This window comes from Coregonus clupeaformis, chromosome 35 (genome assembly GCF_020615455.1).
Source record: "Coregonus clupeaformis isolate EN_2021a chromosome 35, ASM2061545v1, whole genome shotgun sequence".
NCBI lineage: Eukaryota > Metazoa > Chordata > Actinopteri > Salmoniformes > Salmonidae > Coregonus > Coregonus clupeaformis.
This window is the reverse complement of record NC_059226.1, coordinates 18,630,859-18,775,037: the sequence shown is the minus strand read 5'-3', so window position 1 is coordinate 18,775,037 and position 144,179 is coordinate 18,630,859. Positions and strand designations below refer to the sequence as shown.

At 44.8% G+C, this 144,179-nt stretch overlaps 6 protein-coding genes across 8 annotated transcripts in view; all 6 read left to right on the top strand.

The window, feature by feature from the left end:
* The window catches only part of LOC121550646 (inactive phospholipase C-like protein 2), a 101,428-nt gene extending 67,010 nt beyond the window's left edge, over window positions 1-34,418 (top strand). The window contains exons 2-6 of the mRNA XM_041862985.2: window positions 2,108-4,597; window positions 14,395-14,598; window positions 16,344-16,419; window positions 28,037-28,146; window positions 33,827-34,418. Coding sequence (XP_041718919.1) covers window positions 2,108-4,597; window positions 14,395-14,598; window positions 16,344-16,419; window positions 28,037-28,146; window positions 33,827-34,198 — 3,252 coding nt within the window. The 3' untranslated portion in view covers window positions 34,199-34,418. The remainder of the gene's footprint in view (window positions 1-2,107; window positions 4,598-14,394; window positions 14,599-16,343; window positions 16,420-28,036; window positions 28,147-33,826) is intronic.
* Window positions 34,419-42,175: 7,757 nt separating this feature from the next.
* LOC121551239 (orexin-like) lies at window positions 42,176-44,068 on the top strand. The gene is made up of 2 exons (XM_041863799.1): window positions 42,176-42,262; window positions 42,966-44,068. Exons 1-2 carry the CDS (start codon window positions 42,197-42,199, stop codon window positions 43,353-43,355), a joined length of 456 nt encoding a protein of 151 aa, XP_041719733.1. The 5' UTR covers window positions 42,176-42,196; the 3' UTR covers window positions 43,356-44,068.
* A 2,494-nt stretch (window positions 44,069-46,562) lies between these two features.
* LOC121551924 (potassium voltage-gated channel subfamily H member 4-like) lies at window positions 46,563-75,558 on the top strand. The gene is made up of 16 exons (XM_045210663.1): window positions 46,563-46,891; window positions 57,119-57,352; window positions 57,874-58,020; window positions 59,728-59,861; window positions 61,446-61,689; window positions 62,231-62,388; window positions 63,071-63,278; window positions 63,898-64,092; window positions 64,390-64,589; window positions 65,974-66,223; window positions 66,522-66,736; window positions 66,831-66,869; window positions 72,015-72,370; window positions 72,619-72,698; window positions 72,962-73,038; window positions 73,530-75,558. Exons 1-16 carry the CDS (start codon window positions 46,816-46,818, stop codon window positions 74,619-74,621), a joined length of 3,705 nt encoding a protein of 1,234 aa, XP_045066598.1. The 5' UTR covers window positions 46,563-46,815; the 3' UTR covers window positions 74,622-75,558.
* A 2,668-nt stretch (window positions 75,559-78,226) lies between these two features.
* LOC121550536 (ras-related protein Rab-5C) lies at window positions 78,227-103,120 on the top strand. The gene is made up of 6 exons (XM_041862833.2): window positions 78,227-78,376; window positions 97,225-97,591; window positions 99,039-99,190; window positions 100,737-100,859; window positions 101,083-101,176; window positions 102,352-103,120. The coding sequence occupies exons 2-6, from the start codon at window positions 97,426-97,428 to the stop codon at window positions 102,477-102,479; spliced, it is 663 nt and encodes a 220-aa protein (XP_041718767.1). The 5' UTR covers window positions 78,227-78,376; window positions 97,225-97,425; the 3' UTR covers window positions 102,480-103,120.
* Window positions 103,121-104,723: 1,603 nt separating this feature from the next.
* On the top strand, window positions 104,724-112,997 carry LOC121550534 (histone acetyltransferase KAT2A). Of its 3 annotated transcripts, XM_041862830.2 has the most exons (18): window positions 104,725-104,986; window positions 105,325-105,451; window positions 106,071-106,216; window positions 106,352-106,441; window positions 106,542-106,723; window positions 106,909-107,100; window positions 107,224-107,330; window positions 107,497-107,607; window positions 107,806-107,942; window positions 108,119-108,327; window positions 110,023-110,149; window positions 110,323-110,433; window positions 110,515-110,658; window positions 110,838-110,952; window positions 111,057-111,093; window positions 111,225-111,288; window positions 111,465-111,549; window positions 111,782-112,997. In XM_041862830.2, the coding sequence occupies exons 1-18, from the start codon at window positions 104,777-104,779 to the stop codon at window positions 111,973-111,975; spliced, it is 2,388 nt and encodes a 795-aa protein (XP_041718764.1). In that variant the 5' UTR covers window positions 104,725-104,776; the 3' UTR covers window positions 111,976-112,997. The 3 variants fall into 3 exon arrangements, 2 of the variants coding, with proteins under 2 accessions (XP_041718765.1, XP_041718764.1); XR_006657808.1 differs by lacking the exons at window positions 111,057-111,093; window positions 111,782-112,997 and having other exon boundaries at window positions 104,724-104,986; window positions 111,465-111,480; XM_041862831.2 differs by lacking the exons at window positions 111,465-111,549; window positions 111,782-112,997 and having other exon boundaries at window positions 104,724-104,986; window positions 111,031-111,247.
* A 1,915-nt stretch (window positions 112,998-114,912) lies between these two features.
* LOC121550975 (probable ATP-dependent RNA helicase DHX58) lies at window positions 114,913-122,135 on the top strand. The gene is given in 13 exon segments (XM_041863453.2): window positions 114,913-115,032; window positions 115,209-115,428; window positions 117,459-117,663; window positions 118,012-118,202; window positions 118,355-118,468; window positions 118,560-118,617; window positions 118,620-118,688; window positions 118,847-119,032; window positions 119,168-119,418; window positions 119,543-119,854; window positions 120,052-120,242; window positions 120,361-120,451; window positions 121,395-122,135. Coding segments are annotated over 12 exon segments (2,031 nt in total). The 5' UTR covers window positions 114,913-115,032; window positions 115,209-115,251; the 3' UTR covers window positions 121,581-122,135.
* The last annotated feature ends 22,044 nt before the right edge of the window (window positions 122,136-144,179 follow it).

Below are 144,179 nucleotides of genomic sequence, written 5' to 3'. Positions count from 1 at the left end.
AAAATGAACATGACACAAGCTGAATTAAATGTAAAAGGCTTTGAAAATAAAAAGCTTGCAGTACACTCAGTGCTCCGTTGACATTTCACAGAGATACGCTTGTTTTTCGGAGAAATCGTGATGTCGCATCAGGCATCGTCTGCTACTGCCTGTCAGGTGTAAGATGGATGGCTTTGAGGTGTTTCACTGGGGCTGGGGGGCTAAACTATGCTCTGGGGGGGATGTATCAGGTCTGTAAACAAATAGAGAGGATTCACAAAAAGCTCAGATTCACAGACAGTATAGAGAGTGAGTGAGCTAGATTGAGTGTCTTTCCGCCATTTAGTGTCACGAAAGATTTCGTTGCTCAGTGAAGCGATGCCAAGTGACAAGCCGATAGCTCATTATGTCTGATTTGCCTTCATGAAAACTTCTTACAAGTCGATTCCCACTTTATAATTCAGTAAGGAGAAATTGTTCACCCTTATTCACAGATTCATACACATTTGGAATAGTTTGTGTCGCAGAGGTCATTATTCCCTGTGTGTGTGCGTTATCTCACTCCCTCTTAGTATGCAGGTCCAATAGGGATATTGGATAATACCTACAATACTGTATAGCGGTAGGTCTGGATGTCAATTCTGTGTTTGCCAGTTACAATGAAAGTTTCCCCATTTCTTGACAGGAGCCTTTCTGTCTTTCTATTTCTCTCTCTTTATCTCTCTCTCTTTATCTCCATGTCATTATCTCTAACTCCCCAGTCAGTCTTATAATATAATCTGTAAGGATCCAGAGCTGCCCAGGAGTTACTGAGGGAGATAAGACTAATTAGAAATGCACTGGGCTCTGCAAATATTGCATTACAGGCTCTGCTAGTGCCTGTTGTCTGCCTCTAAAAAAGAAATGAATGTACAATGTTCATTCATTCCCACTCCTGATAAGTTTCAAGTTTTAACGTCACGTGCACAAGTACAGTGAAATGCCTTTCTTGCAAGCTCTTATTAAAAAAATGCAGTAATCAATATCAATGTAGTGCTATAAAATAATGTAAAGTACATCAAAACCACACAAGAAATAGAAATAAGAAATACGAAATAAGAAGAACACTAGTAAGTATGTAATTCCAATACGATATTTACAAGTGTGTGTGTGTGTGTTGGAGTGTCAGTGTGTGTGAGTGTGTAGAATCCTGTGAGTGTGCAAAAAGAATAATAACAAATATTGATAAATATTTAACCTGAAAATCTCATTTGCAGCTTTATTGTAGTTTGAATCTTTGTTTTGAAGGCCCTTATGAGTGTTTGAGGAATTACACTATTGAAACATTAGCCAAAACAAAATGGTATCCACTGCCTCATGCCCCTATCATTAAACTGAGTGCTGCACTTCTAAACAGAAACAGTCCTCGTACGGCATGCATTATATTACCATTTGTCTTGAGGGGAGACCATGGGAGTTACGTTTGCCTTCACCACGCAGTTACACAATGTAAACTGGGAGCTGAATAATCTGACAAGGAAATATGCATTTTAAACATGCATCTGATTATCATCCCAAAGGTCAATGTCTTTTTGTGTTGACACAACACACAATGTTATGAATCTGTTAATAGTTTTGGTTTTGTTATTTCTGCTGGCAGTCAACTGTCAGAACAGGCACGGCATGGGGCATCCATGGCACTGTGCCAGCACTAATGACCAAACCTCCGGGGGGTTGGCTTGGTGGGGGGTGAGCAGGGGAAGGAAGGGGGTGGCTGTGTGAAAACACAAATGTCCTCCATAACTGCTCTTCTGATGATAGGTTGTTAATGCCTGCTGTCAGAGCCAGTGTGGTTTAGCACAGCCCAGAGGGAGGTAAATCAGATCCATCTTTACCTGCCAGCAGCACAGGGACAGTCTGTGTTTACATTTTGTGTCCGCAGTGTACACATCCATCCACGTAGGTGTTTCATCTCCTTGCGATGAAAGGACTGCTCTGCTCTTTGTCTCCTAGATTTAGACTCTCCTGGCTTATGTAATCAAGTTATATATCAGTCTCATCAATCTGTTTTATGTGGATGTGTTTGGAAGGAGAAAAGGCAATGTGTCGCTAACGTACTCTCTCTCTCTCTCTCGTTCCCTCTCTCCAGGATGGCTCCAAGCAGAGGCAGGTGAAGCAGAAGAAGACTGTCTCCTTCAGCTCCATGCCCAACGACCGTAAGATCAACAGCACAGCCGCCTGCATGGCCTTCATGATGGAGGGCTGCGAGATGAAGAAGGTGCGCTCCAACTCGCGTATGTACAACCGCTACTTCCTGCTGGACCCGGACATGCACTGGCTCCGCTGGGAGCCCTCCAAGAAGGACTCAGAGAAAGCCAAGTTGGAGATCAAGAGCATCAAGGAGGTTCGTCTGGGGAAGAAGACCCCTGTGCTGCGCAGCAATGGCCTGTCCGACCAGTTCCCAGACGAGTGCGCCTTTTCCATCATCTACGGGGACAACTATGAGTCTCTGGACCTGGTGGCCAGCACGGCTGATGTGGTCAGCACCTGGGTGATGGGCCTCCGTTACCTGGTCTCCTACGGGAGGCACACGGTGGAGGTGGCTGAGCCTAGCCAGCCCAGCCTGAGGACCTCCTGGATCGGATCGGTGTTTGAGCTGGCTGACATGGAGAGGAACGGCCACATTGACCTGTTCAGGGCCACCCAGATCATCAAGGGGCTCAACCTGGGAATGAAGGAGTCCCGGATAGAGCTGAAGTTCAAGGAGCTCCAGAAGGCCAAAGACCAGTACGGGGAGGACATTGACATGGAAACCTTTGTGGAGGCCTACTGTGAGCTGTGCACAAGGCCAGAGATCTTCTTCCTGCTGGTGCAGTTCTCCAGCAACAAGGAGTACCTGGACAGCAAGGATCTGATGCTGTTTGTGGAGGTGGAGCAGGGCATGGAGGGCGTGACGGAGGACATGTGCCGGGACATCGTCCAGAAATATGAGCCGTCCGCCGAGGGCCGGGAGAAGGCTAGCCTCTCCATCGACGGCTTCACGCACTACCTCCTCTCCTCCGAGTGTCACATCTTCGACCCCCAGCACAAGCGGGTGTGCCAGGACATGAGCCAGCCGCTCTCCCACTACTACATCAACTCTTCGCACAACGCCTCCCTCCTAGAGGACCACTTCTGGGGCTCCTCCGACATCAGCAGCTACATCCGGGCCCTGAAGATGGGCTGCCGCAGCCTGGAGGTCATTGTGTGGGACGGCCCTGACAACGAACCTGTGGTCTACGTGGGGAGCTCGGTGGCATCTCAGCTAGCCCTCTGCAAGGTCTTGGATATTATAAACCAGTATGCATTTGAGAGCTCTGAGTACCCCCTCATCCTCTGCCTGGTGACACACTGCTGCATCCCCCAGCAGAGGGTCATGGCTCAGCACATGAAGAAGATCCTGGGAGACAAGCTGTACTTGGACGCCCCCGGCTCAGAGGACCACTATCTACCCTCCCCAGAGAAACTCAAGGGTAAGATCCTGCTGAAGGGCAAGCGGCTGCCCCCAAACTACCCCGAGTCAGAGGGGGAGGTGACTGATGAGGAGGAGGGTCTGGAGATGTCCAGGAGGGTGGGGGCAGATGATAAGGACCATCTCAACGGCCTTGGCTGCAAACGGCTGAGGCTGTGTAAGGAACTGTCAGACCTGGTCTCCCTCTGTAAGTCAGTGCAGTTTAGGGACTTTGACATCTCCAAGAGGGATCAGAAATACTGGGAGATGTGCTCTTTCAATGAGGTCGACGCCAACAGGTTCGCCAACGAGTTTCCCGAGGACTTTGTGTGCTACAACAAGCGCTTCCTCTCCAGGGTGTACCCTACTCCGATGCGGATCGACGCCAGTAACATGAACCCCCAGGACTTCTGGAAGTGTGGTTGCCAGATTGTGGCCATGAACTACCAGACCCCGGGCCTGATGATGGACCTCAACCTGGGATGGTTCAGGCAGAACGGGAACTGTGGCTACGTGTTGCGGCCTGCCATCATGAGGGAGGAGGTGTCATACTTCAGTGCCAACGCCAGGGAATCCCTGCCAGGGGTGTCCGCCCAGCTTCTCCACATCAAGGTAATTAGCGGGCAGAACCTGCCCAAGCCCCGGGGCTCCGCTGCAAAGGGAGACGTGGTGGAACCCTACATCTACGCGGAGATCCACGGCATCCCGGCAGACTGCGCCGAGCAGAGGACCAAGACGGTCTCTCAAAACGGAGACAACCCCGTCTTTGATGAGAGCTTTGAGTTCCAGATCAACCTGCCGGAGCTGGCGGCGCTACGCTTCGTAGTGCTGGACGATGATTACATCGGAGACGAGTTCATCGGCCAGTACACCATCCCCTTTGAATGTCTGCAGCCGGGCTACAGGCACGTCCCCTTGCAGTCGCTGACGGGGGAGTTTCTACCCAACTGCACCCTGTTCGTACATGTGGCCATCACCAACAGGAGGGGAGGGGGCAAGGCCCACAAGAGAGGCCTGTCGGTGAGGAAGGGCAGGAAGGCTCGTGAGTACACCTCCACCAAGACCACCGGGATCAAGGTGGTAGACGAGCTCTTCAGAGCATCCACCCAGCCTCTGAGGGAAGCCACAGACCTCCGGGAGAACGTCCAGGTAAAGGACTTAACATTCATTACATGTACACATTTTTATACATTCTTTGAAGGAGCAGTAAGGCAGGCACTTTCCCTTGCATACATTACATCTGAAAATGACATCAGGTTGGGTGATGTGGAGATATTAAGCTGTCGTGATTGTGTCTCAGCCTACATTTCCATAATGGAATACAATAAAGCTGTTCAATCCTTCCACGAGAGCTAGAAGGAGACACCAATTAGGAGTGAGGGAGCCTGGGAAGAAATAGGATAGCACAATTAGTAGCTAGACGGGTGCCCCCTTAGCACCTCACTGAATAGGAACAAAACATTGTTGAGGTGACTCTCAGTTCGTTCTCTGTTTGTCCCTCCGATGGATAGAGAAACATTGCTAATTGTGTTGTATTTACATTATGTAAAAGGAAGGAGCAATAAATGATAATGTCAGTAAAGCTGGACAATTAAAAGGCTTATGTAAAGTGTCATCATTAAGCGGATGAGGGTCTGTGTTGTTAGGCTCTTAGAGCACCCTTATGAACCCCCCACAGAAATGATAAATGACGAACCAGTCATGTTTCATAATAGTTTGTTATGAATCCCCCCTTCTCCCTCTACCCCTACCCCTGAGATTATAAATAGCCATCAATTTATGTTTTGTAATAGTTTATATTCAGATGTTTGTCAGGAGAGGATTCGACTACAGTTCGGCTACAGCTTGTAATTGTTGTTGTCATGATTGAAGGACGTAAAATGAAGCTTTTCTCTGTCTTGTCTGGTCTATTGTCTGTCTGTGTGATGATAAAGGATGCGAGGAGGCTTTACACGCCCTATATACTTTGTACATCAACTGTCTGGTTTAGACTGGCAGGCCTCTTGTCCTGTCTGACAGATTTGAGAATATACTATTTCTCTGGATACTTTGAACTTCATCAGGGTCAGACGTCGACTCATAGTTTGTTGACATTTATTTATATCCCAGGTAGGTTATGGGCTTTTTAACTCCATCAACAACACTTGATTTACCTGAGGAATGGAATGGACCTGGTTCCTTAATAAACCAACTGCCACAGCTCTAGGAAGATAAAAGCTCATTATAAAAATGTGAAAACACAGAGCATCATAAAACTCATTTTTCATATTTTTTAATTTCTCTCTTTCTCTATTTTTGTCTTCCCTCCATTCTTTCTTAGCTCCATTCCTACTATCATTCCTAATTGGATTTCCTTCTTTACTACAGTAGCTCATGAGCACTTATTGTTTCATGTGAGGGATTTAGGCCTATTTCAAATAATCTCAAACAGGCAGTAGTTTAGGCTGCATAGTCATAGAATTTAAATCCTCCATATCCGTCTATCGCATAGTACTGCAGTTGCATCAATTCGACAATAGCTCTCTTTTTTCTGAAGAGGAAGGATGTTTTCTTAATTAATATTTCTGCAATGATAGTTTGTTATGAATGGCGTCCATGCAAATATGTTTTCTCAAGGGTTGAGATGATAGTTTACACAAAGGAGAACTGCAATGCAAACCCATAGCTAGGTCTCAGGGGAATTCATAACAGTACTTATTATGACAATTCCTCTGCATATTGGCATCAATTTGTACAATGTCTCTCCAAGCACTGAAAAAGCTGTTGTAGTACCAGTAAATAACAAATGTAACAAATGTATGATTGTTAGATGTTGTGTTTGTTAGCGAAGGAAGGAAACTAGGTCACTATGTATCTTCAGTCTGTGATCGCTATGAACCCAGGTACATAGAGCTACCTACTTTCTCAGCTCCCAGATGCTCTGTTTTCAAATCACTACCCCAGATATCAGCACGATTGACTCCTGATCCCAGGTACTATACTTAATCATCCTTTCAGAGCCTTTAGGACTGTCTCCAGACCTGTTGTTGTTGTGTCTTAGGCTAAACCCCAGCATCACTGGAGAGCTGTGGTAGGTAGGTAGGTCTGTTTTCCCGCTAGCCAAGCTCAATTTAGGCCTAAGGACATGGCGAACAAGAGCCAAGACCACAATAACTAAGCAGGGGATGTGATCGGGCGACAGGTAGCTTAGTGGTTAAGAGCGTTCTGCCAGTAACCGAAAGGTCGCCGGTTCTAATCCCCGAGCCGACTAAGTGAAAAATCTGTCGATGTGCCCTTGAGCAAGGCACTTAACCCTAATTGCTCATGTAAGTCGCTCTGGATAAGAGCGTCTGCTAAATAACTAAAATGTAAATGTGATCCAAGATCCTGTGGCATGCTGTCATACATTTTTCATTTGTTGAAATTGATGCAGATGATCTTGACTCTCTTTTCTAAAAAGGGCATCTCGTTTTCCCAGGCAATGTTACAGAAAAAGGAGATGTTGTTGTGTTCCAGACTTGAAATTAATACTGTAATTTTAGGGAATAGTTTTGCTGTTGAATTATAGTGTTGGAACGGAAGTGGAGGGTAATTTGCAGGCAAATCAGCGGATACAATCTATACCAGTAAATACTCTGTTTAGAGAAATGTTTTTATTGTGAAAGGCAACTGAACATATTTGGGGACTCGATAAAAGCGTCATGCAGTTAAATGTGGTTCGAAGCAAGATTCCTGACACAGATACTGTCAGTTAATCATTTTGTCACACTTTATTTGTTTTAGTCCAGATTTTCCATCTCTAGATGCTCAACAGATGGTCATACTAACTGCTTGCTGATGTTACGGTTAGGTTGAGGTTTAGAAAAAGGATTAGGGTGAGGGTTAAGGTAAGGGTTAGGGTTAGGGTTAGGGTAAGGGTTACATTTAGGGTTAGGATAAGGGTTTACATTTACATTCACGTCATTTAGCAGACGCTCTTATCCAGAGCGACTTACAAATTGGTGCATTCACCTTATAGCCAGTGGGATAACCACTTTACAAGATTTGTTTATTTTTTTTATTTTTTTATTTTTTTGGGTGGTGGGGTAAGGGGGGGTAGAAGGATTACTTTATCCTATCCCAGGTATTCCTTAAAGAGGTGGGGTTTCAAGTGTCTCCGGAAGGTGGTGAGTGACTCCGCTGTCCTAGCGTCGTGAAGGAGCTTGTTCCACCATTGGGGTGCCAGAGCAGCGAACAGTTTTGACTGGGCTGAGCGGGAACTGTGCTTCCGCAGAGGTAGGGGGGCCAGCAGGCCAGATGTGGATGAAAGCAATGCCCTCGTTTGGGTGTAGGGACTGATCAGAGCCTGAAGGTACGGAGGTGCCGTTCCCCTCACAGCTCCGTAGGCAAGCACGATGGTCTTGTAGCAGATGCGAGCTTCAACTGGAAGCCAGTGGAGTGTGCGGAGGAGCGGGGTGACGTGAGAGAACTTGGGAAGGTTGAACACCAGAAGGGCTGCGGCATTCTGGATGAGTTGTAGGGGTTTAATGGCACAGGCAGGGAGCCCAGCCAACAGCAAGTTGCAGTAATCCAGACGGGAGATGACAAGTGCCTGGATTAGGACCTGTGCCGCTTCCTGTGTAAGGCAGGGTCGTACTCTCCGAATGTTGTAGAGCATGAACTACAGGATCGGGTCACCGCCTTGATGTAAGCGGAGAACGACAGGGTGTTGTCCAGGGTCACGCCAAGGCTCTTCGCACTCTGGGAGGAGGACACAACGGAGTTGTCAACCCTGATGGCGAGATCATAGAACGGGCAGTCCTTCCCCGGGAGGAAGAGCAGCTCTGTCTTGCCGAGGTTCAGCTTGAGGTGGTGATCCGTCATCCACACTGATATGTCTGCCAGACATGCAGAGATGCGATTCGCCACCTGGTTATCAGAAGGGGGAAAGGAGAAGATTAGTTGTGTGTCGTCTGCGTAGCAATGATAGGAGAGGCCATGTGAGGATATGACAGAGCCAAGTGACTTAGTGTATAGCGAGAATAGGAGAGGGCCTAGAACTGAGCCCTGGGGGACACCAGTGGTGAGAGCACGTGGTGCGGAGACAGATTCTTGCCACGCCACTTGGTAGGAGCGACCGGTCAGGTAGGACGCAATCCAAGAGTGAGCCGCGCCGGAGATGCCCAACTCGGAGAGGGTGGAGAGGAGGATCTGATGGTTCACAGTATCAAAGGCAGCAGACAGGTCTAGAAGGACAAGAGCAGAGGAGAGAGAGTTAGCTTTAGCAGTGCGAAGAGCCTCCGTGACACAGAGAAGAGCAGTCTCAGTTGAATGACCAGTCTTGAAACCTGACTGGTTTGGATCAAGAAGGTCATTCTGAGAGAGATAGCAAGAGAGTTGGCTAGAGACGGCACGCTCAAGAGTTTTGGAGAGAAAAGAAAGAAGGGATACTGGTCTGTAGTTGTTGACATCAGAGGGATCGAGTGTTGGTTTTTTGAGAAGGGGTGCAACTCTCGCTCTCTTGAAGACGGAAGGGACATAGCCAGCGGTCAAGGATGAGTTGATGAGCGAGGTGAGGAAAGGGAGAAGGTCACCGGAGATGGTCTGGAGAAGAGAGGAGGGGATAGGATCAAGCGGGCATGTTGTTGGGCGGCCGGCCGTCACAAGTCGCAAGATTTCATCTGGAGAGAGAGCGGAGAAAGAAGTCAAAGCATAGGGTAGGGCAGTGTGAGCAGGACCAGCATTGTCATTTGACTTAACAAACGAGGATCGGATGTCGTCAACCTTCTTTTCAAAATGGTTGACGAAGTCATCCACAGAGAGGGAGGAGGGGGGAGGGGGAGGAGGATTCAGCAGGGAGGAGAAGGTAGCAAAGAGCTTCCTAGGGTTAGAGGCAGATGTTTGGAATTTAGAGTGGTAGAAAGTGGCTTTAGCAGCAGAAACAGATGAAGAAAATGTAGAGAGGAGGGAGTGAAAAGATGCCAGGTCCGCAGGGAGTCTAGTTTTCCTCCATTTCCGCTCGGCTGCCCGGAGCCCTGTTCTGTGAGCTCGCAATGAGTCGTCAAGCCACGGAGCAGGAGGGGAGGACCGAGCCGGCCGGGAGGATAGGGGACATAGAGAGTCAAAGGATGCAGAAAGGGAGGAGAGGAGGGTTGAGGAGGCAGAATCGGGAGATTGGAGGGAGAAGGTTTGAGCAGAGGGAAGAGATGATAGGATGGAAGAGGAGAGAGTAGCGGGAGAGAGAGAGCGAAGGTTGCGACGGAGCATTACCATCTGAGTAGGGGCAGAGTGAGTAGTGTTGGAGGAGAGCGAGAGAGAAAAGGATACAAAGTAGTGGTCGGAGACATGGAGGGGAGTTGCAGTGAGATTAGTAGAAGAACAGCATCTAGTAAAGATGAGGTCAAGCGTATTGCCTGCCTTGTGAGTAGGGGGGGACGGTGAGAGGGTGAGGTCAAAAGAGGAGAGGAGTGGAAAGAAGGAGGCAGAGAGAAATTAGTCAAAGGTAGACGTAGGGAGGTTGAAGTCACCCAGAACTGTGAGTGGTGAGCCATCCTCAGGAAAGGAACTTATCAAGGCGTCAAGCTCATTGATGAACTCTCCAAGGGAACCTGGAGGGCGATAAATGACAAGGATGTTAAGCTTGAATGGGCTAGTGACTGTGACAGCATGGAATTCAAATGAGGAGAATGTCCACTTGGGAGAGATGAGGATTCCTGTGCCACCACCCCGCTGACCAGATGCTCTCGGGGTATGCGAGAACACATGGTCAGACGAGGAGAGAGAAGTAGGAGTAGCAGTGTTTTCAGTGGTAATCCATGTTTCCGTCAGCGAGGGACTGGAGGGTAGCATAGGCTGAGATTAACTCTGCCTTGTTGGCCGCAGAACGGCAGTTCCAGAGGCTGCCGGAGACCTGGAACTCCACGTGGGTTGTGCGTGCAGGGACCACCAGGTTAGAGAGGCAGCAGCCACGCGGTGTGAGGCGTTTGTATAGCCTGTGCGGAGAGGAGAGAACAGGGATAGATAGAGGCATAGTTGACAGGCTACAGAAAATGGCTACAATAATGCAAAGGAGATCGGAATGAAATGAACTAAACATCTGGGAAAGCGAGAGAGCGGGGCCTCCCTCACTTACGTTTCACTGAAATACCCAAATATAACTCTCCCAACTTCCACCTCAGAAACTATAATTGTTGTAAACTACAGCGGTTCATTGTTTTCTAGGAATAGGGTTAAGGTTAGGGTTAGAGCAAGGGTTAGGGTTAGTAGATAGTTGAAATGTTACTGATAGTCTGTAGAGCGTTTACAGATGGACTATCCAAATAAAGTGTTACCAATAATTTTATTTCAAAGCTGTCCTTGTGTGTGAGTCAGAAGTTGTGATTGCACAACGTTCAAAATAGGCTTTATTGTGAAGCCAGTGACAATGACTCAGTCTAAGCTAACACGCCAACATTAAATGGGGGGGGGGGTCTATACTAAGCATGGAAATGATACACAAGCGAGACATGTTAGTTGTGACGTTTTTATGTGTGCATGCAGGAGCTATTACATTTTCAATCATAATACAAGGTTTTAGAAGACAATTGCGATTAGGTAACTGGTACAGTAGGTGACCAGATCTGTGTGTGTGTGCTTGTGTTTTTGCCAGCATGTGTGTAGACTGCACAACAGCTGCCCCTGCTCCCTATAGGGAGATGTAAAATGTCCATCTCCCTCAGAGGGACAGAGATAACAAGTGGCAAACAGCCTTTTCAACAGATAAATGAAAGCTGACTGAAAAGAGTGGCCTCAGGCTTGATGTTGAGATGGATGGCGTCACAACACACTGTGGTTGGCATCAATGCTTTCTTGTAGATGGTGTCCCCAGATGGACCCTGCCTGTACCCGTAGTATAAGGGAAGGTAGAGGTTGTGGTGCTGGGGGAAGGAGGACCCAGAGACGAGGGGAGCCCCATCCCGTTGGATGATATTACCACCTGTAGAGGAGACCAGAGCTGGCAGCTGGCAGCTTCACACAGAGTAGTCCAGGCTCCAATAAAGAGCCTCATCTCCCCTGAGACACACAGCCACTGACTCACACAGGAAAGAATAAAGAAGGCTGTAGACTTCAAGTCCTCTTCACAAAGTTTTGAGGGTGCACGGTAATGAGAGAATTTGCATAAAGAAGCCTCACATGCCTCAGCACACACTGTCACATCACCATAACAGCACCACAACAGCACCACAATAGCACACCCATTCATGCATTTATGCATGCAGATTGATACTGTATAGTGCAGTGTTTTAATTAAAATGTTGGCCATACATGCAAACACATACAGTAATAACTGTAAGTCACTCTGGCCAGCTGTAAGTCACTCTGGATATGAGCGTCTGATAATTTTTTTGTCAAATGTACTTCCTACAGTCACACCCCATAATACGCATGGAATGGTATTAAGAAATGCATTATCACACTTCAGTGACCTCTCACAGAGAGTGATTGATCATCTCAAATAACTACTTTTCCAGGTGATCTACTCTAAACAATAACAGAGTGAAGTGTGTTCCTCTTACAGGGGATTGGAGAGGAGGAGAGTGTGAGAGGAGACGGAGTGGCAGGAAATCGATTCAGGCTCTGTAGGGTTTTAACGCTCCCTTTCCTTTGTGTGTGTGTGCCTTTGCGTGGACATGTTTGAGTGTGTATGTGCATACACTGTGTGTGTGTGTGTGTGTGTGAGAGAGAGAGAGAGAGAGAGAGAGAGAGAGAGAGAGAGAGAGAGAGAGAGAGAGAGAGAGAGAGAGAGAGAGAGAGAGAGAGAGAGAGAGAGAGAGAGAGAATGCTTGTATGTTTCCCTGCAGTGTTGACTGGAACACTGCAACAGGCAAGCAGGCAGACGGCCCATACTCTGTTCCCGCAGCATGCATGCCAGTAAAGGGCCTGCTGCATTCACTCCCAACTCCAAACCACAGTCCGGAGAGAAAGAGATTAGAGAGAGAGAGAGAGGGGGGGGAGAGAGAGAAGGAGAGAGAGACGGAGAGAAAGAGAGAGGGGAACAAAAACAGCAGTGAAACCAGACACGCAGTTCTCATTTGGGGAATGTAATGTTGGAGGGGTAGAGGAAGAGGGGTTGAGGATAATTAAAGGCAGTGGCTAATTGTTCTGTTTGGTTCTGTGACCCTGCCTGCAGTCTGGATTCAGTATGGAGTTTAATGAGCAACAACAACCACACACACAGGGGCATGTACTCACACAAACATACAAAGACAGACACAGAAACGTACTATGCACACAAACAGGCACACAGAAACACATGCACGCATGCACAAACACACACACACTTCCGCGAACACACAGACACACTGGCACATGTGCACGTGCACACACACGTGCACACACACATCTACACCTACACTACAATGAGTAAACCAATACACATCATCTCCATTTCCCATTCAACAGTAAAAGCCTCTCTCCTTGGCTGTGCGTCCTCAGCTGGAGGGTGTTAATAGCTTTAGTTGAGGCTGTGTGTGCGTACAGATGCCTATGTCCAGGAAGGTCGGCCCACAGAATGACAGCCATCCTCCGGCGGGAGAAAATAGCCTTTCTCCTGGTCCGGAGGTCCTGCAGGGGGGGACAGCCCCGTTCCCACACTGCCTGGCCTACACTGCTTGGTTTGTTGACCGCTTCCCAAATACCATCACCACACACTCTCTTCCTCCCTCTCTCTGTCGTTTCTCCCTCTCCTTTTATTCTGTCTTTCCTTTTTTTCTCCCACTTTTCCTCTTTCTCTTATGACTGATTTCCCCCCCCCCTTGTCACCTCTCTCTCCCTCCCTCCCCTCTCTTTCCCTCCCTCCCCTCTCTTCCCCTCCCTCCCCTCTCTTCCCCTCCCTCCCCTCTCTTTCCCTCTCACTGTATCTTTCCAATTTTGGTCTCTGTCTTTCATCCCTCATTGCTTTTTTTCTTTCCCTGTTTATTTGGCTGGGCCAGTGAATGGTGATGGTACTGTGTGAATAGTCTGGTGGGCCTGAATCAGGGCTCAGATTCCCATGCTGGAGGGAACAATGCTGGGCTGTGACGTGAATAGTCACACAGGCCTGGAGGTGCAGGCTGAGAGGCAGGCGTTGTGGCAGGGCCAGAACCAGGGCCAACCCAGGGGAAGTGAGAGGAGAGAGGCTGGGAGCAGAGCAGGGCCAGCCCGGGGGAAGTGAGAGGAGAGAGGCTAGGAACAGAGCAGGGCCAGCCCAGGGGAAGTGAGAGGAGAGAGGCTGGGAGCAGAGCAGGGCCAGCCCAGGGGAAGTGAGAGGAGAGAGGCTGGGAGCAGAGCAGGGCCAGCCCAGGGGAAGTGAGAGGAGAGAGGCTAGGAACAGAGCAGGGCCAGCCCGGGGGAAGTGAGAGGAGAGAGACTGGGAGCAGAGCAGGGCCAGCCCGGGGGAAGTGAGAGGAGAGAGGCTGGGAACAGAGCAGGGCCAGCCCGGGGGAAGTGAGAGGAGAGAGGCTAGGAACAGAGCAGGGCCAGCCCGGGGGAAGTGAGAGGAGAGAGACTGGGAGCAGAGCAGGGCCAGCCCGGGGGAAGTGAGAGGAGAGAGGCTGGGAACAGAGCAGGGCCAGGCAGGCTGCGGTGGAGGCTCCAGGGCCGCGCTGCACCGCTGAATGAACAGGCTCTGATGTCATAGGAACCGCTAGGTTCACTAACGAACACAACCGCAGTCAGGACTGTTCTCTCAGGAGGTTCTCTCTGACCTGAGGAGAGTATCAGGATACGGTTGACCACATTTATCTCATGTGTAGAGTACGGTCTTGTGGGACATTTTGGTCACAATGATTGTTAGTTTTTAAGTTGCTGTGGGCAATGTTGTAATAATGGGGAACTTGTCCCATGATCATCAAACAATCAATAAAACATCCTCTCTATGCCCTTGTTTCCGCTATCTTACAATCTCTTTCAATATTTACAGATTCCGTGATACTAACCCTCACCCATGATCCTCTGTGTTTATTTACCAGAATGCCATGGTGTCGTTCAAGGAGCTGTGTGGTCTGACGCCGGCGGCCAACATGAAGCAGTGTATCCTGACCGTGTCCACTTGGCTGATGAACAGCGAGCGAGCGCTTAGGGTCACTGTGGACCTGAGTCAAGCCTACCCTACTATGGAGGCCCAGGGGCCCGTCCCCGAGCTGCTCCGCAAGGTCCTCAACGCCTACGACATGGTACGCTAAAGTAGCACCACGTGGGCATAACACACACGACAGAGCTACCATTCTGTTGAAGTCTATGTTGTATTCAGAGAGAAACATTTTGTGGGTAAATGCTGAACGAGTAGCGCAGGCGCTAACTTTTATCAACGTTCATATACGGTTAAAGGTGTGTGAACGTTATTCACTAAAAAGGTGCTATGAAATGATAACGCATCACAACCTAGTAAGGTAACATGTTACAACACCCTTGTGCATTATACAGTCTTAAGAGTCTGTTGCACACTATGCCTTGAAATAATATTATCAGTGTTGGAAAATGTTATAAATTGTTAGCACATTATGACACAGCAAGGCAACATGCCACAGATGACCTCCACAACAGGGAGTGAACAAACCATTTACAATAGATACTGCAGCGCTGTGATAAGCACTAACTCATCCCGGAGCAGTTCACCCAGCTCTGCTTCCGCATGGCATCCCATCATGCCCTGTGCCTTCCCAAGCCGTCACTCTCCATCCTGGCTGCTGTCTGATCCGTGATAACACCCAGCTTATGCATTATTCACCAGGCACCTACTGGTACAGGCCAACACAGGGGTGGTTAAAGTTCTCCCAGCTCTCAGGGCAAGTCAACACGCCACTATTCCACCCCCCTGATGGAGATTGGTTTGACCCATTGAACTGGGTCATCAGAGAGGAAGTGTTGTGATGTTGTAGCTACATAACATTACTGTTCACATCACAGTCACTCCTATTGCTGACACCTAGTGTGCAACAACCTCATATAAGTTCCATAGCTGGGGCTCTAAATAGCAGGCACTTTGTATTTTAATAAGCTTTCTCCCTGAGTGTGCTTCTCTTGGAGTACCTCTTATGGCCCCAGTACAATACATTCACATGTGAAGGGCTTAATGAAGAGCCTAAATGAAGGGCCTAAAAATAATTCTGCTGCTGTTCCGTTGCAACATTCCTGTTCTCCCAGCCTCCAAGCATTAGCTAGCAGAGTCCCAACAGCTGAAGAGATGAAAGGTGATCTACAGTGAGTCTGAGTGTGTCTGAGACAGAGGCTGTCTGTCCTGAGCATAGGGTCAGTCAGCTGAGTGTTACTGTGTGCTTCCAAAGATTAGTCCATTTGTGTGTGTGTGTGTGTATCTGTTTGTGTGTGTGTGTGTGTGTGTGTGTTTGTGTGTGTATCCGTTTGTGTGTGTGTGTGTGTATGTGTGTGTACCAGCCCTAGCCATTAGGACATTAATGGTTGTCCTCAGACATCCTCATGTGGGCTGGTTGGACGCAGGTGCCGTAACTTAGGAGTGAACTGAGTGTCAGCAGATTGGAACTCTGTGGCCAGCACCTCTGAGGCCAGGCCAGAGAGACCCAGCTCAGCCTGAGCCAATGGGAGCCAGCCACCTGTCCTGTCTGCTGACCAATATGATCCCAGAGTCAGTGGCCCTGTACCAGCCAACACACAGTGGCCTGCTTCTTGTCTTAGTGCTCTTAACTAAAGTGTGAAACTCCATTAGCGTTCTCCTGACTGCTTCTCACTGCCGGTGGGAGGGAGAGAGGCTTTAAATGCAGAAGGTTTTCGGTTCAGGTCACAGGGTTGGGGATTGGAACTGGGCTAAAGCTGTAAGGCTGGCTCAATGCTTCCAGGAACACAGGTAGGGGACCAGACGAGGCCTGCATCACAAAATGGCACCCTATTTCCTATGTAGTGCACTACTTTTGCATAATCTTGTCCCTTGTTTATTTCTCTGTAGATGATTCAGACGAGCCGGACGCTGATTGAGTCAGCTGACGTGGTCTACTCCAAGCTCACACAAGCACAACGAGCAGGTAAGGCTCTGTAGTATTCACTTTACCAGTGACATAGCCTGGTCCCCGATCTGTTAGTGCTGTCTCCTAAGGTCGACAAGACAACACAAACAGATCTTGGACCAGTCTACGCCACGGGTCAGGAGCTTCACCAAACCCAGGCATAACACTGCCCTCACTCCCATCCCAGTATATATAGATTTTTCCCTTATTTAACAGGGTAAGTTGACTGAGAACACATTCTGATTTACAGCAGCAACCTGGGGAATAGTTACAGGGGAGAGGAAGGGGGATGAATGAGCCAATTGGAAGCTGGGGATGATTAGGTGGCCATGACAGATGGAAATTTAGCCAGGACACCAAGGTTAACACCATTACTCTTACACTAAGTGCCATGGGAGCTTTAGTGACCACACAGAGTCAGGACACCTGTTGTAACATCCTATCTGAAAAACAGCACCCTACACAGGGTAATGTCCCCAATCACTGCCCTGGGGCATTGATATATTTTTTTAGACCAGAGGAAAGAGTGAATCCTACTGGCCCTCCAACACCACTTCCAGCAGCATCTGGTCTCCCATCCAGGGACCAACCAGGACCAACCCTGCTTAGCTTCAGAGGCAAGTCAGCAGTAGAATGCAGGGTGGAATGCTGCTGTCCCAGGAGATAGAAATACATGTCATCATAGTCAATGTCGTTGCTATTGCTGTCGTCATCCAGTAATTGACCATAGATCTTCAGGGACTCAGCCCTGGGTAGTTAGCACCGAGCAAGACGGCATTGAATGGAACAAGAGGAGTGAATAAAGTACAATATTCCCTTAAAAAAAACTGAAAGGACAGGATGGGAGAGAGAATGGAAGCAGGGAATCGTCAATACCGTTTTTTTAATGGCTTGTGGACAATAGCGGTTACCAAGGATTTTGGTGCGTGGTTGTAATTGACTAAACTGAGATTTTTAAGTACAAAATGGCTCCAAATTAGTGGGCCAATGATTGCTCCCCATCCTCTGTGTGGGGCTGTAATTGCAGGTTGCCCCCACTGCAGTACTGAGCGGCTGCAGACAGACAGCGTTGCTAAATGATAGAGAAGATAAGATAAAGATGAATCAGGATTCTTGACTTATCATCATTGTTTACCTACAGTATTTGTATCTACCCGCCTCTGAAGGCAAGACAAAACACAGATAGTACATTCTTCACTGGTGAGCTCATTGATATTAAACAGATGCACGTAAGCAAGCAACAAGTGCACACGTGTACACTCCCCTACGTATTTATTTGGACAGTGAAGCTAAAAGCGAAGCAGCCTATAGGGAGGTCAGAGACCTGGCAGTGTGATGCCAGGACAACAACCTCTCCCTCAACGTCAGCAAGACAAAGGAGCTGATCGTGGACTACAGGAAACGGAGGGGTGAGCAAGCCCCCATCCACATCGATGGGGATATAGTGGAGCGGGTCGAGAGTTCCTCGGTAACCACAACACTAAGGAATTAACATGGTCCACACACACCAACACAGTTGTGAAGCGGGCACGACAACGCTTCTTCCCTTCAGGAGGCTGAAAAGATTTGGTATGGGCCCTCAGATCCTCAAAAAGTTCTACAGCTGCACCATTGAGGGCATCTTCACTGGCTGCATCACCACTTGGTACGACAACTGCAAGGCACCCGACCGCAAGGCTCTACAGAGGGTGGTGAGTACGGGCCAGTACATCACTAGTGCCGAGCTCCCTGCCATCCAGGACCTCTATTATACCAGGCAGTGTCAGAGGAAGGCCCAAAAAATTGTCAAAGACTCCAGCTTAGTTACAGAGGCATAAATATCCTACCCCCAAAAATGCTAACCTCCCTGGTAATGGTGAGAGGTTTGCATGTCTTGGGGATATGATATTTGACACTGCAACTTTCTCACTCATCATTATTCACGATTCATTATCTGTAATCATGGTAGCATCCACATTAATGTAGAAGTGTTGATAAACATATTCTATTCAAATGTACAATAAAAGTGACTCCAAAATAGCACAATACATAATTTACCATTAATTTCTATTGGGCACAACATAATCTGAAATACAACCAAAACAAACTGCAAATGCATCCAACAAGTTTGTAGTCACAAGCTTGATGTAGTCACTGCGTGCTGGGAATATGGGACCAAATGCAAACATTTTGACTACATTTTATACACTATAAGTGAATTTGTCCAAATACATATGACTGGATACATGAAGTGCATTCATTTCTAAATGGTAAAACATATGTATGAAAATACCTTTACATAAAAGGTGACATTCTGTACTATAGTACATATACAACATTTGATCTCAAAACCAAAATGCTGGAGTATAGAGCCAAATTAAAAGTTTTAGCTTCACTGTCCAAATAAATACATAGCTGAGTGTATATATTTGTATAGAGTGCCTTCGGAAAGTATTCACACCCCTTTATTTTTCCGCATTTTGTTGCGTTTCAGCCTGAATTTAAAATTGATTCAATTGAGATTGTGTCACTGGTCTACACACAATACCCCATAATGTCAAAGTGGAATTATATTTTTTGAAAGATTTACAAATGAAAACCTGAAATGTCTTGAGTCAATAAGTATTCAACCCCTTTGATATGGCAAGCCTAAATAAGTTAAGGTGTAAACATGTGCTTAACAAGTCACATAATAAGATGCATGGACTCACTCTGTGTACATTAATAGTGTTTAGCATGATATTTGAATGACTACCTCATCTCTGTACCCCACATACAATTATCTGTAAGGTCCCTCAGTCGAGCAGTGAATTTCAAACACAGATTAAACCACAAAGACCAGGGAGGGTTTCCAATGCCTCGCAAAGAATGACACCTATTGGTAGATGGATAAATAAATAAAACGGACATTGAATATCCCTTTGAGCATGGTGAAGTTATTAATTACACTTTGGATGGTGTATCAATACATCTAGTCACTACAAAGACACAGGCGTCCTTCCTAACTCAGTTGCCGGAGGGAAAGGAAACCACTCAGGCCAATGGTGAATTTTAAACAGTTACTGAGTTTAATAGCTGTGATAGGAGAAAACTGATGATGGATCCACAATATTGTAGTTACTCCACAATACTAACCTAAATGACAGAATGAAAAGGAGGAAGCCTGTACAGAATACAAATATTCCAAAACGTGCATCCTGTTTGCAATAAGGCACTAAAATAAAACTGCAAAAAAAGTGGCAAAGAAATGAACATTATGTCCTGAATACAAAGTGTTATGTTTGGGGCAAATCCAACACAACACATCACTGAGTACCACTCTTCATATTTTCAAGCATGGTGGCAGCTGCATCATGTTATGGGTATGCTTGTCACTGGCAAGGACTAGTGAGTTTTTTAGGATAAAAATAAAAGGAATAGAGCTAAGCACAGGCAAAATCCTAGAGGAAAACCTGGTTCAGTCTGCTTTCCAACAGACACTGGGAGACAAATTCACCTTTCAGCAGGACAATAACCTAAAACAAAAGGCCAAATATACAATGGAGTTGCGTACCAAGACAACATTGAATGTTCCTGAGTGGCCTAGTTACAGTTTTGACTTAAAGCGGCGTGACAATCTATGACAAGACTTGAAAATGGGTGTCTAACAATGAATGATCAACAACGAACTTGACAGAGCTTGAAGAGTAAAAAAATAAAAATGTGCAAATATTGTACAATCCAGGTGTACAAAGCTCTTAGAGACTTACCCAGAAAGACTCACAGCTGTAATCGCTGCCAAAGGTAATTCTAACATGTATTGACTCAGGGGTGTGAATACTTATGTAAATGAGATATTTCTGTATTTCATTTTCCTAAAATTTGCTAACATTTCTAAAAACATGTTTTCACTTTGTCATTATGGGGTATTGTGTGTAGATGGGTGAGGAAAAACATACATTTCATCAATTTTGAATTCAGGCTGTAACACAACAAAATGTGGAATAAGTCAAGGGTTATGAATACTTTCTGAAGGCACTATATATCCTTGTGGGGACCTAAAATCCCCAAAAGTCCCCACAAGGATAGTAAAACAAGGAAAATTCTCCCTTGTGGGGACCTTGCCCAGATCCCCATGAGGACAAAGGCTATTTTAAGCTTAGGTTTAGAGTTAGGATTACAATTAGGCTTAGGATTAGAATTAGGGTAAGGGTTTAGTGGTTAGGGTTAGGAGTTAGGTTTGGGTTAGGGTTACGGGTTAGGGTTAAGGTTAGGGTAAGGGTTAGGGTTAGGGAAAATACGATTTTGAATGGAAATTAATTTTAGGTCCCCTAAAATGTGTGTGTGTGCGTGTGTGTGTGTTTGTGTGAGAGTGTGTGAGAGTGATACAGAGATGGGGGTGGACGGGGACTTTCAAAGAATTCAGCAGACACTGAAGCCACTGGACAGGCTTGCACATGCCCACCCAGTGGGCCAAATCTGATGAGTCGAGCCTGCACCCCACATGTCTCCCCTCAGTCACACAGTAGCAGGCTCATGCCCATGCCCAGCCACGTCCATGTGGACAGCACCATGTCCCTGTGCCAGTGTCGTGCTTCCCTATTACCCAGGGACGGAGCATGAAAGCTGGGCTTGAATCAGAATGCACTCCCCTGCTCCTCCATAGAACAGCTCCATTAGAAGCCCTGGGTTATGCATGGCTGAAACTCCACACAGTAACTACACAGCTATACAGTCACACAGCTGTGTGTTGGGGTCAGTAGTAGGATGTCAAGGGGTGGGTTATGTAATAAGAAAACATTGGGGGTGGGGGAAATGGGAAAAAAAGAACCCCTAGGGGCCATCAGCCACATGCCAAACATAACACTTTCTCTAAGACCCAGCTCCCTCCCTCCCTCACCCTCCTCCACCCCACCCTTCATCCATCCTTCTCCTCTCCCCCACCTCTCTGCTGAATTCACACAGATTTCTGAGACTTAACTTCTCCCATGCCGCTGCATCCCAGCTCATGCTTTCTGACAAGGGGGCTGCTTTGGTATTGCTACGCCAGGCGGAACAAAATGGAGGAAGGAACTACAAACACAGGAAGCTGAAGCAGCTTTGTGTTCCTGTGTCACACATGGCTGGGCTCTCAGCAGCCCCACGGAGACACGGCAACACACCGCTGTTTACCCACAAGGCACCTGGGCATGGGGAGCACAGCTACACCACCTTTAATAAAACCAACGATGGAGAAAACTAGGAGAGAGATGGGGGGTGTACGTGCGTGTATGCATCCACGTGTATGTATGGTTTTAATAAAGCAGCCAGGACAGGAAGCAGGGAGGGCCCCTAGCGACTGTGTGGACGCCTCATTGAGTCTCTGCTGTAGCATGGAACTCCGGAGGGCAGAGGTCAACCAGCCAACCCACACTCAAATATGGCAGGCTGCCAGCCAATCAAAAGAAAAAGGCCAACCATCAACCGCCAGAACCAGTTAGGGAGGAGAGAGCCGCTTGACTGCATGGCCAGATCAGACAGCTATTTTGAGATCAGCCAGCTATTCAAGACAGAACCAAAGATTCTCCTCCGACTCTCAGTTCCACTGCAGATCAGGATCCATCCTGTGATTTTGGTCAGTGACAATCGCAGGGGTATAGCCGGTTAACCAATGAAAGGATTGAAAGGAATTCAATGTTAGGCATTAAGTCAATGTTTCCAGTCCATTTAGAGATTGATGAGTGTGTTTAGTGATGAACACAGAGAAAGGACCTATGTGGGTGAAAAGGCAGTGGGCAGCAGGCAACGAGCACAGAGGAGCAGACCCCAGTGTGGCACAATTTAGCCATCAACCCTTGCGCCATTACCTATGTCTCTCTCTTTCTCTCTCTCCCTTCGTCCCTCCCAACCCAACCCTCTCTCTCTTTCCTTCACCCCCCCTCCCTCTCTTCCTCTGCCCCCCCTGTCCCCTTCCCTCTCTCCCTCTGTCCACCAGCTGGGCTCCAGCGGTGCCGTCTTCCATTTCAAACGGCTGATGCTCTGAGGCTGTGTGTGTCAGTGTGTAACTCATCTCCTAGCTACCTGCCTACAGAGTTAAGCCTTAGGCCCTGGGAGCCAGATTGCAGAGGGTGGGGAGGCAGGTTATCATACCCTGATAGCTCTCACTGTAACCTCAGGTCTCAGTGTGTGTTCTCCTGGCTTTGATAAGGATAACTTGTTTGAAGTTGGGACTATAGTCTATTATGGCCCCCTGAACCCACAGTCGCAGTCCAAAATGGTTACATGTTGACTGAGGGCCCTGGCCATCTACATTCACTAAGTTATTCAGAGGATATATAGAGGTCAGCTCAGGACTGTATGAAAGTCAGCATTGACAGTTTACATGTTAAGAGCCTAAACTGATGAGGATATGCAGAGGGAGGGAGGGGAGGGGGAGAGAGAGAGAGAGAGAGAGAGAGAGAGAGAGAGAGAGAGAGAGAGAGAGAGAGAGAGAGAGAGAGAGAGGGAGACCCAAAATGAGGTGGAAACTGAGCTGCACTTCCTAACCTCCTGCCAAATGTATGACCATATTAGAGACACATATTTCCCTCAGATTACAGCAATCCACAAAGAATTCGAAAACAAACCCAATTTTGATAAACTCCCTTATCTACTGGGTGAAAAACCACAGTGTGCCATTACAGCAGCAAGATTTGTGACCTGTTGCCACAAGAAAAGGGCAACCAGTGAAGAACAAACACCATTGTAAATAAAACCCATATTTATGTTTATTTATTTTCCCATTTGTACTTTAACTATTTGCACATTGTTACAACACTGTATATATACATAATATGACATTTGAAATGTCTTTATTCTTTTGAAACTTCTGAGTGTAATGTTTACTGTTAATATTTATTGTTTATTTCACTTTTGTTTACTATCTATTTCACTTGCTTTGGCAATGTTAACATACGTTTCCCATGCCAATGAAGCCCTTGAATTGAAATTGAATTGAATTGAGAGAGAGAGAGAGAGAGAGAGAGAGAGAGAGAGAGAGAGAGAGAGAGAGAGAAAAGAGGTCTATGTCCTATGATAGATTTTGATAGCAAAAGGTATAATTAGCATTTAGTCGCTGGGTGAGAAGAATAACAACCCAGACAGAGCTGGCAGTGATCGACAGAAACGTTTTGTGTGTGTGTGTGTGTGTGTGTGTCTACCATGACGTCTGTGCTTAATTGCAAAGTCTGATTGCAGCTGACACCTACACTGGTTATTTGAGGTACATGTCAGTGTGGTGCTGTCACAGCGGGACACGTGTGTCATCATGCTGCTGATAATTGATCAGTCCCCTCCATCAACACATACATACACACACACACACATACTCAAATACACTCTCACACACATACACACAGCCGTTTGAAATATATGCGGTAGAGAAAACAGCACTCTGTTTGAATGGCTACTCTCTCTGTCCTCCTTCCTCCTCCCCCTTTCTGTGATCATTATGCCCAGCCATTATTGCGTCTAATCAGTTTAATTTGAGAAGTGGCGCTGACGGGTTGATGAGAGAGAGAGAGAGAGAGAGAGAGAGAGAGAGAGAGAGAGAGAGAGAGAGAGAGAGAGAGAGAGAGAGAGAGAGAGAGAGAGAGAGAGAAGTGGGACGTGAGGCGACACGATGTCCCCGCTAACTGCACATACAGAGGTGCCTGCCAGATGAACCCCCTGGGTGCTATTGATGGCTCACCACAACACAGGCTGCACTAATGACACACGTTCTGGCACACAGATGCTACCTGTGGATGTGTGCACAGGTGACTGCATGAGTGTGTGTGTACGTGCATACATAGTGCTTTTCATAACATACACAGCACATATATACCCCTACAATGCTTATTAAAATCCTGCAATCATGTTTAAGACAACCACAGAGGTCATATCACCAGTTTTAATGGGCTTTTACAGCCCGGGCACCAGAGGGTGAGAGAGACAGCAGCAGTAGACTGGTATTGGTAGTGTGGGTAGAGGGCTGGAGGACTGATGGAGGGAGGGAGGACGTAGGAGGAGGTAGGAGGCACAGGCTGCATGGACATGGCCATGTTTATTTATTGATATCCCTTCCTTCCCTCCCCCTCTCTGTCCATGGATGAGATGCTCCGCCAGCTCTGGCAGCTCAGCCTCTCACCGTGGATCCCATTACCATGGAAATGCAGGGGATAAAGAGATCCCTGTCTTTACATAGTCAAAGCCGCCGTTCCGGACAGAGAATATCCCATTCTCTGTGGTGTCCTGTGATGAAATCCGGCTTTGGCTGCTCCCTCCATCGCAGCACATCACTCGTAATAAATAAATGAAGCTCGGCTCGGAGCCTCTCCTTTGTGATTTCTGTTACTCTCTCACTCTCTTATGGTTCTGCCTTTGCCTTTTTCTCCATTCTGTTCATTTCTCTCATTAGTCTCCTTTTCTCGCTCATCTTTTGTTCAATTTTACTACTCACTTTTGTTACTCTTATCTCTCCCCCTGTTCCTCTCTCTGTATTTCAAATAAAAAATAAATGTTTTGTCACATGTGCCGAATACAACAGGTGTAGACCTTACAGTGAAATGCTTACTTACAAGCCCTTAACCAACAATGCAGTTTTAAGAAAAATAAGTGTTAAGAAAGTATTTACTCAATAAAAAAAATAGTAATAAAAACAATTTGTAAATGTATATGGAGCATAGGTTCATTATTTATAACCCCTGGATGCCCCAGTTACACTACTGCTCAGAAGCAACTCACTAATAATATATTTCTCTCTTTCTCTCTCTTGTTTCGTTCTCCATGCCTCTCGGCTAGGGTGATTCTCAGCCACTGAACTGTGGTGGTGTGGGGGTGTATGTGTGTGGTTTTATGGGTGTGTGCGTGTCAAGGGGTGGCTTTGCAGGAGGAATGAAGATTTTAGGGTTTTAGGAATGGGTGTGCCAATGTGTGCCATGCAGAACCGGAATGGTGATGGCATACTTTGTTGAGGGGACTTTTTAATTGGAGCACAGAACATGAAGGGTAGGGAACATGTCTTTGTAGTGGGAACTTGCTCTGTAATTAGACTTTGTCCTCAAACTCTGAAAATGTGACTAGGGAAGCAGCTGTAGTCAGCATTACGGTATCTGTGTACTGTAGAAGTCAGTGTCAATCCAGTGGCAGATGATCTGGACAGTGGACAGATTTACAGCAGTAAAGTAAGCCCTACAGACCATGAGGCCGTCTCGGGTGGTAATATTACAGTAAGCCCTACAGACCATGAGGCGGTCTGGGGTGGTAATATTACAGTAAGCCCTACAGGCCATGAGGCCGTCTGGGGTGGTAATATTACAGTAAGCCCTACAGACCATGAGGCCGTCTGGGGTGGTAATATTACAGTAAGCCCTACAGACCATGAGGCCGTCTGGGGTGGTAATATTACAGTAAGCCCTACAGACCATGAGGCCGTCTGGGGTGGTAATATTACAGTAAGCCCTACAGACCATGGGGCCGTCCAGGGGTTGTGATGTTACAGTAAGCCCTACAGGACATGGGGGCGTCTGGGGTGGTGATATTACAGTAAGCCCTACAGGCCATTGGTCCCTCCAGGTGGTTATGTTACAGTAAGCCCTACAGGACATGGGGGCGTCTGGGGTGGTGATATTACAGTAAGCCCTACAGGACATGGGGCCGTCCAGGGGTTGTGATGTTACAGTAAGCCCTACAGGCCATGGGTCCCTCCGGGTGGTGATGTTACAGTAAGCCCTACAGGACATGGGGGCGTCTGGGGTGGTAATATTACAGTAAGCCCTACAGACCATGGGGCCGTCCGGGGTGATGATGTTACAGTAAGCCCTACAGACCATGGGGCCGTACAGGGGTGATGATGTTACAGTAAGCCCTACAGGACATGGGGGCGTCTGGGGTGGTGATGTTACATTAAGCCCTACAGGACATGGGGCCGTCCAGGGGTGATGATGTTACAGTAAGTCCTACAGGACATGGGGGCGTCTGGGGTGGTGATGTTACAGTAAGCCCTACAGGCCATGGGTCCCTCCGGGTGTTGTTGTTACAGTAAGCCCTACAGGCCATGGGGCCGTCTGGGGTGGTGATATTACAGTAAGCCCTACAGGCCATGGGGCCGTCTGGGGTGGTGATATTACAGTAAGCCCTACAGGACATGGGGGCGTCTGGGGTGGTGATGTTACAGTAAGCCCCACAGGACATGGGGCCGTCTGGGGTGGTGATATTACAGTAAGCCCTACAGGACATGGGGCCGTCTGGGGTGGTGATATTACAGTAAGCCCTACAGGACATGGGGCCGTCTGGGGTGGTGATATTACAGTAAGCCCTACAGGCCATGGGGCCGTCTGGGGTGGTGATATTACAGTAAGCCCTACAGGCCATGGGGCCGTCTGGGGTGGTGATATTACAGTAAGCCCTACAGGATATGGGGGTGTCTGGGGTGGTGATGTTACAGTAAGCCCCACAGGACATGGGGCCGTCTGGGGTGGTGATGTTACAGTAAGCCCTACAGGACATGGGTCCCTCCGGGTGGTGATATTACAGTATGCCCTACAGGACATGGGGCCGTCTGGGGTGGTGATGTTACAGTAAGCCCTACAGGACATGGGGCCGTCCAGGGGTGGTAATGTTACAGTAAGCCCTACAGGACATGGGGCCGTCCAGGGGTGGTGATGTTACAGTAAGCCCTACACGCCATGGGGCCGTCTGGGGTGGTGATGTTACAGTAAGCCCTACAGGCCATGGGTCCCTCCGGGTGGTAATATTACAGTAAGCCCTACAGGTCATGAGGCCGTCTGGGGTGGTGATATTACAGTAAGCCCTACAGGCCATGAGGCCGTCTGGGGTGGTGATATTACAGTAAGCCCTATAGGCCATGAGGCCGTCTGGGGTGATGATGTTACAGTAAGCCCTACAGGCCATGAGGCCGTCTGGGGTGGTGATATTACAGTAAGCCCTACAGGCCATGAGGCCGTCTGGGGTGATGATGTTACAGTAAGCCCTACAGGCCATGAGGCCGTCTGGGGTGGTGATATTACAGTAAGCCCTACAGGCCATGAGGCCGTCTGGGGTGATGATGTTACAGTAAGCCCTACAGGCCATGAGGCCGTCTGGGGTGGTGATATTACAGTAAGCCCTACAGGACATGGGGCCGTCTGGGGTGGTGATATTACAGTAAGCCCTACAGGCCATGAGGCCGTCTGGGGTGATGATGTTACAGTAAGCCCTACAGGCCATGAGGCCGTCTGGGGTGATGATGTTACAGTAAGCCCTACAGGACATGGGGCCGTCTGGGGTGGTGATATTACAGTAAGCCCTACAGACCATGGGGCCGTCTGGGGTGGTGATGTTACAGTAAGCCCTACAGGCCATGGGGCCGTCTGGGGTGGTGATATTACAGTAAGCCCTACAGGCCATGAGGCCGTCTGGGGTGATGATGTTACAGTAAGCCCTACAGACCATGGGGCCGTCTGGGGTGGTGATGTTACAGTAAGCCCTACAGGCCATGAGGCCGTCTGGGGTGGTGATGTTACAGTAAAATGAGAATAATATTATTTTATTTTCCAAATGGACAGAAGGTCCAACGGAAATTCGACTTCCGCTTTATCCTAACCCCTCTGACCTTGGCTGCCTGTACCCTATGAACAGTCCATTCACCTCTCTTGTGCGTATGTTTGTGTTTGTTCAGGACTGGACTTCCATGTGGACCTTCACAGGATCGGGGCGAAGGAGGGCCTGAAGGGCCGGAAGCTACAGAAGGCCATGGAGAGCTACGCCTGGAACATCACCGTCCTCAAGGTATGAATACAGCACATCCATCCATCCATCCACAACACAGGAAGCTCTTTGACAAGATAATGTACCATTGAAGGCTAATGGATAGTGTATAGTGTACATCCACACACTTTGTCAAGATAACACTAGCAATGTATGGCTAGTGCATCATTCGTTAGAAATACTGCCCTGTCTGCATAAGTTCACAAGGTTATTGATTTGCAACAACTTCCAGTAATTTACAGAAATGATGTTGATGCTATACTCCTCTCCCAAGAGATTACATCCAATCTTAAAACAGCAATTTGGCATCTCTCTTCTTTGTAATCCTTAAATCTTAATTAATTGGTGCAGCTCCTGGATATAGCTGTGTCTGTGGGTGGGGGGTGGGGGGAGGGGTGGTGGGGGGGGTCGAGGAGAGGAGGAGGATTATTTAAGATACTGTTTGAAGAGGTAGGGTTTCAGATGTTTTCGGAAGATGGTCAGGGACTCTGCTGTCCTAGCTTCAGGGGGAAGCTGGTTCCACCATTGGGGTGCCAGGACAGAGAAAATAAAAGCTTGGACTGGGCTGAGCAGGAGCTGCCTTCCGGTAGGGGTGGGAGGGACAAGAGACCAGAGGTGGCAGAATGGAGTACTCGGCTTGGGGTGTAGGGTTTGAGCATAGTCTGAAGGTAGGGAGGGGCAGTTCCTCTTGCTGCTCCGTAGGCAAGTACCATGGTATTGTAGTGGATGTGAGCTTCTACTGGAATCCAGTGGAGTGTGCAGAGGAGCGGGTGACATGAGAAAACTTGGGAAGGTTGAAAACCAGGCGGGCTGCAGTGTTCTGGATAAGTTGCAGGGGTTTGATGGCACAAGCGGAGAGCCCAGCCAACAATGAGTTGCAGTAGTCCAGAAGGGAGAGGACAAGTGCCTGGATTAGGACCTGCGCTGCTTCCTGTGTGAGGTAGGGTCATACTCTACGGATGTTGTAGAGCATGAACCTGCAGTCACTGCTTTGATGTTTGCAGAGAACAACAGGGTGTTGTCCAGGGTCACGCAAAGGTTCTTTGCACTCTGGGAGGGCGACACTGTGGAGTTGTCAACCATGATGGAGAGGTCTTTGAGCGGGCAGGCCTTTCCTCAGGAGGAAGAGCAGATCCGTCTTGTCGAGTTTGAGTTTGAGGTGGTGGCCGACATCCAAATTGAGATACCTGCCAAGCACGCAGAGATGCGTGTCGCCACCTGCATGTCAGAAGGGGGGAAAGGAGAAAAGTAGTTGCGTGTCATCCGCATAGCAATGATAGGAGGGACCATGTGAGGTTATGACGGAGCCGAGTGACTTGGTATATAGAGAGAAGAGGAGAGGGCCTAGAACCGAGCCCTGGGGGACACCAGTAGTGAGAGTACATGGTGCAGACACAGATCCTCTCCACGTCACCTGGTAGGAGCGGCCTGCCAGGTAGGATGCAATCGAAGAGTGTGCAGAGCCTGAGACGCCCAGCCCTGAGAGGGGGGAGAGGAGGATCTGATGGTTCACGGTGTCGAAGGCAGCGGATAGATCTAGGAGGATGAGAACAGCGGAGAGCAAGTCAGCTTTGAGAGTGCGGAGACACAGAGACACAGAGAAGAGAGCAGTCTCAGTTGAGTGACCCGTCTTGAAGCCTGACTGGTTAGGGTCAAGAAGATGGTTCTGAGAGCGATAACGAGTTGACCAGAGACAGCACGCTCAAGTGTTTTAGAAAGAAAAAGAACGAAGGGATGCAGGTCTATAGTTTTTGACATCAGATGAGTCGAGTATTAGTTTCTTGAGGAGGGGAGTGACTCGGGCCATTTTGAAGTCAGAGGGGATGCAGCCAGTGGTCAGGGATGAGTTGATAAGGGAAGTGAGGAATGGGAGAGCGTCTCCAGAGATGGTCTGGAGAAGGGAGGAGGTGATGGGGTCGAGTATTCACTGTAGTGTTTTTGCAGACTTTGCTGTAGTATTCACTGTAGTGTTTCCTGTAGTATACTGTAGTATTTAGTGTAGTATACTGTAGTATTTACAGTTAACTATAGTATAAATACTGTAGTAAAAGAAAACTGTAGTATATACTATAGTAATGAATGTTGTGTAGGGAACACAATATATGGTCTATACATGGCATGTAGGTTTCTCACTTATGGATGGCGCAAATTGCGATATGGGAGAGGGGAATGGGCAGGGTATATGCAAATTAAATACTGTAGTATTTACTATAGTTAAAAAAGCGTAGTGTTTTTGTGGACTGTAGTGTTTTTGCGGACATTACTGTAGTATTTACTACAGTGCTTCTTTTGCGTATAATACTTTAGTATTTACTATAGTATTCTACAGTACAATACAACATTCTATAGTAAGTACTACACATGATCAAGGGATAATACAGTGTGTAGTATAGTATTCTACAGTATACTACAGTTTACTATAGAATTCTATAGTAAGTACTATAGTATTCTATAGTAAACTGTAGTATTTTTTGATACCATCGCACACCATTTGTTAGCCAACATGCACAGTAAGCTCCACCCCTCTCCACCATCACCCCCCTTTCCCAGGAGTTTTGGACCCAGCGGACGTGCCCTTCGGTGGGCCATTGGTGTCACGCTCTCCCCCTCCTCTCTCCTCTCTCCCCTCTCCATCTCGCTCTCCTCTCCCCTCCCCTCTGTCCCCTCTATATTCCCTCTCTCTGTCCTCTCTCCCCTCTCTCCCTTCTCTGCCCTCTCTCCTCTGTCTCCTCGCCTGTGACACAGGCCCACAATCATATAAAGCGGGGCCCAACGCCCTCGTTTCACAGCCTCAATGAATCATTACCTGTGGTAATAGCGACACTGATAAAGCACTAAGCCTCGCCGCCATCTCGCCCAGACACTAATAAGGATATAGAGAGAATGTGTGATCTGTGTTTTCGATCTCATCTGGATGTAATTATTCAGGATTGAGGGAAGTGTTTAGCCTGGTTTGGGGCTCCGCCGGGCTGGCAGGCAGCAGAAGAGGGAGGATGTGACGAGGGAGACATTTGATTCCCCAGGATTAATCAGGGAGATGTCTGAGCTGCATCAAACAGGATCAGAAATAAAGTTAAAGACAAAATGGAAATGTCTAGAAGAGAGGATAGAAATAGAATGCTCAAAGGTAGTGGTAGCCACTAGACAATGTTAATAGTCGTTTTAGATTCACCTTCAAAAAGTGTGTTGCTCAACTTATTTTGTTTGCACTCATTGTTATTTTCCAGCATATGTGGCTGGCAGGCTTATCTTAATTAAGCTTTAATTCACTCTACAGAACTGAAGGACTTAAGCACTTCAGAAGCCTAACGTGGACACACAAAACCTAATGCCTTACCCCCTCCATATTTCGGCCCCTCTACCCCCATCCTTCTCCCTCCTTCCTCCTTCCTTGTGTCTGTACGGTGAGTTATGGGTACAGGCTGCATGTCCGTATCTGCATGGCACAGCAAACACGGGCTCATTAACAGCCAATCTACCTCTCGTTATGGTGGTGAACATTTGGTATGAGGCAGTATGGTCTGTGTGTGCCAGCCAGGCTTGGCAACCCAAGTCCAGGCAGGCAGTTACCTCTCCATTCAGTCCAACTCGCTTGTTCCACAGCCCACAGACTCCATGAGGGTACGCAGCCTGCCAGCTCTTTCTACTGGGCACAGGAGGGTAGGGGGTAGAGAGGGAGAGAGAGAGAGAAACATAAGAAGCTCCAAAGACACTATGAGATTGTAGAGAACACTGCCTTCCCTCCAGCAGCACCAGCTAGTCTGATTCTCTAGATACAGTATTGTTCTTGAAGCATAGTAATTTAGAAGTCAATGATTAAAGGACTGTCCATGTTGAAGCTCCTCCTGTCACCAGTCTGTCTCTTTGCCCACTGCTCTCTCCACAGCTAACCTATAGTTTCACGGAGTCCTCTCTCCCTCTGACCCATATGTTCAGATCTGGAGGCACATTGGCGGTTGAGATAAACCTTCCCAAAAAGCAAAAATGACAGAAACAGGTTAATGGACTGTGTTGGGGATGAGGAACGAACAACTGTAATTGACTAGGAGTTAGAATCTTCTACAGATGGAGATGTGTGATTGTTGGCTCTGTGTGCTGTGGAGCCTCAGCCTTGGCTAACCCCCAGTGGAGCGCTGTGCTGCAGTACAGGCCAGCTGCGGGGGTGAGTGTCCCCGTAGCCATGGTTGAGCTCAGCCCATAGTGATTTGGTTCCGGTACCACCAGCCAAGTCCCTGACTGGTGCAGCAGCACCAGCTTTGTGACTCCCACAGCAACATTACATAATTTCTCAAACATATGTTTTATTCATGCTGTTGGAGTGGATTGTGTTCTGAGGCCCTTCATGTAGAAGACTTGTCGCTAAGCATTACCCTCACGTGAGAGGGGAACATTTTGTCATTTTGTCCAGGGTTGTACCCTCAACCCCCCTGTACTACATGCCACTCTACTCTGTCTGCCCAGTGGCAATGGGAATAGACTGTACTAGAGTCCGACAGACAAACAAACAGACAGACAGACAGGCAGGCAGGCAGGCAGACACCCCCAGTACAGACAGGACATGTTCCCTGGTCCTTGCCTCGAACAGCATCGTCCCACAGGGACGTCTCTCAGGTTCCCTTAGCCAACTAACTGCTGAGGACGGCAGGATAGAATATGTGAGTATGGTGGTGAGACTCAGAGCGCTTCAGAGACAAGCAGAGTCAGAGAAGAGAATAGGGGACGGTTGCTGTTTAGGTGGGCTGTGAAGGGATGTGGTGGTGGAGGACATGGAGAGAGAGACATACTGGGAGAGGATAGTGGTAGTGGTAAGGATGTAGAGTGAAGACAAGGAAGAGGGGAGTGTTAAGGGTTTAGTAGTGAGGGTCTGTGGGGTTTTTTGGGGGACATTAATCCAAGCCCACAACACTACAGAATAGAGCCAGCAGGGCTGCAGTAGCTCACTCTTTCACTCAGAAACCAAGGCAGCAACAGAAACTGCCCTGATTGACTTTACAACGCCATAAAGCGGGATGCCTGCCTTGACCACTTCCTCCCCATCTGGCCCGGTTTCATCTCTGGGGTGTTCCTAAATAAAGAGGACGATGATGATGGTGGGGGATCACTTATCAACAGATTACTTTTAAAGGAGCTCTGAGGAACCGCAGAGAATTCCTCCAACCACACCGCAGCATGGATGTAGACTGCCATCTGCTGGCTAAAAGAATGTAGTGCATTAAATCAAATCAAATTGTATTTGTCACATGCTTTGAAAATGACAGGTGTAGACTAACAGTGAAACGCTTACTTACGGGTCCTTTTTCAACAATACCAGTACTGAGTCGATGTGCAGGGGTACGAGGTAATTGAGGTAGCTATAAACATATAGGCAGGGTTAAAGTAACTAGGCAACAGGATAGATAATAGATAGTAACAGCAGTGGGTATTTTTGTTTAGCAGTCTTATGGTTTTGGGGTAAAAGCTGTTCAGGGTCCTGTTGGTTCCAGACTTGGTGCACTGGTACCGCTTGCCATGCAGTAGCAGAGAGAACTATCTATGGCTTGGGTGGCTGGAGTCTGAAAAATGTTTGGGTCTTCCTCTGACACCGTCTGGTATAGAGGGCAATACTGAAACACATGAGTGACAGCATTCTCTCGCTTTCTCATTTGTCCCTCTCTCTCTCTTTCTTGTCTCTCTCTCTCGCTTGTCTCTCTCTCACTCTCAGGGTCAGGCGGACCTGCTGAAGCACGCTAAGAGTGAGGCTTTGGACACACTGCGTCAGATCCACTGTGCCACCCAGTCCTGTGGCCTGAGCAAGAACGGAGCTGCCTCCCCTCAGCTCCAACACCAGTACCAGGCCCAGCCCCACCATCCACCCCAACCTCACCATCTCCAACCTCAGGCCCAGAACCAACCCCAGCCTCTGTCCCAACCCCTGGCGGAACCCCAGCCCGAGGCCCAAGCACAGCTCCAGGCCCAGCTCCATACTCAACACCATCCCCTGCCTCCCCTCCCGCCCCAGCCCCCACAGTATAGGGCAGCAGGCTCTCATGATGCCATCTCTGAGAACGAGACGGCCAGCGATGGTTCCTGCTGACCCGTTGCCTGTACCCGCAGTGGAGTCCACCCAAAGAGAGACAGGGAGAGGAGAATAGAAAGAGAGAGGGTGCTTGAGAAGCAGAGAGGAGAAGAGCAAAGAAAATGGATGGTTCCTTTAACACCCCCGAAGATGGACATGCAGAGTGAGATAGAAAGGAAAAAAGAGGAGAGGGAGAAGGAGAGAAGGAAGAAGGAGAAGGAGGAGAGAAGGAAGGAGAAGGAGAAGGAGAGAAGGAAGGAGAAGGAGAAGGAAAAAGAGCAGGAAAAGGAGAGGGAGAGAGATGGTGAGAGGGAGAGAGATGATGAGAGTGAAAGAGCAGAAGAGAAACAGCAAACAGAGCAAGGGACGGGGAAGAAAACTTGCCGTAAAAGACAAGAGACACAAGTTTGAAAATAGATTGTTTTAGAGACAAAGAATAAATGTCTCTGTCAGCTCTCTCTCCTTTCCTATTTCTCTATCTTGGATTCGATAGAGACAGTCTCGCTGTCTTTCTCTGGGCAGTGCCAGCACTGCTGGCCCTGTGGGTACAGGCACCTTACATTGGCATTTCATACCGCACAAGTTCGCCTTTGGATTCCCCTAAGATACCCATAGCAGGTCCAGGACCCTTTCCTTTCCTTTCCTCCTCCTCTATCTTCTCCCTTATGTTTACTCCATATACCGGTAGATCTGCCCTTCCATGCATCATCCTGAGCTTCAACCTTTTGCCCTTCTCTCTGAGGAGGCGGCTGCCATTTTAAGTGCACAACGTAGAGCAGCTCACACAGACTCTTGAGCTCTGTAGGGATCCTAGCTAGAGGACCATTACTGCACAAACTAACCTGGGAGCTGTCTGTGAGAGAGACGGTAAAGGACTGCAGCTCTGCAGCCTCTCTCTGTCAGGCCCTACCTACCTGGCCTCTACAATGATGCACTGGCTCCCCCTGCTGGAGACTCCAACCTCCACAGGACCCCAAACACTTGCACAGTGCCCTTAATTAAGATTTTTATTTTTGTTAATTGTCAATCACAACATGCCTGGACTCTGCGCGTAGTAGGGGCTGTGTGCGTAACGTCCCGTATGTTGCTGTCGTCGTCCCATGGATGGAGGGAGCGTGGCCGTGCTCTGCCCACGCTCCAGCACTCAGAGGTAGCTACTAGCAAGAGCTCACCAGCCTGTTTTAACTGGAACAGTCTGTCGACCCTGTCTGCGCTGAAGAGACTAAAGGACTCTATAGATCAACGATCACAAGAGAAACATGGACCTGGGGCAGATTCCTGCTGTCAATCAAACACACACCTAACCTAAAAGAGAAACTATGAATCTATATAGATGTATACTGTATGTATGTACAAGTAATGAAGAAACACTTTACATTTATCTCTGATAATTCTCCCTGAAACAAAACATCCCGTTGATATTATGATTATTGTTATAATTGATGTTAGTTATATTCATAATTGATGTTAGTTATATTCATATTACAATTATTTTATATACAGTACATTGCTTCTACATATACAGTGACTTGATACCTGTTGTTCTGTGCTGCAGATCAAGACAGGTGGTGTGTAATGTCGGGTGTAGGGGTTAGAGGTCAGGGTGGGTTTGGGTTGGGGGTCATCATTCCAAAAATTGGGTCAAACAATAATCTGACTTGTGTTTCACTGTAAAGTGATGTGACTTCTGTATGAGCTCCTTAAAATGCCCCATTAAAACTGGCTTCATTGCCTCCTTTCCTTCAATTCTTCCACTTTGTCATTGTCTTTATGCTGGGAGCCTACCTGACATTGACAACTCCAGAAGGTGGCGACAAATAGTAGGGAAAAGGTTATGAGTGACTGGAGGGATGGGCATGAGGGATTCAGCCTTTTGCTAAGGTCAGGTACTATAGGTCCAGGTCAAATAGGGGATGCTTATATTTGTCCTGCTTCACACAGTGCCTTCAGAAAGTATTCACACCCCTTGGCTTTTTTGTTGTTGTGTTACAGCCTGAATTTAAAATGGATTACATTGAGATTTTGTGTCACTGGCTTACACACAATACCCCATAATGTCAAAGTGGAATTATGTTTCTATACATTTTTACAAATGTATTCCAAATGAAAAGCTGAAATGTCTTGAGTCAGTAAGTATTCAATCCCTTGGTTATTGCAAGCCTAAATTTCAGGTTCAGGACTCACTCAGTGTGCAATAATAGTGTTTAAAATGATTATTTAATGACTACCTCATTTCTGTACCCCACACATACAATTATCTGTAAGGTCCCTCAGTCGAGCAGTGAATTTCAAACACAGATTCAACCACAAAGACCAGGGAGGTTTTCCAATGCCTCGCAAAGAAGAGCACCTATTGGTAGAAGGGTAAAACGTTTAAAAAGCAGACATTGAATATCCCTTTGAGCATGGTGAAGTTATTAATTACACTTTGGATGGTGTATCAATACACCCAGTCACTACTAAGATACAGGCATCCTTCCTAACTCAGTTGCCGGAGAGGAAGGAAACCGCTCAGGGATTTCACCATGAGGCCAATGGTGACTTTAAAACAGTTACAGAGTTTAATGGCTGTGATAGGAGAAAACTGATGATGGATCAACAACATTGTAGTTACTCCACAATACTAACCTAAATGACAGAGGGAAAAGAAGGAAGCCTGTACAGAATAAAAACATGCATCCTGTTTGCAATAAGGCACTAAAGTAAAACTGCAAAAAATATGGCAAATAAATTAATTTTATGTCCTGAATATAAAGTGTTATGTTTGGGGCAAATCCAACACCTCGCTGAGTACCACTCTTCATATTTTCAAGCATGGTAGTGGCCGCATCATGTTATGGTTATGGTTTTCATCAGCAAGGACTAAGGAGTTCTTTAGGCTAAAAATAAATGGAATAGAGCTATGCACAGGCAAAATCCTAGAGGAAAACCTGGTTCAGTCTGCTTTCCAACAGACACTGGGAGACAAATTCACCATTCAGCAGGACAATAACCTAAAATACAAGGCCAAATATACACTGGAGTTGCTTACCAAGACTACATTGAATGTTCCTGAGTGGCCTACATACAGTTTTGACTTAAATCGGCTTGAAAATATACGGCAAGACTTGTAAATAGCTGTCTAGCAATGATCAACAACCAACTTGACAGAGTTTGAAGAATTTTTTAAAGAATAATGTGCTAATATTGTACAATCCAGGTGTGCAAAGCTCTTAGAGACTTACCCAGAAAGACTCACAGCTGTAATCGCTGTCACAGTGATTGTAACATTCATTGACTCAGGGGTGTCAGTTCCCACGGGGGGCCAGTATAAACAAAAAAAATTAAATAAAAACAAAAAAATATGTATTCACTAACTGTAAGTCGCTCTGGATAAGAGCGTCTGCTAAATGACTAAAATGTAAATGTAAAAATGGGTGTGAATACTTAAGTAAATTAGATATTTCTGTATTTCATTTTCAATACATTTGCAAACATTTCTAAAAACATGTTTTCACTTTGTCATTATGGGGTATTGATGGGTGAGAAAAAAATATATTTAATCAATTTTGAATTCAGGCTATAATACAACAAAATGTGGAATAAGTCAAGGGGTATGAATACGTTCTGAAGTGTGTAACCTGTACAAGTGTGTTGCATATCCCACTCCTCCTGAGACACCCTCAGAGAGTGGGGTCATGGCCAGGGATCAGCCATTATTGACTGCAAACCTGGAGATTTTTCACCTAGTCAGCTCTACCAAACTTTCTGTTACTGGCCCAAGCAGTGCTTAATTTGAGCCGGATCCTGCCGGAACAGGATCCGGCACCTCTTAGATTTGACTTCGTTCGTTCCGGCACCTATTTGCCCGGTTCCGGCCCTCTCGCAGCATGATTTATTCATTGGTTCACTGTACACACTGTAAACATTCTAATAAAAGCGATCAGCGTTAAATTAAGTTGCCTCCTCGTTATTTCTCCCGCCCCCCACACATGTAAAAGTGCAGTGATCCTTCTGTGTAATCATCCTATCCTGCCACACTGATTCCAGACCTTCTCTCTTATTTGTACATAGAGGTTATGGGGAGGGCCAGTGAGGTAAGTAATTTATCTTGACACAGGTCTTGGTCAATGTTGCCAATTTAGCGACTTTGTCGCTATATTTAGCGTGTTTTCAGACCCTTCTAGCGACACATTTCCAAAAAAGCGACTAGTGACAAATCTAGGGACTTTTTCTGGTGTTATTGGAGACTTTTGGAGACTGACGTGAAAGCACGTGTCGTTCTTACTCTTCTCAACGAGCAGCGGGTGCTTTGTTACCCCCGTCCCAAAGCACTCACAGGCGGCCCAGTCCTCGTGCAGCAGCCCCTCCCAGCTGTAGTCAAAGCAGGAGATGTTCACCCCTCCGCGTCCAGACTGCAAATGAATCGCGCATGCGGGAAGCCGCCGTTGGTTGATCCCGCCCTGGTTTACATTCAGGGCGGGATGTAAATGTAGGGTGTTTTTTACTCACTTTTTGTCTCTCCCACGACGTTATTCCTCTCTCCTACAGCGTCCATCACAATTACATGTACATGGCCAATAATGCAAATTATGTGATGACGTCATTTAGCGACTTTTAGGACAGCCAATAGCTACTTTCCTTACTGAGGAGTTGGCAACTCTTGGTAGTGGTGGTCAGCTAGTGAAGAGGTCCCTACGTAATCACGTCATGTAGCCTAGGCTAGTCGTCCCCTACTGAATTTGAAACGTGGGAAAGCCAAATAATAAATGGATAAGAAAAGGCAATCGAGTTTGATGAAATTTTTCAAGTCCAAAAATCCAGAGAAAGATGGTGACTCAAACCCAGAATGTGCCAGAGAACTGTCTGTGCCGGAGGAGAGGAGAGGGGCAAACTGTTCCTGATGGCGATGCTTTAGCTAGTAGCGCTGCTAATCCCGCCAGTTCAGCACCACCGGCACCTCCACTAGCGAGTCAGACTCAGTAGATGTCCTAACTGACTTGCCAAAACTATACTTTGTTAACAAGAAATGTTTGGAGTGGTTGAAAAACGAGTTTTAATGACTCCAACCTAAGTGTATGTAAACTAAATAGGTCCCCTGTAGCTCAGTTGGTAGAGCATGGCGCTTGCAATGCCAGGGTTGTGGGTTTGTTTCCCACGGGGGGCCAGTATGAAAATGTATGCACTCAGTAACTGTAAGTCGCTCTGGATAAGAGCGTCTGCTAAATGACTAAAATGTAAACTTCTGACTTCAACTGTATATTCTCATACAATATATATACAAAAGTATGTGGACACCCCTTCAAATTAGTGGATTCGGCTATTTCAGCCACATCCATTGCTAACAGGTGTATAAAATCGTGCACACAGCCATGAATCTCCATAGACAAACATTGGCAGTATAATGGCCTTACTGAAGAGCCCAGTGACTTTCAACGTGGCACCGTCATAGGATGCCACTTTTCCAACAAGTCAGTTTGTCAAATTTCAGCCCTGCTAGAGCTGCCCTGGTCAACTGTAAGTGCTGTTATTGTGAAGTAGAAATGTCTAGGAGCAACAACAGCTCAGCTGTGAAGTGGTAGGCCACACAAGCTCACAGAACGGGACCGCTGAGTGATGAAGCGCGTAGCGCGTAAACATCGTCTGTCCTCGGAAGCTGACGTTGCCTCTGGAAGCAATGTCAGCACAAGAACTGTTCGTCGGGAGCTTCATGAAATGGGTTTCCATGGCAGAGCAGCTGCACACAAGCCTAAGATCCCCATGCGCAATGCCAAGCGTCGGCTGGAGTGGTGTAAAGCTCGCCGCCATTGGACTCTAAACAGTGGAAACGCGTTCTCTGAAGTGATGAATCAAGCTTCACCATCTGGCAGTCCAACGGACAAATCTGTGTTTGGCAGATGCCAGGAGAACGCTACTTGCCCCAATAGTGCCAAATGTAAAGTTTGGTGGAGGAAGAATAATGGTCAGGGGGTGTTTTTCATGGTTCGGGCTAGGCCCCTTAGTTCCAGTGAAGGGAATCTTAAGGTTACGGCATACAATGACATTCTAGACGATTCTGTGCTTCCAACTTTGTGGTAACAGTTTGGGTAAGGCCCTTTCCTATTTCAGCGGGACAATACCCCCGTGCACAAATCGTGGTCCAAAAAGAAATGGTTTGTCGAGATCGGTGTGGAAGAACTTGACTGGCCTGCACAGAGCCCTGACCTCAACCCCATCGAACACCTTTGGGATTAATTGGAATGTCGACTGCAAGCCAAGCCTAATCGCCCAACATCAGTGCCCGATCTCACTAATGCTCTTGTGTGGCTGAATGGAAGCAAGACCCCGCAGCCATGTTGCAACATCTAGTGGAAAGCCTTCCCAGAAGAATGGAGGGGAGGCTGTTATAGCAGCAAAGGGGGGACCAACTCCATATTAACGGCCATGATTTTGGAATGAGATGTTTGACGAGCAGGTGTCCACATACTTTTGGACATGTAGTGGTACGTCATATTATCACATAGGCAGGAGGCCTATATATTCTAATATGTGTGTTCTGCTGTAGCCTACGTTGATTTATTTTATTTGAAGTTATATTCCAATATCCACCAATGGTAGAGTGGCCAGACAGAAGCCACTCCTCAGTAAAAGGCTCATGACAGCCCGCTTGGAGTTTGCCAAAAGGTACTGAAAGGACTCTCAAACCATGAGAAACAAGATTCTCTGGTCAAGATTCTTTGGCCTGGAAGCCAAGTGTCACGTCTGGAGAAAACCTTTCACCATCCCTACGGTGAAGCATGGTGGTGGCAGCATCATGCTGTGGGGATGTTTTTCAGCGGCAGGGACTGGGAGACTAGTCAGGATCGAGGGAAAGATGAAAGGAGCAAAGTACAGAGAGATCCTTGATGAAAACCTGCTCCAGAGCGCTCAGTACCTCAGACTGGGGCGAAGGTTCACCTTCCAACAGGACAACGACCCTAAGCACACAGCCAAGACAATGCAGAAGTGGCTTCGGGACAAGTCTCTGAATGTTCTTGAGTGGCCCAGCCAGAGCACGGACTTGAACCCGATCGAACATCTCTGGAGAGACCTGAAAATAGCTGTGCAGCGACGCTCCCCATCCAACCTGACAGAGCTTGAGAGGATCTGCAGAGAAAAATGGGAGAAACTCCCCAAATACAGATGTGCCAAGCTTGAAATGTCATACCCAAGAAGAATCGAGGCTGTAATCGCTGCCAAAGGTGCTTCAACAAAGTACTGAATAAAGGGTCTGAATACTTATGTAAATGTAATATTTCACACATTTATAAAAACCAGTTTTTGCTTTGTCATTATGTGGTATCGTGTGTAGATTGCTGAGGTAAAAAATCAATTTAATCAATTTTAGAATAAGTCTGTAACGTAACAAGTGAAAAAAGTCAAGGGGTCTCTACCACCAATGACCAATAGCTAAGGGGATAACATCATCAAGAACATTGTTTGAAACAACAAACACACTGTTCTTGGTGTGTCAGTATTCCCGGAGCGACACGTCATATTTAATACAATAGAGATAGTGATCATTAGCCCTCATTAGGACTGTTAGATGACCATCTATTTACAGACCATTCAGTCAGTCAGCTTCTAAAGGTTATCAGGGATGGTTCTTTGTGTTCCCTCATATCTTTGATGAGACCATGTCTATTACTGCAGCTAATTAACCCAGTCTCCCTCACCACTAATCATAACGGTATGTCCTAACGAAGCTCCCCACCACCCTGACATAATAGCATTCCACTACTTTATTCAAAACCCAGGAAATGTCCTAGAGATGGTCTGGAGCAGGATCAGAGTCATTAAGGACGGCTGATAGACTTCAAGTCATCAAATGAGCAAACGAGTCAAACTTTACAATAGAAAAAGAGCATATATTTTTGTTGATGTCCCCGTCCACTGGACTAAATATATCTTAATGACGTCTATGGAGGGTGGAAATTAGACAACATAGGGCCTTTTAAAAGGAAACTGGCTACAGAGAGTGGTGAGAGTAGAAGTGGACCCCACAGCCTTTAACAGAACATGTGTTTCAACACAAAGCACTGGACTACAGCACCAGGGATGGACACAGGATGCTCATCCACAAAGGTAGGATCGACTATGTAACACAGCTTTTATTACAGATGTTTTTACTGTGAATAATTTAAGCAGCCATTACGGTCCTCAGACAAAGGTCATGTAGGTACATGTACTAAAGGGAATGTTCAGAAAAGTATATCAGGTATTATATTTGGATGAATGGTAATGCTCGCTAATGCTCCCTAATTTGCATTTAGTATTTTTAGAATGGAGATGGAACACCATTATTTGCACTTAGCGTGTCAGTCACTGCCCTGATATTTTCATGGGTTTGAATTCCTTTCAGTCTATTGAATAGGGTTTTTGGTCATGGGTTTTAGGGTATTAATCAATTACATAATCTTTCAAAATAGCAAGACCTTTTCTGTTGGATACTGAAGAAAACGTTCTAAAACGGATAGTTGTTAGCAGACATGACTCAAATCTTTCTGAAATTGTTCTCAATGATTGTTCCTGAGTACATTTTAGCTTACATTTTTCATATTAAACATAAACGTATATTAGCATAGGCCTATGCATCTCGCTCTCTCTATCTTACTCTCTTGTTTTTCATAATATTTTTTTTTGAGTTTGCAAGAAAGGCATTTCACTGTGCATGTGAGATAAAAAAAAAACGTGAAACTCCCTTTCTCTCTCTGTCTGTCTCTGTCTCTCTCTCTCTCTCTCTTATACAATTCTAACATTGAAATACTGTATCTGCTTCTACTGACAGAAACTCAAGGTTCTCATCTTGATGCTACTCATCTCTCATCTGGCCTGTGACGCTCAGGAGGTTGCCAATTGTTGCAGACAGAAATCCCACTCCTGCCGCCTTTACGTCCTGCTCTGTCGCTCAGGTAATGGGACGGGGACAAGGAGACCCCTCACTGATGACGCAGCCACTGGCATCCTCACACTCGGTAAACGGAAAGAAACTGATGAACGTCGTTTCCAGAGCCGGTTAAATCAGCTACTCCACGGGTCACGGAACCAAGCGGCGGGAATCTTGACGATGGGGAAGAGGACTGAAGACACAGCAGAACCGCTCATGCGCTTGTTTCCCATTTTAGAGACAGCCCCCACCACCACGGCCCAGTCGGTTTTACAACTGCCATTCAAATGATTCACCTGGAAAACATCAATGTTGCCCATCATTTTTGAGGGACTGCGTCTTGGGGTAAAAGTTCCTTTAAGATTTCATTTCTTTGTGGAGTAGAGTAGGTGTTAGTAATTCTGTTAGTAATTTTGTAAATATTGTATATGAACTCATGTGTAATAAAATGTGATAATGGTCACATGTAGCATAGTTGTATTTGCTTCCCTGGTGTCTCTTTGTATTTTAGGTGATGGTAAAGTAAATATGAAGAAAGTGACTGTCTGAGGGTTGAGTCATCAAGTTGTGTCTGTATTATGGCATCACATCACTGGCAAGACAGTCAGACAACCCCAATAGCCCCAACCAGCCCTAATCATCAACCCCTCAATCAGCCATGAGCACTGGATGATGTCTGGATAGGTATGTGTGTTTGTGCACATGAGTGTGTGATCCAGAAAAGTACTTTTCCCAGAAAGAATTTGGTTTCTGTGAAAGCTGGAGGTCTGCTGTATTTTCCATCTCTCTTCCATTCTAACCTGCCCTCCCTCTCCAAACTGACTCCATGATTCTTCCTCTTTCATGACTTTTCTCATGGGGGCAGCATGGAGCTGCTTCAAGGCTCAAGCCTGAATGGATCTCTGTGTTACTCAGCCCGCATACTGTATTCTGATGTATAGCCAAAGATCAAGGTCAAGACCCGATGTATTTCTCCATCATTGCATTACATTCTCTTGCCACACTTTCTGTCCCTCTCTTCTCACCTTGTAGCTTCTTTCTAAATGTTTGTACATTATATATAAAGTTTTAGGTAATAACTGAAAAACAACATTTTAACCATTGTTATGGAAGTAAAATCTAAGGCTATTCTGCAGTCTTGTTTGTGTGTTCTTCATGCATACAGTACCTCCATCCACTCACCTGGTCACAAACACACAAACAATGAACCATGCCATATCGACACAAAAACACCAACACGCTCACCGTGCCATGTTTTCTCTCGGTTACTGCAGCGTGTCAGATCGCCTGATAGGTATAGAGGAGCTGCTAATTAAAACAGATGCTTAAGAGAGAGAGGGAGTATGTCTGGGATACATGTATATATTCATTTACTCATGCAGTATGAAGCTACCCAGCTAGCACATTTGGTTCCTTCTAAGTTGTGGGAATGTACGTTTTTGGTTTCCCATTGGTTCTGGGAATGAAGCCATAAGTTTCCTGACCGGTAAAACTGAACTTTTTTGTTTGTTCTGGGAATGGAGATTTTTAGGTTGCAGGGAGGTTCTGAGAACATTTTGCTATGGTTCCCTGAAAGTTTTATTAACATTCTGAGAATGAAATGTAAAGGTTATTTGAATAACTTCCTCAACAAGACTGTAAGGTTAACTGTTTTGAACTCCAAGCACAGATAGGACATACGGAATTTAATTTGCTTAGGCATTAATCATGCACACACATTTCTTTTTTATTGTGGCACAGCATCAGTGAGATTTGAACCTATGATTGTCTGTTGTCTATCCATGGAATTAGTCCACTGTGCCACCAGGATGGAGCTAGCATGTCATGTTTATTTACTCATACAAAGCTGTTCATTTTAGTCTATTCAAACAGATCCCATTTCAAAGGAAACAAGCACTCATTAAGATCAGGTGTGGCCAATTAGTGGGCTCAGCCAACACACCTGAACACACTTAACAAGATAGAGGATAAAGAGAGTATTGTTGACCCTGAGAACGGAATGTATATGTTTTTAAAAAGCATTCTTAAAACGTTATTTGAACGTTACTAATGTTTTCTTGTCTTCTTAATGTTCTGAGAACATGGCTTTAAATAGAACCATGAGAAAACCTGCAGAAAACGTTACGCTGAAGTACTGAAATTCCCACAGAAGACCATTGTTTCTTAACATTCATGGAGCAATTTGAGAACATTACTTTAAATTAAACCATGAGGAAACCTGTAGGAAACGTTATGCTGTACAGAAATTCCCACAGAAGAACGTTGTTTCTTAACGTTCTCTGAACTATTTGAGAATATTCCCAATGCCAAACCAATTGGAGAACGTTTCTAGAACATTACCAAAAGTTATATTAAATGTAACCTGGTTTGAACTTTTAGGAAACGTTCTGTTAAAGTAATGAAATACCAAGAAAACAATGTTTTTTTGTCAAGTTCCTTAAATGTGCTGAGAATGTTCCAAAGCCAAGCAACTATCCTGCACCATTCCTAGAAAGTGGTGGGAAGGTTGAGGACAACCATGCTCTCACCAAGCTCTAAGAAACATGGTTCTCAGAACATTATGTGCTAGCTGGGTAAGATGCTTATAAGATCTAAGAGGCTTTTGATTGTGTATGTGTTCATGTAAATTATATGCATGTGAATCTTGTTCCTTATATATTCTAAAGCTGTGTGTGGGCTTGTGTTTGTGCGTACGTGTGTGCCTACATGCGTGCGTGTACAATGTGCCTCCATGTGCATGTCAACATGTATACATGGGTATTCTCATCCCTACTTCCTAGTAAGGATACAGGATCAGAAATGGATGATGGCAGTGGTGTGTACAACAGAGAAAGAGAAAGAGGGAAGGGAGGGGAGGGGAGGGGCAGAACGAAAGAGAAAGCTGGATGCGATTCACTGGTCTACTGACTGCCATCCTTTCTGTTAGAGGGGGTGCAACAAGAGAGAGTGTCTATTAGTGTGTGAAGGAGAGAGATGACGAGAGGACAGAGTAGGATAGTGAATAGAGCCTGAAAGTGTGCGCAAGAAGGACAAAGAACAGAGAAATGGATTGTTAATAAACAGTGAGAAGTGGAGAGAAGCAGGGTGCTCTCGGGGAAAGAGAAAGAGAGAAAAAAGAGAAAGAGGAAAGTGAGTAGAGGGAGGGAGAGAGAAACAGCGAGAGAGGGGTGAGAGCGATAGAGAATGAAAGAGACTGTGTGATAGAGAGAAGAGCGAGAGAGAGAGAGAGAGAGAGAGAGAGAGAGAGAGAGAGAGAGAGAGAGAGAGAGAGAGAGAGAGAGAGTACAGACTCAGACAATGGAAGTGGCGTGCGCATCCTGCTCTCCTGCTGGGGCTAGGTGAGACTTCAGACTGATCTGTGAGGAGAGAAGAGCAGAGAGATACACTACCTAACCTGATGACTCTGAGCTGACAGTGAGTTACAACACCTTAGCTTGATCCAAGGTAAGAAGAACAACTAGCCACACCACAGAGAAATAAGGGGCTGAGCTAAAGAGAAAGATAATCAGCCTTACTTGGGATAAAGAAGAGGAAAGAGGAAAGAAAGAAGACTATAAACCTGAGACTAAGGTAAATGCCACTGATACCCGGCTGACCTGTAGCTGAGCGCTGAGACAGGATCAAGGAGAAGCATCTGTTGAAGTGCAGACTGCAGAGTCACGTTGGTCTGACTCGCCCTCCTCTCAGCTCTGTCTGTCAGGGGATGGAGTGACTTGGTGAGCCCAGCTGTGAGTCTTCATCGTTGGACAACATGCCTGTGATGAAGGGCCTCCTGGCCCCCCAGAACACCTTCCTGGACACCATCGCCAAGCACTTTGATGGCACCCGTAAGTATACCGTTTACTCAAGCCTTTCTGCCTTAGTGCCAGCCTCCGTGCCCACCTAATTGGGATGCATGCAGTGTTACAATGGGTTTGATTGATTGTAATTTACTGGGGAAGTAATTTACAAGCTGTGAACAAGTTGTGTTTAATACATTGTGACTTCTCATTGTAAGATTTCCACTTGGGGGTTATAAGCTGACATATGGAATTGTTTTAAGATAGTCATGGTCATTTGATTTTTAATTTTAGGACCCTTTAGGTGTCCAAAAAATATATAAAAACAGTATTTGATAAAATATTGAATTTGGCCTTTAGTACCAAATACCATAGAAACACATTGAATAACACATTCATAAATGGCAAAAAAGACTGAAAAATTAATCATAAGGAATAAGGTTTTGAAGTGTCTGTCCTATATCTAGGAGATATAAGAAAGCTCTGTCTTGTCGAGGTTGAGCTTGAGGTGGTGGGCCGACATCCAAGCTGAGATATCTGCCAGGCACGCAGAGATGTGTGTCACCACCTGGGTGTCAGAAGGGGGGGATGGAGAAAAGTAGTTGAATGTCATCCGCGTAGCAATGAGGACGGAGCCGAGTGACTTGCTGTATATGTAGCCTGGCGAAAGTAAACCCAGCACAGGGTTGTTTATTCTGTCAAAGCTTACATTTGAAATAGGATCATGTAGGAGGGAAATAACCGTAAGGTGGTCACCATAACGTAAAGTTCAGTCTAAATCACAATCAAGTGAAATAAATCTGTTAGTAAAGTGCATAAAAACAATCTGAGTACAAAAAGTACAAAGTGAAATGCACAAACGGTAGTGGCTCTGCTTTCTATAGAAATACAAGAAAATACAAAGACCAATGTTCACAGTTAGAATAGACTTTCTAACATTTCAAATGTCTGAGTACAAGATGTCCATAAACAAAATGACATCTTGCAAAATACAACACCCTGAAGCTTTACATGAAATAGAATGTCATTCTATAATTACTCACGCTTCAAATAATGTTATCAACTCCACAACGTGGTTCTGAGAGCACTGGTATTCAGCTAGCAAGAAGCTAACATACTCATGTCAATCTGAAAGTATCAACAGGCTAACATGACCAACTGTAAATATTACAAAACTAACTCTTATACACTGCAGATGATGCATAATATGATATATTCCGGTACAAGAGTAAGATCAAAAGTATTATTTACCCATTTAAAGTAATGTTGGACCCACAAAGGATTTCAACAGTGTAATTGCTTGCTCTCATTCTAACACACTGCGCATGCCAATCCCAAAACCACTCTCACACATTATTTATGGATCTCTTAAAGGGACAGTGCCATCTAGTGGATATAAATTAATACAGCTACGTGCTTTTACCACCTGACTACTTATAGAGAGAAGAGGAGAGGGCCTAGAACCAAGCCCTGGGGGACACCAGTAGTGAGAGTACGTGGTGCAGACACAGATCCTCTCCACATCAACTGGTAGGAGCAGCCTGCCAGGTAGGATGCAATCCAAGAGTCTGCAAAGCCTGAGACGCCTAGCCCTGAGAGGGTGGAGAGGAGGATCTGATGGTTCATGGTGTCAAAGGCAGCAGATCTAGGAGGATGAGAACAGAAGAGAGAGAGTCAGCTTTGGCAGTGCGGAGAGCCTCCATGACACAGAGGAGAGCAGTCTCAGTTGAGTGACCCGTCTTGAAGCCTGACTGGCTTGACACTAATTTCTAATTGCCTAGCGGACGTGAAGAGCACACCTCCCGGTACTAATTGCTGATTGCATAGGAGAGGAGAAACTACTCCCCCTCCAATACAGCCACTGATTACCAAAACAACAACAGTCACAATTTGCCCTGCCCCTTAATACTGGTGTGTCGATGTTGATGTGTCAACAATCAGCTGCAGGTTATGAGCAGTCAGCAGTTCACACACTAAGTTGGCTACTGGAAAGACAGACAGCACTTAAAATAAATGGCCCCAGATAGCAAAAATACAGTACTAAACAACAACAGCTGAAGACAAAAATTATACTTATTACTCCTAGAGATATTAGGAGTCCTCTAGCTGTAGATTGAAGCTACACCGCAACATGGCAAAAAAGTAATTAACTACTGAAAACACTACCTAGATTTGAATTTAGTTCAACTACCACCAAGCTATTGCAAAATGTAGTTAAATATCATTTACATTTTAGTAGACACTCTTATCCAGAGTGACTTACAGGAGCAATTAGGGTTAAGTGCCTTGCTCAAGGGCACATCAACGGATTTTTCACCTAGTCGGCTCGGGGATTGGAACCAGCGACCTTTCGGTTACTGGCACAACGCACTTAACCACTAAGCTACCTGCCGCCCTATATGTAGTTCACTACTCCCCAACACTGAGTGTAAGTGGTACAGGTGAGGGGCAGCCAGTCAAGACAGTAGCCCAGGCTGTGATAGTGATGGAGAGAGTGGTGAGAGCTCGGCAGAGGAGTGGGTGTGCTGTTGTTTTGGATTCAAGTGCCACTTGTTGGGCTGTTGCATGTTTGCTGTTTGTGTTGCTCCTCATTAAAGGGTAACTTTGGGATTTTGGCAATTAAGCGAGCCAATGCTAACTAGCGTTAGCGCAAACCATAGACTTCTAGTCATTGCACTAACGATAGTTAGCAATTGCGCTGACGCTAGTTAGCAACTTCCTTCAAACTGCACGCAGAGACATACAAATCTGGGGAAGTAGATAAAGGGCTTCATTGCCTCCTGAAGTATCCCTTTAAGATGCATGGGTGCAGTAGGTCTATGCAGCTGTGTAGGAGTGATTCCAATTTCTTTACACACAAAGCACTTGAGTATAGAATTGCACCACGTCTTTAAAAGGTGAAAGCCTGTATAGAGCCCTTAGATATCAGTAACTTTATCCTTATTTCCCCTTTCTTTCTCTGTCTCTCTTTTAGCTCACTCACAACCTAAAAGCTCTTTTATTATTTGTCAAATGTGTTCACAGTTCATGCATTTTGTTTGTCCATCTATTAAGCACCACTGCTTTTGACCATAGGATATACACTGAATGTACAAAACATTCCATGATATAGACTGACCAGGTGATTCCAGGTGAAAGCTATGATCCCTTATTGATGTCACTTGTTAAATTCACATCAATCAGTGTAGATGAAGGGGAGGAGACAGGTTAAAGAAGGATTTTTAAGCCTTGAGACAATTGTGACATTGATTGTGTATGTGTGCCATTCAGAGGGTGAAATGGAGTCAACATGGGCCAGCATCCCTGTGGAACGCTTTCGACATTTTGTAGAGTCCATGCCCCAACGAGTTGAGGCTGTTCTGAGGGCAAAAGGGAGTGCAACTCAATATTAGGAAGGTGTTCCTAATGTTTTGTACAATAAGTGTATGTCACTAATGGACTACTGTCCAAACTGCATGATGCACTATCCCATAGAGTGGAAATTCTATGAAACCTTCTCCCATGGTCAGATCAGGTCACACTCTTCTCAGTGGGTTACAAGAAGTGGGACATGACATCATGCTAGTGTGTGGCCGCCAATCTGTGTCCTGGCTGAGTTAATGAATTCAGTGTGAAGACAAACACACTCACACACACACACACCAACCTGGACTCAGGGGTAGACGTAACATAGTAAACGTAAACCCAGGACACTCCAATTATGATGATATGATATGTTACATTTCGTATGCATTTGTGGATGTCCTTCATCCCATTTCGTATGATATGTTATGAATTAATATTCGTATGATATGTAATGCATTGCAATTCGTACAATATGCTCCGGATTTGCGAAACGTATGATATGTAACAAATTCCAATCTGTTGTGGCTAACGTTAGCTAGGTGGCTATCGCTAATGTTAGCTAGGTGACTAAGGTTAGCTAGGCTAGGGATTAGGGTAAGAGGTTAAGGTTATGTGAAGGGTTAGCTAACATGCTAAGTAGTTGCAAAGTAACTAAAAAGTAGTAAGTAGTTGCAAAGTTGCTAAAATGCTAATATTGTCCGTAATGAGATTCAAACACATAACCTTTGGGTTGCTAGACGTTTGCGTTATATGCCTGCCAGCCAGCCAGCCAGCCAGCCTGCCTTCCTGCCTGCCTACCCATCTACCCCGACCAACCACCCTACTTTTGTTTTTCCCTTAAGTAACCTGCTGTCTTATGTAACTATACCAAATGTAACATATCATACTAATACATCTAGTCTATGAGACCAGGCTGCACACACACACACACACACACACACACACACACAAATACAAATACAGAGTCACAATCACTTTTTTCGCAAGTTTGGTGGTAACAGGCCCTCTGTGTCATGGTGTGGGTGGAGGAGCTGGCCAAAAGCTTTAATGGACAAGACAGAACCAGTCTGGGGGAAGTGGGAGGTGCAGGGAGCCGTTATCCAAAGGGAAGAGATGTAGTTGGAGCTTGAAATGCCTGTAGGGAGCTGATAAAATAGTCCAAAACTTTGACTTTCTTCTGTCCGAGTTCAAGACCTTCTGGGTAGCTTCTTCATTGAGCACACACAGTGTATGATAGATGTTCAAATAATTGACTTCAACGTATGACCTATGACATAATATTCTAATAGCATGCTCAACAACTGGTGGGTGGATGTGGGTATATTTGCAACATGTAATGCATGTCCGACTGCCTCCCTCCACTAAATGACCCTCTCCATTGTGTAATGTGACCAAGCGATTACAGAATGAATGAAAGTGACAGCCAAATGACCCCAACATGTGAGCAGGGACATAAATTACAGTTAATTATGCAGGGGTTAAGCGTCAGTCCAACAGCACCTGGGTATCGATATCAGTCATCCACTCTCTGTAAAAGTAGGCTAATATACATAACTCCATCAATCCCATACACAACAAAATGAGCAACCCTAGTAATCTTGAATCCACTCATTTTACATTATGTCTGGTGGAATATAGAAGGCTGTAATGAAGGACAGATACCCAGTTCCCCCTGTAACAATCCATTATATAATGTCTCATTTCATTCTTAATACATTATTTAGTCGTTGCCAGAATGCAAACAAATGACTAAATACAGTAGGACCATACAGTACACATTGTACAGTTATTCCCATTTCTATGTACATTTCAGGTTGTACTCTGTGGATTATGGTGTCGGGATGTCAGAGTGAAGTTATGGACGCTAGTTTGTATGTATCGATTGCAGCGTTTATGCAGTAATAGTGCGAAAGCTCTCGTTGTTGTCTCGTTGTCGCTCCACAGAATGATTCAGTCTAATTATCTGTGTGGCTGGGAGCTACACACAGCTTTCCCCCTCCTAATTGAGGCATACCATTATTTAATAGCATTTCCCCTCCATTTCAATTCACAAATTGTGATTATTGTTGTTGTGATTGATGCAAACGGCCTGGCTGTTTTGCTTGTGTAATGTAAGTAGATTGGTTTGGGTTTTGCTGTTCACCACCTGATGTCAATTACTGAAGCTACAAGTGCATGAACTGAACTGTGATAGAAAGGACCAGTGTTATTCACTACGATGGAGAAGTCCCTTTTGTCGTGCGGACAGTCATTTCAGAAATTATTTTGAGAGAAAATGAGAGAGAGAATGAGAAAGTGAAGCACTTAGAGCTTTGACGGTTCAACGTGGCTTTCACAATGAACTTCGATTCTGCCATTCTTCCATCAGATAAAAAGAAGAGAGAGAGAAAGACTGAGGGAAAGACCGGTAGACTGGGTGCATTTTAGCAGAACAATAGAGTTGGAGAAAGAACTTACCATCTGTTTGCTTTGGTTTAGAAAATCAACCTTGTTTCACTGGTCTATATCAGTCTAAGCCAAGTAACAATGATGATCATAAAGCTACTGTAACAAACCCCCCTATTGGTCCAGATACTGCTCAGTATGTTTTCCCATAGGATTAACTTATTGCGAATCTATTTGTGTTCTTCCTGTATAAAAAAGGGACCGCATCCTGGTTACCTCCTCCCTGTGGAAATAACAGCTTTGCCATTAGCTTTTTATTTTAAAATGTTTTATAAATTGCTATCGCAACTCAAGCCTGGGCACATTAAGTCTCATGTACAGTGCCTTGCAAAAGTATTCAGCCCCCTTGGCGTTTTTCCTATTTTGTTGCATTACAACCTGTAATTTAAATGGATTTTTATTTGGATTTCATGTAATGGACATACACAAAATAGTCCAAATTGGTGAAGTGAAATGAAAAAAATAACTTGTTTAAAAAAATTCTCAAAAAGAAATATAAGCATATGTATTCACCCCCTTTGCTATGAAGCCCCTAAATAAGATCTGGTGCACCCAATTACCTTCAGAAGTCACATAATTAGTTAAATAAAGTCCACCTGTGTGCAATCTAAGTCTCACATGATCTCAGTATACATACACCTGTTTTGAAAGGCCCCAGAGTCTGCAACACCACTAAGCAAGGGGCATCACCAAGTAAACGGCACCATGAAGACCAAGGAGCTCTCCAAACAGGTCAGGGACAAAGTTGTGGAGAAGTACAGATCAGGGTTGGGTTATAAAGAAATATCCAAAACTTTGAACATCCCACGGAGCACCATTAAATCCATTATTAAAAAATGGAATGAATATGGCACCACAACAAACCTGCCAAGAGAGGGCTGCCCACCAAAACTCACAGACCAGGCAAGGAGGGCATTAATCAGAGAGGCAACAAAGACACCAAAGATAACCCTGAAGGAGCTACAAAGCTCCACTGCGGAGATTGGAGTATCTGTCCATAGGACCACTTTAAGCCGTACACTCCACAGAGCTGGGCTTTACGGAAGAGTGGCCAGAAAGAAGCCATTGCTTAAAGAAAAAAATAAGCAAACACTTTTGGTGTTCGCCAAAAGGCATGTGGGAGACTCCCCAAACATATGGAAGAAGGTACTCTGGTCAGATGAGACTACAATTGAGCTTTTTGGCCATCAAGGAAAACGCTATGTCTGGCACAAACCCAACACCTCTCATCACCCCGAGAACACCATCCCCACAGTGAAGCATGGTGGTGGCAGCATCATGCTTTGAGGATGTTTTTCATCAGCAGGGACTGGGAAACTGGTCAGAATTGAAGGAATGATGGATGGCGCTAAATACAGGGAAATTCTTGAGGGAAACCTATTTCAATCTTCCAGAGATTTGAGACTGGGACGGAGGTTCACCTTCCAGCAGGACAATGACCCTAAGCATACTGCTAAAGCAACACTTGAGTGGTTTAAGGGGAAACATTTAAATGTCTTGGAATGGCCTAGTAAAAGCCCAGACCTCAATCCAATTGAGAATTTGTGGTATGATTTAAAGATTGCTGTACACCAGCGGAACCCATCCAACTTGAAGGAGCTGGAGCGGTTTTGCCTTGAAGAATGGGCAAAAATCCCAGTGGATGGATGTGCCAAGCTTATAGAGACATACCCCAAGAGACTTGCAGCTGTAATTGCTGCAAAAGGTGGCTCTACAAAGTATTGACTTTGTGGGGGTGAATAGTTATGCATGCTCAAGTGTTCTGTTTTTTTGTCTTATTTCTTGTTTGTTTCACAATAAAACATATTTTGCATCTTCAAAGTGGTAGGCATGTTGTGTAAATCAAATTATACAAACCCCCCAAAAATCAATTTTAATTCTAGGTTGTAAGGCAACAAAATAGGAAAAATGCCAAGGGGGGTGAATACTTTCGCAAGCCACTGTAGCTTCTGTACTAATTATCTCTACATCCATCACTTAGAGACTGAGACATTTCAGGAGTTTAATGTCTTTCTCTACAGGAAATACTGTATACAGTAACAGTTTACAACCTATCTCAATCTAAAGATATCCTCCATCTCTACACCTTTCAACAGCAGCCAGACATAGTCCATGGCTCAGTAGGCTGTGAGTGTTGGCTGGGTGTCGAACTGTGGCTCACCTCAAATGACAGAATAAACTTAACAAGAGATCTGGAGCACTTAGGTCCTCTTCACCACTCTGTGTGAACTAATGATCTATTAGACATGTGTATTAAGTGTGTGTATAATACTTATCTGACACAACATCTACAGTATTGTCAATGCAAATGTCTATTTTTCCTTGTGTTTGAAGGAGGACTTATCCAGATTGCCTCGTTCGCTAATGATAATGGACTGCATATGAAAAGACTCAAACTGTGATCTCACTATGCATTAATAATAACTGAGCTAATTGGTGTATTGATTGACAGGATATGATCAGACCATCATCACATGTACCACTTACATAATACAGAGATAATAGGAAACTCTGGCAATGAAATTCTATCTTGTTCAAGTCAAACCACCCCTGTGTGGAAGAGCAGTGGATGAATAGATCAATTATGGAATTGAATTCAGTCAGTGGAATCATTTCCTATGAAACTCTATATGGCAGTGACCCAATGTACTTGGAGTGACCTAACGAACTTGATAGTTAGGGACAGGTGACAACGGACAGGCATTGGATTGTGGGAGACATCTGTGATGGGCGATTGTCTCTGCACAATGAGGCACAGTGCTACAATACAGTCTACTTTGCAACCCTTTAGAAAGGTTGGAACAGAGGGGAGGGAGGTGGTCCTTTTAAACAGCTGCCTGCAATTTTGTTTTAATGGAGATTGGTTGTTCAACTCACTATGGAGGAATATATCATTCATAAATGTTTATAGCTGTAGCAAAAACACAATTATGTTCTCTCTCTCAAAAGAGTAATCAGGTAAATAGCAGCTAAATAGAGGTACATTTAAATCAAGCAAATCAAATTTAAACAAAAAGTTAAAAGAGTATCTTAAATAATCCCACAACACCCTCCATCCTCCCTCCATCCTCCCATAAAAATAAATAAAAAATCAATAACACCCCTGCCTTTCGTGAACTAACACTCGCACTTGACTTTTTTCCCTACTAGCACTGCCCTTGCTGATAGTGGCTGTCCCACCTAGCTATCTTAAGATGAATGCACTAACTAAGTCTCTCTGGATAAGAGTGTCTGCTAAATGACTCAAATGTAAATATAACAATACAACACAAATGATTCATAGCTGAAACGTGACTTGGCCATTTCAGAAAGGGGACTGACTGTGCCATCGCACCTATATTCTTGTTGCTGAAAGTACATCTTCCCTTCCGCTTAGCCTGAGTGCCTCCACAGTTCAACAGATGGGTGCAGCTCTGAGAGGTGGTTGGTATTTCAGTAGAGTCTGACAGAATCAAAAGGCAGCTACTGAATCAGAAGCTCCAGCCTGTCCTGTGATTGGCTGGCTCTGACTTTGGTGACATGGACAGGAGGATGTGAGGATACTAAACATGATGCTCATTTCCTGTCCCCATTAGTGTCCCCAGGCACCTGCTGGGGGGGGGGCCTGGGCTGTGGGCCCCCATAGAGTGAACTAGGTCCCCTCTTCTCTCCTATCACATCCACCAGACTTCACAGGCCTAAACTTCAAAGCCTGCTCTGATGTCCCTGCAGGCTGCTGTGGGTGGGCTCTATGTGCTAGACAGACAGATCGACTGAGACCCAGACAGACAGACAGAGCTCTTTTTCTGGCTTTTTACCAGACAGCTAAAGGATGAAAATGAGAGAGGGAGATGAGAGAGAGATTCAGAAAGAAACCTGCAAGCGACTGAATCCCTGACCCTATGTTCCACCTTCATAGATGGCTGTATTCAACACAAGCTTGATTGTTAATTACATAACCTAATTCAGCATCCAGGGGCAAGGACATTCATCCATTTAATGTCTGAATCACACAGCGTACTTGAGGGACAGAAATAATTGGTTGATCACTTCAACAGCAATCATTACGCAGACAGAGTACAGTATATTTACATTTTAGTCATTTAGCAGACACTCTTATCCAGAGCAACTTACAGTTAGTGAGTGCACACATTATCTTTCATACTGGCCCCCCATGGAAATCAAACCCACAACCCTGGTGTTGCAAACGCCATGTTCTACCAAGGCCATTCCAAGACATTTAAATGTTTCCCCTTAAACCACTCAAGTGTTGCTTTAGCAGTATGCTTAGGGTCATGCTCTGAGCTACATCCCTACCAGCCATTCCCTCCCCTACCCTGGACCAATTGTGCACCGCCCCATGGGTCTCCCGGTCACGACAGAGTCTGGATTCGAACCAGGATCTATAGTGGCACAGCTAGCACTGCGATGCAGTGCCTTAGACCACTGCGCCATTCGGGAGGTATATTCTGTCTCTAATTTATTTTCTCTCCTTGCTTTCCACAGACAGCAACTTCCTGCTTGGGAATGCCCAGGGTCGCCAAGGTTACCCCATCGTGTACTGCTCGGATGGCTTCTGCGAGCTGACGGGGTTCGTGCGTACTGAGGTGATGCAGAAAACATGCACATGTCGCTTCCTGCACGGGGCGGAGACCAGTGAGAGGGTGAGGCAGCAGGTGGACAAGGCCCTGGAGGGACAGCAGGAGTACCAGGGGGAGGTGTGCTTCTACATGAAGAATGGTGAGCATTCAGTCAACACATAGTGGCCCTCAACACGATACTGTGGCCCTTGTCAAATCAATACAACATAATCCAACCAGATCCATCTTTTGAATGTATTTTTAGAACAATGGACAGAGGATGCAACATACACCAAGTTCTCTTCTGCACAATATGAAGAGAGAGTAGAGTAAAATACAATCCTCAACTCCACAAGTGTCATTATAATTTAACTCAGTGGTATTCAAAGTCATTTAAATTAGAGTGCAGATTATTTAATGGGACAATATATAAACGTTTTTGAGAAAGATCATTTGAGTAAATGTATTTTGGTTTATTTTCATTTTGATAAGAGATGAAAATGCAATGAATTGAAGGTTATTTGTTGATTTAGGTTGTGTCATTAGATTTGGTGTGGGAGTCATGAGAAATTATTGAGAAAATAATGGGTTCCCCAGAAATTCTGGTGGAAGAAATTGGGTCCCCGCTGAATAAAATGAAATACCACTGATCTAACTTCTTCTATAATGTTGCTTCCACAGGAAACCCATTCTGGTGCCTTCTTGACATTGTGCCAATTAAGAATGAGAAGGGTGAGGTGGTTCTATTCCTTTTCTCCTTCAAGGATGTCACTGAGTCATACGGAAAAAGCCACCATCACAGCAACAGGAGAGAGGGGGAGGCCACAGGTATTCTACCAACTCTGCAACACTGTGGCTTGCACATTATTTAACCGTTTATACAGTGCCTTGCAAAAGTATTCATCCCCCTTGGCGTTTTTCCTATTTTGTTGCATTACAACCTGTAATTTAAATGGATTTTTATTTGGATTTCATGTAATGGACATACACAAAATAGTCAAAATTGGTGAAGTGAAATAAAAATAAATAAATAAAAACAACGGAAAAGTGGTGCGTCATATGTATTCACCCCCTTTGCTATGAAGCCCCTAAATAAGATCTGGTGCAACCAATTACCTTCAGAAGTTACGTAATTAGTTAAATAAAGTCCACCTGTGTGCAAGTGTCACATGATCTCAGTAATATACACCTGTTCTGAAACCACCAAGCAAGCGGCACCATGAAGACCAAGAAGCTCTCCAAACAGGTCAGGGACAAAGTTGTGGAAAAGTACAGATCAGGGTTGGGTTATAAAAAATATCAGAAACTTTGAACATCCCATGGAGCACCATTAAATCCATTATTGAAAAATGGAAAGAATATGGCACCACAACAAAGCTGCCAAGAGAGGGCCACCCACCAAAACTCACAGACCAGGCAAGGAAGGCATTAATCAGAGGCAACAAAGACACCAAAGATAACCCTGAAGGAGCTGCAAAGCTCCACAGTGGAGATTGGAGTATCTGTCCATAGGACCACTTTAAGCCGTACACTCCACAGAGCTGGGCTTTAAGGAAGAGTGGCCAGAAAAAATACATTGCTTAAAGAAAAAAATAAGCTAACACATTTGGTGTGGGAGACTCCCCAAACATATGGAAGAAGGTACTCTGGTCAGATGAGACTAAAATTGTGCTTTTTGGCCATCAAGGAAAACACTATGTCTGGCGCAAATACAACACCTCTCATCACCCCGAGGAAACCATCCCCACAGTGAAGCATGGTGGTGGCAGCATCATGCTGTGGGGATGTGTTTCATCGGCAGGGACTGGGAAACTGGTCAGAATTGAAGGAATGATGGATGGCGCTAAATACAGGGAAATTCTTGAGGAAAACCTGTTTCAGTCTTCCAGAGATTTGAGATTGGGACGGAGGTTCGCCTTCCAGCAGGACAATGACCCTAAGCATACTGCTAAAGCAACACTTGAGTGGTTTAAGGGGAAACATTTAAATGTCTTGGAATGGCCTAGTCAAAGCCCAGACCTCAATTCAATTGAGAATCTGTGGAATTACTTAAAGATTGCTGTACACCAGCGGAACCCATCCAACTTGAAGGAGCTGGAACAGTTTTGCCTTGAAGAATTGGCAAAAATCCCAGTGGCTAGATGTGCCAAGCTTATAGAGACATACCCCAAGACTTGCAGCTGTAATTGCTGCAAAAGGTGGCTCTACAAAGTATTGACTTTGGGGGGGGTGAATAGTTATGCACGCTCAAGTTTTCTGTTTGTTTGTCTTATTTCTTGTTTGTTTCATAATAAAAAATATTTTGCATCTTCAAAGTAGTAGGCATGTTGTGTAAATCAAATAATACAAACCCCCCAAAAATCAATTTTAATTCCAGGTTGTAAGGCAACGAAATAGGAAAAATGCCATGGGGGGTGAATACTTTCGCAAGCCACTGTAGTTTAGACTATGATGCTTTGTACAATGATAGCATAAGAGGAAGGCTTTCATATTATAAGTGTAGTAACCCATTAATGATGGTCCTTATGTCATCAGGCATCTCAGAAGACGCACATCAGAGCAGAAAACACAGCCGTTCCCACTTTTCCCAAGCCAGGGAGAGGGGAAGGACTGTCCTGTACCACCTCACCAACCAGTTCTCCAAGAGCGGCAAGGGGAAACTGCCCAATGTGAGTTCCCATGTACAGTAGAGTGTATTGACTCATTGACAAAAAATGAATTGTTTCTTTATAGGAAAGGCACAATTTCATTATATTACCAACTGCTTTCTGAAAGATTAAGTCATTTGTTTTCATACTACATGTAAAATCACATTCTCACCACATTCAAATCAAATCATATTTGAGCAGACGTGTTATGGAGTATATAGAGAAAGGTGACATTTACCTATCCATTTGAGGAAGGTTGAGCTTGGCACAGATAGAGGAATTGATCAGGCAGCCTTTGAAGCTCCAGTCTGATGAGTGTGGTCTTTGTAGTGCTGGTATATATAGAGCAACAGAGAGACGTGGTGTGGCCTTTGCAGATTGGGACATGGGAAAGCTATGGTATCATCTCACTAATTAAAGGAAAGTACTGCTGTGTCACAGTTTGACACAGCAGTGAACAGACAGAACCAAGGACTTTCATCCTTTTCCCTCCTCCTCTCTTAAACACATGTTATATGAGGTAGTTGTTATTTAAAGATATGTCAATTGTACCGTTAAATGCTGAGAGACTTCAAACTTTAAAATATCAATGAAATTAATGAAAATTCACTCTCTCCAAATCCTACCTATTACATACTTGATGGTGATCAGTCAATGTTTTTTAAGATTGTGTAAAACATTTGCTTACCATTGACAACAGCATGGGCTATTGGGCATTGCATGCTTTAAAAATATTTCTCATTTGCACTTTTGCTGTGACATGTGTACAGTTCTGTACACGTTCCATTGTTGTGCATCTAAATCCTCCATGTGCAATTACCAAGTAATTATCTCCTATAATGTACCCAGCCATTATCCCACGAAGGGTTCCCACCTCGAGGTTCTGCCGACCTATTCAGCAGCACATCTCTAGTCATGTTGAAGAACGACAGAGGGAATTTACTTTCAGATCTCATTACCTCAAGGGATCTCCTTAGTTCCTCATCCATATTTCATCTCCCTCATACTGTGTCATTTATGGAGGATAAAGTCAGTGATTCGGCATATGTGTTGAAAGAACATGTCGATAATTGTCTCTCCTGGTCTTTCATTTATTGTACAGTCAAATAAGGTTCCATTTGATCCCCAGGCCTGTTAGATGACCTGCTACTGTTGCTGCTGCTACTACTCCTGTGATCCAATGGCCACACATTGCATGCTGGTTATTTCTGTCTTGAAAAGATGCCATTGAACCCTTAAGATGTTTCTTGATTTTTTGTTTTGGATTATTTGTGTAACACAAGCGTTAGTAACACAAGCGTTTCGCTGCACCCGCTATAACATCTGCTAAACTTTGTACACGACCAATAAACTTTGATTTGATTTGATGTCCATTGTTCTTAAAAGGAATGTTTCCTTCTCCTCTCTTGTGCCACAGTGGAGTTTGGATTGTGGCCAAGTGAGAGCTGCAGACACTGATTTTGATGTATCTAGGGCCATTAGGTTTCAGTGCATTCTTGAGATGTAATCATAGATACAAGGGCCACTGTGCCAGCGCGGTGTTTTGGGCTTTGTGTGTAACCTGGGACCTATGACCTGTGACCCTTGGCCTATGTCTCCTTGCAGAGTGTATTCCAGAAGCCCTCTCTCCCAGAGTACAAGGTGGCGGCGGTGCAGAAGTCCCGCTTCATCCTGCTCCACTACAGCGTGTCCAAGGCCCTATGGGATTGGCTGATCCTCCTGGCCACCTTCTACGTGGCGGTCACCGTGCCCTTCAATGTCTGCTTCGTCAGTCACCAGGACGACAACGACTGTGACTCCCGCAGTACCATTGTCAGTGACATCGCCGTGGAAATGCTCTTCATTCTAGGTAACTTACTGTGGTATAACAGTACTGAGAGTGGCAACATAGTACTCCAATGGTAAATGGCATATCACTCCGGTGGCTAAATTAATTGGCACCAGTAGCTAGCTCCTCTGGAATATAGTTGATCAAGAATAGTGCTTTCCTGCTGTGACAGTGGTGGTTTCCTTGGAAATAGGTCACATTTGACTGTACTCTCTCACCCACCTTCATCACCCACTCATCATGGTGTCTGTGTCACCCCTGGTTACAGCTCACATTTAGAGCCACAATTAGAGACTTCCTGTCTCCAATGGATGTGTGATCCTAAAACAGCTGTGATGGGGCTCAGACTTTTTTAAGTTGAGGAAATGGTAATTATGTACAGTGACATTCATGTACAAAATTAGCATCACATCCTGTGTTATTCTAAATTGTTGGTGTCATGCCATAATTAGCATATACAGCTCACCTGGAACAATGCTGGAATGTAGCCTATCAACTCACTGATAATAAAATACGTTATTTTGCTCATGTTCTGCTGGGTTTTCTCCCTGTTCCTCCCAAGATATCATCCTGAACTTTAGGACCACCTACGTGAGTCAGTCGGGTCAGGTGGTGTACGATGCCCGCTCCATCTACCTCCATTACTGTGGCACCTGGTTCTTTATAGACCTCATTGCTGCTCTGCCCTTTGACCTCCTCTACGCCTTCAACATCACAGTGGTGAGTTTGTATGGGTGTCATGACTGTGCATGTATGGGCGTCATGGGCGTCTGGCGTTGCGAGTATGTGCACTTCCCTATCCTATCTTTTGAACAGACAGTGCATGTTCGATAGCCCTTCCCAGAATAATTGTTTTCCCTCTGTTGGTCCTCTTTATTTCCCCTGAGCATTGAATTGTAACGGATTAGGTCTGCCACCTCCATGCTTTAATGAGCTGCTCCTTCCTCCTCTCTAGTGTCCCTGCCCCTATCCACAGGCTGCACTCCCCATCACTCTCTCTCTGTCTCACTGTTTAAATCTCATTCCAATAGCCTTCTCACTTCATCTTACCTGGGCTTCTGAGATGTGATACTGTTCAACTACCCCTTTTCCACCAATCATTTGTTTCTCAAGCTTTCCAAGAGATGTGCTGTTCTTTACGGATGAATGTATCTTTAGTCTCTGGGGAAGGTGGGATATTGGAGTGGTAGGAGAAATGTTTTCTCACTGTATCTCAGTTAGAGCGTGCCCTTGGAGATATCAGTTCAGTACAGAGGATAGATTGTCTGGATTGACTGTATATAATGTCTGACCAGACTATGACTCAACTCTCTAACCTCTTTTGACCTTAACACGTCACGTTGCAAATTGTCATTTCTACATGAATCATTGCATGTAAACCTGTATGTTACCTCCTGTCCAGACCTCCCTGGTCCATCTCCTGAAGACGGTGCGTTTGCTGCGGCTGCTGCGGTTGTTACAGAAGCTGGACCGTTACTCCCAGTACAGTGCTGTGGTCCTGACCCTGCTCATGTCTGTGTTCGCCCTGCTCGCCCACTGGATGGCCTGCGTCTGGTACGTCATTGGCCGCAAGGAGATAGAGAGCAGCGACCCTGTCACCTGGGACATAGGTGAGCGCCTGTTTGTTTGTGTTTGTGTGTGGTTGTTGGACCACTCTCACACAGCAGACACATGAACAGAATGTTTCCCTTTGGCGAGCTCCTCGGCTTGCTATAGGGAAGCAGCCATGCGTGACCACTGTTCCCTCTACATGTATCTGTAACACAGCAACTCATTTATTTTGCCTGACAGCTAGATGCTATGGCCCCTCTGCACACACGGTCCCTGGACAGGCCTGAATGCTTTTGAACTGGTCTCTCAGTCCATCTCCCTCCATAACACCCTCTCAGTCCACCTCACAGGAAGTGTAGGTCACAGAGTAATGGACAGAGACTGGTTGGCTGGTCCCCCCTACAGTGACTATCTAATTTAACCATGCTCCCAGCAAGGATGCCTCACACTCTATAATATCACCTCTGGATGGAGAGAATCATCAGTCAAGCACACATAAAGGAAAAAAGCAACCCAAACTCTTTCACTGGTCTCCTATCAGATCACTGTAAAGCATTTTCCTTTTTCTCCTCCTCTCTCTTCCTTTGTATTTTTTTTTCTCTCTCTCTCTCTCTCTCTCTCTCTCTCTCTCTCTCTCTCTCTCTCTGTCTGTTACCCCTGTCCCACTGTGCTCTCCAGGCTGGCTGCAGGAGCTGGGGAAGCGGTTGGAGACCCCATACATCAACAGTACGATGGGCGGCCCCTCCATGCACAGTGCCTACATCGCCTCCCTCTACTTCACCCTGAGCAGCCTCACCAGTGTGGGCTTTGGCAATGTGTGTGCCAACACAGACGCCGAGAAGATCTTCTCCATCTGCATCATGCTCATGGGGGGTAAGTTCATTGGAAGAGAGGCAGTGTTAGTAGACATCTTGAGACACAAGCTGTCTTAAGACTTCTTGAAGAGACTTGTTGTTTTTAAGAAATCTTTAGCAGTATTATCTTCATTCTTTCAAGACATGTATTAAGATGTCTCGAGATGTCTTCACAAATCTCTTAAGAAAAGTCTTAAAACGTCTCAAGGCATGGTGATGGCACTCTCTTCTGCATATGTATGTGCTTTGAGCACAAATGAGTAATCTTGTAACACTCCTTGACCCCCATGCTTCCTGTTCCTCGTCCGACCTGCAGCCCTGATGCATGCAGTGGTCTTCGGTAACGTGACGGCCATCATCCAGCGCATGTACTCTCGGCGCTCACTCTACCACACGCATATGAAGGACCTCAAGGACTTTATCCGTGTGCACCGTCTGCCCCAGCTGCTGAAACAGAGGATGTTGGAGTACTTCCAGACTACCTGGTCTGTCAACAACGGCATCAACGCCAATGAGGTGGGTCACATGATACTATGTATTTAACAATGGTGGAAACAAACTCTGGCCAATGATTACAACAATCCAATGCTTTCAAATCTCTGATGGGGAGTGTGCAAATGCACACTTTAGGATCAGGATGGAAAATTGGGATGCAGCCATTAGGGTACACAAACATACTGTACTGACAGACTGGTCTTTATATATTTTCTGATGTAAATAAATAGCCTCTCAGAGAAAGTACACCTTACATTGGGAGTAGTTAGTTAATTTTCTAAAGTCATCTTTTGTATCACTGCCAAGGTCTTTCTATCAGATGGTGTTGACAATGTGGCTGTGTATTGTCACATTCAGACATAGATGGTCTCGTGGTCTAGTCGTGTCTCTGTGTGTGGTGGAAGATTCTAAATCAGACATGTAATCTTACATCTAGGTCATCTCCACCTTTCTTTCCCAATCTGCTCTCAGTCTGCCCACTGAGGTTAGATTGGTTATTTTAGAAAGTAGTATTTTGTTCACAGTGATGGCTAAAATTGCTCCCCATTGTTGGAATAAACTACAAAATTCCTTGCATCTTGATTCCCTGGTGTCGCTACAGCAGTTTAGGACTCATTCATTGAGGATTGCAGTTGTTTCGATTGATTCTAGAGTATTATTTGTTGAAATTGTGGTGTTGAGGTAATTTTTTATTCTTCTTGTTTTATTTGTAATGTACATTTTTCTTCCTGTTTTTGAGAACATTTTTGTACTCAGGACAACATTGGGAATGAGACCCTGGTCTCAATTGGGCTACCCTGAATAAATACAAGTTAATAAAACATTTTTTAAGTCCCTTCATTAGGCTATAGACTACAGAGATAGGAATAGAAAAGATGGTACTCATTTACACCCTCTCATCATCAGCTTCATCATTTATTCTCTGCTGAAGGCGTGACAACAGACGCTATGAAGGATCCAGAGAACTCGCAGATTTCTAACACCTCTTAGCTGGTGCTACTGCCAGGCTAGCACTAGTGAAACAGACCTACAGTGCACATTATATGTAGAGATTTGAGTCATCTAAGAAGGCTTGCATGAAAACAACTACTGTACATTGAAGTGTGTAGCCACTAGCCAAAATACAGCTAGAGTCCAACACAAAATACAAGACACAGTATACTCACTGAGAATTGTGTTTGTTTCAACAATAAATCTAATACATATTTGTGAATAACTGTTGATTGGCTGTCCACACAGTGTTCATAGGCTTGAACTTGGTTTCTACTGTCTATCATCTCATCTGACAAGAGCATTCCTTTAGCCTTGATCCTCCGACACCACTGTCCATCTCTGGTACCTCTGTAATCTGATACAAAACCATTGAATTGTGGGTGTTGAAGTTCTCCCTCTCTCCTCCTGGCAGCTGCTGCATGACTTCCCAGACGAACTGCGTGCGGACATCGCCATGCACCTGAACAAGGACATCCTACAGCTGCCAGTGTTTGAGCGGGCCAGTAGGGGGTGTCTGCGCTCCCTCTCCCTGCACATTAAGACCTCTTTCTGCGCCCCGGGAGAGTACCTCATTCGCCAGGGGGACGCGTTGCAGGCCAACTACTTTGTCTGCTCTGGGTCTCTAGAGGTGCTGAAGGACGGCATGGTCCTTGCTATCCTGGGTACGTCTTAGACAACTCCCTTCCCTGTTCTGGAGTACACTATCTTTTCATACCTTCCTTTTTCTTTCTCTCGTGTTGGTGTTCTGTCTCTGTTATCAACTCTTTGGCAGCATCTGAAATGGAATCTTATTCCCTTTAGAGTGCAATACTTTGGGACAGAAAAGTAGTGCACTATATAGGAAATAGGGAGTTGTCTTTATCCCTCAGTTGCTATCTCAGCAATATTGATGTTGTCATTATACTGTATGAGAGAAGAATCAAATCAATTCAGATTATTAATTGGATCATCTGTCTCTAGGCAAAGGTGATCTGATTGGGGCAGACCTGACAGGGCAAGACCAGGTGATCAAGACCAATGCGGACGTGAAGGCTCTGACCTACTGTGACCTGCAGCACATCAGTGTCCGAGCCCTTAGGGAGGTCCTGGGCCTCTACCCAGAGTATGGCAGTCGCTTCAGCTCTGATATCCACCACAACCTCACCTACAACCTGAGAGAGGGCAGCGAGGCAGAGGTGAGAACCACACATGCTCACTCACTCAAACTTTACACTATGTGGCCTGTGTAAACTGTAATGGAATTGTGATTCATTCTGACTCACTTTACAGGGGCTGACAAGGTTCTCACGGTCCCCTCGGCTCTCTCAGGTAAATGTGTGCCTCTTTATTACTATACTACAGCGGGTAATTACTATGACCTGGCAGTCTGCTACTGACAGATGACTCAGGGATGCTCTTACAGCCACAGCCAACATATCTACAAAGTCACAGCTTCACATTATCAACAAGTCAGAGCTCAGAACATTTGTAGTCATAGCCAGAATCTTTCAAGCTAAATGCCCAAATGAAATATTTAGACCTTGAGATGTGAATAGGCTTTGTGACTCATCATTCCATTTTTCAAAGCGTTTGAATATTTTGTTTGGGACAGTGACATGATTGAGGTTGATATGAGGGTTCTGGTCCCTGAACTATTGCCCTGCCCTCTCAGGTGAACATATAACTTGATAAAAGGCTGAATGCAATGTTCTGATCTAGCACATTTGCAGACTTCACTCTGAAAGAAGCAAGATTGCAACTCTCACAGCCCCATTTTCCCACCTTTATTGAGAGCTTAACAAAGGGCTGTCATTAGTGTGTGTATCTCTGTGAGGCTGATTTTGTCCTTGTATTTTTTTGTATTTGAGTGGGTGTTGGAGTAGGCGTATGCCTTTATGTGGTGTTTGTTTGTGTGTGTGTGCACGCTTGCATGTGTGTTTCTATGACATGTGAGTGTCCACGTGTTATTGTTTCTACATTGTGCGTAGGAGTTAACCGATTCTCTCAAAATTGATTTACCTGAATGTGAAAATTGTCTGGTAGCAATAAAATACAAAAATAATACAAATCTGACAGAAAACATTTTGCTCTGAGGAATAACGATTATAAGCCACGACGAGGTCATAACAGCTAAATAATCTGACTCCTACTGAAAATGCCAAGCAGGCAGTTCGCCTCAATGCACCTAATTTCCTGTGTTTGCCACTAAGAGAGAGGAACAGCACTAACTCACAGCTATTAGAAGGAAATGACACACAATCGCTTGTTACCAGGGGAGTCATTGTGACGAGTACTGAGGATACGAAGAGGCAGGACGCAGACATCAACAATGTAAAGGTTTACTTAACACTGAGCAAGAGAACAACAAAGAGCGAGTACACGACATGACACTAACAATCACACACAACACTGAACAGTCCAGGGCTATATGGGGGTGGTGATGAGATGATGAGGTGCGCTGGAGCTAATTAGGGTGCGTTGGGTTTCCATTCCGGTGTTGCACTCAGACCGGTGGCTCAGTAGACCGGCGAATCAGAGCGCCGGAGGGGAGCAACAGGAGGAGACGTGACAGTACCCCCCCCCCGGACGCGCAGCTCCCGCCGCAGGACGTCACCAGCCAGGAGGACGACCGAGGACGAGGAGCGGGCTGTTCAGGGCGGCGAAAGTCCTGAATTAGGTTGGGGTCCAGAACGTCCCCAACCGGAACCCAGCTCCTCGGGATCATACCCCTACCTGTCCACCAGGTAACGGAGCCGTCCCCCACGGAACCTAGAGTCCAGCAGGTCCCTCACCGTATACGCCGGACTCCCGTAAATGTCCAGGGGCGGGGGCGTACCCCGGGGAACGGCATCCGCCAGAGGACCAGGAACCACCGGCCTGAGGAGAGACACATGAAAAGTGGGTGAGTGGGAAGGAGTAGCCGGTACACTACATCATTTTCCACCGGAGGACCTTAAACGGCCCCACAAACCGGGGGCTCAGTTTCTTTTCTTGCAGGGCAGGCAGAGAGGGAGGTTTTTAGTGGACAGCCAGGCTGGAATACAGGGGCCTCACTGTGGTGACGGTCGGCTTGGTCCTTCTGCCGACGAATGGCCCTCTGGAGATGGACATGGGCGGCGTCCCAGACCTGTCCGGCCCTGCGGAACCACTCGGCATGATTTGGAGAACCGATCTACGACCACCAGGACTGTTGTGAAGCCGTCAGAACGTGGGAGGTCGGTGACAAAGTCTATGGACAGGTGTGACCAAGGTTGCTGAGGCACTGGGAGAGGAACTAGTTTGCCTGCCGGGGCGTTCCGAGGTGTCTTCGTTTGGGCACATACGGAACAGGAGTTGATATTGCGGGAGACATCAGTATCCAAGGTGGGCAACCAGTATTTTTGTGAGAGAGAATGTAGGGTGCGCGTAATACCGGAGTGCCCTGCCGTAAGGGTGGTGTGCGCCCAGATCAGCAGGCGGTCACAGACCCTGGTGGGTACATACACGCGCCCTGGAGGGGTGTTGGCAGGCGCTGGGTCCTCCTGAGCCGCCAGGTGGATGTCTTCGTCCACATCCCAAATGACAGGTGCCACGATGAGAGACGGAGGCAGGATCCCCCAGATCCTTCCTTTCTCCGGTATGGTGCATCCTGGAGAGTGCGTCGGCTTTCACATTCTGGGATCCTGGGCGGTAGGACAGAATAAACTGAAAGCGAGTGAGAAATTGGGCCCACCTGGCTTGACGAGAGTTCATCTGTTTCACTGCCCGTATGAGCTACACATTCCGGTTGTCAGTGAGAATCCGGAATGGATGGACTGCACCCTCCAGCCAGTGTCTCCATTCCTCCAGAGCGAGGACCACCGCCAACAGCTCCCTGTATCCAACTCCAAAGTTCCTCTCTGCGGGGGTAAGCTTTTTAGAGAAAAAGACACAGGGATACATTTTCTCTGGCTTACCTTGCCGCTGGGAGAGGACCCCACCCACGCCCTCCTCAGATGCGTCCACCTCCAGGATGAAAGGACGACCTGCATCTGGGTGTTTTAGGAGGGGCACTGTGGTGAACCCCTCCTTCAGCCTCTTGAAGGCAGTGTCATCCTCAGGGTTCCAGGCCAGCTTCTGAGGACCACCCTTAAGGAGAGAGGTGAGCAGGGCAGCTATGGAGCTGAAAAACCTGTTGAAACGCCAGTAGAAATTAGCGAAGCCCAGGAAGCTCTGTAGGCCCTTGATGGTGGTGGGGACTGGCCATGATCTGACTGTGTCTGTCTTCGCTCGTTCCATGAACACACCCTGAGGGCTGATCCTGTATCCCAGGAAGGAGATGGCCTGTTGGTGGAATTCGCATTTCTCCCAATTCACCAACAGGCTGTGTTCCCAGAGGCGGAGTAGGACCGCTCGAACGTAGCCGAGTAGATCAGGATATCGTCGATGTACACCATCACCTGTCTACTCAGCATGTCTCGGAACACGTCATTGACGAAGGACTGGAACACGGAAGGTGCGTTGGCGAGGCCGTAGGGCATGACGCAGTATTCATAGTGGTCTGAGGTAGTGCTGAATGCCATCTTCCACTCGTCTCCTTCCCGGATTTGGCTCAGGTTGTAGGCACTCCTCAGGTCCAACTTGGTAATGTACCGGGCCCCTCGCAGCTGCTCGATGGCCGACAGAACCAGAGGGAGGGGATACCGGTACTTGGTGGTGACTGCGTTCAGCCCCCGGTAGTCAATGCACGGCCTCAGTCCTCCGTCTTTTTTGGCCACGAAGAAGAAGCTGGCGGAGGCAGGAGAGGTAGAGCTTCTGATGAACCCCCGTTTCAGGGTCTCCGCCACATACTTCTCCATGGCCTCCGCCATGGAAAGGGGGTAAATGCGACTCTTTGGGGGGTGTTGTCCCTCCAGCAGGTCAATGGCGCAGTCCCAGGGCCTGTGAGGAGGGAGACACGTAGCCTTTAATGAAGAGAAGACATCAGAGAGATCTGCGTACTCACGTGGAATGTTGGGCTGTAGGGCGGACTCCAGACTCTCCACTGACGTGGAACAACAAACCACCGGCAGGCAGGTCTTCCGGCATGAGGTGGACCAGGCTGTGATCCTCTTGGTGCTCCAATTTATGGTGGGGTTGTGTAGTCTGAGCCAGGGCAATCCCAAGACAATCTGGTGAAGGGGTGACGTGACGATGTGGAATGACAGCTCCTCGTGGTGCTCCGGTAGTGTGGGTGACGTGTGTAATGGTGCCTGATCCAAGGGGTTTATTGTCCAGTGAGGTGACATGTAGCGGAGATGGCAGTGGCACGGTGGGCAACCCCCATTCAGAGACTAGCTCCCTATCTATAAGGTTCCCTGCTGAGGATACGAAGAGGCAAGATGCAGACGCAGGAATCAACAATGTAAAGGTTTACTTAACACTGATCAAGAGAACAACAAAGCGCGCGTACAAGACATGACACTAACAATCACACACAACACAACACTGAACAGTCCAGAGCTATAGAGGGGTGGTGACGAGATGATGAGGTGCAGGTGCGCTGGAGTTAATTAGGGTGCGTTGGGTTTCCATTCAGGTGTTGCCAAGGTGGTGCGCTCAGACCGGTGGCTCAGTAGACCGGCTTTTTTTAAACACCTGAAACATATTTTTCCTGCAATCGACAGCCATAATCATTATGCCTAATTCTATTCTACACATTCCAGAGTGTGTTATTCTGACTGTTGTAAATCACACACCTCAATATACTGCACTAACATGCCTAGGATATTACATCCAAATTACAACACAGTACATGGGATCATAACACACATCATCAATACAAGCACATATAATGGCATCATAATTAATACACAGATATCATGATATTAGCATAAGGTGCCAGATTACATTTAAACAAAGTATATTTTTTCTATATCTAAGCGTACCTCTTGACCGGTCTGGTGGTTATTTTTTTTAAAGAAACTAAATATGCTTCTCTGCATCTCTGCTAAAATCTGAGTAAAATATTAAGATTATTCAGTACATTTAGTAATTGCTTGGTTTTCTAAAGTCTAGCAACCTTGCAAGCAGGCATGCCAGCTAAGATAGTTAGATAAGCTACTCTAACTTGATTGATAGTCTGAAATGGCTTGATAGCTAGTTATGAGGTTGGGAGATTGGGAACCTATCTAGCTGGCTAGCTAAAGCCAACTTCATACAAAATGCTATGGCGCTAGATTGCAGGAGAAAGCTGTTTCAGGTGTTTGAAAATATAAAGATTATCCAACAAGCCCCCCTCCAGGCCACCCCCCAGCCATCCTCACGTATTCTGTGCCCCCTCAGATTTTTGGGGTGCATGACACCCCTGCTGCCCGTGACCGGCAGCTAAAATCTAATCAAACTCTGTGTGTATCACTCCACACTCTCTCTCCTCCTCCACCGGCAGTAGGCTACTGGAGGGCATGTATGGTTGTTTGTGAGTCCTACAGAGAACCTGTTACTCATGCCTCTCCTCTCCCACCCTCTGCCCCTCAGGAGCGAGCTGATAAGGACCACAAGCTTCCCTTCATTGTGGAGGCAGAAGATGTGGAGTCTGGTGAGGACATGGGCCATTGTCCCACTGGTGCATCCCACCAAGGACAGCTGCTCCTGATGCATGGCCTGAGCAGCCCCGTCTGCCACCCCGGCCTCAGCAGCCTGCTGGGGGAGGAGCTTCGTCATGTCAGTGCGCTTCGTCTCTGCCGCTACCCCTCCCCTCAGCTGCCGTCCAGTGAGGAGGTTACTCCCGCCCCAGTGCCCACCATGGTCACAGATCACAGCTCGTGCCATAGGCCAGCCAAGCTGCTCATACCTTCCCTACATTGTGTCAGCCCTCTGAACCTCAGCCCCAGGTGAGTAATGAGACATAAAGGTCAATCAAAATGACTAATGTTTGTATTTGATTAGCCCAGTACCTGAGCCTAAGGTTTGTAGGATTGTAAGACTATAACCATTAACCAAAATGTAAATCACATTTTCCAATGGATTTACCTGGTAATAACGGCAAAGACAGATTACAGTTCAATTTATTTAACTGAAAATCACTTCACATTTAATCATAACCCACTTAAGTATGAACTCTGTTTCCTATCTCCTCTAGGGTTGTGGATGGAATTGAGGATAATGGGCAGTCATTTCACTTTAATGTGGAACAAGGCGAGGCAAAGACCAATAGCAAAGGTAATGGTCTCACAGGTTAAACAATGGTTTAACTACAAAAAACAATATTTTTCTAACAGTGGTTTTCTAACAGTAAATAGACAAATATTTTAGGCAAGGATACTGAATTGATTGGTCAGAAAATGGCTGTTTTAGGATGATCCGAAGCAGTACAAGTAGGCTATGCATACAAATGAAATGGTATGAGGAAAGTACTGTATGTTGGAGTGGGGTTGTGAAAGCAGTGATCTCATCCATCCTTGTCCATCCCATCCCCCTCATAGACCCATTCCAGGTGAGCGCCAACTTACTTCTGGAGACAGAGATGGTGAGACAGAACATCGGCCAGCTAAACAAAGAGGTATGAACATACGATCACATTGACGGAATAAACTGACACATAAACCAACATAATGATGTATCAATGAACTTATAAATTAATGATATGCTCCATCTAGGTAGAGCGAGCTCAAGAGACACAAACTTTTTTGTTCTCCCACTTCATTTTCAGTACTCTACTTTCTCTGTACCCTAAAGAGTGTCTAAAAACAGGACATCTCTGACACACTTTCAGCATTAAATTCAACTCAGGCTATGTAGGCAAGAGAACATTTAAATACAATTTTCCTCAAATAAAATGTAGGATTGTTAAATTGGAGATGCTCCAGATTTGAAAGCTCACGTAACACCGACTGATAATTTATCACTGTGCTTGTTTTTAGTTTCCACCATTTCTGACCTAGAAAGCAACAATAGAACTCTAACTGTTACATCTCCTGCCTTGGAATAATTACTATTCAACCAAGCAACAGATTTTAGCTTTCATTCTTCTGCATGCCATCTATTTTCCAGATGAATACCCTTAACCAGGAGGTGTCCAACCTGAAAAAGGAGCTCCACGAGATGATGCATTTCCTGCAGGCCCATGTGACCATGTTTCATTACCCTTCTGCCATCTCCACCTATCCTTACGGCCTGCAGATGGCCCCCAACCCCAACCCCAGCAGCAACATGACTGCTGCCAACGACTGGCAGACACGGGTGCCTTTCAGTATGCCCGCTGGACCTCACCCATCTCACCTCCAACATGACCCCCTCAGCCACCCTGTCAGGAATGTGTGGGCCTACAGTGGGGTGCCCCCCCAGGGCAGAGGTCCCGCCATGGGTCAGAAGGTGGAGATTGAGCACCTTCACCAGACGTCCAATCCCAGGTCATCCTGTTTACATCCATGCTGCTCGGACAGAGGCAGAACCACTGGTCAGGGACTTGAAGCCCAGTACAGGCCTTTCCAGACCTCCAGAACTACACCCAACTCTCCCTACATGGGCCACTCCCAAGGCAGGACTGGGCCATCTCTTCTGGACCTCAGCTCTGCCTTCCCAGTACTCCCAGGTGCGGGTCCTTGTCACGTTGAGTACAAAGCCTCCATCCCCATCATCAGTACCTTTCATCCCCTATGTTCCCCAGGCAGCCTCAGCCAGTCCCACCCCTCCCTGAGTGTCCAGGTCAACTCTGACCGCAGCCATTCACCGTCCAGCTCCCCAACACCTATCCATGTCTCACTGACGCCTACCGGCCAACCACAGCTCCACACCACCTTCAGCTCTCACTCTGGGGTCTACACGTCTGTCAGCCCAACATACAACCAGACGCACAACCAGACCACCCAGGGGCAGGGCTCTCTCAACAAAGCTAGGCAGAATGACCTGGTCGGCTCCAGCCCTGTCCACACACTGGACTCATCCCTACCTCTGGTGGGGCAGTCAGCAGGGCCAGGGCCAGACTGTGGAGGGCCTAAGACTGAGTACCCACAGGGCAGGGAGAGACCTGAGAGGATGCAGAGTGATGCTGAGCAGGCAGAGTCCCAGACCCAGGGGATCGACAACAGCACACAGCAGGCCCTGGAAGTCGAGCCTCTCTGGGGCTTGGAGGTGACACGTTAGCAGCTGTCTGGAGCCCCACAGAGACCAGATAAATGAACTGGAACATTACTGCTGCATGGTAACGCTGAGCCCATCAACTCAACTCTCCCTTTTTGGTTGCATCTCTTATTCTACATATGTTTACATCTGAGAAATGTGTGATTGCTTTACAGTCCAAAACGTACACAACACAGCAATCACACTACATAATATCGGCACTGAATGTACTACTACTTGATGTACTGTTTATTTAATTTTACTGTAAATACAATATTGATATGGACCAGAGATTATGAAGACAAGCTGACTCAGTTTACTAAAAGATTCAGCTTTGTGTTTATTAAGCATTTTTTGTGGACTGAACGTTAGGTGTTACTAACCAGAGGGTATCTCTATACATATAATATTGAGACCTGGCAGCCATGTAAAACAGCAAACCCCACCCCTTTCCTTCATTATATTGTGTTTACATAGAAAGTATCATCACCTAATGAGCATTATTTTGACATGTGGTTTTATGTGATTTCATTATCTGTGAACACACTGTGGAGCTCATTCTACAAGCTGTCTGGACATTACAGCATACAACCAATGTTTGTGCTCATTATTTTAAGAAATGGTCTCTTGGCTAGCCTGCCAGAGGACCTATGGTTATTTGTGTTTTTCCCTCTACCCTCCTCTGCAATATGGCTATTCATAGCTCTGCATCTCTTTTTGCTCTTGTGTCTTGACATTTTCTATGCTGTATATTTGACTGTTTCTTTGGTAACAGAGACTGAAATAAGATGTGCAATGTATAGCCTACTGTACAAGCACAACAGCTTAGGAAGCGTACAAATTACAGCAAGATTTTAACAATGTGTGCAGACTGAAAGAGTTCAATATAGTTTTGTTTGTTTGTAACTGATATTAGTTGTAAAATAAAACGATTTAAGATGCAAACAGAATATATACACATATACACATATATATACATACATAAACATACAGTTGAAGTCAGAAGTTTACATACACCTTAGCCAAATACATTTAAACTCAGTTTTTCACAATTCCTGACATTTAATCCTAGTAAAGATTCCCTGTCTTAGGTCAGATAGGATCACCACTTTAATTTAAGAATGTGAAATGTCAGAATAATAGTAGAGAGACTGATTTATTTCAGCTTTTATTTCTTTCATCACATTCCCAGTGGGTCAGAAGTTTACATACACTCAATTAGTATTTGGTAGCATTGCCTTTAAATTGTTTAACTTGGGTCAAACGTGTCGGGTAGCCTTCCACAAGCTTCCCACAATAAGTTGGGTGAATTTTGGCCCATTTCTCCTGACAGAGCTGGTGTAACTGAGTCAGGTTTGTAGGCCTCCTTGCTCGCGCACACTTTTTCAGTTCTGCCCACAAATGTTCTACAGGATTGAGGTCAGGGCTTTGCGATGGCCACTCCAATACCTTGACTTTGTTGTCCTTAAGCCATTTTGCCACAACTTTGGAAGTATGCTTGGGGTCATTATTCATTTGGAAGACCCATTTGCAACCAAGCTTTAACTTCCTGACTGATGTCTTGAGATGTTGCTTCAATAGATCCACATAATTTTCCTTCCTCATGATGCCATCTATTTTGTGAAGTGCACCAGTCCCTCCTGCAGCAAAGCACCCCCACAGCATGATACTGCCACCTCCGTGCATCACGGTTGGGATGGTGTTCTTCGGCTTGCAAGCAGCCCCCTTTTTCCTCCAAACATAACGATGGTCATTATGGCCAAACAGTTCTATTTTTGTTTCATCAGACCATAGGACATTTCTCCAAAAGGTACGATCTTTGTCCCCATGTGCAGTTGCAAACCGTAGTCTGGCTTTTTTATGGCGGTTTTGGAGCAGTGGCTTCTTCCTTGCTGAGCGGCCTTTCAGGTTATGTCGATATAGGACTCGTTTTACTGTGGATATAGATACTTTTGTACCTGTTTCCTCCAGCATCTTCACAAGGTCCTTTGCTGTTGTTCTGGGATTGATTTGCACTTTTCACAAAAAACTAAGTACGTTCATCTCTAGGAGACAGAACGCGTCTCCTTCCTGAGCGGTATGGCGGCTGCGTGGTCCCATGGTGTTTATACTTGCGTACTATTGTTTGTACAGATGAACGTGGTACCTTCAGGCGTTTGGAAATTGCTCCCAAGGATGAACCAGACTTGTGGAGGTCTACAATTTTTTTTCAGAGGTCTTGGCTGATTTCTTTTGATTTTCCCATGATGTCAAGCAAAGAGGCACTGAGTATGAAGGTAGGCCTTGAAATACATCCACAGGTACACCTCCAATTGACTCAAATGATGTCAATTAGCCTATCAGAAGCTTCTAAAGCCATGACATCATTTTCTGGAATTTTACAAGCTGTTTAAAGGCACAGTCAACTTAGTGTATGTAAACTTCTGACCCACTGGAATTGTGATACAGTGAATTAAAAGTGAAATAATCTGTCTTTAAACAATTGTTGGAAAAACTACTTGGGTCATGCACAAAGTAGATATCCTAACCGACTTGCCAAAACTATAGTTTGTTAACAAGAAATGTGTGGAGTGGTTGAAAAACGAGTTTTAATGACTCCAACCTAAGTGTATGTAAACTTCCGACTTCAACTGTATATATATATATATATATATATATATATATATATATATATATATATATATATATAACATATTTATAATTGTTTAAACAGGGACCCTGAGAAATACAATTACATCAAAAGTGAAAAATTAAATAACATGAAAGGTTAAACTGAGCAGGTCACAGTAGTGGTACACAATTACATAAATCATGTTAGTCAATCACTCAACATCCAACAATATCTCTTTAGATAGACCCACCCTAAAATACTGGGACTTCTGCATTTGATGCCCACAGCATGAAAGTTTTGGTCAGTGAGTTTACTTTTATGAACAAAATGTAGATCTAAACTGATGTCAGGTGATGGCAAATATCATGGTCTTTAGCGCCACTAGATGGTGATATATTTAAAGCAAGCCTCTGTAAATATTTTATTAAATACATTTGAAAAACTATGGGACAGAATCTTGAGTTGTTGATTGCCTATCTGGTGCCAGGGGTGTTTCTTTTTACCAAAAAGATCAGCTTTGAAAAAGATCTTATGTTAAAAGATCTGATGTGATTGGTCAAAATACTAATTAGTGGAAAAATATCAGAACTGGCCTGCCTGTGTAAACGCTAGTTGGTTGTTTTTATCTCCCCAGCGCAAGATAAAAAACCGCATCCGAGATTTAAATATATATATAAGGAGTAGTCTCCTTAGACAGACTTGTTGCCTCCCACAATGTATTAATGCTACTGATTTTGCTATATATTTAAATCTCGGATGCGGTTTTAATCTTGCACTGGGGAGTAAGTGGCAACTGCCACTGCTTGCCACTTCTAAATTATTCTCGTAAACCCGATCCTAGGCTAAACCAGTAGCATTAATACATTGTAGGAGGCAACAAGTCTGTCTAAGGAGACTACTCCTAAATAATCAGCCCTGACCAAGTGTGTTCATTAATTTAGTAAACTACAGTTCCCAGGTTACCAACGATAGATAATCAGAGGGAAGCCACACCTTCAGGAAGTGGGAGGATACCGGAAAAAAATGCACTAAGCAGAAGTGAAGGCCGGGGCCTATGTGTTGAGCAGTCGATGTGAGCTGTGATAGTGAGAAAAGTCGTCAGTCAAAATTGTGTAAAGTGAGAGTATACGAAGAAAAGGGAAAGCATATTTGACCTTTGCCTTTAACGGTAAGCTGTAAACTATATTATTTTGGTTCAGATTTCCACTGTCAAATTTTGCTCAATCAACCAGACAGTAAACTAACGTTAGCTAGCTACCTATATAGCCAGATAGACGCTAACTAGCGACTGTCAGATTGATATGTTAAATGGGACTGATTACTTGTCCAGATAACTAATGAGGTAACTAGTTAGCAAACAATAAAATGTTTTGTTCATCATTTGACCAAATAGTTATTTCTCTTTAGATGTTTGATTTACCCCGTCTTTTCTGTGCGATGTCATCATAAACTTAGCCAAGTTAGCCAGTATTAGGGAGCTAGCTAGCTATCGTCACTGTCGTCCTGTTTTGTTTTTACTGGCAGTAACGTTAATTTACAGTGAACATATTTTTGTCGTTGTCTACTCGGCTAACTAGCTACTCAACTTCAGCTTTTAGTGGCATTATATAACAGTTTAAAAATGGTCTGGCTTTAAAAAGCTAACTAGTTACTGTGACTTGGTGGGCTAACTAGCTAAATTACAGTAATGTCATGTGTTAGATTTGTTATTGTATTTCATAGCTAGTTAGCCTTTAACTGACAGCTAACTAACTATATAGCGAGTAGATTTTCCTTTTGGTCCAATCAATTTGATAAACATTTCATATGTTGATTTCTATCTTTCAACCGAGTATTTTAGCTCATTGCCATTGGCGTCAGCAGGCTCTTGGTATCTGTGATGATGACCAATAGTATGAGGAAGTTTGAAACCCACTAACTTAATAGCTATTTATGGTTCCTGCCTGGTAATGATCACATAACATTCCATCTTGCAGTAACCCACATGTCACCTGGTCTATTACGTTAATTGTTATCTTGCCACTGATTCTAATTGTTTACTTAGTTAGGTCTCAAAACATAGTAATTTCTTCCTTTTGCGTAATTGGAGTTCAAAGTTCATGGCTGTGTCTAATTAGGTTCATCATTTTGAATGTCATCATTGCTGAGTTACAGTTTGGGTCTGTACTTGGTGTGTCAATGGTGGTACAGGTAGGTCAGTTGTCTGATGTAACCCTCATCGTGTGAGTCTGTGTCATGTTACTTTTGTGTGAATGCATGCCACCTCTTCTCTGGTCTATGGTGGTATGTGGTGTCCCTCATAACTTACTGTCTCATCAGTCCTGTACCCTTGTTCACTGCTTCACCTTTACTGCAGGTCATCTATGGTAGTTGTTCCCAAACTGTGGGGTCGGCAGGGGGGCGCGGGAGTCCCCCGGAACTCTGTTCGGCTTTCAACTTACTCTTGAAAGTTGTAATAGTAGAATGCACAAGGTGCAGTTATGAAATTGGGTAGCGCATCATCCGTTTCCCTCTTGTCATGTCAGTCATTGCATACCTTACAGCAGAGTTTCCCAACCCTCCGGGTGCACGTTTTTGCCCTAGCTCTATACAGCTGTTTCAAATAACCAACTCTTCATCAAGCTTTAATTATTGGAATCAGCTGTGTAGTGCTAGGGCAAAACAAAACTTGCTTGAGGAGCAATTCCCACGGGGGGGCCAGTATGATTTATTTTTTTATCTATACAAAAATAATGTATGCACTCACTAACTGTAAGTCGCTCTGGATAAGAGCGTCTGCTAAATTACTGAAATGTTAAATGTAAAACGTAGAGAACCAAAGAGGAAGACCCCCCCTCCTCCCTCTTGTTCTATGTCATGACTTACCTGGACCTCCTACTGAGATGTACCTTTTGTTATGTAAATCAATTGTTAAATGGGGTGAAAAGGAGACTGGAGTGCCAGCTCTTGCAAGCTGAAAAGTGGCCTAGGCTTGAGTCTTTTCGGTAAAACACCAGGGTAAATCATCATTGGAAACTTGTTGATGTGTTATGGCTCAATAACAGGACTAGAGTTGGACCTTTTTGAAATGGAGCGGAGAAGGGATTTTTAATAACTTGCCTAAGCTGCTGCCATGTTATGGTGTGGACCTTGTCCTTATAGAGAGTGGTGACACATTTTGACACACAGGCAAACATTATATAAAAGGCAATATTACTAGGTGGTATAAAATGTTTGTTTGATTTGGTGTTGTAAGCCTAGTTAAGAAAGTTTCAATGATATTTTAAAATATTCCTGACAGAATGGCTAGTAAAATAACATCCATCATTTACATTTTCGTCATTTAGCAGACGCTCTTATCCAGAGCGACTTACAGTTAGTGAATGCATACATGTTTTTTTCATACTGGCCCCTCGTGGGAAACGAACCCACATCCCTGCCGGCTAAACCCTCCCCTACCTTGGACGACGCTGGACCAATTGTGCGACAGAGCCTGGACTCGAACCAAGATCTCTAGTGGCACAGCTAGCACTGCAATGCAGTGCCTTAGACCACTGCGCCACTCGGGAGATTTTCAATGTTCAATCCGAAGTAGGCCTAGCCTAATTGGTATGCGTTAGTGTGTTCAGAAAGGTTGTAATGCAATGGAGTCGATGGAGGAATGAATGAATCGAGTGTGTAGGAGGAGAAGCATGCCCATTCACAACAGGTCATTCTGATGACTTCGCAAAAGTGAAGATATCCTGTAGGTGTGCGCATTTTTCTATTACCCAAGCTGGAGAGTTCTATGTGCAGTGGTTACTGGTCAGTGGTCAGTTTGCTACCAGGCCTGTTTGAGACTGACAAGATCAATGTATGCCTATTGCGGTTCCCCCCTATTGGTTAAACCACAACAATTTTAGGCCTAAACAAATGGGAAATGATTTCATTAAGTTTGAGTCATTAATAATGAAGTGTGTGTGTGTGTGCTTCCTCACAGACACCCACTAACCCCACCCTGACACTTTATCTCTGCAGCTGAGGAGCACAGTGTGAAAGGTCCTGTCTGGGGCTCTTATCTCTCACACTAGCACCATGCTCAAACTGAATGGGGGGTTGGGGTTTAGCCTAGTAGGCCTATGCAAAAGCAGATGCTTTTTTAAAATCTCACTTAGGGTTGCAAAGCTACTGGTAATTTTCAATAGTTACCTGAATCTTGGGTAATTTATACTTGAATGTGGGAAACAAATATTAATATAGTATTCCTTTTTTAAAATATATATATATATATATATATCTGTGTCCGTATTGTCCATGAGTTTCTAGTAGATGGACCATATGGTTCAAGAGAAAATAGCCTAATTCATGAAAAAAGGATCTATGCTTAATGAAAAATTGCGTTATTTTCAATTAATACTGCAACTATTGTCTTTTTCCACAACTGCCACCAGTTTGGCCCCAAAACATTTACTACAAAGACATATTGACATAGGAAAATAAATACAAGTGTGTAAAAATATATATAATGGATATTTTATGCTGCCTGAAACCCTTGTATTTTACACCAATATGGTATTCACTAAGTTGGTTGATATTTAGTATGATGTTTTACAGCTTTGTCATTCTATTTTCTCCATTTTAAACCGATCTTATTTGGTTAAAAAAAACACACAAATGTCTTGTTAACAAACTATAGTTTTGGCAAGTCGGTTAGGACATCTACTTTGTGCATGAACCAAGAAATTGTTCCAACAATTGTTTACAGACAGATTATATCACTTATAATTCACTGTATCACAATTCCAGTGGGTCAGAAGTTTACATACACTAAATTGACTGTGCCTTTAAACAGCATTTAGACAGGCAGCCCAATTCTGATATTTTTTTTCACTAATTGTCTTTTGACCAATCACATCAGGTCTTTTCACATCAGATCTTTTTTTAGAGCTGATCTGATTAGTGAAAAGACCAATGAGTGAAAAGAAAGATAAGAATTGGGCTGCCTGTCTAAACGCAGCCTTAGTCACCATTCCTCTCCCCTTTCAATTGACCCATCCCTTAGTCATCATACTATAGTTTATCATGCAGACATATTCAAATAGTCCACTGTAGTACTCCCTAAAAGGTTACCAACCAAACACATGTAAAGGTTTTAGCCAGTCCCAGAAGCCGGACCTTTATCATCAGAGGTGAACTAGGCTATTCTAAACTAACGGTTTCCCTGTATCAATGTTCAGAAAGGTTTCCTCTTCCCCTGTTTATAAAGGTTGTGGAATGTCTAGTTACGTCACACTCAGCTCAGGACCTTGTCAGGAAATATGCCCCCCACTGGCTTTTCAGTCTCTAAGCATCCAGGCCAGCAGCAACAGGGTTTATCAAAGATGGTGAATAAATGAAGATAGTTCACTCAGGGCGTTTACCATTGATTAATTTTTTTCAATTCTAGTTTACTTAACAGGGTGTGTCTCCAATAGACACCAGTGCAATAGCAGCTGGGTCTGATCTACTTAGTTCATTGACTTTCATTGAACCAGAAAAAAAACAGCAGTTGGGTTGTCTCGCTTTCTCTTCCGTCTCTGGGTTTATCCTCCCTGACGGTTTCCCATCCAGGCTCAACCCTTTTAAACTTCAAATGAAAGCTAACAGCGGGATGCAGGCCAGGCAGGGTGGCTGCTGCTAGCTCCTCCCTCCCTCCCCATTACATCTAATTCCTCCGGTCCCTCCACCCTTGGAGTTCAGAGAACCTGTTGTCATATCACCACTTATTCCTAGGTAACTGGTTAAATGTAGTCTGCCTTCCTGACAGCTTGTTGCACATCTAGTTCCATGACATTGATGATGAATGCACGTTGACACATCTGTAGATAATGGCTGTGCCAGGAAATGGACTAGCTGATGTTTCAACAGGAGTATTGTAGGAGTGGGAGACTGTTTGAATTGTCCTTTGGGAACACAGCTCATAGGCCTATTGGGCTGTGTATTGTTAGCAGTGCTAGCCTAATCAGTTGTTTAAAGGAATTCTGTGCATTCTCATAGTACAACTACCTTCTGTCCAGTCCAGTAACATCAGTTACTCTTTCTGATCAGTCCTGTTCCACCCTCTGCTAATTACCATGACCAGTACTGGCCTAGGAGTTTTACCTAGCCTAATTCCAGATCTGTTTGTGCTTTTGCCTACTCCATTGTCATTGTCAAGCCTTTCAGCAGTGTTTGGCATGACAATTCTATAAGGAGTTGTCAAGAGAGCAGAAAAGGACTGGCACCCAGGCTAAGTTGTACCTGACAGCAGAGCAGAGTGGGAGAGGCTAGTTAGTATGTTCTCTGTGAGCTGTGACTGAAGCATACCTTTAGGCTAGTTGTGGTCAATAATGTGGTTGGCTGTGAGGGCTTTTTCCATGGCAAAAATGAAGACATGATGCAGACCTAACTCTTTGGTCCTTTAAAAACCTGCTGTATGTGCTATAGCTTGGAAAAAATATAAATGTGACTCTGGATGACAACATAATGATGTTTGTTTCCAACATTAGGGCTGTTTACCTAAAGTTAAATCCACTTAGTGTTTTGATTCCTTGCCACGATACTAACGAGTATCGTGATACTGGTATCGTCCCGGCCCTAGTTAAGAGTAGTGTGGGGTATAGCGGATGGGGTTCAAGGCTAAATATGGGAGTGGGTACTTCCAAAGTTAGCCAACTTAAGGCCAGGTGTGTGGACCAGTCATTTTGTGTGTGTGATGTTTGGGATGTCAAGTATAAGACGAAACCAACAAGGTGATGGTTACTGATTTCACTGGTCATGTTAAATAGAAACTGAACAGTTACTGAGAATTTCCCCTCCCCACACTCTTTTTCAGACTTACTAACATGCTGACAAAACTGACCGCATTGTGTGCCGGAGTGTTGCAAAATAAATGTACACATTCATTTTATTCAATAATTTAATTCAAACTGTAGAGAAGACGATTTTGTATGACTCAAAAGGGGTCCAAATTCTACCAAGATCCAGCTAAAAAAGGACCATATGCATGTCAGGTAAAATAACAACCCAATGGTTATCTCCCAGGACCAATTATCTAGCAACAGCAAGCTAGCTAAATGTCCATGAATGTGTGTTTCGATCTGACCCCAAATTAATATAGGTGGTTCATAGTTGGTTTTGGTATTTTAACCTGCGTGTCATGAACGCGTCTGGTGGAGATAAACATCAACATGCACGCGCAGAGTCGGTTTGGTCAGCATGTCCGTCATAAACGTAGCTTCTTCATTTGATAGATCTGTGCATGCATTGTCTTGTATAGTGTTAAAATCTACCGCATGCATGCGAGTGAAAAACTGCTGATTGGATCATGAGGGCAATGCATGGAGTATCTGTATGTATGTAGTTAATTGTGTGTGGCTCTACTAGTTCTCAGTGGCTGTGTTTCACTAAGTGCTTGGATGTCAAGCTGGCAGCAAAGCCCACGGGAGGCTGTATGAATATTTCACTATCCCTCCCTTTCTCTCTCTCCATCCCCCTCGCCCACTCTCTCTTTGACCCATCTTTTCTTCCCTCCATCTCTCTGACCCACTTCAGTGTGGAGGTCTCCAGGGCCTATTAAAGATGCCAGCAAATGGCTGCTTAGATGCAGGATGCTGTTCTGTCTGGCTCTCAGAACAGGAGTGAGTGAGTGTTGGGCCAGCCACTGCAGCCCTCTAGCAATCAGTCAATCATATTACCTAGGAGAACAGGACAGCCTGTTCACTATACTGTTCAAAAACCATGTCCTAAACTCTTAGGCCTAAATCCACAGTTTTGGTTTATAATGGTGGATTGAACACAGGGCTTTTGATGTGCATCAGATTTGAGTTGTTATATTTGTCCTCTACGTGTGTTTATATTATATTGAGTGTTAACATCAGTGTTACTGACACTAATGTACAATATGGGCTCATATGACTAGCCTAGGTTAAATGTTCTCACTCTTTTACTGTTGTTTTGGTTTCTGTGAATCTCTCTCTCTCTCTCTCTCTCTCTCTCTCTCTCTCTCTCTCTCTCTCTCTCTCTCTCTCTCTCTCTCTCTCTCTCTCTCTCTCTCTCTCTCTCTCTCTCTCTCTCTCTCTCTCTCTCTCTCTCTCTCTCTCTCTCTCTCTCTCTCTCTCTCTCTCTCTCTCTCTCTCTCTCTCTCTCTCTCTCTCTCTCTCTCTCTCTCTCTCTCTCTCTCTCTCTCTCTCTCTCTCTCTCTCTCTCTCTCTCTCTCTCTCTCTCTCTCTCTCTCTCTCTCTCTCTCTCTCTCTCTCTCCTCTCTCTCTCTCTCTCTCTCTCTCTCTCTCTCTCTCTCTCTCTTCTCTCTCTCTCTCTCTCCTCTCTTCCCCCCTGTCCTTAGCTGTGGAGCCCTGTCCTGGGGCAGTGAGGCATGCTGACCTCTTCATTTCCATAGTGTGTGTGTAGTAGGCTATCAGGTTTGGAGAGCAGTCACTTAGAATGGTAGACAGGTAAGGGTAAACATGTTGTGTAAAAAGTGCCTCAAAACATTTGACAGAAGTGACCTGCTTAGGCTAGCTTAATTAGAAGAAATACCAGGATGTTTCTACGTTCTTCTCAGAAACACAAAGACATTGGGCTTAGTTCCACTGTCTTGGTCTGAATGTTTAATCACCCCCATGACTGTGTAGAAAACTGTACAGTTAGTATGTTACCTGTGAGCTGTGACTGCAGCATACCTTTTAGGCTAGTTGTGGTCAATAATGTGGTTGGCTCTGAGGTTAAGAGACGATACCAGGATATTCTTTCCATGGCAAAAATGAAAACACGAAGCAGACCTCACTATTTGGTCCTTTAAAAACCTGCTGTACAGTGCATTCGGAAAGTATTCAGACCACTTGACTTTTTCCACATTTTGTTACAGCCTTATTTTAAAATGGATTCAATTGTTTTATTCCCCTCATCAATATGCACACAATACCCCATAATGACAAAGCAAAAACTGGTTTTTAGACATTTGTGCAAATGAAAAAAATATATCACATTTACATAAGTATTCAGACCTTTTACTCAGTACTTTGTTGAAGCACCTTTGGCAGCGATTACAGCCTCGAGTCTTCTTGGGTATGACGCTACAAGCTTGGCACCTGTATTTGGAGAGTTTCTTCCATTCTGCTCTGCAGATCCTCTCAAGCTCTGTCAGGTTGAATGGGGAACGTCGCTACACAGCTATTTTCCAGTCTCTCCAGAGATGTTCGAATGGGTTCAAGTCCAGGCTCTGGCTGGGCCACTCAAGGACATTCAGAAACGTGTCCTGAAGCCACTCCTGCGTTGTCTTGGCTGTGTGCTCAGGGTCATTGTCCTGTTGGAAGGTGAACCTTCGCCCCAGTTTGAAGTCCTGAACGCTCTGGAGCAGGTTTTCATCAAGGATCTCTGTACTGCTCCGTTCATCTTTCCCTCGAGCCTGACTAGTCTCCCAGTCCCTGCCGCTAAAAAACATCCCCACAGCACGATGCTGCCACCACCATGCTTCACCGTAGGGATGGTGCCAGGTTTCCTCCAGACGTGACGCTTGGCATTCAGTTCAATCTTGGTTTCATCAGACCAGAGAATCTTGTTTCTCATGGTCTGAGAGTCCTTTAGGTGCATTTTGGCAAACTCCAAGCCGGCTCTCATGTGCCTTTTACTGAGGAGTGGCTTCTGTCTGGCCACTCTACCATAAAGGCCTGATTTGGTGGAGTGCTGCAGAGATGGTTGTCCCATCTCCACAGAGGAACTCTGGATCTCTGTCAGAGTGACCATCGGGTTCTTGGTCACCTCCCTGACCATGTCCCTTCTCCCCCGATTGTTCAGTTTGTCCGGGCGGCCAGCTCTAGGAAGAGTCTTGGTGGTTCCAAACTTCTTCCATTTAAGAATGATGGAGGCCACTGTGTTCTTGGGGACCTTCAATGCTGCAGAAATGTTTTGGTACCCTTCCCTAGATCTGTGCCTCGACACAATCCTGTCTCGGAGCTCTACGGATAATTCCTTCAACCTCATGGCTTGGTTTTTGGTCTGATATGCACTGTCAACTGTGGGACCTTATATAGACAGGTGTGTGCCTTTCCAAATCATGTCCAATCAATTGAATTTACCACAGGTGGACTCCAAGTTGTAGAAACATCTCAAGGATGAACAATGGAAACAGGATGCACCTGAGCTCAATTTTGGGTCTCATGGCAAAGGGTCTGAATACTTATGTAAATAAGGTATTTCTGTTTTTTATTTTGAATACATTTGCAAAAATGTCTAAACCTGTTTTCGCTTTGTCATTATGGGGTATCGTGTGTAGATTGAGGAACAACATTTTATTTAATCCATTTTAGAATACGGCTGTAACGTAACAATGTGGAAAAAGTGAAGGGATCTGAATACTTTCCAAATGCACTTTTTGGAATATAGCTTAGAAAATCAGTAAATGTTACTCTGGATGACAACATAATGATGTTTGTTTCCAACATTATGGCTGTTTACCTAAATTTAAATCCACTTAGTGTTTTGATTCCTTGCCACGATACTAATGAGTATCGTGATACTGGTATCGTCCCGGCCCTAGTTAAGAGTAGTGTAGGGTATAGCGGATGGGGTTCAAGGCTAAATATGGGAGTGGGTACTTCCAAAGTTAGCCAACTTATGACTAGCCTAGGTTAAATGTTCTCACTCTCTTATCCTGTTGTTTTGTTTTCTGAAGCAATCATCTCAGGCTGTGAATCTCCCGGCCTCTCCCCCAGCCTCCCTCCTCCTCTCTCCCTGTCCTTAGCTGTGGAGCCCTGTCCTAGGGCAGTGAGGCATGCTGACCTTTTCATTTCCATAGTGTGTGTGTGTAGTAGGCTATCAGGTTTGGAGAGCAGTCACACCTGTTGTTTTGCCTTAGAATGCCAAGAGGTAGACAGACAGGTAAGGGTAAACATGTTGTGTAAAAAGTGCCTCAACATTTGACAGAAGTGACCTGCTTATGCTAGCTTAATTTGAAGAAATACCAGGATGTTTCTACGTTCTTCTCAGAAACACAAAGACATTAGGCTTAGTTCCACTGTCTTGGTCTATGTTAGCTTTGTTACAACTTCCTCTCTTGTTTGAACCTCAGCTTCATCATATTGGCACGTAGGGGAATTACATGTTGAGCCAATGAACATGCCGCTATTTCTCCCCAGACTCTCACTGTGGTGCGTCTAGGAATCCCTCGGACGGTGTGTAATGTATATGTGGCAGTAGTCTAGGCCTTTGGTGTGCTACCTTGCTGTACTGTCTGCTCTGTGCTGGGCTGACCCTCTCAGGCCAGTGTGGGGTACCAACACAGGGTGATCTTCTGTCACATGCAGAAGATTAGGCTCTTGCCTGGCCTGGGACGGACTGAGCGCCAACAGCAACACCACTCTGGCTTGCCTACCTCTCTCTCCTTAACCAGGGCCCTATAAAATCCGTGCTGCAGACGGAATCACGGAATCCAGACAATAAAACAGAATTCAACAATATTCAAAAATGTATTGAATTTATTAGAAAAGTAATTAATTTGCCCAAGTTAATCATAAGACATTAACTAAATGCATCAGTGATTTGTATTTTCCTGCAACTTTCTGAAACTGTGTGTGTGGTGCACGCATATGTCTACACTTTGTAGCCGCGTTAGCGAAGATGCTAATGATAACCGTCTTCTGGTAGAGATGGCTTTCCCAAAAAACTTCTCAATTAAATGTTAACTACAAAGTAGCCTATGCCTGCCTACCTGGCAGAATGATTTCATGATTATTTGCATCTATCCAGTGGCCATTTGTTTTGCATACTCTGCAATCACATGAACGATTAAGAAACGTTGCTAACCAAACAACAGCCTCTTGCTGGTGCACACTTGCATTACAGGGTGACTACACCCCAAATTCTAAATGTCTTTAAGCATTGTTGTGGAATTAAAAAAATTGTTCTATTATAATAATAATAATAATATAATAATAATAATAACGATTGAGACTGAAAAATTATGTCATGGGACCCCCATTGATTTAGTTATGTTTGAGTCACTCAGATAGCGTAAGAACAGACATTACTCCCCCCCTCTAGTCAAGTGTGTTTTTTCCATCTTTGAATGCACTCACTGCTGAAAGAGGCCTATACACTGTAGAGTGTTGTGTAGACCTATTTTGTGGCTTTATTGTGATGTTTCACACTTATTATGGATTTTAGCTTTGTAGGCTAGCCTAGGCTAGTTGTCCTAACAGCAAATGGTTTAGTATAAAGGGCCAACAGTACAGTATGTATGTGCTACTCTGTCCTTCTGAAATGTTCACTTCCTGCTTTGATATTCATTCAGTTTCCTGTCCCTTTCACCAAGCAGAAGCTGACTGACCTTGTGTAAAGTAGCACTATGGAAGATTAGATTTTAACAGTTTATCTTACTGTAGTCATATTCCTCAGTCAATGTAAAGAACAACACTTGGACTCTGTAATCTTATGGTTGGGCCAGTGTACTCAATCTGCACATCATCATGTAACTAACGTAGACCTATCTACTTTAAGATGGATGTGTACAGGCCCAGGTGGATTGTAACACAGAAACAGGAGTCATTGGGGCAGGCGACTCAGACTATCAGTTCCTGTTCTGTATTTTCACTGTGGTCCTCAGCTCTGTGGTCTCTGAGAACACACACACACATACACACACACTGACCACAACACACACAACACAAACGGGTTGCATTGGGTTGGATGTGTACACAGAGTTGAATTCGGCTTTCCGTTCATCTTTCCCTCGAAACAGAGGTGTGGGGGAGGGGGGGGCTTATCTCCCCAAAAATGTGTCGTTCAAGCGTCATGATTGTGAATGCTCACGGTTAATTGTGGTCATACTCATCATGGCCTAGTCTGCATATCTAAATGTTGCTTTTGACCCCAAGATATTTCCTTCACTGCTGTATTTGACTGTTGAGTCTAAAGTAAATATAATTAAAAGATAAGAGGGCAAGGCTTATCTCCCTGTCCTGTCCTGGCTACATTGAAACACAGACGTCCAGACCACATAATGTAGGTTCAGTAGGCCTATCAGAAAAGAACCTTCATTTAAACCTTGACCTGTTTTCTTGTCAAACTATGGTGGTGTTTAGAAGCACTGAGATGTTCCCCGACAATAGTGTTTATCAGAACATTATTGATTTACAACACTGGTCAACTGGAGCAGAATAATTAGTCTGCTAGGCATTGATTTTAGGCATTTTGGGGTTTTAATGAGGAACTGATGCACATCAGGACCATTTTAAAGAAGAGGTTTGTTTGAACCTGAATAATAAGCCCAGTCAAAGGCTAAGATACAAAGAACGCACTACATTGGAACATGAAAGCAGATGAGTTTTTACCAGACACTTTTGGGAGTAGCCTGCTTGGTATGACATCATTGTCTCCTTGCCCTCAACACTTTGCTCACTGCTTAGGCAAGGCTATAAGAAATGATAATGGACATAATTACTCTTATATTCACCTCGATTGGCTCTAAATGGCGTGCATAGAAACTGTTATTGATTGTAAGCATATGTAATTTGGTGATGTTATTACTGGTGAGATGAAGACAGTGGAAGGTAGGCCCCTAAATGGCAGGTAATCCAGGAAAGAAAACGAGTAGGTGGCCAGTATGATGCAGGACAACTTGAGTAAACTATATACAGGTTATATTTACAAAGAATGCAGATCAGCCTATGATTTAGGTGGCAGGTAGCCTAGCGGTTAAGAGCATTGGGCCAGTAACCGAAAGGTCGCTGGTTCGAATCCCCAAGCTGACTAGGTGAAAAATCTGTCTGTGCCCTTGAGCAAGGCACTTAATCCTAATTGCTCCTGTAAGGGATGCACATTTTGGTCAATTTTGCAGCCGACTAACCGACCCTCATAACCAGCCAATAAAGGGTAAAAAATAAAAAATCCAAACAGTCATGACATGACCAACAGAAAATACTATGTATGCATACAAGGAACAGATATTTTTCATTAAGAGCTTAATGAAAACATGCAACAATATCAAGCCTGTCATCTTAGTGAAAAAGCTGAAGCCTATTATTGAACATGCAACAGCTGTAATGAAGCAGCAAATAAAACTTCATTTCTCAAAATTTGCCAAATGCAATTAGAGGGAAAACACTGTTCTAAAGAGCGCACCTAATGGCGAGCAGTTCCATATATGACAGAGAGGAACATCTCCTTTAGAAACTTAGAAAGAGGGGGAATCTAATAGCAACAACTTGGATGGGTTGCTAATATGACTATGATTGTGCCTTTGGCTGCTGGATATTGAAAGAAAGTTGATATGAAAACCAATAGAACAGGAGAGAAATGCTGGTTAATGGTATGAGGATGTCTTTATATAATAATTACCTCCCCGTTTCTATGGTTGGATTTTGGCTAGGCTAATTTGAAGCACGCAAAGCATTCCTCATTATTTGAAGTAAAGTAAAGCGTTCAGGTTTCAAACAGTTATACTGCCTCAAGCTCACATTGCAAAGTGGTGGGTGCCGTGCTGATAGCCTGCCAACCGTTGACTATAGCCTGCCAACCGTTGACTATAGCCTGCCAACCGTTGACTATAGCCTGCCAACCGTTGACTATAGCCTGCCAACCGTTGACTATAGCCTATGCACGCGAATGAATGGGAGGCGCGCTTTAATTACGAGTTGAGACTGAGAAATTAAAATAGTACCTCTTTTTAATCGTGGCCATCAAAACCGTTTTTAACACGCGATTGCATTTAGAATTGTTATTTGTTGCGCAATGACTGGGCTTATAAAAGCACGTTTCATTCCAGTACCAGCTTTTTTAAGGGGCTGCTCTCACACTGTCTGACAGGTGATGGGCCATTACGCTCCTCAAACTACGCTCTGTATGCTGTTCGCGTGTGATAAGATGCATGCCGACTAATGAAAATACATACACAACAATTTAATTCCACTAAATTATGCAAGTTAACCTATAGACTGATAAGCATGACCGGTCAAATGTATTTTCAGCAGCTAACCGATTTAACGGTTAAATGTTAACATCCCTAGGCCAAATACAGTGTACAAAACATTACGAACACCCGCTCTTTCCATGACAATCCAGGTGAAAGCTATGATCCCTTATTGATGTTACCTGTTAAATCCACTTCAATCAGTGTAGATGAAGGGGAGGAGACTGGTTAAAGAAGGATTTCTAAGACTTGAGACATGGATTGTGTATGTGTGCCATTGAGGTTGAATAGGCAAGACAAAATATTTAAGTACCTTTTGAACAGGGTATGGTAATAGGTGCCAGATGCACAGGTTTGAGTGTGTCAAGAACTGCAATGCTGCTGGGTTTTTCATGCTCAACAGTTTCCCGTGTATATCAAGAATGGTCTACCACCCAAAGGACATCCAGCCAACTTGACACAACTGTGGGAATCATTGTAGACAACATGGGCCAGCATCCCTGTGAAATTCATTGTAGACAACATGGGCCAGCATCCCTGTGAAAGGCTTTCGACACCTTGTAGTCCATGCCCCGATGAAATGAGGCTGTTCTGAGGGCAAAATTAGGTGTTCCTAATGTTTCGTACACTCAGTTGGCATAACCAATTTTTATTTTTGTAAACTTATGTTTACAATTTTAATTTAGAAAATAAAAAAACGGCATGGACAAAATTATTGCCAACCTGGAGCTAGTACTTGGTTGCACAGCCTTCGGCCAAGATAACTGCAGACAAACTCTTCTTGTAGCCATCAATGAGCTTGCTACGCCTTTCTACTGACAATTTTGCCCACTTTTCAGCAGCAAACTGCTCTGATTTTTCAATGTTTGAGGGGTATCCTCCACCAACTGCTGTTTTCAGCTCTGGCCATAGGTCATAAATGTGATTCAGATCTGGACTCGTCGCTGGTTACTCCAGAATAGTGCAGCATTTCTTATTGAACCATTCCTGGGTGCTTTTTGATGTGTGTTTTGGGGTCGTTGTCCTGCTGGAAGACCCGCAACCTTCAATGGAGACCCAGTTTCTGGACATATTTGGCTGCAACTGTACTATAACCTGTATATAAAGTGCCTTCAGAAAGTATTCACACCCCTTGTTTTACAGCCTGAATTTAAAATGGATTACATTTAGATTTATTTTGGACTGGCCTAGACACAATACCCCATAATGTCAGTGGAAATAGGTTTTTTGAAATTGTACAAGCTAATTAAAAGCTGAAATGTCTTGAGTCAATAAGTACAGTGAGGGGAAAAAAAGTATTTGATCCCTGAAAGAAATGATCAGTCTATAATTTTAATGGTAGGTTTATTTGAACAGTGAGAGACAGAATAACAACAACAAAAATCCAGAAAAACGCATGTCAAAAATGTTATAAATTGATTTGCATTTTAATGAGGGAAATAAGTATTTGACCCCTCTGCAAAACATGACTTAGTACTTGGTGGCAAAACCCTTGTTGGCAATCACAGAGGTCAGACGTTTCTTGTAGTTGGCCACCAGGTTTGCGCACATCTTAGGAGGGATTTTGTCCCACTCCTCTTTGCAGATCTTCTCCAAGTCATTAAGGTTTCGAGGCTGACGTTTGGCAACTCGAACCTTCAGCTCCCTCCACAGATTTTCTATGGGATTAAGGTCTGGAGAATGGCTAGGCCACTCCAGGACCTTAATGTGCTTCTTCTTGAGCCACTCCTTTGTTGCCTTGGCCGTGTGTTTTGGGTCATTGTCATGCTGGAATACCCATCTACGACCCATTTTCAATGCCCTGGCTGAGGGAAGGAGGTTCTCACCCAAGATTTGACGGTATATGGCCCCGTCCATCGTCCCTTTGATGCGGTGAAGTTGTCCTGTCCCCTTAGCAGAAAATCACCCCCAAAGCATAATGTTTCCACCTCCATGTTTGACGGTGGGGATGGTGTTCTTGGGGTCATAGGCAGCATTCCTCCTCCTCCAAACACGGCGAGTTGAGTTGATGCCAAAGAGCTCCATTTTGGTCTCATCTGACCACAACACTTTCACCCAGTTCTCCTCTGAATCATTCAGATGTTCATTGGCAAACTTCAGATGGGCATGTATATGTGCTTTCTTGAGCAGGGGGACCTTGCGGGCGCTGCAGGATTTCAGTCCTTCACAGCTTAGTGTGTTACCAATTGTTTTCTTGGTGACTATGGGCCCAGCTGCCTTGAGATCATTGACAAGATCCTCCCGTGTAGTTCTGGGCTGATTACTCACCGTTCTCATGATCATTGCAACTCCACGAGGTGAGATCTTGCATGGAGCCCCAGGCCGAGGGAGATTGACAGGTATTTTGTGTTTCTTCCATTTGCGAATAATCGCACCAACTGTTGTCACCTTCTCACCAAGCTGCTTGGCGAAGGTCTTGTAGCCCATTCCAGCCTTGTGTAGGTCTACAATCTTGTCCCTGACATCCATGGAGAGCTCTTTGGTCTTGGCCATGGTGGAGAGTTTGGAATCTGATTGATTGATTGCTTCTGTGGACAGGGGTCTTTTATACAGGTAACAAGCTGAGATTAGGAGCACTCCCTTTAAGAGTGTGCTCCTAATCTCAGCTCGTTACCTGTATAAAAGACACCTGGGAGCCAGAAATCTTTCTGATTGAGAGGGGGTCAAATACTTATTTCCCTCATTAAAATGCAAATCAATTTGTAACATTTTTGACATGCGTTTTTCTGGATTTTTGTTGTTGTTATTCTGTCTCTCACTGTTCAAATAAACCTACCATTAAAATTATAGACTGATAATTTATTTGTCTGTGGGCAAACGTACAAAATCAGCAGGGGATCAAATACTTTTTTCCCTCATTGTATATAAACTTCCGACTTCAACTGTACACAAGCAGCCAACTCTGCTGCCCCATGTACATAGCGACATTAAACACTGGACACTTCCCGTTTCTTTTATACTGTTTTTCACACTGTGTATTCATATACTGTATTATTCACATAGCTCATTCTAATATTTCTACTACTGTACATTGCATTTTTGTTATAGCGCTTATACACACGCTTATTTCAGCTCGTTACCTGTATAAAAGACACCTGGGAGCCAGAAATCTTTCTGATTGAGAGGGGGTCAAATACTTATTTCCCTCATTAAAATGCAAATCAATTTGTAACATTTTTGACATGCGTTTTTCTGGATTTTTTTGTTGTTATTCTGTCTCTCACTGTTCAAATAAACCTACCATTAAAATTATAGACTGATAATTTATTTGTCTGTGGGCAAACGTACAAAATCAGCAGGGGATCAAATACTTTTTTCCCTCACTGTATATAAACTTCCGACTTCAACTGTACACAAGCAGCCAACTCTGCTGCCCCATGTACATAGAGACATTAAACACTGGACACTTCCCGTTTCTTTTATACTGTTTTTCACACTGTGTATTCATATACTGTATTATTCACATAGCTCATTCTAATATTTCTACTACTGTACATTGCATTTTTGTTATAGCGCTTATACACACGCTTATCTCAGCTCGTTACCTGTATAAAAGACACCTGGGAGCCAGAAATCTTTCTGATTGAGAGGGGGTCAAATACTTATTTCCCTCATTAAAATGTGTTTTTCTTGATTTTTTCGTTGTTATTCTGTCTCTCACTGTTCAAATAAACCTACCATTAAAATTATAGACTGATCATGTCTTTGTCAGTGGGCAAACATACAAAATCAGCAGGGGATCAAATACTCCCCCCCCTTTTGTTATGGCAAACCTAAATAAGTTCAGAAGTAAACATTTGTTTAACAAGTCACATAATAAGTTGTATGGACTCACTCTGTGTGCAATAATAGTGTTTAACCTGATTTTTGAATGACTACCTAATCTCTGAACCCCACACATACAATTATCTGTAAGGTCCCTTTCCAATGCCTCGCACAGAAGGGAACCTGTTGGTAGACATTGAATAACCCATTGAGCATGGTGAAGTTATTAATTACACTTTGGATGGTGTATCAATACACCCAGCCACTACAAAGATACAGGCGACCTTCCTAACTCAGTTGCCGGAGAGGAAGGATACCGCTTAGGGATTTCACCATGAGGCCAATGGTGACTTTAAAACAGAGTTTAATGGCGGAGACAACTGAGGATGGATCAACAACATTGTAGTTACTCCACAATACTAACGTAACTGACAGAGTGAATAGAAGGAAGCCTGTACAGAATACAAATATTCCAAAATGTGCATCCTGTTTGCAACAAGACACTAAAGTAATACTGCAAAAAATGTGGCAAAGCATTTAACTTTTTATCCTGAATACAATGTGTTATGTCTGGGGCAAATCCAATACAAGACATTACTGAGTACCACTCTCCATATTTTTAAGCTACATCATGTTATGGGTATGCTTGTAATCGTTAAGGACTGGAGAGTTTTTCAGGATAAAAAAATAAACAAAATGGAGCTAAGCACAGGCAAAATCCTAGAGGAAAACCTGGTTGTCTGCTTTCCACCAGACACTGGGAGATGAATTTACCTTTCAGCAGGACAATAACTTAAAACACAAGGCCAATTCTACACTGGAGTTGCTTACCAAGAAAACAGTGAATGTTCCTGCGTGGCCAAGTTAGTTTTGACTTAAATCTACTTGAAAATGTATGGGAAGACTTGAATGGCTGTCTTGCAATGATCAACAACCAATTTGACAGCTTGAAAATTTTGAAAAGAATAATGGGAAAATGTTGCACAATCCAGGTGTGGAAAGCTCTTCGAGACTTACCTAGAAAGACTCACAGTTGTAATCACTGCCAAAGGTGCTTCTACAAAGTATTGACTCAGGGTTGTAAATACATATGTAAATTAGATATTTCTTTATTTAACTTTCAATAAATGAGTAACATTTTCTAAACATGTTTTCACTTTGTCATTATGGGGTATTGTGTGTGTGTAGGTGGTTGAGAACAAAAAAAATGATTTAATCAATTTTGAATTCAGGCTGTAACACAATAAAATGTGGAATAATTCAAGGGTTATGAATACTTTCTGAAGGCACTCTAGTTTACTAAAGTTTTCCTGTATCATACTGGCCGCCAACTTGTGATGTTATTAGTCACAGTCTGTTCTTTCTTCCAGCCCCCACAGGTGAAGTCCCCTCTTCCTCCAGCCCGCCTTGACTCTCCTGACCCAGCTTAGCCCACCCTCGCCTGGCCTGTCTCAGCTCCAGCACCTGCTCAGCTTCAGAGCCCCAGTCCTCCGCCCCAGACACACCCACCTAGAGCAGCCTCATCCTCCACCAAGAGCCTCTTACACTGGTGAAGCTCTCTGCTCAGCAGCATGGCAGGTCGAGGAGGACCAGCACGGACCAACGGCGCGGCGGCCAGCAACAAGATCTGCCAGTTCAAGCTGGTGCTGCTGGGAGAGTCAGCGGTGGGCAAGTCCAGCTTGGTGCTGCGCTTCGTCAAGGGCCAGTTCCACGAGTACCAGGAGAGCACCATCGGAGGTGAGTAGGGACGCTGTTTGCATTGGGATTGTTATTCTTCTGACTGTGTCTTAGTCATGCTTAGTGTTTGTGTTGATTTATTGCTGTCCTTGTGTTGAGTCAGTATCATGTTATAAAGATCAAATAGAATGGAAGTGTGAATGTGTAGTAGACTGAAGGAAGACCATTTACAATGCCTTCTTAACTGGGGCTGTGTTCAAGGCCAGATCAGGAGCAGACCTGAGCTGCAGAACCAGTTATTTCTTGGCAGCTGATCACCTGACTCTCGCATGAGCAGCCAAACCTCTCAGACTGACACTTTAAATATGCCACAAGGAGTGGGATGTCCTGACTCTTGGCCACAGAAAGCCTTATAGAGAATGTTCAAACTGAAAACAGAAAATAGATATGTGCTAGAAAGAGGTACTTGTCATCTGTCTAATAACGTATGTATTGACTTAATGCTAGCCGGAGTGGAGCAGAGAGAAGGGGGTCTCTCTCTGTGGACTCTTTAAAACAGGAAGGAAGTCGGTCAACAATGGGATTTTGTCCTGGAACTTCTCTAATAGCATCTGGAAACCAATACTTGATGGCTAGATGGATACCTGTCCTCAAAGAGCGCTCACGTTTCTGTTATAACATTCAAAGAATTCCACTGCAAAAGTTGGGTAATGAGTAACTATGTCTTTTCAGCTTCACCTAGTGTTTTTACACCGAGTCACATCATGCAGCATGAGCCACAGGAGGGTGAGGCTGGAGAGACAGGATGCTCGGTGCTTACACTAGCCAAAGCCTTAGGACGAGTCAGCATTTATTTTCTTTTTTTAAAACCTGTCGTCAGCTGTCTGGTCTAAGGTCACCAAGCTTTAGTATGGAGCGGGCTTCCTCTATGAGCGCTGCTGCACATTTCCCTCAGCCATGTGACACAATGGGCTGAATAAGCAGAATCCTTATGTTCCGTGTATTAGCCAATAGACAGCCACATGTTTTGTTCTCTCTTTCCATCACTCACTTTTGTTTAGTGTATTTTACTCTCACTACTTTTCTCGCAGTAACATTTTACCCAGTGCTTAGTGCTCTGCGACTCAATCTTGTTTACTTACATAATAATTGTCCCTTCCTCCTCTCTCTAACGTTGGAAGACTCCCAATTCTCCTCACAAGTTCTCATTAAGCCACTGATCATGTTTCCTCTTAACTGTCTCATGGCCTTGGCTGTTGGGGTTATGTTTGCCTTGTGCTAGTTTAACTCAGCCATGTCAAATCGGGACAACTATACCCCTACGACACTATCAAAGGAAGAAAACAGAATACCTGTCCTGTACAGATACTGAGCATTACTCCACTGTGAGGAAATGTACAGGCGAAGTAAAATGTACACCTCTTTTCTATGTGTAGAGCATTAGCAGACCTCAAAATAAAAATAGCGCCTGAAACTAAGTCTATGATATGTCTCTTCATTTCTTCAGCTGCCTTCCTCACACAGACTGTCTGCTTGGACGACACAACAGTTAAGTTTGAGATCTGGGACACTGCAGGGCAGGAACGGTATCACAGCCTGGCCCCTATGTACTACAGAGGAGCGCAGGCTGCCATCGTGGTCTATGACATCACCAACACAGTGAGTGACTGCTGCTGGTCACGTGTGGAACTAGCCCCTGAGTGTTGTCAGCACTCTGCATCTATATTTAGCTGAGGTTGATGATTATTCAAACCCTCAACAAGTATCCTTTGCTCTCGTAACTGACACTTCTGTAGATATATATAATAGAGCTCTTGTATGAAAAACAAACATCCATTGTGAAATCTATCTTTGTCATGTACACTGCTCAAAAAAATAAAGGGAACACTTAAACAACACAATGTAACTCCAAATCAATCACACTTCTGTGAAATCAAACTGTCCACTTAGGAAGCAACACTGATTGACAATACATTTCACATGCTGTTGTGCAAATGGAATAGACAACAGGTGGAAATTATAGGCAATTAGCAAGACACCCCCAATAAAGGAGTGGTTCTGCAGGTGGTGACCACAGACCACTTCTCAGTTCCTATGCTTCCCGGCTGATGTTTTGGGCACTTTTGAATGCTGGCGGTGCTTTCACTCTAGTGGTAGCATGAGACTGAGTCTACAACCCACACAAGTGGCTCAGGTAGTGCAGCTCATCCAGGATGGCACATCAATGCGAGCTGTGGCAAGAAGGTTTGCTGTGTCTGTCAGCGTAGTGTCCAGAGCATGGAGGCGCTACCAGGAGACAGGCCAGTACATCAGGAGACGTGGAGGAGGCCGTAGGGAGGGCAACAACCCAGCAGCAGGACTGCTACCTCCGCCTTTGTGCAAGGAGGAGCAGGAGGAGCACTGCCAGAGCCTTGCAAAATGACCTCCAGCAGGCCACAAATGTGCATGTGTCTGCTCAAACGGTCAGAAACAGACTCCATGAGGGTGGTATGAGGGCCGGCGTCCACAGGTGGGGGTTGTGCTTACAGCCCAACACCGTGCAGGACGTTTGGCATTTGCCAGAGAACACCAAGATTGGCAAATTCGCCACTGGCGCCCTGTGCTCTTCACAGATGAAAGCAGGTTCACACTGAGCACATGTGACACGTGACAGAGTCTGGAGACGCCCGTGGAGAACGTTCTGCTGCCTGCAACATCCTCCAGCATGACCGGTTTGGCGGTGGGTCAGTCATGGTGTGGGGTGGCATTTCTTTGGGGGGCCGCACAGCCCTCCATGTGCTCGCCAGAGGTAGCCTGACTGCCATTAGGTACCGAGATGAGATCCTCAGACCCCTTGTGAGACCATATGCTGGTGCGGTTGGCCCTGGGTTCCTCCTAATGCAAGACAATGATAGACCTCATGTGGCTGGAGTGTGTCAGCAGTTCCTGCAAGAGGAAGGCATTGATGCTATGGACTGGCCCGCCCGTCTGGGACATCATGTCTCGCTCCATCCACCAACGCCACGTTGCACCACAGACTGATACATTTGATTTCCATTGATAATTTTTGTGTGATTTTGTTGTCAGCACATTCAACTATGTAAAGAAAAAAGTATTTAATAAGATTATTTCATTCATTCAGATCTAGGATGTGTTATTTTAGTGTTCCCTTTATTTTTTTGAGCAGTGTATTTCATCAAATCACAAGTGTTTTTTTCCTGTGCAGGATACATTCACACGCGCAAAGAACTGGGTGAAGGAGCTCCAACGACAAGCCAGCCCCAACATCGTCATTGCACTGGCAGGGAACAAAGCTGACCTTTCCAACAAAAGAGCTGTGGACTTCCAGGTACTGAGGAACTCCTAACAGTTAGATGCTGCTCCCACTGGACTATTAGTGGAAAATGTTAAGGTTGTTTAAACAGTAGAATGTCTACAAATGACATTTTTATCATTTCTGTTGATATTCATGAATGCTCACAAACTCTCAAAGCTTTGGGTTATTACTGAGTGTATCTATATGTTTGTGATAGACCTCTAAAGATCTCTGTCCTTCCTTTGTTTTTTTGTAGGAAGCACAAGCGTACGCAGATGACAACAGTTTGCTCTTCATGGAGACTTCAGCCAAGACGGCCATGAACGTCAATGAGATCTTTATGGCCATAGGTACGTGTACCACATTATTATGTGTGCATGTATACACTGAGTATATCAAACATTAGGAACACCTTCCTAATATTGAGTTGCACCCCCGCTTTTGCCCTCGGAACAGCCTAAATTATTTGGGGCATTGACTCTATAAGGTGTCAAGCGTTCCATAGGGATGCTGGCCCATGTTGACTCCAATGCTTTCGACAGTTATGTCAAGTAGGCTCGATGATCTTTGGGTGGTGGACCATTCTTGATATACACAGCAAACTGTTAAGCGTGAAAAACCCAGCACATACACAATCCAAACCCAGCACATACACAAATCAAATGTTATTTGTCACATGCGCCGAATACAACAGGTGTAGACCTTACAGTGAAATGTTTACTTACAAGCCCTTAACCAACAATGCAATTTTAAGAAAGAATACCAATGCAAATAGTCTGGGTAGCTATTTGATTAGATGTTCAGGAGTCTCATGACTTGGGGGTAGAAGCTGTTTAGAAGCCTCTTGGACCTAGACTTGGCGCTCCGGTACCGCTTGCCGTGCGGTAGCAGAGAGAACAGTCTATGACTAGGGTGGCTGTAGTCTTTGACAATTTTTAGTTGTAGTTGAACCTTTTTAGCAGTTGTAGAACCTGACTGATGCAACCAGTCAGGATGCTCTCGATGGTGCAGCTGTAGAACCTTTTGAGAATCTGAGGACCCATGCCAAATATTTTCAGTCTCCTTAGTGGGAATAGGTTTTGTCGTGCCCTCTTCACAACTGTCTTGGTGTGCTTGGACCATCTTAGTTTGTTGGTGATGTGGACACCAAGGAACTTAAAGCTTTCAACTTGCTCCACTACAGCCCCGTCGATGAGAATGGGGATGTGCTCGGTCCTCTTCTTTTTCCTGTAGTCCACAATCATCTCCTTTGTCACACATACACAATCCATGTCTCAACTGTCTCGAGGCTTAAACATCTGTCTTTAACATGTCTCCTCTCCTTCATCTACGCTTGATTTTGAAGTGGATTTAACAATTGACATCAATAAGGGATCATAGCTTTCACCTGGTCAGTCTGTCATGGAAAGAGCAGGTGTTCATAATGTTTTGTATACTCGGTGTACATTTCTTCCCAGAACAAATTAAATGTGTAGAAACCATGAAGGCTTCCTACTCACTGTTTCTTTTTGTCCTTCTCCTGTAGCCAAGAAGCTTCCTAAGAACGAGCCAGCAGGTGGAGCCAGTGGCCGGGCCAGTGGCCGGGCAGGAGTGGACCTGCAGGAAGCCGCCCCACAGGCTGGTGGTAGCAAGTGCTGTGGAGGTGGGAACTAACCAACTGGACCGACACACCAACCAACCTGCAGTATCAACCAACTGACCAGACCAGCTGACAAACACATCCCACGGTCAAACCAACTGACGGTCTGACCAACCACCATGCACCAATACTGCACCGATCAACTGATAAGCAAACCAGCTCACAGGCCAATCAACTGTCAACACACAACTCCAAGGTTCCAATGATCCGACCAACAGACAAATGACACAATTATGACCAACATGATGACCTACAACTGTTTTAACTTACCCGAGGACATAACAACCCCATTATCTGCAACGAAACTATGGACATCTGACAACACCCAGGCAAAAAACAACAACCCCACTTAGGGAGGAAAAAAATATCAATCCTTACCAATCGCACTTAACAGAGCACTGTTCTTCTTTGTTTCACTGTATTTCTGTAAGAAAAAGAAAAAATCTAACGCAACTGGGAGGAATAATGAACAGGCTCTTTGGCCCTCTCCTTTCTGTCTCTCCCTCTCTTGTCATTTCTTTACCATAATACTACAGTATTTCAACGTATGTCTTCTGTCACTGTTCTAACCCTGTTTAGTTTGGTGGTGGGTGAATGTAGCAATTCTCATGATTTAATTTTGTCTTGTTCCCGATCGTCACCCTTGGGCAAAAGAAGGGGAGAGTGTTCAACTCCTCAACCCCAAATAAGGAGTTAGGAGAACAGTTGTTTCCTTCCAGATATAGCAGTTGTGTAGATGAACTGAACTATTACATTGTTATTATTATTGTTATTACTTTCACTTATTTTTGGCACAAGTTAAACAGTATGATTTCAAAGACTAGACCACCTAAGGTTTTCCAATCATTAATCTATGATATCCAACCATATACATAGTGCATTAACATCATTGTCACCAATAAGTCATTTTTAGCATTAATATAATGTCTCTGAATCATTCATATACAATGACGAAAGTGGAATAAAACACAAAGCAAGATTTGTTTTCCTGACCAAAATCACAATTGTGTATTGAAAACATGTTGCTATTATTTGTATAATTATTTTCTTCAAATATGTAACCAATCAGTAGTTACTGTCAATACAATACCTTCCCAATCTCAACATGATACTTTGTCATCCTCAATTATTTTTGTCATGTAAAGATGTCTTTTTTATTTGTATACAATTATTTTGTTTCTGAAGATTCTCTGGTATGGGGTGCACTGGTTCTGTCATCTCTTGTGATTTCAGATTTTATCAGTTTCTTTTGCTTTTCTTTTTCTCTGTTCTTTTTTTACTTTTTCATATCGGGGAGGGATAGTCTGTTATGACATCAATGACTAGCACAACAGTACCTGCAGCTGTCACTGCTGTGAGATGGGGGACATGGGGAGGGCAGGGGTAAACAAAGCAAAACAACATTGTAATTTTACCAATAAATAAGGGGGAAGGTATCTCATTGTCTGCCTGTCTTCTCATTTGTTGTATGACAATGGGTATTCGAGTAGAAGATTTTTCACTTAGTTTTCACCTAACAGCTATGAGTATCTTTACTGACATGTTGGGCGTACCGTAGTTGTTTCCAGTCATACAGAAGCCTTTGTTCTCTAATTCTCGATATTCTCTAATTCTCAATCTCATCAATAGATCCTCATCAGTCTAAGAAGCCAGCTGAGCTCAGTGAGATTCTTTCTGCTGAAAAATCTCACACTATGGTCTGACTGAATTCCTCACATTCCTGCTCCACAGTCGTGGTCGTCGTCGTCCCGCCAGTGGATATAGTTGGCCAAAACCCATTTGCTCTCTCTCTGACATGACAGTAATGGCTGGGGCAGATTATACTTTCCCAGACTAATTGTAAACAGCTGTTGCCCCAAAGCTGAAACCTTTCATTTCAAACGCAAAGGGATAAGTACACATTTTAAGTTATTTCGATTATTTATCCTACATGTTACACAAGAACCTCTCACAACAGTCCTCATTGAAGTTAGAAAGTTAGTGTGCTCTACTGACCTCTACTGGATCGTTAAAGTAGAATTTATACTCAATGGTGGTCAATAAATAGTGTAGCTAATTCAACACAGTGTAATTCTGTATTGTTCTATGTAAATGCATTTGTATGTTTTCATTGCAAACTTTGACAATTCCGTCTACTTTCAATACTTTAGGCAGACTGCAGGGGCCACTGAGACTACAGTACCCATACTGCCTTTCTTCAAATCCAGGGCGAGGGTAGAGGTGAGCGACCCAAAAAAGGGGTGGAGTGGAACCAATGATGTGTATACGTACCATTGAGTGGAACAGGCTGCAGTGAAGCGTGCGTTTTGATATGTCGGACCCGGCGGCACAGGCCTTGCAACCCCGGCTACATCAAGCTCAGTCTGGTGGGACTGCTGGGGCGGGATCTGGATCGGGGAACAGTGACCCAGTCAGACCAGGTCTTAGCCAACAACAGCGGGCGAGTCAGAAAAAAGCCCAAGTCAGAGCTTTTCCACGGGCGAAAAAGCTCGAGAAACTCGGAGTCTTCTCCGCTTGCAAGGTAGCTAAATAGCTAACGTTAGCTATATGGCTAGGCTAGCTAGCATAGCCAAGTTCACCAAAACAATGACTAGCTAACTAGCCATTTCCCCTACTTGCACAACCGTCTAAACAAACAGAAACAAAACACCATTATCATTTGCATTTGGTTTCTAACATGCAATAATATCCTTCATAAATGTATATGGCGTACATGCGTAGCTAACGTTACTGTCAAGAATATAGTTAGCAACAGCAAGGCTAACCAACTTTGGTAGTAGCTAGCTAGGCAGCCAACTAGCATGAATCTGCTTTATTATGCTAGTGTGGGCTTCTGATTTATTTTCCTCTTATCTTTAGGCTAGTGACACATGCAAGTGCAATGGCTGGAAGAACCCACAACCGCCGACAGCCACCCGTAGTATGGACTTACAGCAACAAGCGGCCAGCCTGAGCGAGTCCTGCCGCAGCTGCGGGCATGCCCTGGGTAGGCTGCCTTATGACTCAACACTAGTTTGAAGGATAGATATGCTTCATGATCACACTGAACCTAATGTCATCAATACACATCATAGATATAGAATGTGTATGCTATTCCATAATAGCAATTATGATCATATAAATTGCACAATGTAGGTTTCAGCCTCATCTCTTTATTGAGTGAGTAGTAAAGTAACAATCCTTAGCTATTCCCCCTTTAAAGGGGCAGTCAGCAGTTGCTACATCCATTTTTGTGCTTATAAATTAATGATATGTACCTATTGATTCTTGAAGACTATAACTTATAAATGCTTAATGAGCTTAGTTCAACTGTCCTACCCCATCAGAACCCAAAATATAAGCTTGTTTTACTCCAATGTTTGTAAACAATGTAAATGTAAAGAAACACTGTATAGCCTAAAAACATGGTTAAAACAATCATTTTAATATTATGGATGGTCAGTCCTTGCATACGTAGCTCTGTATGAATTTGAGAGTAGTTACTTTTATCCAGCCCCATTCTTAAACTTTTTACCGAAACAGTTGTGTGGAGTTCCTTTGTTATTGTTTCAACTTCTGATTGACACTTTAAGATGCTGATCTGTTATTGAACCCCTCCTGTGCAGCGGCCCATGTGTCCCACCTAGAGAACGTGTCAGAGGAGGAGATCAACAGGCTGCTGGGGATGGTGGTGGATGTGGAGAACCTCTTTATGTCTGTGCACAAGGAGGAGGACACTGACACCAAGCAGGTCTACTTCTACCTCTTCAAGGTATGACATCACTTCCCTCCATTCCAACCAGACAGACAAGTGTAAATGGCCATAACCTCCACTTTCCTGCCACTGGAGTCAATATCTGGCTTTGCACATCTTGACCCTCTCTCTCTTTTCATCTCTATCCCCCAGCTACTGAGAAAATGCATCTTGCAGATGAGTCAGCCGATAGTGGAGGGATCATTGGGGAGTCCCCCCTTTCAGAAGCCCAACATAGAGCAGGTAGACAAGTCTCCTTCCTACCTGTTTGTCAAGCTGTTCTTTCCTTCTTGCCCAACAGTAAAATACTTTTTGTACAAGTTTGTTTTATTTTGTTTCTCAGGGAGTGTTGAACTTCGTTCAGTACAAATTCAGCCACCTGGCACCCAGAGAGAGGCAGACAATGTTTGAGCTCTCCAAGATGTTCCTCCTGTGCCTCAACTACTGGAAGCTGGAGACTCCCACACAGTTCCGCCAGCGGTCCCAGAAGGATGATGGCACAGCCTACAAAGTGGACTACACCAGGTGTGTGTGACATCTGTTGTGGAAAATGTTTGTTTTTTTGCAATGTATTGCGTCTTGTTTTTTGTTGTTGTATTGCATCTTGTTTATTTTCTGTTAATGTAGAGGTCTCACTGCTGACTTCTCATTTTGTTCCCATCAAAAGTGACTCACAACTACTGTAATCTAATCTGTGTCTTGTTTCCCAGGTGGCTGTGCTACTGCCATGTCCCCCAGAGTAACGACAGCCTGCCGCGCTATGAGACCACCCAGGTGTTTGGCCGCAGTCTGCTCAAGTCAATCTTCACCGTGACGCGCCGCCAGCTCCTGGAGAAGTTCAGAGTGGAGAAGGACAAGCTCCTACCAGAGAAACGCACACTAATCCTCACACACTTTCCCAAGTACGTGGTGTCACGTTGATACTTATTGTGTTTCTCCCTCGAGTTACAATCAAACCAAGATTCTGGAGTGAGTGAGATGGACGCTGTGAATCTGTGGATTGTAACAAAGTGTTTGCGTCCCAGGTTTCTGTCTATGCTAGAGGAGGAGATCTATGGGGAAAACTCTCCCATCTGGGAGGCTGACTTCACCATGCCTGCCTCAGAGGGGGGCCAGCTGGGTCACCAGTTAGGTAGGGGGTACCTGTTACAACTAAATAAGTGGTTCTCATAAGATCCATAAAGGCACTTATAGGTTGTACAACATGTAATGTGTGATGATATGATACTTTTCCCTCTCTCCATTTTCAATAATCCTGTCTGGTCTCGGTCATTGTCCTGTGTTTCTGATCCTGGCAGTGATCAGCCCTGCTGCAGTGTCGGGTTCGCCCTCCATCTCTAAGGGCATGAACAGTGGCTCTTCGCTAGGCAGTCTGGGGCTGGACTCTGGCGTGGCCGAGCCCATAACAGGTCAGTAACTCTGGCAGCCCCGCCAAGCTAACTTTTGCTTTGTACTGGGTGTGAAGTAATAGCTGACGTTTGTTTTTATGTCTTGCCTGTTGATGTGGGGGCTTGTATTTCCAATGCCTCCGTGTGATAGCCTCAGACACATAAACATCATATAAATTTAGGGTAGTTATAGTAATGTTTTGTACTGTTTCCCCTCAGGAGAGAAGAGGAAGCTTCCAGAAGCTCTGACCCTGGAGGACGCCAAGAGGATCAGGGTGATGGGCGACATCCCCATGGAGTTGGTCAACGAGGTAATGATGACCATCACTGACCCGGCTGCCATGTTGGGCCCAGAGGTAAGTGCTGCCCAAGACTGAGACGCGTCATTTAATGTCCATTCGCCAGTGCAACATGAATATTTATGTTGACTGATATGTTTGATCAAGTCTAACATCTAAGTATGGAAACGGGATGTTTGTTAGAATGAATATAATAATGAACTATGTTGATAATCACTGTCACTCTCTGCTAGACGAGTCTGCTGTCTGCCAATGCTGCTCGTGATGAGACAGCCAGGCTGGAGGAGAGGCGGGGCATCATAGAGTTCCATGTCATAGGGAACTCTCTTTCCCAGAAGTCCAACAAGAAGATCCTGATGTGGCTGGTGGGCTTGCAGAACGTCTTCTCCCACCAGCTGCCTCGCATGCCCAAAGAGTACATCACACGCCTAGTGTTTGACCCGTACGTAGACAGTTTTAACAGTTTCTCTCACCTGTTACAGTGGGGAAAAAAAGTATTTAGTCAGCCACCAATTGTGCAAGTTCTCCCATTTAAAAAGATGAGAGAGGCCTGTAATTTTCATCATAGGTACACGTCAACTATGAAAGACAAATTGAGGAAAAAATATCCAGAAAATCACATTGTAGGATTTTTTATGAATTTATTTGCAAATTATGGTGGAAAATAAGTATTTGGTCACCTACAAAAAAGCAAGATTTCTGGCTCTCACAGACCTGTAACTTCTTCTTTAAGAGGATCCTCTGTCCTCCACTCGTTACCTGTATTAATGGCACCTGGTTGAACTTGTTATCAGTATAAAAGACACCTGTCCACAACCTCAAACAGTCACACTCCAAACTCCACTATGGCCAACACGAAAAGAGCTTTCAAAGGACACCAGAAACAAAATTGTAGACCTGCACCAGGCTGGGAAGACTGAATCTGCAATAGGTAAGCAGCTTGGTTTGAAGAAATCAACTGTGGGAGCAATTATTAGGAAATGGAAGACATACAAGACCACTGATAATCTCCCTCGATCTGGTGCTCCACGCAAGATCTCACCCCGTGGGGTCAAAATGATCACAAGAACGGTGAGCAAAAATCCCAGAACCACACGGGGGCACCTAGTGAATGACCTGCAGAGAGCTGGGACCAAAGTAACAAAGCCTACCATCAGTAACACACTACGCCGCCAGGGACTCAAATCCTGCAGTGCCCCCTGCTTAAGCCAGTACATGTCCAGGCCCGTCTGAAGTTTGCTAGAGTGCATTTGGATGATCCAGAAGAGGATTGGGAGAATGTCATATGGTCATATGAAACCAAAATATAACTTTTTGGTAAAAACTCAACTCGTTGTGTTTGGAGGACAAAGAATGCTGAGTTGCATCCAAAGAACACCATACCTACTGTGAAGCATGGGGGTGGAAACATCATGCTTTGGGGCTGTTTCTCTGCAAAGGGACCAGGACGACTGATCCGTGTAAAGGAAAGAATGAATGGGGCCATGTATCGTGAGATTTTGAGTGAAAACCTCCGTCCATCAGCAAGGGCATTGAAGATGAAACGTGGCTGGGTCTTTCAGCATGACAATGATCCCAAACACACCGCCCGGGCAACGAAGGAGTGGCTTCGTAAGAAGCATTTCAAGGTCCTGGAGTGGCCTAGCCAGTCTCCAGATCTCAACCCCATAGAAAATCTTTGGAGGGAGTTGAAAGTCCGTGTTGCCCAGCGACAGCCCCAAAACATCACTGCTCTAGAGGAGATCTGCATGGAGGAATGGGCCAAAATACCAGCAACAGTGTGTGAAAACCTTGTGAAGACTTACAGAAAACGTTTGACCTGTGCCATTGCCAACAAAGGGTATATAACAAAGTATTGAGAAACTTTTGTTATTGACCAAATACTTATTTTCCACCATAATTTGCAAATAAATTCATTAAAAATCCTACAATGTGATTTTCTGGATTTTTTTTTCTCATTTTGTCTGTCATAGTTGACGTGTACCTATGATGAAAATTACAGGCCTCTCTCATCTTTTAAAGTGGGAGAACTTGCACAATTGGTGGCTGACTAAATACTTTTTTTCCCCACTGTATGTCTTCAGTGAAGCTTTTTTTGACCATTTCTCCCCACTCTCTTGCACTGTTCTCTGTCCAGGAAGCACAAGACGCTGGCCCTAATCAAGGATGGCCGTGTCATCGGGGGCATCTGTTTCAGGATGTTCCCAACCCAGGGCTTTACAGAGATCGTCTTTTGTGCCGTCACATCCAACGAGCAAGTCAAGGTATGGACACACCTCTCCTTTACATGCAACAGCACAAATACTGAAATAAATTAGCTGGGTAAGTTGGACTTAATGGCTTGTTATTGTACTCACGGTATCTGTCAGAGTTTGAATGTATGTGTTGGACCAAGAGGCCGACATTTTCCCCTGATTGTTTGCCATTGTGGTTTCAGGGCTACGGTACTCACCTGATGAACCACCTAAAGGAGTACCACATCAAGCACAGCATCCTGTACTTCCTCACCTACGCTGATGAGTACGCCATTGGATACTTCAAGAAGCAGGTATGGTATAGGATGATAACATGTACCTCTCTCTCTACCTCACCTCTGACCTCTCCCCTCTGGCTTGTTTTGTCATCACAGGGATTTTCCAAAGACATCAAAGTGACGAAGAGTCGTTACCTTGGTTACATCAAGGACTACGAGGGGGCTACCCTCATGGAGTGTGAGCTAAATCCCAGAATCCCCTACACAGAGCTATCTCATATCATCAAGAGGCAGAAAGAGGTGAGATAACTCTCTGTGGGAACTCCTCACATTGTGGGGCACACAGGTTGAGGTGAATGTCAGTGGATAGTTATGCACCTCTACCTTCCTCCAGCTCCATTTGTTGATGAAAGGACAGTGTTAATGTCCATGTTGGTGTGTTTTGGTCAACGTGTCCCTGTGTTTCCATGACTGGTCAGATCATTAAGAAGCTGATCGAGAGGAAGCAGACCCAGATCAGGAAGGTGTACCCAGGACTCACCTGCTTCAAAGAGGGGGTACGGCAGATCCCTGTGGAGAGCATCCCTGGCATCAGTAAGTGTGTGTGGGTCCTTTCAATACCATGTTCAGGGAACAGACTTATTAATGCCTTGTCTGATGTCATGTTTTCAGTTTTCTCTCCCTTTTTCTCTCTCTAGGGGAGACAGGCTGGAAGCCTAGTGCCAAGGAGAAAGTGTAAGCTGAATGTTTGGTCATTCAGCAATAAAAACAATTATATGCCGTATTGTCATAAAACAACTGGCAGCATTTACAATCACACTCATTTGTCATTGAATTGATATACTATTACCTATCCTGTCTTGTAGGAAAGAGTTGAAAGACCCTGACGTGTTGTACAACATGCTGAAGAATCTCCTGGCCCAGGTCAAGGTAAGACACTGACAAGCACCCCAGTCAGTGGTCAACCTTAGGAGTGGTCAGACTGATCTGTGTCCCAAATGGCAACCTATTCCCTATATAATCCCTGATCAAAAGTAGTGCACTCAATAGGGGACCATTTGGGATTCAGAAAGGAAGTCATAACTGTGGTTGTGTTCCTCTCCCAGACTCACCCTGATGCCTGGCCCTTCATGGAACCTGTGAAAAAGTCTGAGGCTCCAGACTACTACGAGATCATACGCTTCCCCATTGGTAAGTATATCATCCGCTCATTATTCCCTGGCTTGTTTATATGTCCCAGCCATGACAATTATCTACTTATTTGAACAAATTTTGATATTGAAATATAAAAAAGCATTCCATGTTTCACCAACTCGATGCGCTTTTAATTGTAAGTCTGTCTGGATATGTCGGTAAAGCCGCTGAAGGAATATTTCAAATATAACCTACTTGTCCCCCTCTCCACTCTCCCTCCTTCCTGTAGATCTGAAGACCATGACGGAGAGGCTGAAGAACAGATACTACGTGACCAAGAAGCTGTTCATAGCAGACCTGCAGCGCGTCATTACCAACTGCCGTGAATACAACCCCCCGGACAGCGAGTACTGCAAGTGTGCCAACACACTGGAGAAGTTCTTCTACTTCAAGCTGAAGGAAGGGGGCTTGATTGAGAAGTGAAGCTAGGGTCACAGGTCACCATGCACAACAGCCCCACTGTGGAACAGCAGGAAGGAGCGTTCGTGGACACACACTCACACACACCATACACACTGTCTTGTGATGACATAGTCAGGGGATCATTGCTAGCCATATTTTAACCCTTTTTTCCTTGTCTTTTCTTTTAGGAAGCCTTTATGAATGGCTGTGCGTGTTTATGCATGTTTGTATTACTGGTGGGTGAAGGGAGCTGTGGGGTATGATGATAAAATTGTGGAGGTTATTGGAAAGGCTCTATGGGCCAGTTAAGTTAGTTAATCTGTCGAAATGACTCCATCAATCCCTCCCTCTCTGTCTGTCTCCATCTATCTCTCTCTCACTACCCTCTGTAGTATAGAATCTCTGTGTGTTGCTGTCTCATTCTGGTTTCATTCTTGCTCAAGAATGCAACGTATTCCTGTACCAAAATGATTGGTCCCGCAGCAGATCATGTCAAACTTTCCACATAGGTTACGTTCAAATTATAGGATGGCATTTTCACTGAATTGTTTCTCAATCGGATAAAATAATGCCCGCTTAGACATTCACAGCTCCTCAAGATGGGAGTTTTATGTTTGGTACTGACATGGAAACGTGAGTAGGCTGAACTTGGGGACCTATGCCGTTGTTGCCTTCCTGTACTGACATACACTTGAAAAGAGGCCAGTAGACTTGGAGGGTAGAAATACAATGTGCCCTTGAGTTAGAACACAATACATGTTCAGACTCTTCACATTGTCAAAGTCAGGTTACAGTCACGTTCCAGGCTGACTACATCGCAGACGCCTGCCAGATCTCACAAGGCCTGGATAGGTATTTAACAATCAGTTACCACATCATGTAACAGGAAACGCAACCATTGGTTGATACAATGCAACAACTGAAATGTAGTCAGCCTGAAACGTGATCATAGATATCCCTGTCTGACATTACATTGACATTTTAGTCATTTAGCAGACGCTCTTATCCATTTTAGTCATTTAGCAGATGCTCTTATCCAGAGCGACTTACAGGAGCAATTAGGGTTAAGTGCCTTGCTCAAGGGCACATCGACAGATTTTTCACCTAGTGAGCTCGGGGATTAGAACCAGCGAACTTTCGGTTACTGGCACAATGCTCTTAACCACTAAGCTACCTGCCGCCAGAGCAACTTACAACATTATGTTGGATTTGACATCATGTGATTGGTCAGTAGAAAAACTTCCATCTTACCAATACGTTTAAACTTAACGGTTGCCCTCAAATAATTTCCCGACAACTACTGTATGTTGAACTTTTTATTTATTTTTTATTTCACCTGAACAGTATAATGAAAACCTACCGCTACATTTGAAGTTACTTGGGCCTAATGTAAGTAGTCAGTCGTCTATACTGTTCTTTTCCCATTCTCTTCTGGGCCAGTATGGCCATGTCACTGATCTCAAACATGGTTGTTTTTCTTTGGGAAATAGCAGAGATGGCGTAGTAGTGTGTCATTGTTGTTTTAATGGTGTTGTCTGATCTGAGGGTAGTCTCTGGAATCCCAGACCAAGGGCAACAGCAGGAGCATTATTAATGTGGGAGGCAACCCATCTGCCTAGGGAGACTATTCTGAGGGTTACTGTGCCACCCTTTTGTTTAGGTTTCTGTTTGTCCTAGAAATAACCTGTTTCTGATGGAAGTACAGGATCCAACCACAGTGGTGAACATGACCATTTGATATGTCAGTATTTCACTGAAAGGCCATAGAGCCCAGTCAATACAGTATGTGGAGGATGCACAGCACTTACCCTCCCTGCTGATTCTGTCTCTCTTTTATGTTGGATATGCATTGTGTTGTTATGATAATGGCTGACAAACACACAAAAAACAAGTGTCCGGTTTGGTATTCACTCCATACTCATAAGCAGTATTGCATGGTGTAGAACTATAATCTGCATCAATTTCTGTTGTATTTTTACTAAGATGGCCATGGCTATTCACACAAACCCACTTCTTGTTCATGGTCAGTGTCTGATTGATTGTCTGCCTCTTGAGATGCCTTTGGTTCTCTGCTATTTTGTAAAACGTTCTGGGGGAAATGACTGGTCTGTGCTGGGTGGTTGAGCCTGCTGGTTGAGTATTCCACTGAACTGTTGTGTGTGTGTGTTTATTGTATACTTGAATCATGACTTGCTTTGAGCAATTAAAGTGATGTCAGTGTTTCGATATTCAGGGTTGTCAGTTATGTATCTCTCAATCTACCTATGTATGCTGCATTAAGATTCTGAAAATACTGTGTGAGTGAAATGTTAAAATATTAAGATTGCTACAGTTTCTTTTAGTTATATGGTTTGAAGAGCTCTTTACTGTATTACTGTTCATGAAAATAAAGTTTTTATAGTAAAAGATGTCTGTGCTTAATATTATCTTATAAGATGGCAGCTAGTTACAGTATACAGTAATGTGTTTTTATGTTCCAGTAACCATGCAGTGTTGTTTAGTAGGTGTGACCATAAAGTTAATTCAGCAGGGTTAAATGCCATTCAGACATGCTGTAAGGGTGTTTCCCAATGTGACTTGCAGTTTTGTTTTCCTGATGTCACAGCAGGTAAGAATGGGGCCCATTAAGGGCTCTGGGTGCTTTGTCAGGGGCCGACAGAAATCTGCAACGGCTTTCTTCTGGACTGCAAATAGTTACAAACATACCAGTCCCTCTCAATACAATACCACTAGATTAACACATCTGCAGTTTGGTAGACCTACAGTACTAGATTCCATGACTGAAACGGCTCCTTACATGTATTAATATCTCTACAACTCTTCTAATCTTCCTGTAATTCATATCCTTGTGTCACTTCTTTTACTTAGACATACTTTGTTGGACCTCAAGAACTCCCTTGAATAGGACCCCCTCTTCACAAGAGATGGAAGTGCTTTTGGTTTCATTTTTCTATTTGGGTGTCAGTTCTGGTGGATCTTCGTCAGTGAAAACCCCTCTGTACTCAAAACCTGGCCACAACGGACCATGGACATTATCTGCTGCTGATCCAAAACATAGAGCTGCTTCAGAAACACTTGGTGAGCTGAGTTTTAAAATGGCTTGACTTCATATATAGCAGACTGCCACAAATGGTAGTAGTATTAAGTTGTAGTACTGTAAGGACATGTAGCAGGACATTTGCAGTGTGTTTTGCATTTCAGTTTAAAAATAGCCTTGTGGTGCCTTTTGTCTAATGAGTGTTTTTATTTCTAAGGACAAGGAGTCAGGTGTTGTGTGTGGACCAGTAGACCAGTAGGATGGCAGACTTTGGGCTGTATGGGTACCAGGAGGAGGTGGTTCAGAGGGCTCTCCGAGGGGAGAACATCATCATCTGGCTGCCCACCGGAGGAGGAAAGACCCGGGCTGCTGTATATGTGGCCAAAAAACATCTGGAGAATAACCCTGGAGCTAAGGTGGCCGTGCTGGTAAACAAGGTAGGTAGGGAGGGGTTAATAGAGCTTTGGACCTATTTAGCAGTTGTTTCAGAGTAACTGGCCAGATAACTGACCCACCCGTGTAATTTTATCTAGGTAGTCTGACCTTTAGTATGGGTGTGTTGTTAATCCTATACAAAGCCATAAAATAAATGTTCTGCTCTTCCCATGGAAACCATGGCTAACTGTTGTTGATGTAATGTAATGAACATTATGCCATAATCCAGTCCGTGTATTCGTACTGTGGGATTCCAGTTCCATGTTTTACAGTAGCCAGATAGTGGGAGTGATATACCATGTGAACCATGTAATGCCAGCATACTTCTGAGTATGTATATGTACAGTGAGGGAAAAAAGTATTTGATCCACTGCTGATTTTGTACGTTTGCCCACTGACAAAGAAATTATCAGTCTATAATTTTATTGGTAGGTTTATTTGAACAGTGAGAGACAGAATAACAACAAAAACATCCAGAAAAATGCATGTCAAAAATTTTATAAATTGATTTGCATTTTAATGAGGGAAATAAGTATTTGACCCCCTCTCAATCAGAACGATTTCTGGCTCCCAGGTGTCTTTTATAGAGGTAACGAGCTGAGATTAGGAGCACACTTTTAAAGGGAGTGCTCCTAATCTCAGTCTGTGACCTGTATAAAAGACACCTGTCCACAGAAGCAATCAATCAATCCGATTCCAAACTCTCCACCATGGCCAAGACAAAAGAGCTCTCCAAGGATGTCAGGGACAAGATTGTAGACCTACACAAGGCTGGAATGGGCTACAAGTCCACCGCCAAGCAGCTTGGTGAGAAGGTGACAAAAGTTGGTGCGATTATTCGCAAATGGAAGAAAACACAAAAGAACTGTCAATCTCCCTCGGCCTGGGGCTCCATGCAAGATCTCACCTTGTGGATTTGCAATGATCATGAGAACAGTGAGGAATCAGCCCAGAACTACACGGGAGGATCTTGTCAATGATCTCAAGGCAGCTGGGACCATAGTCACCAAGAAAACAATTGGTAACACACTACGCCATGAAGGACTGAAATTCTGCAGCGCCCACAAGGTCCCCCTGCTCAAGAAAGCACATATACAGGCCCTTCTGAAGTTTGCCAATGAACATCTGAATGATTCAGAGGAGAACTGGGTGAAAGTGTTGTGGTCAGATGAGACCAATATCGAGCTCTTTGGCATCAACTCAACTCGCCGTGTTTGGAGGAGGAGGATTGCTGCCTATGACCCCAAGAACACCATCCCCACCGTCAAACATGGAGGTGGAAACATTATGCTTTGGGGGTGTTTTTCTGCTAAGGGGACAGGACAACTTCACCGCATCAAAGGGACGATGGACGGGGCCATGTACCGTCAAATCTTGGGTGAGAACCTCCTTCCCTCAGCCAGGGCATTGAAAATGGGTCGTGGATGGGTATTCCAGCATGACAATGACCCAAAACACACGGCCAAGGGAACAAAGAAGTGGCTCAAGAAGAAGCACATTAAGGTCCTGGAGTGGCCTAGCCAGTCTCCAGACCTTAATCCCATAGAAAATCTGTGGAGGGAGCTGAAGGTTCGAGTTGCCAAACGTCAGCCTCGAAACCTTAATGACTTGGAGAAGATCTGCAAAGAGGAGTGGAACAAAATCCCTCCTGAGATGTGTGCAAACCTGGTGGCCAACTACAAGAAACGTCTGACCTCTGTGATTGCCAACAAGGGTTTTGCCACCAAGTACTAAGTTATGTTTTGCAGAGGGGTCAAATACTTATTTCCCTAATTAAAATGCAAATCATTTTATAACATTTTTGACATGCATTTTTCTGGATTTTTTTGTTGTTATTCTGTCTCTCACTGTTCAAATAAACCTACCATTAAAACTATAGACTGATCATGTCTTTGTCAGTGGGCAAACGTACAAAATCAGCAGGGGATCAAATACTTTTTTCCCTCACTGTATATGAACGCCCCGACCTCAGTTCTTAAAAAGATAAGCAATCTAAACAGTGGGACATTACAGTTTACATTATGTTTTCCAGGTTCATTTGGTAGACCAGCACTACAACAAAGAGTTCAAACCCTACCTGGGTCGGGACTATAGCCTGGTGTCTATCAGTGGGGACTGTGACCAGAAGGACTTCTTTGGCTGCGAGGTCAAGAACTCTGACCTGGTCATCTGTACAGCACAGATACTGGAGAATGCCCTGACCAACCAGGAGGAGGGAAAACATGTCGAGCTCTCACGTGAGTGGCTACTCTGCTGCCTACCACATATTGAATCATGTTATTACTGTGAGGTATGTGTAGTACACGCTACTTGTTACTAATTATTCAGAAGTTAGGTTGTTGTAAAATGGCTCCCAGGCTTTGTTCCACTGTGCACCAGTAGCCCTTGGTATCAATCCCAATTGACAGACACTACATGATAAAGAGTATCTATACCTGACACACTAAAGCTCTGGAACCTAAGCTAACACACCTAAAAGATTGGTCCATATCTTAGGTTTAAACCATATGTTGAACTATTATACAGTAAGACCATTGTATTCCATTGAGGTCACAATACCATTGTGTTCCTTTCTCCCACCATAGAGTTCACTCTGCTGATCATTGATGAGTGCCACCACACGCATAAGGACGGTGTCTATAATAAGATCATGGGGCGCTACGTGGCGCAGAAGCTGAAGGGGGAGAGGCGGCTGCCACAGATCCTGGGCCTCACTGCCTCTCCTGGGACAGGGGGAGCCAAGAGCATCAAAGGAGCTGTGGGGCATGTGCTGCAGGTCAGTTTCTCTCTCTCTCTCTGGTGGTCTTCACATGCTATTTCTTCAGCCCAAACGTTCATCCTGAGTAAAACCTCATGGAATGTGAGCTAGATCTAACACTTTATGTTTACCCTTTACAGTTAGCTAATTTCGTTATTTATCGCCTTCAGATTTGTGCCAACCTGGACTCAGTGATTGTGTCGTCTAAAGTGTATGCCCCTGAGCTGAAGAAAAAGGTCCCCAGACCCAGGAAAAGGTTTGACATCGTTGACAGAAGACCTCAGGTGAGTTCAATTCTGTTCTATAAACATATAGCCTTTGAACTTGAGAGCTGTATTGGTTTGAATTCAACAAACTCCTGTTGTTTTGTCTCAGGACCCATTTGGGGATCACCTGAAGTTCATGATGCAGTTTATCCATGACTTCATGGCCTTAGGGCCTTTTCTATCAGGGAGTTTGGCACGCAGGAGTATGAGGCAGACGTGGTGATTCTGGAGAAGAAGGGTAAATCATCCTCTTAATATGAAATAATACCACATTATAGAAGCAAAGCATAGGAATCATTTTCATGCACCAAATCACACAAGGAACATTCCTCAGTCAATGCCATACTTTTGAATTCCATATTAAAACCTATTTTGCATGTGTGTTTCCTGGTGTAGGTGTGACGGACAGGAACAGACTACTGGCCCAGTGTGCTCTCCACCTGCGTCAGTACAACGACGCCCTGCTCATCAACGACACAGTGCGCATGGTGGATGCCTTTAGGGTCCTAGAGGCCTACTATAGCACCAAGAGTTCCACTGCCATGGATGGAACCGACTTCTTCCTGCTTGGACTCTACCAGGGTGAGAACCTGCAATTCCCTTGGAACAATCTCTCCCACTTTCTCACATACTGTATGCGTGTGATTCTTGGGAATATTAAGAGTATAGGAAGTTCAACTTCTGAACATTGATAGTCAGTGTCCTGATCCTCAACAGAGAACGAGGTGGAGCTGAGGAAACTGGCAGGCGATGACCGGTTTGAAAACCCTAAGATGGGGAAGCTTCAGAGCACCCTGCTGGAGCAGTTTGACCAGGGTGAGCACTCCAGAGGCATCCTCTTCTCCAAGACCCGTAAAAGCACCCACTGCTTGTATGACTGGGTGTCCAAGAACCCAGCCCTGCAGCGTGCTGGTATCAGGGCAGCCATTCTGACAGGCGCTGGCAACGGCATCAATTACATGACCCAGGTAACCTGACATTAAACACAGTCAGAACTTTTGGAGGTATAGAAAGGTGGGTTGGAAAGTGCCAATGCCTGTGTCATACCAACAACTGACCTCTGTTTGTGTGTTTCTGTGGGTGCGCTTGTAGAATGAGCAGAAGGACACAATCAAAAACTTCCGCCAGGGCTCCCTCAACCTCCTGATCTCCACCAGCGTTGCTGAGGAGGGCCTGGACATCCCAGAATGCAACCTGGTGGTGCGCTATGGGCTGCTGACCAATGAGATCGCACAACAGCAGGCCAGTGGCCGGGCTCGGGCGAGTGACAGCGTTTACTCTGTGGTGGCCCAGGCAGGGGGGCGGGAGGTGCGTCGGGAACATCTCAATGAATGTCTGGAGGAATTGACTGGCAGGGCCATCAGCGAAGTGCAGAGGATGGAGCCCAGGGAGTTCCAAATGAAGGTGAGGCTATTCCTCATGGTGGTGAGGCTGGTATCTTTCTCTATGTACTACCGCTGCAAGTATCTCATCTCTTTGGAAAAACCTACACTCACTCACTTTCCTTTTTTCCAGTATATGTCTTTTGAACCCGGCAGCCAATTCCTCATTCTCTAATCTCCTTTTCACTAGATCTTTTCTCTCTCTGTCTCCACTATTAGATCACTGAGCTCCAGACAGAAGCGTTGTTGACCAGACAGTTGAAAGAACAGTTGAAGATCAAGAAGAAGGGTCGTTTCAGTGCTGCTAGCATTCAGCTCTCGTGTCGAGGCTGTTTTGTGCTCGTGGCCTTCGGCAATGACATTAAAGTAATTGAAAACGCACACCATGTCAACATCAACCCTGACTTTGAGTAAGTTGTGTTTCTCTAATGTCTGTCCCGATACTGTCACTGTCACATATTGGAAGTGTTTTTGCATCAGTGTGTTTGTGTGTGAGGAGTTAACATGTGCATGTGTGTGTGTTTTCAGGAGGTACTATAAAACCAATGGGCAGACCCTTCTGAAGACTTTTGAGGACTGGGAGCCAGGCCGTGTGATCAGCTGTGCTGCCTGTGGCAGGGTGAGGTTGGCCTTTAATCTCTAGCTTTTTATTTTAGGCCGAGGCTGCGGATCCGTAGGCAGATATTTTGTCTAGTGGCGCGCTGTTGTGTTGTGGCTGCATGAGAGAAAAAGGTCACCATTCTAAAACCTGAGGTGGTGTTTTTTGTCTTACAGTAACATTATTGTATTATGACTGTAAGTCGCTTTGGATAAAAGCGTCTGCTAAATGGCATATTATTATTATTATTATACTATGCTATTAAACTGAGTGTACAAAATATTATGAACACCAGCTCTTTCCATGACATAGACTGACCAGGTGAATCCAGGTGAAAGTTATGATCCCTTATTGATGTCACTTGTTAAATCCACTTCAATCAGTGTAGCGGAAAGGTAGGAGACAGGTTAAATAATTATTTTTAATCCTCGAGACAATTGAGACATGGATTGTGTATGTGTGCCATTCAGAGGTGAATGGGCAAGACAAAATATTTAAGTGATTTTGAACGGGGTATGGTAGTAGGTGCCAGGCACACTGGTAGAGACCATGCCCCGATGAATTGAGGCTGTTCTGAGGGCAAAGGGGGGTGTAACTCAATATTATGAAGGTGTTCCTTATGTTGTGTACGCTCAGTGTATATTCAGTTCTGTTATGTACAATACTATCATTATGTGATCTTGCAGAAATTGATTCAGCTTTGATCTCACTTTATTAAACGAGAACCATTCGCCAGAATAGCCTGTTCTCTAGGAGTAGAGCAGAGACTGTGCGTAAATACAGAATCTTGCACATGCACAGAAACTTCGGGACTTTTACACCCCGGGAAGAAAGGTCCAGTAGAATTTGTATCCGCAGCCTTTCCGTTTATCTTATGTTACTAGGACTATTCTATTGTCTTTTAACATGCTTATATATGGAAATCTACATCAGTATATTTGTTTATATATTTATATCTGAACAGCAATGGGGAATGGAAATGGTATATAAGGAGATTGCCCTGCTGCCCATTCTGGCCATCGAGAACTTTGCCATGGAGACTCCAGAGGGAAGAAAACTAGCCAAGAATTGGAAGGACGTTGACTTTACAGTGGAGGAATTTAACTTCACCACGTACTGTAATAACAAGTTCCCTGGCATGTTCGATTGATACACTATTACACTGGAAGAAGGACTACAACTGGTGTTTTCATGGTTTTCACCTTTCTCTTCCTTTCTCTCTCTGTCTCTTAGTCTGTGTTGCTTAGTCTAGACTACTTTTATGTTCCTTATGCATGATCCTGAAGTGTGTCGTAGTCCTATGACGGGGGAGAGATGCTGTGCCTTGGGTATGGTTGGCCCGGTAAATCAGGTCTGGCCGCCACACTGCTGTAGGCGGTGTGAGGCGGCAGTGTGCTAAAGCATGTTACACAATGGTCAGGGTTAGAATTAGCGCGACAGCTTTGTTTATGCCCAAGGTCCTCTCTCCCTCCCTCACCAGAGACGTGTGGGTTTCTTCTGCTGCATCGCAGCCAAGCACGCAAAAACATATGAACTTAGCAGCCCTGTTCTAAGATTAACTCAAATTATCAGTTTTTCTATTTTTAGCAAAGTACTATCAGCATCGTCCATATTTTGTCATGAATTTGATTGTGTGAATCTGTACTGTCTTTGTTTTAGCTTGAACCTGAAACGTATGCCCCCTCCTGATACTGCCTGAAACTTGCTGCTATGCACATGTCTATATTGAATGTTATAAATGAAAAATAAAATAATAGATAACTAATAGAAATAAATAATAGAAGTATATAGATTTCACCTTCATTCCTGTCTTCATAAACTCTTGCACAAGATGGCGCTCTTAGCCCTCCAATGTCTACTTCCATACCTGCAGTAGAGGGAACTTATGTTTTTAGATTCCTTCTTTCCCTAACCTGTGCCCTTTAGTTTAGTATGGGGGAAGATTGTGTATGTGGCCATGGTCATCAACAGGTGTCTGTGCTGTTGGCTGCTATAGGTTTCAAGGTATAGGGAGCATTTACAAGCATTTCGCTACACCCACAATAACATCTACTTAATATGAGTATGTGACCAATAATAATGATTTGAGTGTATGAATGAATACTGGCTGTTGTTTTTGGAGCCTGGCCCTGCTGAGATTCCATAACCCCGGGATGTGTAAGAGTGAGGAAGAGTTAGATATTGCTCTCCTATCCATGGGATATTTCAGTAAAGGTGCATACATTGCTGCACTGTATGTTTATATCAGAAATGAGCAGATATGATCACTAACTGTAATTCAGTCTGCTTACCTGGTTCTCTGGTGGCTAATGAGAAGGTTAGACCTAGAAGGTTGGTCAATGGAACGTTTAAAGGTCAATCACGAAAGGCAATATTTATTTCCAGTGCAAAGTTTTCTTTGCTCCTCAACTCCATCCTTGAAAAAACTTGTTTGGGTTTAGCAACTTCTAAAGGCTAGATTTAGCCATCGACATAATGGCGCCGGAGGGGATGGCTGCCGTTTTACGGGCTCCTAACCAATTGTGATATTTAGTGTTTTTTTGCATTGTTTGTAACTTATTTTGTACATAATGTTGCTGCTACCATCTCTTATGACCGGAAAGAGCTTCTGGATATCAGAACAGCAATTACTCACCTCAAACTGGATGAAGATTTTTTCTTTAATGAGTCTGATGCAAAGAATTTACTGTTTCTCCCGGACCATGCCCAAATCCCTGTCATTCGCATGAAGAAAATACGGAGATATAGGGGGCGCAGATCCGGGTGCCTTGTGAGAATTTGTCGGCGAGTGGGTAACCCGCCTCTACCATCCGTTCTATTGGCCAACTTTCAATCACTGGAGAATAAACAGGATGAGCTCTGTTCGAGACTATCCTACCAACGGGACATTAAAAACTGTAATATCTTATGTTTCACAGAGTCGTGGTTGAACGACGACATGGATAATATACAGTTGGCTGGGTTTTCCGTTGTCACGAACCGGCTCAAAGTTTGTAACAAAAGGGAGACAACGTGGATACAAGGAATACCAAAATATATATTTATTAACTAAAGTAAACTAAGTACAATTAACAATGGTGTGTGTAATCAGTAGTGTAAGTGATTGTTATGCATGCATAAATGTAATAATGCAAGGTGTTGAAAGGTGCCAAAGCAAACAAACAAAAAGCCACAAAAATACCACAACAAAAATCAATAAAGGTGTCTGCATGGAGAGAGCCCAATGAATGACCTCAGCATCCTTTACACACAGGAAGCAACGTTTAAGAGGAAAGAAGAACACAAGACCAGGAGGGAACAGACAGGAAAGATAGAACATGACAAAACCAAACAATGGTCAGTCACCTAAACATTCAGGAACAGGGCGCACGAGAGAGCGCATCAGCAATCACGTTATCAGTCCCCCGGATGTACCGCACATCTAGATGGAAGGATTGTAAAAATAAACACCATCTCATTATCCTCTGATTAGGACACATCATGGACCTCAAAAAGGTGAGAGGGTTATGGTCGGTGTAGACCACAATAGGTATTACTCCCGACCCGACATACACTTCGAAGTGTTGCAGCGCCCATATGAGTGCTAGCACTTCTTTTTCAATGACCGAATAGTTCAATTGATAATGGTTAAACTTTTTGGAAAAGAAACTAACAGGCCTCTCAACCCCAGACACATCTGCTTGCAGCAAAACTGCACCTGCCCCCACATGACTAGCATCCACCTGCAAGGTAAATTACAAATCCACACGAGGAGCAGCCAGTACCGGAGTTGAGGTAAGCAACCTCTTTGCATCTTCGAAAGCCTGTTGACAACGAGAAGACCATACGTACACAGCCTTAGCTTTCAGCAAATCTATCAAGGGAGCGACCACAGTAGAGAAGTTCCTACAAAAACCATGATAATACCCAATCATTCCCAAGAAACGCATTAGTTCCTTTTTAGTAGTTGGTGGTGGAAAAGCATCAATAGCTACCACTTTAGCCCGAACAGGACTCACTTCACCCTGCCCAACCACCTTTCCAAGGTATGTAACAATCACCTTAGCAAACTCACATTTAGCCAAATGTATCGTGAGGCGACCCGCAGCCAGACATTGGAACAAGGCTTGAATACGGGACAGATGTTCCTCCCAAGTATCTGCATATATCACTACATCGTCCAGATAAACAGCGCACCCGGCCAGACCAGAGACAACCCTGTTCATAAGTCGCTAAAAAGTGGCAGGCGCATTACGCAGTCCGAAACTCATAACCGAATACGAGTACAGACCAAAAGGTGTAATAAAGGCAGAGATTTCACGTGCCCTACTCGTCAGTGGCACCTGCCAATTGCCCTTTAACAGGTCAAATCTGCTCACAAACTTAGCTGCGCTGACTTGATCAACGCAGTCCTCCATCCGAGGAAGAGGAAATGAATCTGGCTTAGTGACATCGTTTACCTTATGGTAGTCCATACAAAATCTGTTTGTTCCATCCGATTTACTGACCAAAATACAGGGAGGAGCACAACTGGAGAAAGAAGGCTCTGCTATTTTACTCTCCAGCATATACCCGACCTCAGCATCCAGACAACGCAGTTTCTCTGAAGAAACTCTATAGAACCGTTGACGAATGGGGTCAGCATCTCCAATGTCAATATCATGTTCTATTAAGTTTATACGTGTAGGTGTATTAGAAAACAAACCTGGAAATCTCAGAATCAGACCAACCATCTCTTTCCGCACATCAACAGGTAGATGAGTAAGAAGGCTATCTAAAATACAGTGGGGGAAAAAAGTATTTAGTCAGCCACCAATTGTGAAAGTTCTCCCACTTAAAAGGATGAGAGAGGCCTGTAATTTTCATCATAGGTACACGTCAACTATAAGAGAGAAATTGAGAGAAAAAAATTCCAGAAAATCACATTGTAGGATTTTTAATGAATTTATGGTGGAAAATAAGTATTTGGTCACCTACAAACAAGCAAGATATCTGGCTCTCACAGACCTGTAACTTCTTCTTTAAGAGGCTCCTCTGTCCTCCACTCGTTACCTGTATTAATGGCACCTGTTTGAACTTGTTATCAGTATAAAAGACACCTGTCCACAACCTCAAACAGTCACACTCCAAACTTCACTATGGCCAAGACCAAAGAGCTGTCAAAGGACACCAGAAACAAAATTGTAGACCTGCACCAGGCTGGGAAGACTGAATCTGCAATAGGTAAGCAGCTTGGTTTGAAGAAATCAACTGTGGGAGCAATTATTAGGAAATGGAAGACATACAAGACCACTGATAATCTCCCTCGATCTGGGGCTCCACGCAAGATCTCACCCCGTGGGGTCAAACTGATCACAAGAACGGTGAGCAAAAATCCCAGAACCACACGGGGGGACCTAGTGAATGACCTGCAGAGAGCTGGGACCAAAGTAACAAAGCCTACCATCAGTAACACACTGCGCCACCGGGGACTCAAATCCTGCAGTGCCAGACGTGTCCCCCTGCTTAAGCCAGTACATGTCCAGGCCCGTCTGAAGTTTGCTAGAGTGCATTTGGATGATCCAGAAGAGGATTGGGAGAATGTCATATGGTCAGATGAAACCAAAATATAACTTTTTGGTAAAAACTCAACTTGTCGTGTTTGGAGGACAAAGAATGCTGAGTTGCATCCAAAGAACACCATACCTACTGTGAAGCATGGGGGTGGAAACATCATGCTTTGGGGCTGTTTTTCTGCAAAGGGACCAGGACGACTGATCCGTGTAAAGGAAAGAATGAATGGGGCCATGTATCGTGAGATTTTGAGTGAAAACCTCCTTCCATCAGCAAGGGCATTGAAGATGAAACGTGGCTGGGTCTTTCAGCATGACAATGATCCCAAACACACCGCCCGGGTAACGAAGGAGTGGCTTCGTAAGAAGCATTTCAAGGTCCTGGAGTGGCCTAGCCAGTCTCCAGATCTCAACCCCAGTAGAAAATCTTTGGAGGGAGTTGAAAGTCCGTGTTGCCCAGCGACAGCCCCAAAACATCACTGCTCTAGAGGAGATCTGCATGGAGGAATGGGCCAAAATACCAGCAACAGTGTGTGAAAACCTTGTGGAGACTTCTCATCTTTTTAAGTGGGAGAACTTGCACAATTGGTGGCTGACTAAATATTTTTTCCCCCACTGTATACAGTGTCTCTGAATTTTTCAATCTACCCTGCAGTATGCAATCGTCGGGACCAGGAACATCTTCCTCCTCATCCACAGACCTAGCATGACCAGAACCCAGGGAAATAACAGTATCAGCCAAAATAACAGTTTTAACATCCTCTGTAGACTCCCACTGTTCAGTCTCAGAGGAACGTGCATAATAGGGTTTTAACAAATTGACATGGCACAGTTGGTGTGCTTTCCTCCGTTCTGGAGTGGCAACTAGATAATTTTGCTCAGTGTACTGGCGCACCACTGTATATGGACCTTGAAACTTGGCTTGAAAAGGATTACCAACAATTGGCAGCAGAGCCAGAACCTGATCACCTGGACTAAAGTGACAAGGCTCAGCTCGGTGATCAAATATGCTCTTCATCCTGTCCTGTGAAGATGATAGCTTCTCTTTAGCCATTGCACCAGCGGCATACAAGCGTCACCGAAAATCACACACATATGATAACAGGGACTGAGGAGGCTCGGGAGACTTCCAGTCATCCTGGAGAACAGATAAAAGCCCACGCACCCTATGTCCAAACACAAGGTCATTTGGACTAAAACCCGTGCTCTCCTGTGAAACCTCCCTAGCGGCTAACAGTAACCAAGGCAACCCCACCTCCCAATCCTTATCCATCTCAGTACCATAAGCTCTCAACAAAGACTTAAGTGTTTGATGGAAACGTTCCAGTGCTCCTTGACCTTGCGTGTGATAGGCGCTAGACAAATTGTGTTTAATATGGAGCTGTTGGAGAACCTGACCAAAGAGATTAGAGGTGAAATTAGATCCTTGATCACTTTGAATGACCTTAGGGATTCCAAACAGTGAGAGAAACTGAGTCAAAGCTTTTAACACAGACTTAGTCGTGACAGACCGGAGAGGATAGGCAGCAGGAAACCTAGTGGTCTGACATATCACAGTCAACAAATAATTACTACCCTTTTTAGAACGAGGCAAAGGACCAACAGTCAATAATCAGATACTCAAAAGGTTTACTGAGTACAGGAATAGGAAACAGTGGTACCGGCTTAATAGCTTGATTAGGTTTACCAGTTAATTGACAGGTGTGACAAGTTTTGATGAAATCAGAAACATCCTTCTTTAATCTAGGCCAAAATAAATGTTTTAATATGCGATTGTAGGTTTTCCTCACACCCATATGTCCAGCAACGTCGTTGTGAGAAGTTGTAAACACCAACTCACGAAGCTTAACTGGTACCACAACCTGACTAATCGCCTCCCCAAGAAAACAACTACCATGAGACATCCACTTTCTCATCAGGACCTCTTGGAGAAAATAGCCCTGTGCGACATCTCCCAACTGTTCCACAGGCACAATTTGGTCCCGCAACTCTTCTAATGTGGGGTCAGTCCGGGATACAGATAACGGGATAAAAGGGAAAACAGTGACAGACTTTGTGGTATTCTCGTTAGCCAGTTCAGTGACCAGGTCATCATGGATCATAGAACGCGTCACTGCACACGCAGAGAACACCTCTGGGAAATTCTGCGCACTCTCATCAGGAATCCCTACAATTAACGGCTTAGTGGAAACACGATAGGCCACACACGCTCACCAGCCAAGTTATTCCCAAGGATCACGTCGATACCCTCAATAGGCAATGAAGGACGCACGTCCACAACAACCTCACCTTTCACCAGTCCACAATCCAACATCAGTTTATGCAATGGAACTGACAGAGTGTTCAAACCTATTCCCCTAATTAGAACACTATTGCCCGAATTAGTCTCCGCAGAGAAGGGTAACACAGATTCCAACACAAACGATTCAGAGGCACCTGTGTCTCTTAAGATCTTCACTGGCACTAGGTTCTTACTTCTTAACATAGACACAAAACCCTCCGTAATGAAAGGTGAATAGTCTGGATCAATATGGACTTTCACATGCCCCTGGGCATGAGACAATGTGTCAGGAGTGAACTGATGTGGAACAGGCGCAGCTAACGCTGTAGGCTTAGATTTAACATAAGCACCTGTACTGAACTTACCCCTAGACCTGAGAACCGGACATTCGTTTTTCCAATGTGGTGACACTCTTGACCAAAGTCAGTTTTCCCACGAGAATCGGGCTCAACCCTAGTTGAATGAAACTCTGCCCGTGAACCGAAGTATCTCGGTGAGCGAGGCACAAATCTCCGCAAACGCCCCCACTCACTCCGAATACGGGGTTCTGCAAAAACATTTTTGTGAGTCAAAACATATTCATCAGCCAAAACCGCAGCCTCAGCGACAGTCTTTATTTTTCGTTCGTTAACGTACGTCGCTATACGATCAGGGATTGTGTCCTTAAATTGCTCTAACATAATCAGATCACACAGCCCTTGGAAAGTAATAACTGCAGAGGCGGAACACCAGCGATTAAACTGTTAAGATAATTATTGCGCAAACTCAACATGAGTCTGCTGATCATCCCTTTTTAAAGTTCTAAATCGTTGGCGGTAAGCCTCAGGGACCAATTCGTAAATCTGTAACACAGCCGTTTTAACCTTATCATAACTGACACTGTCGGCTACACTAAGAGCTGAATATGCTTCCTGCGCTTTACCAGTCAGCACACACTGCAACATCAAAGTGCGGTCAGAATCAGGCCAACTCCTGGCGTCAGCAACACGCTCACACAACTAAAATAATGTCTCAGGGTCCTTTTCATTAAACTGAGGCAACAACCGTAAGTTCCCAACAATATCAAATGTGTCTGGGTCACGACCAAAAGCGGAACGACCCCTAGGTAACTCTGGATCACCTTCCCAGAGCAAACTCTCCCCTGAGAGCTTTCCTTCCCTAACCAACTCTAGTCGCTCTTGCTGCAGCTTGATTTTAGCACGCTCCATATCCTGTTTAAATTCCAATTCCCTTTCATATTTTACGTGATCATGCCCTAGCTGTAACAGAAGCAGTTCTTTCTGCTGTTCAAAAAGAAGACTACTATGACTAACTGATGGAGCGGTCATTGTAACATATCGGGGAGACAACGAGTCCTCAGCAGAGGCTGCCCCAGTGGTAACTTCAAGAATACCACTCTCCATCAAATTGGCCTTCAATATTAACCTAATATAATTTTTTTGACGTTATTACTAATTTCAACCTTGTAGTGTTCAGCAACCTTCAACAGCTGTTCTTTAGTACATAATTCTCACAGTTCCTCTGATGGAAGCGAATGAACTCGTCTACATTAGACGCCATATTCAAGAGAGAAAATAAATATATATATATTATAATAATCTCGCTCAACCCCTCTGCTGAGCACACCAGACACAACACGAGAAATGACAATCACACCGAGCACCACAGCTTTCCCAAAACCTACAATAACTCAACCCTAGTCTTCGTGCGGATTCGCAGTGGGTAATTACACACTGTAGCCCGCTGGCAAGGAAATAAACCCCCCAGCACGCTGGTAGATTCCACCAAGCCACGGATGTGCCCCCGAGACAACTGCTCAGTCCACAAACACCACACAAAAATAACAAACATTTAACCATGCCCAACGTATTCCAAAACATAACGTCACTAAGCCTATCAGGAGAAAGGGCTATAGCTCCGGGTAGCAAATGTCACTACCCTATCCAAATCTCCCACTGCGGTAAACAGCCGATTGTACTCACCTCCTCAGACCAATGTCCCAACAGCGAGTAGAGCAAGAGTTTCCTGGCTGGGCAGGGCCTGGAAACTAACCAATGTACTCTCTCCAACGCAGTACACAACCCAAAAAACCAAAGGCAACCAATACCCCCCACCCCGGACGCGCAGCTCCAGCCGAGGACGAGGAGCCCGAATTAGGTTGGGGTCCAGTGTCTCCATTCCTCCAGAACGAGGACCACCACCAACAGCTCCCTGTCTCCAACTCCATAGTTCCTCTCTGCAGGGGTAAGCTTTTTAGAGAAAAAGGCACAGGGATACTTTTTCTCTGGCTTACCGTGCCGCTGGGAGAGGAACGCACCCACGCCCCCTCCTCCGATGCGTCCACCTCCAGGATGAAAGGACGAGATGGATCTGGGTGTTATAGGATGGGCGCTGTGGTGAACCTCTCCTTCAGCCTCTTGAAGGCAGTGTCAGCCTCAGGGTTCCAGGCCAGCTTCTGTGGCCCACCCTTAAGGAGAGAGGTGAGCGGAGCGAAGCCCAGGAAGCTCTGTAAGCCCTTGATGGTGGTGGGAACTGGCCATGACCTGACGGCGTCCGTCTTCACTCCTTCCATGAACACCCCCTGAGGACTGATCCGGTATCCCAGGAAGGAGTTGGTGGAATTCGCATTTCTCCCCCTTCACCAACAGTCTGTGTATCCGGAGGCGGAGTAGGACAGCTCGGACGTCCCTGACGTGCTCTTCGAACGTAGCCGAGTAGATCAGGTTATTGACGATGTACACCACCACCTGTCTACTCAGCTTTTCTCGGAACACGTCATTAACAAAGGACTGGAACACAGAAGGTGCGTTGGCGAGGCCGTAGGACATGAAGCAGTATTCATAGTGGCCTGAGGTAGTGCTGAATGCCGTCTTCCACTCGTCTCCTTCCCGGATTCGGATCAGGTTGTAGGCACTCCTCAGGTCCAACTTGGTAAAGTACCGGGCCACTCGTAGCTGCTCAATGGCCGACGGAACCAGAGGGAGGGGGTACCTGTACTTGGTGGTGACTGCGTTCAGCCCCCTGTAGTCAATGCATGGTCTCAGTCTTCCGTCTTTTTTGGCCACGAAGAAGAAGCTGGCTGAATCAGGAGAAGTAGAGCGCCACATACTTCTCCATGGCCTCAGTCTCCGCCATGGAAAGGGGGTAAATGCGACTCTTTGGGGGGTGTTGTCCATCCAGCAGGTCAATGGCACAGTCCCAGGGCCTGTGAGGAGAGAGACATGTAGCCTTTAATGAAAAGAAGACATCGGAGAGATCTGCATACTCACGTGGAATGTTGGGCTGGAGGGTGAACTCCGGACTCTCCACTGACATGGAACATTAAACCACCAGCAGTCAGGTCTTCCGGCATGAGGTGGACCTGGCTGTGATCCTCTTGGTGCTCCAATTAATGGTGGGGTTGTGTAGTCTGAGCCAAGGCAATCCCAAGACGATCCGGTGAAGGGGTGACATGACGATGTGGAATGACAGCTCCTCGTGGTCCTCCGGTAGTGTGGTAATGGTGATGGTGAAGGGGAGAGTGACGTGCGTAATGGTCCCTGATCCAATGGGTTTATTGTCCAGTGAGGTGACACTCCTCAGTCAGAGTGCTGCCAGTCATAGCCTCTGGTGTGTGTGTGTTGATACTCCAAGCTGCCTGCTAACACTGTTCACAATACGCCCTCTGTAAGTCTGTGTGTGTGTTGCTGTGTGTGTGGCTGCGTGTGGTTTTGCATAATATAACTCATACCACTAGTTTCCAGTCCTCTCTTACACAGGCACGTATTTATATGTTTTCCTCATTCCAGCTTTTAAAGAAAATATGTTTTTACAGTCCATGAGTACTGCACATATACAGTTGAAGTCTGAAGTTTACATACACTTAGGTTGGAGTCATTAAAACTTGTTTTTCAACCACTCCACAAATCTCCTGTTAACAAACAATAGTTTTGGCAAGTCGGATAGGACATCTACCTTGTGCATGACACAAGTCATTTTTCCAACAATTGTTTACAGACAGATTATTTCACTTATAATTCACTGTATCACAATTCCAGTGGGTCAGAAGTTTAAATACACTAAGTTGACTGTGCCTTTAAACAGTTTGGAAAATTCCAGAAAATTATGTCATGGCTGTAGAAGCTTCTGATAGACTAATTGACATCATTTGAGTCAATTGGAGGTGTACCTGTGGATGTATTTCAAGGCCTACCTTCAAACTCAGTGCCTCAGTGCCTCTTTTCATGGGAAAATCAAAATAAATCAGCCAAGACCTAAGAAAATAATTGTAGACCTCCACAAGTCTGGTTCATCCTTGGGAGCAATTTCCAAACGCCTGAAGGTACCACATTCATCTGTACAAACAATAGTACGCATGTATAAACACCATGGGACCACGCAGCCGTCATACCGCTCAGGAAGGAGACGCATTCTGTCTCCTAGAGTTTAACGTACTTTGGTGCGAAAAGTGCAAATCAATCCCAGAACAACAGCAAAGGACCTTGTGAAGATGCTGGAGGAAACAGGTACAAAAGTATCTATATCCACAGTAAAACGAGTCCTATATCGACATAACCTGAAAGGCCGCTCAGCAAGGAAGAAGCCACTGCTCCAAAACCGCCATAAAAAAGCCAGACTACAGTTTGCAACTGCACATGGGGACAAAGATCGTACTTTTTGGAGAAATGTCCTTTGGTCTCATGAAACAAAAATACAACTGTTTGGCCATAACGACCATCGTTATGTTTGGAGGAAAAGGGGAATGCTTCCAAGACGAAGAACACCATCCCAACCGTGAAGCACGGGGGTGGCAGCATCATGCTGTGGGGGTGCTTTGCTGCAGGAGGGACTGGTGTACTTCACAAAATAGATGGCATCATGAGGAAGGAAAATTATGTGGATATATTGAAGCAACATCTCAAGACATCAGTCAGGAAATTAAAGCTTGGTCGCAAATGGGTCTTCCAAATGGACAATGACCCCAAGCATACTTCCAAAGTTGTGGCAAAATGGCTTAAGGACAACAAAGTCAAGGTATTGGAGTGGCCATCACAAAGCCCTGACCTCAATCCTATAGAAAATGTGTGGGCAGAACTGAAAAGGCATGTGCGAGCAAGGAGGCCTACAAACCTGACTCAGTTACACCAGCTCTGTCAGGAGGAATGGGCCAAAATTCACCCAACTTATTGTGGGAAGCTTGTGGAAGGCTACCCGAAACGTTTGACTCAAGTTAAACAATTTAAAGGCAATGCTACCAAATACTAATTGAGTGTATGTAAACTTCTGACCCACTGGGAATGTGATGAAATAAATAAAAGCTGAAATAAATCATTCTCTCTACTATTATTCTGACATTTCACATTCTTAAAATAAAGTGGGGATCCTAACTGACCTAAGACAGGGAATTTGTACTAGGATTAAATGTCAGGAAATGTGAAAAACTGAGTTTAAATGTATTTGGCTAAGGTGTATGTAAACTTCAGTTTTCAACTGTACTTCCTGTAATACAACATCCCTATCCACAATCCTCTCCTGTCTGTACCACACCTAGATTCCACCCCTAGTCCAACCAATGGGCTTTCAACCTTTTTATTGGGGTCAGTCTTCCATTGTCTGTTTGGACCATTAACTGCCCCAGGTCATCCACAGCTAGCTCTGTATAAGCCTCCATTATAAACTGGGTGGTTCGAGCCCTGAATGCTGATTGGCTGACATCCATGGCATATCAGACCGTATACCGGGGGTATGACAAAACATTTATTTTTACTGCTCTAATTACGTTGGTAAACAGTTCATAATAGCAATAAGGCACCTCGGGGGTTTGTTAACTATGGCCAATATACCATGGCTAAGGGCTGTGTCTAGGCATTCCACGTTGTGTCGTGCTTAAGAACAGCCCTTAGCCGTGGTATATTGGCCATATACCACACCCCCTTGGGCCTTATTGCTTAATTATAATAGATTAAGAGAACATTCTACACTCAACTCATATAGAATGAATGGTGATGGCTACACTGTAAGTCGCTCTGGATAAGAGCGTCTGCTAAATGACTAAAATGTAAATGTAAAATGTACACTGGCCAGGCCTGGAAAAGTGGACCTCTAGGACCCCAATTCCCGGAATGTCTGTTCAGTCTCATAGGAAAGTTATCTGGTTGTATATATAGACCGCTAAACGCTTTCCTAAAATACAGAGCGAGACTCATCTGGGGGAATGTCAACAGAGTCTTAAACTCCAGTTTAATCTGATTCTGGCTACGCATAGAGACTGTAATAACCATCACAATGATTGGAGTGATTCAGTCCCTACATTTAATCCTGCTGCTATTTATTCTTGTGTGCGGGTCTAATCCACCTAAAATAATCTCCATGGAGCACGACAGGCTTGGCTGTGATTTGGCAGTGTTGAGGCGTTAGGATCCATGTGTTACAGTTACTAATGGTGGCTAGACAGTAGAAGTGTCCGTGTGTGTGTGTGTGTGTGTTTGTTACAGACCCAAGGTGAAAAACTCCCTGTCGATATCTCCCAATGGAATTATATTCCACCTCCTGTCCAGTGGTAAAGCTACGCATTGATTGACATAGTCTCGGGTCTCTGGTTTGGTCTGGGAGCTGTAACAGTAGTTCATCATGATAACATGAAAAGGCTCTTGGTTTTTTTTCTCAGGGTTTTCAGTTTATTTACTGGGTTGTTTTCTACCACAGATTCAAGCAGCATCTCTTCACCTCAGATATCTCTTTGTCAGTGTAAACGGACTTATCACAGCTGGCACTGATTCATCTGGTCAATTTATGTCCTCAATGTCTGACTACATTACTGTGTGTACTCATGTCTGTGTGTGAGTGTATGAGCGTGGTGTGTGTGAGTGTATGAGCGTGGTGTGTGTGAGTGTATGAGCGTGGTGTGTGTGAGTGTATGAGCGTGGTGTGTGTGAGTGTATGAGCGTGGTATGTGTGAGTGTGTGAGTGTGGTGTGTGTGAGTGTATGAGCGTGGTGTGTGTGAGTGTATGAGCGTGGTGTGTGTGAGTGTATGAGCGTGGTGTGTGTGAGTGTATGAGCGTGGTGTGTGTGAGTGTATGAGCGTGGTGTGTGTGAGTGTGTGAGTGTGGTGTGTGTGAGTGTATGAGCATGGTGTGTGTGAGTGTATGAGCGTGGTGTGTGTGAGTGTATGAGCGTGGTGTGTGTGAGTGTATGAGCGTGGTGTGTGTGAGTGTATGAGCGTGGTGTGTGTGAGTGTATGAGCGTGGTGTATGTGAGTGTATGAATGTGGTGTATGAGTGTATCAGCTGCCCTCCACAGCCATCTCCCTTCTCCTATATCCCAGGCAGGCCCAGGCAGCACAGCAGGTGCCCTCTCCATTGACTGGCATGTTAATCAAGTGGGATTAGGATTGAAGTGAGTACAAATGTGATGGAAAACAGTTTGAGTTACATGCTAAGCCCCCCTGCCCACTAATCCACGGTCCTACGCTCGCATATGTCACCCACAGGGCGAGGACTGAGAGGGAGTGTGTGTTGTGACCCCCACTTAGCCTCCTGGTATCACCTACATGCACACACGCACGCACATACACACATACATACACACACATGCACGCACACACACACACACACACACACATACACACACACACACACACACACATACACACACGCGCGCACACACACACTCATACACACATACACACACGGACATACACATACACACACACGCACACACACACACACATGGGAGGGAGGGAGGGAGGGAGGAGGAGAGGAGGAGGGAGGAGAGGAGAGGAGGAGGGAGGAGAGGAGAGGAGGAGGGAGGGAGGGAGGGAGGGAGGGAGGGGTGACTCCTCCTGGCATTGAGTGATATCTAATCAACGTGTTTGTCTCACAGAGACAGTGGAGCGAGGAGGGGGAGGGGGGTACACTCTTCCTCTCCAAAGCAATAGATCAGTATCTCTCAAGGACAGTTTACCCTCACACCCATCACACACAGTAAATACCCTGACAGACAGTCACAGCACCAACCGCACCGCACCCCACCGGGACAGTTGTTTTTACCCTTTACCTGTCACTTTAAACCCCTCTCCTCACCTCTCCTCACCTCTCCTCTCGCTTGTTGTATTCCTGCTCCCTTGTTTTAGACTGAGCAACATCCTCCACTGCAGTTTTGCATCCTATTACTAGAGTGACAAACTATTGTAGTATGTTGTGAGAGGTAAGCTGCTTTCTCTAAATCCACCCAAATCCCTCCAGTTAATAGAAGCTAGACAAAACAAGTAGCATCCTCTCTCTCTCTCTCTCTCTCAATTTGTTTCAATTTTTCAATTTAAGGGCTTCATTGGCATGGGAAACGTATGTTAACATTGCCAAAGCAAGTGAAATAGATAGTAAACAAAAGTGAAATAAACAATAACAATTAACAGTAAACATTACACTCAGAAGTTCCAAAATAATAAAGACATTTCAAATGTCATATTATGTATATTTTTTATTTTTTTATTTCACCTTTATTTAACCAGGTAAGCCAGTTGAGAACAGGTTCTCATTTACAACTGCGACCTGGCCAAGATAAAGCAAAGCAGTGCAATAAAAACAACACAGAGTTACATATGGGGTAAAAAACATAAAGTCAAAAATACAACAGAAAATATATATACAGTGTGTGCAAATGTAGCAAGTTATGGAGGTAAGGCAATGAATAGGCTATAGTGCAGAATAATTACAATAGTATTAACACTGGAATGCTAGATGTGCAAGAGATTATGTGCAAATAGATATACTGGGGTGCAAAAGAGCAAAATAAATAACAATATAGGGATGAGGTAGTTGGGTGGGCTAATTTCAGATGGGCTGTGTACAGGTGCAGTGATCGGTAAGGTGCTCTGACAACTGATGCTTAAAGTTATTGAGGGAGATAAGAGTCTCCAGCTTCAGAGATTTTTGCAATTCGTTCCAGTCATTGGCAGCAGAGAACTGGAAGGAATGGCGGCCAAAGGAGGTGTTGGCTTTGGGAATGACCAGTGAGATATACCTGCTGGAGCGCAGACTACGGGTGGGTGCTGCTATGGTGACCAATGAGCTAAGATAAGGCGGGGATTTGCCTAGCAGTGATTTATAGATGGCCTGGAGCCAGTGGGTTTGACGACGAACATGTAGTGAGGACCAGCCAACAAGAGCGTACAGGTCACAGTGGTGGGTAGTGTATGGGGCTTTGGAGACAAAACGGATGGCACTGTGATAGACTACATCCAATTTGCTGAGTAGAGTGTTGGAGGCTATTTTGTAAATGACATCGCCGAAGTCAAGGATCGGTAGGATAGTCAGTTTTACGAGGGGCATGTTTGGCAGCATGAGTGAAGGAGGCTTTGTTGCGAAATAGGAAGCCGATTCTAGATTTAACTTTGGATTGGAGATTCTTTATGTGAGTCTGGAAGTTGAGTTTACAGTCTAACCAGACACCTAGGTATTTGTAGTTGTCCACATACTCTAGGTCAGACCCGTCGAGAGTGGTGATTCTAGTCGGGTGGGCGGGTGCCAGCAGCGTTCGATTGAAAAGCATGCATTTAGTTTTACTAGTGTTTAAGAGCAGTTGGAGGCTACTGAAGGATTGTTGTATGGCATTGAAGCTCGTTTGGAGGTTTGTTAACACAGTGTCCAATGAAGGGCCAGATGTATACAAAATGGTGTCGTCTGCGTAGAGGTGGATCTGAGAGTCACCAGCAGCAAGAGCGACATTATTGATATACACGGAGAAAAGTGTCGGCCCAAGAATTGAACCCTGTGGCACCTCCATAGAGACTGCCATAGGTCCAGACAACAGGCCCTCCGATTTGACACACTGAACTCTATCTGAGAAGTAGTTGGTGAACCAGGCGAGGCAGTCATTTGAGAAACCAAGGCTATTTAGTCTGCCAATAAGAATGCGGTGGTTGACAGAGTCGAAAGCCTTGGCCAGGTCGATGAAGACGGCTGCACAGTACTGTCTATTATCAATCGCGGTTATAATATCGTTTAGGACCTTGAGCGTGGCTGAAGTGCACCCGTGACCAGCTCGGAAACCGGATTGCATAGCGGAGAAGGTACGGTGATATTCGAAATGGTCGGTGATCTGTTTGTTAACTTGGCTTTCAAATACTTTCGAAAGGCAGGGCAGGATGGATATAGGTATATATACAGTGTTGTAACAATGTGCAAATAGTTAAAGTACAAATGTGAAAATAAATAAACATAAATATGGTTCTCTCTCTCTCTCTCTCTCTCTCTCTCTCTTCTTCTTCTCTCTCTCTCACACACACACAGCCCTGGTGACAGCGTGGCCCATCCCATGCTGGTGCTTGGTGACTGTCCTCTGTGGAGGCGAGGCTAATTCTCTTTCATGCACCATTACCCCTCCTGATCTCCTCATCTTCCCCCTGTGTGTATTCACCATCAGGACTAGCCAATCAGAGACACTCATATCCTCCCTGTTTGTATTCACCATCAGGACTAGCTAATCAGAGACACTCATCTCCTTCCTGTGTGTATTCACCATCAGGACTAGCCAATCAGAGACACTCATCTCTTCCCTGTGTTTATTCACCATCAGGACTAGCCAATCAGAGACACTCATCTCCTCCCTGTTTGTATTCACCATCAGGACTAGCCAATCAGAGTCACTCATCAACACAAAGACACTCTACACTCTTAGAAAACAAAGGTTCTAAATGGAACCAAAAAGGGTTCTACCTGGAACCAAAAAGGGTTCTTCAAAGGGTTCTCCTATGGGGACAGCTAAAGAACCCTTTAAGGTTCTATATAGCACCTTTTTTCTAACATGCTGACCACACAGCCCGCGTCGCGTGCACGAGTGTTGCAAAATAAATGTACACATACATGTTATTCAATCATTGCACCCACACTGCTCACGCGCTTCAACGAGCATCTGCGTAGCCAGGCGCTAAAATAGAACTTGGTTCTATTTGTGACGCTTGACGCGCTGCAAGTCCCGCCTCTCCCATCTCCTCATTGGTTTTTAGGAGCATATACCCACGTGGGTGATTGAAAGATGAACTGAGGTCCACACTCCAGTCCAGTTGGTGGTGGTAATGCACCTTAAAGTTGGTTTCCAACCGCCATTTTTTTGGTGTTTTTTTTCACCTTTATTTAACCAGGTAAGCCAGTTGAGAACAGGTTCTCATTTACAACTGCGACCTGGCCAAGATAAAGCAAAGCAGTGCAATAAAAACAACACAGAGTTACATATGGGGTAAAAAAAACATAAAGTCAAAAATACAACAGAAAATATATATACAGTGTGTGCAAATGTAGCAAGTTATGGAGGTAAGGCAATAAATAGGCTATAGTGCAAAATAATTACAATAGTATTAACACAGGAATGCTAGATGTGCAAGAGATTATGTGCAAATAGAGATACTGGGGTGCAAAAGAGCTAAATAAATAACAATATAGGGATGAGGTAGTTGGGTGGGCTAATTTCAGATGTGCTGTGTACAGGTGCAGTGATCGGTAAGGTGCTCTGACAACTGATGCTTAAAGTTAGTGAGGGAGATAAGAGTCTCCAGCTTCAGAGATTTTTGCAATTCGTTCCAGTCATTGGCAGCAGAGAACTGGAAGGAATGGCGGCCAAAGGAGGTGTTGGCTTTGGGAATGACCAGTGAGATATACCTGCTGGAGCGCAGACTACGGGTGGGTACTGCTATGGTGACCAATGAGCTAAGATAAGGCGGGGATTTGCCTAGCAGTGATTTATAGATGGCCTGGAGCCAGTGGGTTTGACGACGAACATGTAGTGAGGACCAGCCAACAAGAGCGTACAGGTCACAGTGGTGGGTAGTGTATGGGGCTTTGGAGACAAAACGGATGGCACTGTGATAGACTACATCCAATTTGCTGAGTAGAGTGTTGGAGGCTATTTTGTAAATGACATCGCCGAAGTCAAGGATCGGTAGGATAGTCAGTTTTACGAGGGCATGTTTGGCAGCATGAGTGAAGGAGGCTTTGTTGCGAAATAGGAAGCCGATTCTAGATTTAACTTTGGATTGGAGATTCTTTATGTGAGTCTGGAAGGAGAGTTTACAGTCTAACCAGACACCTAGGTATTTGTAGTTGTCCACATACTCTAGGTCAGACCCGTCGAGAGTGGTGATTCTAGTCGGGTGGGCGGATGCCAGCAGCGTTCGATTGAAAAGCATGCATTTAGTTTTACTAGTGTTTAAGAGCAGTTGGAGGCTACTGAAGGAGTGTTGTATGGCATTGAAGCTCGTTTGGAGGTTTGTTAACACAGTGTCCAATGAAGGGCCAGATGTATACAAAATGGTGTCGTCTGCGTAGAGGTGGATCTGAGAGTCACCAGCAGCAAGAGCGACATCATTGATATACACTGAGAAAAGTGTCGGCCCAAGAATTGAACCCTGTGGCACCCCCATAGAGACTGCCATAGGTCCAGACAACAGGCTCTCCGATTTGACACACTGAACTCTATCTGAGAAGTAGTTGGTGAACCAGGCGAGGCAGTCATTTGAGAAACCAAGGCTATTTAGTCTGCCAATAAGAATGCGGTGGTTGACAGAGTCGAAAGCCTTGGCCAGGTCGATGAAGACGGCTGCACAGTACTGTCTATTATCAATCGCGGTTATAATATCGTTTAGGACCTTGAGCGTGGCTGAAGTGCACCCATGACCAGCTCGGAAACCGGATTGCATAGCGGAGAAGGTACAGTGGTATTCGAAATGGTCGGTGATCTGTTTGTTAACTTGGCTTTCAAATACTTTAGAAAGGCAGGGCAGGATGGATATAGGTCTGTAGCAGTTTGGATCTAGAGTGTCACCCCCTTTGAAGAGGGGGATGACCGCGGCAGCTTTCCAATCTCTGGGGATCTCAGACATTTACATTTACATTTTAGTCATTTAGCAGACGCTCTTATCCAGAGCGACTTACAGGAGCAATTAGGGTTAAGTGCCTTGCTCAAGGGCACAGACAGATTTTTCACCTAGTCGGCTCGGGGATAAGAACCAGCGACCTTTCGGTTAATGGCACAACGCTCTTAACCACTAAGCTACCTACAATATATGGGACAGAATATAGTTCAGGAAATAATACAAACCTAGTTCTGCCTAGTTAGGACATAATGTTAGCTAGCTAGCTACTGTAGCTAATACAACGGTCAAACCCGGCTATCTAATATATACGTTAATTATTCGGAACTATAGCTAGCTAACCATAATTGTCTTCGTTATTCATTAGTATGTTATATTATTATATCAATTATTTCGATACATATTCAGAGCATTACATCAACCCAACTTACCTTTTTAACTGTTGTCGCATTCAAACGTGGCACGAGTGTTTTCAGTTGCAAATTTCCCCGAAGAACTCCAGCAACAATAGGGGGTTCCTTGATGAACCCCACCTCCTAAGAAGTTATTTGAAGAACCTTTTGGGGCTGTTTTTCATTGCCAAGAACCCCAAGGTTCTTCAAGGATCTTCAAAGAACTCCAGTTGAACCCCTAATTTTTTGAGTGTAGCTAACACTATAACTAACCCCCATACAGACATTTCCATAGTCAGGTCACAGCTCGGCCCTGCTGCTCTGCTCCATCACCCTGATTGCAGCTCTTTTGTCCTCAACAGATGTGTGTGTGTGTGAGAGAGGCGAGCCCTGACTAAAGCAGATGTCTCGGGTGACCACTCTGGTCGTGACCTGTTCTCTGCCCATTCATGACTTTAGGGACAAAGTAATTCAGTATGTGTGAGCTTATTCGGACTAGCTGCTGCTAGTACACAGATTGCCTAATTTAACACAAACCTAGATTGATTTTGGAGCTGGAACACAACGTTTGCCTTCAGGGGTGTATTGGCACACACTCATACACCCACACCATTCATTGCAAATCATATTTTTTTATTTTTTTATTTCACCTTTATTTAACCAGGTAAGCCAGTTGAGAACAGGTTCTCATTTACAACTGCGACCTGGCCAAGATAAAGCAAAGTAGTGCAATAAAAAACAACACAGAGTTACATATGGGGTAAAAAACATAAAGTCAGAAATACAACAGAAAATATATATACAGTGTGTGCAAATGTAGCAAGTTATGGAGGTAAGGCAATAAATAGGCTATAGTGCAGAATAATTACAATAGTATTAACACTGGAATGCTAGATGTGCAAGAGATTATGTGCAAATAGAGATACTGGGGTGCAAAAGAGCAAAATAAATAACAATATAGGGATGAGGTAGTTGGGTGGGCTAATTTCAGATGGGCTGTGTACAGGTGCAGTGATCGGTAAGGTGCTCTGACAACTGATGCTTAAAGTTATTGAGGGAGATAAGAGTCTCCAGCTTCAGAGATTTTTGCAATTCGTTCCAGTCATTGGCAGCAGAGAACTGGAAGGAATGGCGGCCAAAGGAGGTGTTGGCTTTGGGAATGACCAGTGAGATATACCTGCTGGAGCGCAGACTACGGGTGGGTGCTGCTATGGTGACCAATGAGCTAAGATAAGGCGGGGATTTGCCTAGCAGTGATTTATAGATGGCCTGGAGCCAGTGGGTTTGACGACGAACATGTAGTGAGGACCAGCCAACAAGAGCGTACAGGTCACAGTGGTGGGTAGTGTATGGGGCTTTGGAGACAAAACGGATGGCACTGTGATAGACTACATCCAATTTGCTGAGTAGAGTGTTGGAGGCTATTTTGTAAATGACATCGCCGAAGTCAAGGATCGGTAGGATAGTCAGTTTTACGAGGGCATGTTTGGCAGCATGAGTGAAGGAGGCTTTGTTGCGAAATAGGGAAGCCAATTCTAGATTTAACTTTGGATTGGAGATTCTTTATGTGAGTCTGGAAGTTGAGTTTACAGTCTAACCAGACACCTAGGTATTTGTAGTTGTCCACATACTCTAGGTCAGACCCGTCGAGAGTGGTGATTCTAGTCGGGTGGGCGGGTGCCAGCAGCGTTCGATTGAAAAGCATGCATTTAGTTTTACTAGTGTTTAAGAGCAGTTGGAGGCTACTGAAGGATTGTTGTATGGCATTGAAGCTCGTTTGGAGGTTTGTTAACACAGTGTCCAATGAAGGGCCAGATGTATACAAAATGGTGTCGTCTGCGTAGAGGTGGATCTGAGAGTCACCAGCAGCAAGAGCGACATCATTGATATACACGGAGAAAAGTGTCGGCCCAAGAATTGAACCCTGTGGCACCCCCATAGAGACTGCCATAGGTCCAGACAACAGGCCCTCCGATTTGACACACTGAACTCTATCTGAGAAGTAGTTGGTGAACCAGGCGAGGCAGTCATTTGAGAAACCAAGGCTATTTAGTCTGCCAATAAGAATGCGGTGGTTGACAGAGTCGAAAGCCTTGGCCAGGTCGATGAAGACGGCTGCACAGTACTGTCTATTATCAATCGCGGTTATAATATCGTTTAGGACCTTGAGCGTGGCTGAAGTGCACCCGTGACCAGCTCGAAACCGGATTGCATAGCGGAGAAGGTACGGTGGTATTCGAAATGGTCGATGATCTGTTTGTTAACTTGGCTTTCGAATACTTTCGAAAGGCAGGGCAGGATGGATATAGGTCTGTAGCAATTTGGATCTAGAGTGTCACCCCCTTTGAAGAGGGGGATGACCGCGGCAGCTTTCCAATCTCTGGGGATCTCAGACGTTATGAAAGAGAGGTTGAACAGACTAGTAATAGGGGTAGCGACAATTTCGCGGCTAGTTTTAGAAAGAAAGGGTCCAGATTGTCTAGCCCAGCTGATTTGTAGGGGTCCAGATTTTGCAGCGCTTTCAAAACATCAGCTGTCTGAATTTGTGTGAAGGAGAAGCGGGGGGCATGGGCAAGTTGCAGCTGAGGGTGCAGAGTTGGTGGCCGGGTTAGTGGTAGCCAGATGGAAAGCATGGCCAGCTGTAGCAAAATGCTTGTTGAAATTCTCGATTATTGTAGATTTATCGGTGGTGATAGTGTT

Coding starts and splice junctions, on each gene's coding strand:
- LOC121550534 (XM_041862830.2), top strand. CDS start 104,777: ATGTCGGACCCGGCGGCACAGGCCTTGCAACCCCGGCTACATCAAGCT. Junction 106,217..106,351: donor TCTACTTCTACCTCTTCAAG/GTATGACATCAC, acceptor TCTATCCCCCAG/CTACTGAGAAAATGCATCTT. Junction 111,094..111,224: donor CCTAGTGCCAAGGAGAAAGT/GTAAGCTGAATG, acceptor CCTGTCTTGTAG/GAAAGAGTTGAAAGACCCTG.
- LOC121550536 (XM_041862833.2), top strand. CDS start 97,426: ATGGCAGGTCGAGGAGGACCAGCACGGACCAACGGCGCGGCGGCCAGC. Junction 99,191..100,736: donor TCTATGACATCACCAACACA/GTGAGTGACTGC, acceptor TTTCCTGTGCAG/GATACATTCACACGCGCAAA. Junction 100,860..101,082: donor AAAGAGCTGTGGACTTCCAG/GTACTGAGGAAC, acceptor GTTTTTTTGTAG/GAAGCACAAGCGTACGCAGA.
- LOC121551924 (XM_045210663.1), top strand. CDS start 46,816: ATGCCTGTGATGAAGGGCCTCCTGGCCCCCCAGAACACCTTCCTGGAC. Junction 58,021..59,727: donor GAGAGAGGGGGAGGCCACAG/GTATTCTACCAA, acceptor TTATGTCATCAG/GCATCTCAGAAGACGCACAT. Junction 59,862..61,445: donor GCAAGGGGAAACTGCCCAAT/GTGAGTTCCCAT, acceptor GTCTCCTTGCAG/AGTGTATTCCAGAAGCCCTC.
- LOC121551239 (XM_041863799.1), top strand. CDS start 42,197: ATGTGTTTCAACACAAAGCACTGGACTACAGCACCAGGGATGGACACA. Junction 42,263..42,965: donor CAGGATGCTCATCCACAAAG/GTAGGATCGACT, acceptor TTCTACTGACAG/AAACTCAAGGTTCTCATCTT.